Source organism: Spea bombifrons, chromosome 6 (assembly GCF_027358695.1).
Source record: "Spea bombifrons isolate aSpeBom1 chromosome 6, aSpeBom1.2.pri, whole genome shotgun sequence".
Lineage (NCBI taxonomy): Eukaryota > Metazoa > Chordata > Amphibia > Anura > Pelobatidae > Spea > Spea bombifrons.
In genome coordinates this window covers 9,800,310-9,920,055 of record NC_071092.1, presented here as the reverse complement: position 1 = coordinate 9,920,055, position 119,746 = coordinate 9,800,310, and the positions used below count along the sequence as shown (strand labels likewise).

The 119,746-nt window shown below is 39.1% G+C and overlaps 8 protein-coding genes across 8 annotated transcripts; 6 read left to right on the top strand and 2 right to left on the bottom strand.

Moving 5' to 3' along the window:
- Nucleotides 1-13,377: 13,377 nt before the first annotated feature.
- On the top strand, nt 13,378-28,383 carry POC1A (POC1 centriolar protein A). Its single transcript, XM_053468761.1, has 11 exons — nt 13,378-13,600; nt 15,412-15,496; nt 15,610-15,781; nt 16,650-16,829; nt 18,887-18,994; nt 19,248-19,363; nt 21,241-21,374; nt 24,136-24,204; nt 26,557-26,709; nt 26,866-27,042; nt 28,197-28,383. The coding sequence occupies exons 1-11, from the start codon at nt 13,586-13,588 to the stop codon at nt 28,308-28,310; spliced, it is 1,323 nt and encodes a 440-aa protein (XP_053324736.1). The 5' UTR covers nt 13,378-13,585; the 3' UTR covers nt 28,311-28,383.
- An 11,786-nt stretch (nt 28,384-40,169) lies between these two features.
- On the top strand, nt 40,170-50,382 carry DUSP7 (dual specificity phosphatase 7). Its single transcript, XM_053469944.1, has 3 exons — nt 40,170-40,907; nt 45,370-45,798; nt 49,730-50,382. The coding sequence occupies exons 1-3, from the start codon at nt 40,529-40,531 to the stop codon at nt 50,065-50,067; spliced, it is 1,146 nt and encodes a 381-aa protein (XP_053325919.1). The 5' UTR covers nt 40,170-40,528; the 3' UTR covers nt 50,068-50,382.
- An 8,258-nt stretch (nt 50,383-58,640) lies between these two features.
- On the top strand, nt 58,641-61,048 carry RPL29 (ribosomal protein L29). The gene is made up of 4 exons (XM_053468727.1): nt 58,641-58,754; nt 59,581-59,625; nt 59,913-59,977; nt 60,859-61,048. The coding sequence occupies exons 1-4, from the start codon at nt 58,667-58,669 to the stop codon at nt 60,946-60,948; spliced, it is 288 nt and encodes a 95-aa protein (XP_053324702.1). The 5' UTR covers nt 58,641-58,666; the 3' UTR covers nt 60,949-61,048.
- A 4,559-nt stretch (nt 61,049-65,607) lies between these two features.
- Nucleotides 65,608-75,489, top strand: TNNC1 (troponin C1, slow skeletal and cardiac type). Its single transcript, XM_053469034.1, has 6 exons — nt 65,608-65,735; nt 71,787-71,817; nt 72,962-73,108; nt 73,453-73,567; nt 74,073-74,209; nt 75,024-75,489. Exons 1-6 carry the CDS (start codon nt 65,712-65,714, stop codon nt 75,053-75,055), a joined length of 486 nt encoding a protein of 161 aa, XP_053325009.1. The 5' UTR covers nt 65,608-65,711; the 3' UTR covers nt 75,056-75,489.
- Nucleotides 75,490-80,876: 5,387 nt separating this feature from the next.
- LOC128500497 (olfactory receptor 1G1-like) lies at nt 80,877-81,803 on the bottom strand. The gene has a single exon (XM_053469660.1). The coding sequence runs from the start codon at nt 81,801-81,803 to the stop codon at nt 80,877-80,879; it is 927 nt and encodes a 308-aa protein (XP_053325635.1).
- Nucleotides 81,804-85,431: 3,628 nt separating this feature from the next.
- Nucleotides 85,432-86,358, bottom strand: LOC128500495 (olfactory receptor 1G1-like). The gene has a single exon (XM_053469659.1). The coding sequence runs from the start codon at nt 86,356-86,358 to the stop codon at nt 85,432-85,434; it is 927 nt and encodes a 308-aa protein (XP_053325634.1).
- Nucleotides 86,359-91,681: 5,323 nt separating this feature from the next.
- Nucleotides 91,682-92,584, top strand: LOC128500494 (olfactory receptor 5V1-like). The gene has a single exon (XM_053469658.1). The coding sequence runs from the start codon at nt 91,682-91,684 to the stop codon at nt 92,582-92,584; it is 903 nt and encodes a 300-aa protein (XP_053325633.1).
- Nucleotides 92,585-96,594: 4,010 nt separating this feature from the next.
- Nucleotides 96,595-97,509, top strand: LOC128500493 (olfactory receptor 1019-like). The gene has a single exon (XM_053469657.1). It carries the CDS (start codon nt 96,595-96,597, stop codon nt 97,507-97,509), a length of 915 nt encoding a protein of 304 aa, XP_053325632.1.
- The last annotated feature ends 22,237 nt before the right edge of the window (nt 97,510-119,746 follow it).

Sequence of the window (119,746 nt, the reverse complement as noted above, 5' to 3'; positions counted from 1 at the left end):
GTAACACAACCCCGCGGTAATGGAGACACTTGCGTAATGATGGCCCACGCGGGTCCCCAAAACTAACTCCACCAAACAACCAGGCATACGTGCAGGCTGACAAACACGCTGAGTGTGGGCACTGGGATATGACATCATATGACAGATATTTCCTGGCACGCAGACGTAGCATGTGAGGAATTTGAGGGAGCAGAAGTGTTGGCATGGGCCTACCCCTCCAGAGCCAACAAGGTAAGCTGTGTGTGTGTGTGTGTGTGTATAAGTCTAAATAAGTTTGTTATTGCATGTTAGTAAATGTGTGTAATTATGTTACTGTGGCTGTAGGTTTATTACGGTATATGTGTATGTCAGTGTATGTAAGTATGTTAGTCTGTGTATGTATGTTAGTGTGTGTACAGCTGTGTGAAAAAGAAAGTACACCTTCATGGAATTATATGGTTTTACATATGAGGACCTAATAACATCCAATAATCATCTTCCTTAGCTGGTCTAAAAGTTAGGTAAATACAACCTCAGATCAACAACAACACATAACACATTACACTGTATCATACAGTATGTTAGTGTGTGTGTGTTTTACTGTATTTGTAAGTATCTTAGTGTGTGCATTTTACTGTGTGTGTGAGTATGTTAGTGTGTGTAGGAGGCGCTTGGGGTTCCCAACTGTACATCTCTCAGGGAGGACATGGCATTTTTGGTTCTGTAAGGTGTGCTAATTGGAAGAGTGGAGTGAAAGTTGGAGCAATAGACTGGACAATGGGATGGACATAGGGTGGACTGGTGGGAGGGGGATTGGGCCTAGGCATTAATCCTGTACTGGGTCCTAAGATTTCTGATAGTGGCCCTGAATGTTTCACAGGCACCACTGCTTTCCGTAACCCTTGAAATGTACACCAATGTCCTTGCAAGGAGACTTTGTCTTTCTCTGCAGAGAAGTTACAAGGGCTCATGAGGCAGGGGCCCCACCTCAAGTTGTTGTCACATTGACTTCTGGAAGCTGAAGGGGGCACAAGGGCATTACTGTTAGGTAGCTCAACAGTGGGGCAGCTGAAGTTATGTTCCTGCTGAAGTACCCAGCTGAAGACACACAGCACAGTATACTGAATGTTAGTTGTCTCAAAGCCTGGTTGTTATGAAAATGTTATTTGATTAAGATGAGGTAACTTAAGAAACTGGTCCAGCTTGAGACCCACAGAATAGATGGTATTCAGACTGTAAGAGCAAAGGGTGCAATTGTGACCAGATTCAGAGTCTTTAATGGGGCAAAAGTTCTGAGCCTCACAGACTGCTACTCCTTATAGTACAATGGAGAGTCCCTTAAAACCAATTGCCCATAGAAATGAACTATGTGCATTGCTGGTAACATCCCAGGACTGCTACTCCAGAGCTCCTGCTACACATGGGATGCGGGGGTGAGACCAGCACCACGGTGGCAAGGAGACTGGATAAAGTTAGTTAGTGGTCAGAGCCTAACACATCTCCCCCACTCAGGGATCAAAAACCTTAGGGTCAACCCAAAGAATTCATGGTGGAAGGAGTATACTTGATTGATTGCTGTGTGGTCTAGTTGATTGGTGTGAAGTTGAAGTAAGATATGTGCCTCCAATTATAATTCTATTTTATTTATTTAGCACCAACAGTTTGCGCAGCACTTTGTACAGTACATACATTCAAAGGGTATGACAAAGAATGCCAGACTAACACAAGCCAATACATTAAAGAGGGCCCTGTTTACATGGGGGCAAATTAAGGCACCTTGATATGACATCATATCTGGTGGCCGGGTTCAAGACAATAACATTGGCCACAGGGGAATAGAGACAGACACATATGTATATGCTTTCTCACACTAGACAACCTGGATAAAAAAGTGTTCCTTTTAGTCTAGTGTAAAGCATCTTCAATCCATATGACATTGACCACCATACTGGTGGTAACATTTTATTTCATGAAATTGGCACTTTATCGCTATTTATTTTTGTGGGTGGATTTGCAATTTGCATCATCCAAGTCTTTCTGAACACTTATTTTATTAGAAACAATACAAAATGTGATAAAGCTATCAAAAGAATATAAAAGCTGGGAGAGCAAATGCACAATAAACGTTTTTCACAGGTCAATGTGTATCATATAAAATAAAGAAAAACTGCTGGTTGTATCCCAGAAATATAACTGCTGTCCTGTCCATGCCACCTTGTTCTGCCACCGATCCACAACCACAATAACATACCCAAAGTAACACTAACTTGTACTCTTTGACCTGTACATTAGTTCCAATATGGCTAGCATGTTGTACAGATGACTGCTTATTAAAGCATTATGAGTTTCCAATGAATCTCATCAATCATAATCCAGTAACCGTAAAATAAAACTACATGCATATTGAGAATTAAACCGGAAATAGTAGGACTTGCTACAGGTAGATGTTCCAATTTGATGGTTACAACATATTCTAGATTTTTTCAGGTGGAATGTTCACAAAATAGAAGCATGATGTGCAGAAGCAGTTAATAACTTTATACAGACTCAAAGGGTCATGTGACTGTACTCCCGGAAGCCAGCAAATTAGCGTGACTAGCGCAACGATCAATAAATTACACACACTGTACAAACAGGGTATAACTAAACAGATAATAAAACAAAGTTCTAGAATAGACTATGGTGATATTGAACATGATGCCTCCAGTTCTTCTCTTTGGTAATATTTTGGCATAAGAGGCACCATGTCTTGGCTTTGGAGAATACTGAAGAACTTATTGCTGGGCTACTAACTGGGGTGCTCAAGACCCCCTGCTCCGTCTTCATGTGCAAGTTTCTGATGAAACTGTCACCAAAAGGGTTAATTCAGTTAGAGAAACCTTTGGTCCACACAGCAATGCAAAGGTGTCGCCCAGTATAATATAATATTTGTGTGCTGCCAGTATTATCCGAAAAAAATGAAACTGGCAATAATTATAATAATTATTGAATGCAGCAACCCCCTCCCAGCAGCTAACGTACCAAAAGTACTTGGATGAAGCAATATTTACTGGTGCCTTCCTGTCCAAGATTACAATATTTATCAGTTTATGTTGCGGCATTCATAAAAGAAGCAGATAATACCGACAGCTCTAAGACTTGGTGTACCACCAGGGCTGATTTTCAGCAGAGTCACAGCAGGGTGAAAAGCGTGCACCTTTTGCGGACAACCTGTCTCTAAGGACGACTTGGCAAGGGTTGTATTTGAAATACGCCAAGAGTACACAACGCTGTGTACTCTTCAGTTTGTATAATACTTCAGCAATCCTGGGTCATTAGAGAGCAACATGTGAACCACTTGTATTACTTAATCAGTACACGTGATCCGTTCACAGCGAGGTATCAACCATATGCATTAAACAGAGAGCGTCCGGGGACATTATAGGCACCCTGCTGCGGTATAATTTGGCTTAGCTCTGAGGTGGCAGAAATAGGAAGCAACAGCCCTTGCCCTTCTTTATAGAGAGCGGTTTAGCCATAGCTCAGTTGGTTGGTTGCAGAGATCAGAGGTCTCCCATATAAACAACATATTTAATTTTGATAAATGAAAAACAAAGAGATGTAAAAATCATAATGCAGAATATAGTATTGGGGCGAAGTCCTATCGGAGTAGGCAGGACGGAGTATGCACATTATGGGGCAAATTTAACCTACATGTTGGCAGGATAAGGACAGAAGTGGCCGTAACCAAATGTCACTCTAATACCTGGAGATTAAAGTCTGTAACACTTAGCCCCGGGAAAGAAGTGTTTTGCCAAAGAAGATGCACAGCGTGAGGAAGAAGTACTAGATGAGCCCCATCCACAGAGTAAATTGGGGAGGGGGACTCATAAATTGCTCCTCGGGGCTAGGGGTGCTACCTAGTCCAAAACTTCTCATAGATACGTGACAATTCCTGGTTTCTGAAAAAATGATCTACAGTATATCGGTCTATTCAATAAACCTAAAGATAAAGTCACTCTTGTTTAAATTCTGCAAAGCCATTTCTACTGAACTTTAACTGAAAACAACAGTCATTGATTGGTTAATTATGGTCTGCAGTAAAGAAGGAAAATGATTCTGTTTAAATAGCAATAGGGGGTTCAAAAAGGAGAGCCAGCAACTCCACGCTAGCACGGATCAAATGGAAATATACCCTCTGCGTACTTGACATGTTTAAAAATGAAATACTTTATTGGAAACATAGAAACTTAAAGCTCCAAAATAAATACAAAAGAAAGAAAACAAAGCCAAAATATACAAATTAAGCATAAACAAAAAATATATGAAAAACACAGAAAAATGAGGCTCACGGGATGGCAGCCTCAAGCTCCCCTGATGATTCGACAGATGCCTTGCCTTTATCAACTGTTGCCATGGAAATGAGTGAATCAATAGACCCTTTTCAGTGCCTTTCTCTGGTTGAATGGTGAGTAGCACTTAACGTTCTTTTAAAGTGACTCTCATGCTCCATGTGTATAAAGGCTGCATATTTTCTTGAAATTTAAATAAAATTAAAAAAGAGGCATGATGCAACCTTTAAAATAAATAAAATATGTTATCCTGTATCAATCAATGCCAAAATCGCATTTTAGCCACTTAAATTGTTATTCTGGTCTTATTATTACTTATTTCTGGAACCCAACACTGCCTTTTAATAAAACAGTTTCCTTTCTTCAATGGCCTTACTTAATCAACACTTACCTAACTATTTTCTTTAGAAGTCTTTATTTGTAACTATTTCTTCATTCTGTAATTCAACATAGGGCCTATGTTTGAGATTATTGTAATTATTGGGTTACAATAAACAAAAAGAGGTAATGAATTACAGGTTTTATTTCGGGCCTTTGATGTTCTTGATCAGTCTTGCATGGAACTCAAGAAAACTCATCCCATTATGAAAAGGTTTCCAGGTCTTCTAAACCCCTGCTTTTTTTTAACGCTGTAATAACCTTGCACCGCTGTTAACAGAGTGTTAATAATGTTAAACGTTTCTCGTCACATAAAACTTGGGGGAAAAGTATACAGTACTTTCCAAAATATAAGCCTAACATTTATATTATTATAAATGAATGATCAGAAAATGTTTATTATAATGTGGACTTAAAGTTGCAGTTCCGCTTTTGTAACTAAATGCTAGCTAGACACATGGACCAAAAAGAATTTGAAACTTTGAAAAAATTTTGTTTCGTTCTCACCGGTTTGTACGAAATTCAGACAGGCAGACCTACAAAGTCTAGATGTCATGCCCATCCCCAGGTCTCCACTGCTCTGGTACTGCTCACAAAAGCACTAGTGGCGGGTACAGTGTGTGGGGGGGATGTTCTCATTATTCTCACCTTGCCTTGCTGTGCTGCTGGTATTTAGCTGGTCCTTCATTCATACCTTACCCCTCTTGTACTGAGTCTCGAGTCCTGCTCCAGTATACTGACCTCGGCCTGCCTTAACGAAGACTCTGCCTTGCTCTTCTGTACGCCGTTCCTGCTGCTCCAGTGCCGTGTTTTTGTACCCATCAAGAGCAACTGCTTGTTTTGCATAGGCGAAATGCCCCAACTATGCTTAGTGTATCTTAAATGTATTACCCCTTATTGCATCATGACTTCATGAGAAGTTTTTAATGGCATATGAGCACATGGTTTTATAACTATGTTAATGTACCTCACTAGGAACACATATGACACTTTTGGCCATCTCCCCCCCCCCCACTTTTCTCAGTCACTTTAATTAACACAAATGCTGGTACAATGTAATTGAAATATCTTAATAAATAAACGATAGAATGCTTCTGCTAGACCCGATCAAGCTTTCTGTTTTTCTGGCTGGTGACATTTAAGAAAACTAATTTCCAATGACTGCAGCCAGATGTTTTTAGCTCTATGCTCTGTAAAAAGCCGGTCCCATTAAATACGGTTCATGTAGAATTTAAATAATTAGGTTATGCAGTGGGGGATGGCTTCAACTTAATTTAATCATCCAAAGGATCATTAGATCAGCTTTGTGTAGAGAATGATCTGTATATACCGAAAAACTTCAAACATGTGGATAGTGTATATAATGGGGTGATCCGATTTTATTATTATTATTATACTTTATTTAGAAAGCGCTGACAGATTCTGCAGTGCTGTACAAGATGATTTCCCCATTGTCATGGTACATTGCCACTAATCACCCTCCCCCACACACACAACCAACTGTTCCTTCAAATCTTTTTGCTTACCTTGAACTTACCTTAGACTTAAGAGGATTGGATTTCAAGAGTAATTAGCTTGGTTTGGTGTGTGTGTGTGTGTATTTCAGAAAAAAAAATGGTTACTTCTGCTTCCACTGTACATTCTGCCATGTACAGTTGTGTGAAAAATAAAGTACACCCTCCTTGAATTCTTTGGTCTTACATATCAGGACATAATACCAATCTGCTCCTTAGCAGGTGTACAAATAAGGTAAATAAAACCTCAGATGATTACACTGTTTCATTATTTATTCAACAAAAATAAAACCAAAATGTAGAAACCCTGTGTGAAAAACTAAGTATACCTTATGATTCAATAACTCGTAGGACCACTTTTAGCAGCAAATTGTTTTCTGTATGACTTTATCAGACTCTCGCATCGTTGTTGAAACATTTTGGCTCACTGTTCTTTACACCATTGCCTCAGTTCATTAACATTTCCGGACATTTGTTTATGCACAGCTCTCTTAAGGGCTCACCACAGTGTTTTTATTGGGTTGAGGTCTGTACTTTGACCAGGCTAGTGCAACACCTTGTTTTCTTTTTCAGCCATTCTATTGTAGATTTGCTCATGTGCTTGGGATCACTTTTGCAAGTTCTGCCAAGCTTTAGCTGCTGGACATCTGACTCTAGAATACTTTGCGATACAGAGGACTTCATGGTCGACTCAATGACTGCAAGGTTCCCAGGTCCTGTGGCTGCAAAACAAGCCCAAATCAGCTTGGAATCATACAAAAACAATTAAAAATGTCCTGCAAAAAGTTCTACCGTTCCAGGCATGTGTGCTTGGTGGATGCACTCAGGGTCCATCCCATTTTACCCAGGGGTGATCATATCTAAGACCCCAAACTGGTGTCTTTGCTTCTAGTATGTTTTGGTTGTCATTCCTGCTTTAATGTAGTTGACTCAGTTAAGTATATCCTTAAATAATGACAAGTCAAGGTTTCCATAAGGACCAGTGTTAACCCCTTTTTTAACCCCATTTTGTAACCCCCATTTTTTCAGGACAAGAAGGGCTTTCTTTAGATACCATTATTTTGATCAGCTCATCTAAATTACTATTTAAAAAAAAATGAAAAAACATTTTCTGACTTTTATTTAAAAAATCTTGTACTCATTTACAAAGACTAATTGGAAAATAGGTGAGATTTGTACTGACATTGTACTGTAGTTATAGGGCAATAAGTACAAGCAGTTACTAATTGCTATTTCAAAACCATCTTTTTAAAATCCCCATTAAGAAAGTTCTTCATGTGCTTATCAGGCTGCGTTTCTTTACCATAATTCATAATTATGTTTGTTATTAGCAAAGGTGGGGTACTCCAATTGGCTGTGCCACCCATTAATTGCCTTTCGGGGTTTGCCAACAGCATATATAAGGGTTGCTTTTATATCAGGGCCTTTCCCTATTTAAGTGTATTAAGGTCATCTACCTGGTGACTGGTATCAGGGATTTATTTAACATGGCACCATCTACAAAAGGATGAAAGAGCCATGTATGGGTTCACGACAATTATGTGTATGACATAAAGTCCGGAAGATTTCACATTCAAATGAATGATGTGCCCATAAGTGTAGGAAGCATTTAGAATTATCCATGTCTGGTGGATCCAGAAGTAAAGGACGGGCTTTGGTAAATGACTACATATTTGTAAGGCACACCCAACATTTGACCTCTCTTCTTGCATAATGCAGACTCATTCAGAAACACATCCCAACAATGTCCTGTAAAATGATAAAAATATATAAGCTGAAGCCAGAGATTAATGTATTCGTTAAAATATGCAAAATATCGTATTCTACTATCCAGCATGATGAACTGAATCATTTGCTTATAGCTCAAATAGTACTGATTTTCTAAAGGGAACAGGGTTGCTAGACTGACTTGTCCTTGCTGAAAGTGGGAGCTAAATAATTAATTATCTTTTCTTCTTAACTCTATATTGTTCAAATTGTTTATGAAAATGACCTGCATTCAACAAATAAAGTGAACTGATTGATACATCATAACACAAGAAACAAGGCTGCTTACAAGAAGGAAACATTTGCATCAAACTTATCAGAGAGGGGCCTCTGGCCACTAGATTTTAGCAAATGTCTTTTAAGACTGTGTATGTGGGGGTTACCTATAGATTCCATGAGAATGACACTACTTTAACTGTATACGTTCCAATGAATTAGTAGCTATGCTTTCAACCGAAAAGCTTGGCTACCACCCTTGGGTGGGTATACATGATACTTCTACCGCATTTACTAATGTAGAGATGGACCCTAGAGAGAAACAGTGGCATCGCTAGGGGGCTACTGGGGCTGAATATCAACCTCATAGCCCCGAATGGAGTCTCCACTCCCAAAGTGCACTCCACTCCTATCAAATCTGCTATGGGCTCTAGCCCCGGATCTTTTGAAGACCATGTCAAGAAATTAGGTCTATCCCCTGGTCCATACTAAAGGGCCACATCACTTCTTAGTAACAGAGCTTTTATACAGTTTACAGCCATAACACCTGTTATCTGTACAATACAGTAAAAGAAATAAAGAACATGCAAGAACAGAAAAAAAAATATTTGATACTTAGTGGCTCTTTAAAAGGATGTATCTTCAGTTTTAAAAAAAAAGCAACAAAACATTAATATGGAGAGAAAAACCATAACATCAAAACCTGCATAGGCAGCTCTCAATGGATTTGAAACTAAAGAATGCTTAGCAATGGTAATATTTAATTCTAATAAATGCAGAACCCATGTCTTCACTTGTGGTGACAGAGCGCCCTCTATCTTGTCATTTTATTGCTAACACCGAGTACCAATCAAATAGTCCAACACCTCCCCGTCTACATTTGTTACTCAGGAATGTCACCTGCTAGTGATCTTTAGGTACTATAACTGTCCATACATTAACTGGTTAAAACACATCTCCCGTTTTCAAGGATATTTGCTGGGACCTGTGTACCTGGGGTTGGTTAACCTCACCGGCCAGGTGTTCCATGACATACAGTTCTACACATGGCTGATCAGCACAGGTAACGTGCAGTGTGAGATCTATAACTGGGTAACTGGTTCTATTTCATGAGTTTATCCCGCATAATCAAGGAGCAACGGCTCAGCAATAAGTGAAACTTATGTGTGTCCAGGAAAGCACGGCCAACATGGTAAAACTAACTAGACTTTCACGATGATTCAGTATAACTCCCATCACTCTCACATACTTAATAATGCATTTTCACCAGTGGCGACTCTAGAAACAATATATAAGGGGGGCACACAAGATACCACAGTCAAACTGGGGGGGCATTAATAATTTCCACCATTAAATCATACCACTGAAAAAACACACACACACACACACATATATAGATATATATATATATATTGCCAAAAGTAATGTGCTATGGAATGATACTTTTTGGACAATACAATACTTGATCATTCAACATGGGAAGCCTGAAGCCACCATTTAGTACGACTAATCCTTGAAATCCTTTAAACAACACAATACCTTAACTTTTCCACTAAATGATTTCAGGGCCTAATATTAGTCCCTGCTGCCGATATATATATAAATATTAGACCCTGCTGCCGATAGCAGGTATAGATTAACACATTAACACACAAACCCAGCTTTGCATGTATAGATCAATTGAAATACACTTGTGATCTCAGCACTGAAGGTATATATCAAATAAACAGAATCAGACATACAAATCCTGTATTTGCAGGTATACAATAATAATATATGAAATGTAGCATTGCAGGTATAGATCAAATCAATACATGGAAACAGCATTGCAGGTATTAATCAACTGAACAAGACATACAAACCCTGTATTTGCAGGTATACATAAATAATGTATGGAAACATAGCATAGCAGATATGGATCTACAGAATAACACAGAAACCCAGCTTTGCAGGTATAGATCAATTGGAATTCACATAAAAACACGGCATTAAAGGTATATTTAAAACCCCCTAAATTACAGGGATAAATCACAGGTTGCACACCCCAACCACACTGCCCACATAGAACCCGGCCAGCACCCAGATAACACACATACGATTTGCCATCTTTGTCCCATATACACCCTGTCTGTGCCATCTTGTTCCCCAAGGCTCAAACATCCTGCTAGTGCCATCTTTGCCCTTCCACAATTATACATCTATGATACACACAATCACATTAACTCATGCTCTCCCTCATTCAGACAAATCATCCACATATTAACTCATGCTCTCCCTCATTCAGACAATTCATCCATTTTAAGAAACTACACCCCTTGGAGCTTCAAATGAGGGGCTACATGTATTTCTAGGACAAAAGTTGAGTGCACAAATAATGATGGAATATGTTGCTTTGGCTTGAAAATATGTTTTTTCTAACCATAATGACATGTTCATTTGTGTCTTGCGCACTCCAGGTTTGTACTAGAAACACATGCAGCCCCTCATTTGATGCGCCAAGGGGTGTAGTTTTTGCAAATATCTACTTTTTGTGCCATAATTTAACTTCTAACGTGAGCAGTAATGCCATGTCAAGGCTTCAACCCTAATTACTGACCATTCACACGCCTTTCATATCTCCATTCACTCACAGAAGCACACGCCATTCTTTCCATACATTTACTCACAGAAGCACACACCATTCTTTCCCCTTACAATCCCAAAGAAATGATGGTAAAGGGAGAAAAAAAAATCACTTTTACAGCAAAAATAAGTTTTGCAGTAAAAATGCAAGGCGCTCCAGGGATGATATGGTTACTCACGTACCGCACAGGCTAAATGGCTGATTTTAATAATATTTGCAGTTCATCAGGATTTCTAAAATTGCCTCCCTCTACCGTTGGCTAAATTTAACCCCATGATCAAAGGGATCATAGGATTAAAAATTAGGATCGGCCATTTTTAAAAAGGGAATGTGACTTTTTAAAGCTATATGATCGCTGTGGTAACATTGGCTATCACAGTGATCATTTAGCTAGAATACTTAAACTTTTTTTTTTTTAAAGTTAAACTACTTAATGTTAAAATAATTTATTTTGGGGGTCTCTAGGCAATTTTGATCTTTTTTTATCTGCCTTTAGAGACCCCCCAAATCATTTTTTTAAAATTTTTTTTTTTTACTTAATATTTTTTATTCTTTTTTTACAATCTATATACCGTTGGAAAGGTGAGTCGAGTACCTTTCCAACGGTATATGTTGGGGGTATGTAGCTGCTTAGATGCCTGAGATACAGGCATCTAAGCAGCATGCCCCCATACCTCTTTAACTGACAATTGTCAGTTGTTAATAAAGTTGCGCGGTGACGTTATCACGTCATTGCGCGAGACGTCACCGGGCAGATCGGGTGGCCCCGGTAATGCCCTTCAGTGTGAGGGTCAGATCGCCGGGGTAGGTGGTGATGGAGGTCCACAGACCTCCATGAAGGTAAGATAGTGCTAGTGACGGCATGGTGCCGTCGTTAGCACCTGACTGGGACTGCTAGCGACGGCACTACGCCGTCGTTAGCAGTCAAGGACTGTCCTGGGTGGTTACAAATTCGGCGGGGGGGCAACAGGGGCCCCCCTTGCCCCCCTGTAGCGACGCCACTGATTTTCACACTCTTTCTAAGTCTTCTGTCACTGTCTCTGGGTGCTTCTCACAGACTGTGGGCACGGCTTCATTGCTATGTGTCGGCATATGACATCAAATCCCAATTGCTAGCATGGATAGCAAAGGATCAGGATCAGAGGTCTGCATTAGTAGATTGTAAGCTCGCAAGAGCAGGACCCTCTTCTCCTATGTGATTTTTAATTTCTACTGACTGTAACAGCTGGTGCTATATAAATTTATGTAATGTAATGTCTGGCTCAGAATTTAGTGATGGGAGTTATGCTCTACTGTAGAGCATAACTCCCATCACTATATACTGAGTGATACATTAACAGTGGCACAGCATAACTCCTATCACTATATACTGAGTCAGACATTAACAGTTGTAAAACAAACAATAAACTCCTTTCACTTTATACTGAGCCTACCATATTAATGTCTGGCTTAATATATAGTGATGGTGGTTATGCTGCACTACCGTCAATCTTTGGCACAGTGAATAGTGATAGGAATTATGCTGTACCACCATCAATGTCTGACTCAGTATATATTGTTAGGAGTTATTCTGTACCACCATCAATGTCTGTCTTAGTATATAGTGATGTCAGTTATGCTTTATGACAGTCAACGTCTGGCTTAGTATATAGTGATAGGAGTTATGCTGTGCCATATCTGTTAAATAAATGTTATTTATTTAAACTTAATTTATTTTGAAGTTTTATTTTTCAGATTTTCCATTTTTTTCCAGTTGACATACAGTTCACAAATTTGTGCAATAAATATTCTTGTCGACAGTCATTTTTTTGTAGGTGTCTTTACATTTTAAAGTGTGGGTGGGTGCCACATACTCTAGGTATGCCCCTGAACCTAACCTGGAGAGCCAGTCTAGCTCAACTTTAGAAGGGACACTCAGCAAACTGGGCAGAGGCCTGGCTCAAACTCTGCACCGTGGGCCAGCTACTGCACCTCTACATTTTACCTCGTTCATACATGCGCATTGATTTAAAAAAATACTATGTAATGCCTTTCTAATCATGCCCCAGACCCATTCATATTGCTCAACAGTTTAAATTGCAGTTTTGTTTTAGGGCATGTGGTTAAAACCTTGGTGGTGAGAGAAGATTTTATGGAGACTTTTTGCAGTTTTGTTATGATCTATTAATAGCTATTTTCATAACAGAACAGTGTATTTTATTTACGCAAATGTATTTTATTGTTTCTCTATACATTATTGTGTCTTTTAGGGCTAAAATAAAAGAGGGACATAACCTTAGAGGGCTTCCCTATAGTGTAAATTAGGGTGGTCTAATAAAATACACTGTTTACTCATTGGGTCATGGAGGGTTAACTAAACACCCCACCCCACACTACACTACGCAGAACACTGTCCCTTTAATCGTGACGTCCCATCATGACAACCCACCTCCCTTCTTAGCGACCAGGAACACGCCCCTTCAATGCATGCCTGCTTTCCCTACATATCCCCGCCCACAGTCCAGACGCCGCCTACGGCCTTTTCTAGCAGTTACTTCGAGCGCCGAGTGAAGCGCGTTGACGTCATTAACCCCTTCCTGGACGGGGCGCAGCGTCAATCGCTTCTAGCAATGCTTTCGCCCGTACGTTGTGCCTACGAAAGTGTTAACAGACCAACGGCGGCAGATTCGGATAGGGCTGCGGACTGGTAACTAAGGTAAGTGATCAGCCAGGCTACAGAGGGGACACCGGCCAGCAGCTGATCGCACACTCACTCGCCTATTGATCTATCTTCCACCATGATGGGGCAGCCGGTAAGTCACTCATCATTTAATTCTGTATTATTATGTTTACTGTATTGTAATTATTTCATTACTTTGTAACTGTTTTTAATATTAATGTGCAGTTAACCCTGTGTTTCCTGTTTTGCTATTTCTTGCACGCCATAGGTGGAAGCCACTGTGCAGCTGTCCAGTTGTTAGCAACTATAGCTTTAGTTATGCTCAGAAAGCGGATTAAATTAAATACCGCTGCATCTGGCTACAAGTGATGGGAGTGTAGTTCGTTGGCTGCTGCTGGACTGCTTCCTGTAGCCTTTAAAGCATTTATTAGTAGGCACGCAGGTTACCCAACTGTTAGTGACCTACAACTCCCACAATTCTCAGCCAACCATTGTTATTTACTGGCTGAGGCTCTTGGGAGTTGCATTTATTAGAAATTTTCCACGCTCGCGGGCTAGTGTGTAATATAATAGGTCGCCTTTGTGTGATTCCGTTAAATAATTGGTCGCAATCTGTTCATAAAATACTCAGGGGGGGGGAGAGGTCCGGAGGAATCACAAAATAAGCGAGTGTGATTTATTTATCCGGTAAATATAAACCATGTTTGTTGGGAGACGTAAACATTTAGAGAATTGTTTACAGGCGTGTAGTATTTTGTAAACACCGTCTGATTGCAGAGATTTGGTACAGCGTCTTTATAGTGGACAGATTGGTCCAGGAGAAGTCAGTCTTTAGTGAAAGGTGAGACCTCTTATTGGGCCAACATAGAAACAGATGTGGAGTCACAAGCTTTTGGGACCCATGAAGTCTGTTCTTCAGAAGCCTTTGTAACTTTACATCTTTATTGACTCATCTAGACCGACTCAATAAACAGTGATCTGTTGCACAAAAAAAATATCACTTTACAATATGCCAAATCTGCCCATAATAATTCCAAGCTCTAGAAACAAATCTCACATCGCACCCCAGATCACTGTTTATTGAATCGACCCCAGATGTGTTGGGAAAATTCACCAACTTTATACATCGGACCACAAGCACCGGTGACCAAATTTTAGGGGTTGATGTCGTGAGATGCGTTCCTCAGTTAGTATTCCTGGTCTATATGCGGAAAAATAACTCATTACCGTAGGTTGTGCCGCCATAGAACTGATCTCCCACTACACCAAGGGGTACAATGGATTCCTTTACACCGCCATATTCTATACCAGGTCTTCTCCTACCACCACATTGACTCAATAAATGATAACTTCAACTGGGTTAATACAGTTGTATCCATTAATGATTATTTCTACACCAACTGGAACATCTACATATAGGTTCTGGAAGACCCGATTCAGACAGAAACATTTATGATATCCCCTGCACTGCATTATTTATCATCCTGAATTCACACGTGGTGGACCACATCGGAAACGTCACCCACAATGACGTTATTCAAAGTTTAAGAGCCCATATTGGAAATATACTATAGTGTCAATATTTAACTTGCAGTATCTATAGTGTCACAGGAGGGCGCCATGGAGCAGTAAGGATTTCAAACTGGCATCCATCCGAAATATCCTGTATATAGTTACGCCGGCGGATAATAAATGGTCGGCTAATCTCAGCCATCCATTGTGCGGGAGAGCTAAAGTTTTATGAAGTAATACTGTAAAAACTCACATTGTTCTTGTTCTAGAGTCACCAGAAGCGTGATTGTGTATTCTAAGCATACAAAAAGTGATATGTGCTTCAGTTTTTATTAGCACTCTAATGTACAGCTAGATAGAAAAGTTCCACATTTTGCACTATTTACTTAAAAACGTATTTTTGTTATTTAAATTTTTTCCCTTATCTTTTAGGATGATCCTTCCCTGGAAAGGCATTTTAAGGGCCACAGAGATACAGTCACCAGTGTGGATTTTAATCCAAACATGAAGCAACTTGGTAAGCTTAGAGGCTTTCACGACACAACACATGTTCTACCAGGAGGATCTGGAATTCATTAAAATGTGAGATTGTCCCGAGTTTTAGTTCTATTATTTATCCTCTTTTTATAGCAAGTGGTTCTATGGATTCCTGTTTGATGATCTGGAACATGAAACCTCAGATGCGGGCGTATCGCTTCGTTGGCCATAAAGATGCCATCCTGTCCGTGGAGTTCTCACCTTCAGGGCACCTCGTAGCCTCTGCATCCCGAGATAAAACTGTCCGTTTGTGGGTTCCTAGTGTGTAAGTATAATATGCGTTTAATTCCTCTACTTTACCAAAATGACCTATTCTTCCTTCTTCTGTTTTAAAGGACGCTAACACACTTTCCCTTCTTATTTTATCTTTAATATCAGAATAAAACAACCTTGATATTGATATTATAACAGCTCTTCTTGAAGTATTCTTTTTGTAAAGCAGGAGGTAATCATCACTACAGCTGATGCTAAACTACAACTGTCACTATCCTCAGCCAGTAATTGGTTGGGCTCATAGAGGCTGAGGATCATGGGAAAGGTAGTTGAGCAGCCTAAGTGCTACATGATTGCTAGTTTTGCTGAACTCCACTGAGTAAAATCTCCTATGAAAGGAAACCATTTAAGCAACATTTTTAACAAAGAGATAAACAGACATGGGCCGACACATGATAAGTTGGCAGCAGTATGATCACTAACCAATTGTTCCGCCCTAAAATTGAATTCACGTCTTCTTTCTGTAAGATGTGGCTCTAGGAAATATATGACTCCACCTAGAACAGAGAAATGTTTACAGATGAAAATATTTTTTTTTATCATTATCACAAAAAATGACACTTCAAGTGGAGCACCTTCCCAGTTGGGGAAGGGTTAGAGAACATCTTGAGGGCCCCAGATGCCCCAACATGTAGCCAGACAACAGACTTTAAAGAGTTTGTAGACATCCGTTACTTTCTTGCTTTGATTATTGATTAGTCACTTTGACGTGTCCTTCCTTGAAAAGTAGACTAATGGTTATCTTTCTTATGCATAAGAACCTTATCACAATTGATTGTATAAACAGGCAGAAGATAGTCGGATCATTTTCTGGTCCTGAGTTTAACAGCAGGCGTATCTTTTTTTTTTTTTATTTCTAGAAAAGGAGAATCCACGGTGTTCAAAGCCCACACAGGAACCGTCCGAAGTGTTAGTTTCTCCAGCGATGGCCAATCCTTGGTTACTGCTTCTGATGACAAAACGGTGAAAGTGTGGACTGTCCACAGACAAAAGTTTCTGTTCTCTCTGAACCAGCATATAAACTGGGTGCGCTGTGCCAAGTACGTATGAGAGGCTATAACCATATTCCATGTATCGTGACTAGACTTATCTTGAATGAAAGGGAAGCTACAGTGCCCAACACGGCCCCACAATTAAAGAATGCTAATGAAAGTACTTTCTAAGTATTTTTAAAATTAAGTCTTGTAGGGTAGGGTCCTTGTTAGCCCCTCTGGTGCAACCATCACTGGGACATGGCTAGCGGAGAGAATAGAGATGTCTTCTGCTAAATGTTTCTACTACAAGTCAAGGGGCCGAGAGCCTGGGGAAGAAGGCAAATGAACAATGAAGGATTTCGATGATCCCTCCATGCCTTTACAACAGAGCTAATTGTCTGATTTGTGCATTTTGCTAACAGAAGTGCAGTTTCTGGTTATTGGGTTTTCTTTTGAACAAATCCCACGTATTCTGAGGTCACACACGTGCACCATTCCCACATAAAATATTGAACATTGTATATCTAGAAGCACACTGTTTCTGCAAGTGAAAGTGGCTCAGGTTAATGTACAATGGCTATGGCACAGAGGTGAAGCAAGCCTTACTCCCTCACTGTAACTCTTCTCCCTAAAAGCTCATAGTTGCAATGGAGTTTGAGTTGGCTCCGCTCCAGAGAACCAATACTGATGTGACGCACCGTAACTACCTTTCTGGATTTAGCAGTGATTCTAGTTTTTCCTTGAATTTTAACCCATTATCTTGTGGAGCGTAGTGTGGGTTGTAAGTGGGGTCCTAAACTGACGTGGTCAAACAGCCCCTAGGTGTTTTTAGCTAGGATGGCTGTATGGACAACCTTTGAAGGTTTGTCTGGCCAAGGGATGTCGGTGAAGAACTGTGCCTTAGAACCAATGGCTTTCTGATTCAGTGTATTTGTCTTGACCCAGCAAACCTTGCCAAGGTCATTGAAGTGACTATGAACATCAGATTGGTGTAAGATGTGTACATCTCCCCTCTTTGATCAGCATTTGCAGCTGCCAGCGTGCCAGTCTGCCCTTCTCATAGCTGGCATTTTTTTTGTATAGTAACCAATTTCCAGGAAAACCAGATAAAGTAACTTCAGATATTTACATAAATTGTAAAAGAAAACATCTAGCTCTTGAACGTTGCAGTAAGTAGCAATTACTGAAACATTCAGTTCCACCCCTTCCCAAATAATTATAGCCAACTACTCCTGGGCTGTAATTATGTCCTACCACACATGTGGCTCGTGAGCCTACATGTTTCCACACAGCTGTTGGCGTTATGGGTAAAGATGCATGGATTCCATCAAACCCTTATAACTATAGCATAAAAAAGCTGGGTCACAATAATAATAAAAAAAATCAAACTGGTTCAATGGCGTTTAAGATTTTAAACGGGGTCCCAGGGAGCCCCCCCCAAAACAATGACTTTGTAAGTATTTTCATATGCCTTCTATTAACCTACCAAAATAAATAGAAAAATGCTTAGCTTAGGGAGAAGCTGCAGCTCCCTACCTCCTCCGTGGTTCCAGGTTTTTTGCCAGTCGGTGGCAGGAAAGTGGTCCTACTGAAATCAAGGAGATTGTTTACCAAGCATGTTCGCAGGGGTCTCGTTATAACCGACTGGCGATAAGTGCATCATGTGTAAGGAGATGTGTTCGGCCACGTACACCTCCTCCATAGGAGGATATATAAAATCTCCTCTTCATATACTTACTTACCGATTTTTATTTATTTATTTTTTATTTTATTTATTTTTTTATGTTTTTTTTTTCTATTTTATTATTTATTTATTTTTAAACTCGCTGTATTTTACCTACAACTTGGAATAGACTCCGCTCCTTTTCATGATTGGTTCATTTTTTATTTTTAATGTATTGTCATTTGTTACTGATACAGAATTTTGGGGAGAGAACAGCATTTTTGTGTGTTAGCTATATTATGTTCTATGGTAGGTATATTGTAGGTTTTACAATGGATTTAAATAAGTACTTAATTCTCTATAGCCTTTGCCACTGTACATAAAAAGGCTAAATCATATCAATCTATGTGAAATCACGCCAACGCCTATATAATTCCATGATTTTTGTTCTCCCTGTTAGGTTTTCTCCAGATGGAAGGCTCATCGTGTCCGCAAGTGATGACAAGACCATAAAACTGTGGGACAAAACCAGCAGGGAGTGCATACATTCTTTCTGCGAACATGGAGGGTACGGTATTATGTCTAATTATTTTTCATTTGCACAGGGAGCAGCCTGGGAGAAAATTGGAATCACTGCAAAAAAAATGTTTTCATTCATTATTGCTATTATGATTTTCTTATGTATTTTATAAATATGTAACCTATTTTCAAAACACTTTATTTTTTTTTGTTGTTTTAAAAAGTAAATATTGCAGCGAATAACGAACCTTATACCGGATTATAAGGCGGCCGGGCATTTCACCCTACCTTTTGAATTGCAGGTTTGTGAATTATGTTGATTTTCATCCGAGTGGTACCTGCATAGCTGCTGCGGCAACAGACAACACCGTGAAGGTGTGGGATATTCGGATGAATAAATTGATCCAGCATTACCAAGGTATGATGCGTATAAAATGAACTGCCTGACTCCACTTCTGTTTGGCCTTCATTATGTTTGTTCACAAAGGCACTAATTATTATGTTCCGTGTACATTGCTTGTTCTGAACCGCATCAATGCCTCATTCATATCCTTTATTAGAGACCTGGTAATACTATACAGAGCTTGAAGTCCATTGGATACATTGAATTTCAGCTCACCATAATGTTTGTAGGCAGATAAGAACCATTTGGCCCATCCAGTCTGCCATTTCTCCTAAAGACTCCAAAGTAGAGCCCTGCGCGGGACTGCTTTTTTAATCCCACTCCCGCTGATTTCTTTACCAATCCCGCCCGCTCCCGCAATGTGGGTGTTCCGCTCCCGCTACATTTGTGGCCAATCCCGCCGGCTCCCGCCACATTTGTGGCCAATTAAGCCTTACCTGAACTGTAGATTTCCTGTGCAGTCCCGCAAGGCTGCCCTCGAGTTGCTCCCTCACAGCATCTCTTCTCTTGCTCCGCCCAGGAACGAGGCGGAGTCACCGGAAGTGACGTCACATCACGTGACTCCGTTTTGTTCCTGGGTGGAGCAAGAGAGGAGACGCTGTAAGGGAGCAGCGAGAAGGCAGCCTTGCGGGACTGCGCGGGATTACCGGGACCCGCAGCTGCAGTGCCTGACCGCCTGCGCCCGCAACTTTCTTGGCGGGACCCGCCTCCCAATGCAGTCCTCTACTCCAAAGTCTTCGGTTCAGTTCCTTCACTATATTAGCGTCTAAGAAACACTGAAATACTGTAAATCATGCCTCTTTAATATGGGGCTGGAATTAAATCCCAAACAATTCTAAACTGAACAAAAGAAAATAAGAAAAATCCGACGCGCGTTTCGCTGGCAAGACGCCAACTTTCTCAGGGGAAGCATCTTGCTAGCGGAACGCGTCAGGTTTTTCTGCTTTGTACTTATTACAGAATAGGGCGGCTCACTCCGTTTAGGAACTGATGCCTCACTGGTGATTGCGATAACTGGTTACGCTATCCGCAATACTTCATAGCAGTGTAACCACACATATAATTATCGCTTTTTAGGCAGGACTTCAATGGGGTTGAATGCAAACCATACGGTGTCTCTATATTATGCTCATCCTACCCTATGCTTTATCCTGAGTTTATTTCTCTCTACCTTTACAGTTCCTCCAACCCTTCACTAGTGAGTGGTGCTAGTTTTAGTGCTTTTTGGGGAACTGATTAATTCTAATTGTTTAACTAAAAGTTATCCTTTAATTAATGTTCTTGTTTTCTTTTGTTTGCCTTAGAACTGTATTAACCTCTACTACTTCTGCTGGGAGATGGTTCCACTTATCTACCACCCCTCAAAACTACTTGAACCAGAATATTTTAGCCCAAATAACATATTCCTTATCTCTTAAACTACTCACCCACCAATGTCACATTGGCCAACCCAGGCAAGTTTATCCTGCTTGAATGCGTAGGTCAATCGGCAGGTCTACTACTGATTTAACTATTCATTTTACAGGGCTAACCCAGTGACGTTGCAAGAAAAGATAACTGGGGCTGGCCGTTCATGAACTACGCGCTCCCATGCCTTAGTGAATAAGCCCTATAATCCATTCCCTGAGCTAAGACTTTTGTTTAATGAATTACTGGCTAAAACATTTAACCCTTTCTCCAACTGTGTACGCTGGCTTCAAACAGCTGCCCCATCTGCTGCAAAACTGAACAGAGATGGGCCTTCTGGGCAAATGGACATCCGATGGGCCGTCACTCAATGGGCTGGTAACGCTATGGAGGTCTTTGCCCAGCGGGTCACCATGTGTAATGCGCAGACAGGGAGAGCGCTCGGTGTTGAATGTTCCATTTGACGATTGTTGTTGTATTCGCAGTGCACAGCGGAGTGGTAAACTCCTTATCCTTTCATCCATCTGGAAACTACCTCATCACCTCTTCAAATGACTCAACCCTTAAGATTCTTGATTTACTGGAGGGTCGATTACTATATACACTTCACGGCCATCAGGTGAGGGGGTGCTTTGCCTCACATTATTATATGTATACATAGTGACGATTTTTATACTGTATAACATTGCAGAAGAAAAAGTCGTAAAGAGCTGTCCTACTTTACAGATCCGCGGAGAATGTGGGCATGACTGCCCCTTTAAATGGAATTGTATTCTCACTTTAAGCCAACACATCTTTTTATAGTGTAAAGGATAGAAAGAATGGAAACCGTTGTCTACGTACTAAAGTGACCAGTTTCGGAGACCCTTAAACTGATCGGTCTGAATGATAGAGCTGGGAATGTGTGGCACAGGCCACAACAATGTCCTTCTAGATAAAACAATTTTGGGATGGCTGACAACCCCAAGGGTAAGCCATAATGGTTGCCCAAACTTACTGCATGCCTTAGTGGTGTCCAACCTGCGGCCCTCCAGCTGCTGCAGGACTACATCTCCCATAATGAGATGGCTGAGGGGTATGGGAGATGTAGTCCTGCAGCAGGTTGGATGGTCACAGGTTGGATGCCCCTGCCTTAGTAGGTCATGGAAAATTTTTCACCGGCAATAAACTATTGGGGGGTGCTTCCAATCCATTCCTCCCTTGCTGTAAGGTCCAGGATTGAGCTGTGTTTGTGTCAATGGCATGTTAGCCCCCTGCACATACTAATGTGCCATTGGTTCAGAAGGTGCGGGGCCAAGTAGATGGGGCTTCAAGGAGAAACGGATGTCTTAAAAAATAGTTGCTTTAGACCTCTAGGGTTTTTCCCTTTTCATTCCTCTTCCTTTTACGAGGCTCTAATTCTTGATTTGCTTTACTTCTCAGCGAAGTTCCTCCATTTATAAAGTCAGTTTGAACGATAATACTCCTAAAATGCATAATATCTTTTATTAGCTCGTTTGTACTCCGGTAATAATAGTTTTCCCATAACTTTGCAAATAGTTCTGTATAGCTGTGGTCACAGTCACGTTACACGCGTGTCAATCTGTAGACACGACTTTGGGATCATTTCATGAAAATACAGACAAAACAAATTAGGAAGCTTTTCTTGTTACTGTATATGTACATACGGTATATATTTTCACACAACTAAATAGGAATGAGGTATAAATAATATATGTAATATATATATATATATGTATGTATGTATATGTGTGTGTATTAGTGCATACATTACCATTGTGTAAAGCTAACGGGTTGAATTAACCAATATTTGACACCCGCCAGTTTGTTTTTGTTCTCCTTTCTTAATGTTTTTCTCACGCCAGTGTGTCCTTATAAGTCCAGATTTCAATATTTGTACATCCACAGATATTTTTAACCACTATACAGAGCTGCCTGCGTGTATAGTTTCCATACATAGCGTCAGTATGCAGGGCTGCTCGTACGTGCCTATTCACATGTAGTAAGGACACCGCAAGTCATTAACCCCTTTGCTACATACTGTAAAAGTCATAGAAGAATTTGTAAAAAGGCTTGTTTATTTTTTATCTTTAACTTTCCTTTGTGCGCCTTCGTTTTGTATCATTGTCTCGTTTTAACCCTACATGTTTCTGCCGCTGTGGATTTCTGGCTTCAGATAACATGAATTTAATTTTTGTTTTCGTGTATTTTTCTCCTTTTACCTACATTCTGTAAACCTCACATACTCTGCCGTACACATATACAATAAGATGATTTACAGATTCACCTTTACACACGCGTACATACACACACATACTTTCACTCGTCTACCCTAATTCTTATTCACGTCTTAAAACACAAAATTACTTCTTACACTGTTGCGCTGACTGTAAGGCATAGTCACCCTAACCATGCAGCATTATTCAAGGGGAACTGTCAACGTCACTGCTTTTACCATAACTAAATCATTCATTAAACCAGCCTATGGCTCAAATGTTGTGTTTTTCAGTGATCGTTTTTCCTTTTTTTTTTTTTTTTTTTTTTTTTATACTTCATATAAAAGTTCACATCATTGAAGCTGAGATCTGTGGCCCCACATGGCATTATCTAATCTGTCCTGAAGTTTTGTCCCCTTTCCTCGCCCCCAAAAATTAATAAATAAAAGAACACGCTTACCTGGGTCTTACGAGTCTTGCCACTGATTTGTTGCTTGAAGTAGACACTCGGTGGGGAGAGAATGTTCCCGTGTGGTAAAGCGGTCTATTCACTAAAGAGAGTTATAAAGACGGTGAAGAAGTTGTTTCAGCGCCTTGACTTCACTATCCATTATGAAGCTCCAACCCCTGTGAGCTTGGCTGGCCCTGTGTAATATATAAAGCTATATCAACGAGAGTTCTTCAAAGACACCTCACTCATTGAATTGTGCGTTATACAGGACCAGCTCAGAAAAGACATTTCAGATGTTCAAACCATAACTCTTTTGCCAACTCTCCCTTTTGTTCATAATATGCACTTTTTTGCTGCTCCCGTTTTTTTTTTGCCAGTAACAGGCCGTATTAACAGTTTTTTTCTTGAAAGTTAAAATATATATATATATATATATATATATATATATATATATATATATATATATATATATATATATATATATATATATATATATATATATATAAGCACTAAATACTTTAATATGTTCTTCATTCTTCACTAATGAGGTAGTTTGGGCAGTAGGTTTAATTTGCGTAAAATATTCCATTGATTACTAGTAGCTCTGCCCGTGCTGCTGCTGTTCTATTTAAAAAATAATTTTTGTTGTGTAATATGTTAATCTTTTGTTTTTGCGTGTGAAAATAAATAAATATTTTTTTCGTTGCTTACAGGGTGCAGTTAGTTGTGTCAAGTTTTCAAGAGAAGGAGACTTTTTTGCCTCTGGCGGGTCGGACGAACAAGTAAGTTGTGTGTTCATAACTGCTTTGCTGGTAACTTGTGTTTAAAGACACACAATGGTTACTCTCAGCAAAAAAACTAATTTAATATAAATATATATATATGCGTGTGTGTGTGTGTTTCTTTCTAGGTATGTAATGAGTTATTTTCCATGATGTGGCATTGTCTCAAACGTAATAGCAGCTCTCGGTTGTTCACGATGTTAAGTAACCGCATGATACGCTCCCACACCCTGTCTAGTATCTTCTTATCTCCTGATGGTCACTGCGGTGGGGGAAAGTGTATGGTTCTCCAGGGCTTCTCACTAATATCATCTGAAATCTCTAGTGAACCTCAAGTGCTGCGGTGCAGCGGCACATTTACCTTATAGGCTGCCCTAGGCCTATGTGCATACCCAGGAACTCTGGTTCCGGCTACCCAGGCCAGGAATGATCTATAGAGGCTGTCAACCATAGTGTGGACTGTTGAAAAGTGACAGAGGCCTAGTCGGCCTAGGCCAAAATATGCCACTTTTGTGGTTTAATGTTGAGGGGCAGTTAATGCTTAAAATATTTTAGTAAATAGATGGAATACATAAACATTACACTTTATAAAGCCAAATTAACCCCTTATGGGCGTACCCTTGCTAAGAAGTCCCATTAGGATGTACTGATTTTGTTGCAGGGACATCTCCCTGCCAATGCACAGCAGATCAGGAGATCAGACTCCCCCTGTCAGCAGAGCAGGCCGGCCAATTGTGTTTAACGGCGCTCGGCACAAGCAAGAGTTCGCTGTCACAAATAGAATGCCTGACACCCGCCGAAAGGTCACTGAAGGACAGTCGAGACCCAGCAGGGTCTGTCAATGCCCTGCTGGGATCACCGATTGCGCCCCCTGCTGGCTGATCGCACACCTTGCAATGCAAGTCTGTGGAGCCCTGCTTGCTGATCACAGTGTGATCAATACAGGGAAGATAGATGGAACAGAGAGAGAAATGTTTCTCTTCCCACAAGGGAAAAAGTAAAAAAAATAAATAATTAATATATATATATATTAAACAAAAAAAATAAACGGTGGCATTGTAGTCCCTATGCATATTGCACTGGTAACTTTACAGAAAAAAGCACTACTTCTACCCTAGCACTACATTTAAAATGTATAATCTCCCCCCATTTAATACCCCCAAATCCCTAAAGCCAAAAGTATTAAAAATAGTACCCTAGAGGGTACAATGTAAGAGATGTATGTGGCCATATAGAACATAAAAATATGTATGTGGGGTATGTAATTAGAATTGGTAGCTTTAGATGGTTTTAATATAATATCCCTTACTCTTTTGGGGTAAATGGGTTAATAGAAGGAATAATGTTGTTTTCCATTAACATACATGTCGGAAATACTGGACTGGTTTGCTAATTTTCAAGTTGGTTCGTGGTTCTTCACCACAGAAACTGGCGGTTTAACCCACTATGTGCCACATCCTGAAGTGTACTGTATTTATGTGTGATTTATGGGTCGTTAACAATATTTTTTTATATTTAAACCTTTTAAATTATCTTCTGGCTTTTTTATTTTTAAAAACGGGCCTCGGTGATTCCCAGAAATAAATTAGCTGGAATCTATTAGCCGTTTTATCAGTGTTTTGTCTCGTTTTCTGCAAATAAGATAATCATGGGACGTTTTGTGTGTTCGGGTAACCTGATGCAGTCTGTTCATGAACCTGACAAACGGTGTCCTTGTAGTTAATTGCTCTTAACGTCTCAAATTGCTTTTCTCCGAATCCGCCGTGCAATATGTAATATATTTCGGAACACGCTCTTTAGCCAGCGCAGATTATATATAATAGACCGTTTCCATACGAGTGCCGTGCATTGTAAAAGCTATATGTTGCCTCGGGCGTGAGATACAACGGAGATTATTAAAGTTTCATTCTAACCTAGTGATTGAGGGCTGCACGGTCTTTTGTCGCAATCTAATTTTAAATAATTGAATCGCACGTTTATAATTAATTAAGGACGGCCAACATTCCTGGCTGTCGTCACAATCTGGGCCTCAGAGATTCTGTGTCAACATGGAACACCCAGTTTACTTTGTGGCACATGGCTTATAAACCCTAAATAAACATGGCATTCCATAATGACATGGGGAGCTTAAAGGGACATTACATACATTAAATTTCAATTTTTTTCTGCATTTCTTCTCTCTCCCCTCTTATATTTTATATTAAAAAAAATCACAAGAGAAAAAATATTATTATATTTTTTATAGCTAAGGTCTCTATTTTATCTAATTACCCATTTTGTTTATTAATAAATAAAACTCTTATTTTTCGGTTGCCCTTCTCCATCTTAACAAATGTTCGTTTTTATTTACAGGTAATGGTTTGGAAAACCAATTTTGATTCAACCAGCTATACAGACCTTCTCAGCCACAAGCAACACAATATATTTGTCAGCGGATCAGATAGCAAACCAGTGGGTCAGCTGAAAGAAGCTCGTCAATCGATCACAAATGAACACATATGTGAGGTCAGGTGGTTTTCCCTTATTTTATTGGACAGATTTGACTTTGCTTTTAATAAAACCACATAAAAATATTTATGTAGTCGAATAAGGAAGTTAGTTTTAGGTCTAACTTTTGGCTCATTTTGAACTGCTTTAATAATGACCATGTTTTCCCAACAGTCTGCTGACCTAAGGTCTCTAGACACTCATTCCATCGTTGAAGAAAGAGGTCCATTACAAGGTGCTACTACGTCCTATGCCCCCGAGTACCAGAAAAACTCAGGAGATGCGGGTAATCTCCACAACATTACAAACACCCTGGAACATATTGTTGGACAACTAGATATCCTAACCCAGGTAAAGTTAAACAAATTATGGGGAATGATCTAAAACTATAATACAAGGACCCTCTCACAAGTGAAACCTGCATAAAAGGTAATATGCAACAGGGTTTTTTCCTTTTTTTGTGTGGACATTGGGAAGTCTTTATAAACAATAATTGTGTTTTAAGTTCCACAATGGAAAGATTTAGAATGTTCCTGTTGACGTCACACGTTTAGGTTGTATACCAGCATAAAGTCCTAAAGACAGAATCGAAAACATTTGTCTGGTAGACTTCATTTGTTTTTAGTTGCCCGGGCACGTGGGATTTGCCCAGTGTAATTCACAAGTACTGTGAAACTAGGTGCCCAAAGAAAATATTTGCTCCTATAACAAACTTGAGTAAAAGTGTCAATTGCATCAATACAGGGACTTATTGCTTGGAACAGAGTGTAGCTGGGTGTCTGCCGGGAACCAATGGGCCCATATAATGATATAATAATTTAAATTACAAATGGGACAGATTGCTTAAAGTATATTTAAAAAAAAAAAAAAAAAAAAAACTCAAAAGAAATAGCCTATTGTCCTATAAAAAGTTCCATTCTCCAGGACCCAGATGCTGAGAAAATGTCCAAACTTTGAAAAATATAAATAAAGCTGCTTCTCTACACCAACAAGGTGTATCCTTTTGCCATCTTTTGTTGGTTATAAATGTTTTTCTGATTAATGAGATATTTCCGAGTTGTCTACTATTATCTCGCAATTTTATAATGTCCAAACATCCGCGATATGGAGCGGACAAGTGTAGAGATTCCTGTTAGTGTGGAAAAGCAGCTTTAATTACATTTTTAGGATTTTTATAAGTTTCTCAGCATCTGGCACCTTAAGTACGGAACTTTTTATGGGACAAACGGCTGCTCTGCTATGGTGGCAGTTTTCTTGTATACTGGGCTCTGTATATGCTATCAGTTTAATAAATATTACTCGTATTGCTGTAAAAATTGGTTGTAGTCTATAAAACGTGGATATTACAGTCTTGGTTTCTGCCTGTCTGGAATATTCTGGTGGCCTTTCCAAGTAACCATTTGTTAAAGCGTACCTTATGTACAAATAATAGAGGATAATTCATGGTGTTGCGTTTGAGAAGTACTCATTTGAGGTTTTTTTTTTTTCTTCTTCCTTCCCCGCAGACTGTAGCCGTTTTGGAACAGCGACTTTCCCTAACAGAAGACAAAGTAAAGGAATGCATTGAGAAGCAGCAGGTTGCTTTTTCCCAGAGCCACAGGGATTCAAAGAAGCTGTAGTTGAATTGTGGAAAAGTTACTGTATATTTATAAATTTTGTATTTTAATAAAATTTTAATGTTTTGTCTAAAAATGTGTAATTTTTTTTTAATTTACGATATAATTTCATCTTGAAATGGCTTCACTAGGGACAGGGTTTAGGCAGGGCACATAGGGGTAGGCTAGTGCCACACTGGCTTGCGTTGGAGATAAATTAGGTGACTAAACAACAGTGCCCCTGCCTGGAGAGGAAAGTAGCCTGGAGACCCAGGAAAGCAATGCTTCACAAGGAGACTCCAGGTCCCAGATATTTCCCCAGCATGAGATACATGAGTAAAATCATGCGAGTACAGAACACAATGATATGCCATCTTGCAAAATACATCAAGATTTAGGGGTCTTTTGTCTTGTTTATCAGTTCTACTTTTGTTATACCCTTTAAATGTATGTATTGTAAGAAGCACTGTGTAAATTGTTTGCCGTATATGGAGAAAAGTTAATATTATGATTATTACATTTTTTATATATCTACACAGCCATTCAAAACTTTTGGGTGACTTGTTTTCATGCAAAACAAGGGCATTTCTAGCTGTCACAAAATCACAAAGGAGCGATGGGAGTGATAAAAGTCCCGTGTACGCCCGTAAAGATATTCCATAGCTGTAGCCGTTTCCAGCTACAATAGTCATTTACAACATTAACACTGTATTTCTGACCCATTTAATATTATTTTAATAGATATAAATTGCGTTCCTTTCAAAAACAAGGATATTTCTAAGTGGCCCCAAACTTGTGAACGGTAGTGTATATAATGGGTTTCTAATATGTGTATTGCTTATTTTATATCTGTAAACGCCATTTAAATTATCGTTAAACTTTTGTTAAATCGTTTGAGATTTAAAATCTAGCGATTTGTTTTTTTGTATACTAATGTGAGATAAGGATCTTGTAAATATAACTAAGAAAGAAAACTACGAATCAATAAAAGAAAGCTAAATATTTTGGAAGTAGATGGAAATCGAATGAAAATCTTTTATAATGCTTTATTATTTAACTAGGGGACCTTTTATATTTTATTTCTTTAAATGCGTGATCACTTTCTCTTTAATAGTTATTTTTTATGCCATTCTTCACAAAAATGCAGAGAAACCACAAAGATCTACTACTTCTGGGACTATACAGTTCCTGTGCCTCTCTATGGTCTTTGTGTGTCCGTAATTGGGGCAGACAAGACCTACAGTTGCCGGTTATACAGAAAATGGAAGCACATAAAATGTTTTACCTGCTGAAGTATAGTATCAAGAGTTGCATACATATGAAACATTTCAAGAATGATATTCCTTTTGATAACGATCAGTTTCTATGCAGCAATACCTTACGTCTGATATTTTTTAATTCACAAAAGTATTCTTGCTAAATCATTATCACTGTCTTGGTAAATCGTGTGTGAGTTATTGAGACATCAGTTTATTCTTTGCATCTATGTCAAGTATGAGCCACACGTTTGTATTTGGTAATAGCCATGTGACACAGGAATCCAAAATATGTGTAAGTGTGCCGTCTGAAGAATTGGAGTACACATTAATTAAAACCAATCAGACAGGGACCAGACTTTGTATAGATGGAAAATCCCACATGTATAGATTAAAGCCAACATTTGGCACGTGTTTCTCCTGGACAAACTTATGACCTTTCTCAAGAGCTCCATATGTGTATCCTTGAGGAACTTGGGATGTTTTATGGCTGCGTTTCCTACTACCGAAAGATCCCACACCCTTTGGTATTCTAATAAAGAATTGCCACAGGACCTAAGCGCGCTTCTCATGCAGATGGAACGTCTAATTTATGACATGAACAACTCATCTTAGCCATTCCTCCTTCCACTTCTTCTGGTCCCCATTATCCTTCCGCCATTTGGCTCCAAAACCATAAAGGTTATGTATGCTTCTGTTTGTTCCTTTTTTCTCATTTGTACAGTTTGTGAGCTTGTAGAAGCGCAGAACATTTCAATTCATGTGAAGTGACAGCTGCGCTGAGATCCTTCTTCTGGATTGACTGATTTGGCCCTTGATAAAGGTGCTGTTCTACTTAGACAAAATACCAGGTGTAGTCTCTAGTGTTCTGAGCAAATAGACCCTGCCAGAAATGCAAAATGTTCACTTCTCTTGTTATATGGGCAGTATACTGTCCCTACCAGGCCCGGACTGGCCATTTGGCAGACAGAGCAAAAGCCTTGTGGGCCCCTCGCCAACAGAGCCATATGGCCAGCAGCTAGATATGCCCAGCTGCACGCTACATGAGCAAATCAACCGGCCGCTGGACTTAAAAGGTCCGGGCCGCCTCATGATCAACAGTCCGGCCCAAGTCCCTACAAAACCCACTGAGGAATAATGCATATTAAAGTACTTGGAAAATAGTTGGGGGCAGGGGAAGGGTCAGAAGCATATGAGAAGAATCCCCCTCTGAATTTGCAAAAGGGAAACCACAAAAACTAAAAGGGACCACCCAACTATCATATTTATTAAAGTGCATATAATGTCTGGAGTGTCCCTTTAACTCCTGGTTAAGAGACTACCGCTCTCTGACTTGCTAAACATTATGAAACCTTGTAACAACATATAAAAAATACATTCCAATTCCAAGCAACAATTGGCTATTCATAACCATTTAAATTGGAGAAGGGTGGATAATACTGCATATGTCCAGCGCCAACAAGATGTTAAAAATATATTCTAAGATATTAGAAAACAATAGAACTGTAGTTTTTTGCAGTGTAACTAGTAATCCAGCCTTTTACTCTGTAGCAGATAAATGATTCTGTTAGACCGGTTCTGGGAGATCAGTTCTAGCCATGCTTAGAGTGAGATAGCAAATATATTTTCTTAAGTAATGTCTTTATTAGAACTTGAACATTTTGGGTCTCAGTAGAGTTGTTTTAAAACCAACATTAGTATATAAAAATCAGTATTGTGAAGTACAAGGAAAATACCCCATAGATTATTACTTTTGCAGATACAATCAATCAAACGTATGAGTTCCCCCAAGGCAGTACATATAGCTTAAGGACAACATGGTGGAAGTAACCAATTGCTTTTAAAGCAGCTTTTAATGAACACACTAAACATTAATGAAGGCTACCAAAAGTCAAGCAAATTACCACCTTGTGTAAGCAAAAATAAACATGACCACTGACCTACCTTTAGTTCTGTATTAATTTAGGATCTGCTTCACCGTGAAGGCACCTTCTTCAAACTCAGGACTCCTGAGGTCCTCTTCGCTCTGCTGTAGATCCTGGCCAAGATCTCAGAAACCTTAAGTGCACTCAATCACCTTCAGCTCTTCTGCATTCTGTATGGATTATTAAACGGTCTCTAGAGATTTGTCTGCACACTACAGATTAATAGGATTTGAGAACCATAGTCCGCTATAGTGGACAACCTAAAGTAAAACAGTGCTGGTCTATGCACGCTCATGAAACGGTTTTGTGAACATGATCTCTGTAGGTTTAATCTACCGCTGTTTTTCTTAATAACATTCATTGGATTTATCTAGTGTCTATTTAAGTTTTTTCTAGATAACATTCAACATATAAGCATTGGTGGAAGTGCAATTTTCAGAGGAGAAGAGAACTAGATCACAATAATATATACCGGTAGTTTCAGTGGAATAACCTTACCATCTTCTCAGTAGAGAAGCCATCTAGACAGGCCAGTCTGTTGAATTGACTCCTTTGCCATGATGACTACATTCCATTGACCTCAGTGGGGTAATATGATTTGTAAAACAATCAGACTAAGTTATTTTAGGAATCCAGCTGCTAGTAAGCTGTGCAAGAAGCTAGCAAGAATAGCCTCCTTGGAGAAATGACATATGCAAGTCAGTAGCCAATATTTTTGGCCTAAATAAATATCCCACTGAGCCTGTCTTAACACATACGTTGCTTTACTACATCTGCCAAATATCTTTTCTGTTCTGCATCTGGCTTATGTTATTATACATATCAAACTTGTTAATTCCAGAACATAAATGATTTACATGCCGTGTCTGTTCTACATGCTTTCATCCTCAACTAAGTATGAACAAAACCACAAGAACCTTTATTACCTTCAACAATTACCGTATATATATATATATATATATATATATATATATATATATATATATATATATATATATATATATATAGTATATATACGATATATATTCAGCTATTTTTGGGATATCAGATATTTGGGATATTTGAAGAATCCCTGGACGACATTACTATTACTACTTTGGGTTCATGGAAAATATCTTAAAAGACACTAAAGATGACCCCAGTGAACTGATATGTTCTCTATATTGGCTGCTAGCTGCTTTTTATTTAGTATGTCACTCTCTGATGATAGTGGAAAATCATATTGTACATTATTTTTTTTTAAATTTAGTTTGTGTTCTTCTGTTACATTGCTTTTAAAGTTATGCCCCTGTATGATGTAATCAGTAAATCATTTACAGGGCTGGACTGGCCTACCGGGAAACCAGAAAACTGCCCGGTGGGCTGTCCGTCCAGGGGCTGGTGAAACAGCACTGACTTAACAACCACGGTCACTGGGGTCACCACCACTTACCGCTGTGGTGGTTGCATGCTGTGTGAGCAACCTTTCCCCACCCAGGGAAAGCCGTGACCCGACTGCATTCGAGCTTCCCTTGAGTGGTAAGAAGAGAGGTTGCTTGCACACTGTGTAGTCGCCACAGAGGAAGCTGCAGGTGAGGTAAAAGGGTACAAGAAGGTGATATAGTGAGTGAGTGAATAAGTAAATGAATGAGTGAATTAGTGGGTGAATGAATGCAGAGATCAGGCTGTTTGGGATAACAATGGGACAGGCAGGCAGTTTGAGGCAAAGACTGCACAAACACGCTGCTTGGGGCAAAGCTGGCACTATAGGACATGTTGCTTGTGAAGTCGGGGGGCGGGGGATACTTATTTGGTCCTTTTAACACTTTTGGTTCCTCTGTGTTCAAAGAAGCATATATTCACACATTCCTGTTGCATTCAGTATTGAACACAATGGAATTCTGTCCATTCCTTTATCATGCTAACCTGGGCAGGCTACCTACAAAGCATTGTAACAGATTCACTAGATGTTGCCACAGCATATGCTATGGATTCTCTTATATTATCATTGAAGAAAAAGAATGCTAAACAATTGAGCATGTCTGTTCATTTAAACCTACTGGACACGCTTGGGTCAGATGTTGCCATCAAAGTTTATCAGAAAGTCCTCACACTATCTGCAATATCCAAACACTTTATTGTGTTGGCCCTACAACCACACCAAACCCATAGTTCTGAATAGTATCTTACCCTACATATTCTACATTTGGACTAAAGTGAAGGGAAGGCTCTAGTATTACATCTTGATGACCTAAAAATAATTTCATATTTTTGGAATCTTTTGCATTGCTCTTCGAACCCCTGTCTATTTGCATTCACAAAGCACATATGTTATTATTTTAATCTACAATATATATGTTTGAATAATCTTTTTCTGCAGCTGCCTATTAAAACCATAATTAGATTAACTATTTTTTTTCCCCATATGCACCCAGTAGCAGATACACCGATCAGCCATAACAGTATGAGAACTGACAGGTGAAGTGAATAACACGGATAATCTTTTTATCATGGCCCCTGTCAGTGGGTGGCATGTATTAGGCAGCTGGTGAACATTTCGTCCTCAAGGTTGATGTGTTAGAGGCAGGAAAAATGGGCAAGCTTAAGGATCTTTGTGACTTTGACTAGGGCCAAATTGTGATGGCCAGACGACTGGGTCAGAGCATCTCCAAACCTGCACCTTTTGTGGGTTGTTCCCGGTCTGCAGTGGTCAGTACCTATCAAGAAGTGGTCCAAGGAAGTAAAAGCACGTGGAGGGCGAAGGCTGGCCCATGCGATCAAATCCAACAGACGAGCTACTGGAGCTCAAATTGCTGAAAAAGTTAATGCTGGTTCTGATAGAAACAAGTCAGAACACACAGTGCATCACAGTTTGTTGAGTATGGGTCTGCGTAGCCTCAGACCAGTCAGGGTGCCCATGCTGACCCCTGTCCACTGCCAACAAATGCCTACAATGGGCACAGGAGGATAAGAACTCGACCACGGAGCAATGGAAGAAGGTGACCTGGTCTGATGAATCACATTTTCTTTTACATCACGTGGATGGCCAGGTGTGCGTCACTTACCTGTAGAACACATGTCACCAGGATGCACCCTGGGAAAAAGGCAAGCTGGCGGAGGTAGTGTGATACTTTGGGCAATGTTCTTTGGTTAACATGAGGGCAGTTTAAATAATCTAACCTGCCCGAACTCCATTAAGAAGGCAAGCAGGCACCTCCTTAACTTTTCTGTAATATTAACCTCCGCCAACTTGGTTTTAACCCATTAATTCCTAAACAACTGCGAAACGTGATGGCAGCTTATAAATAATAAACATTCGTTTACCCAACCCCGATAGAGATGGTGACTATGAGCACACGTGGAAGTCTCTAGTTTTTGTTCTCTACTACCTGCAATGACTCACAGAAAGTCTCTCACCCTCCCTTGTACGCTGCTAACACCCATCATGCCCCAATGACCCAGATGAACGAGGCACAGCCAGCAGTCTCACATGTTCAGGCTTGAGCATTCGTTGTTCTTGTTTCAAATGCTTCATTGACGATTATATACCATGAAAATCTAGAAACTTTATGTGTTCTGTCTCGTTGGAGGCTAAAAAAGTTTAAAGGGAAGCCAAACTTTTCTAATTTGGTTTGTTATGTTTCCCATGGCAGATGTGAAAAGTAAAGGAAGGGAAACTTTTTAGAAGGCAAAGCTAGAATAAAATAATCAGGGTGTCCAATGGCCTACATTTTTGTATGGTATTACATGTATTTTAGTAATTTTACAGTCACAAACAGCCAGTTTCAAATTCAATAAAGATTTTACTCTAAATGTGAATTTCCACACTGATCACAAATAATACATTTGTTTAACAGCAAGAATCTTTTTAGTCCTCTGCTTCCATAACCCCTCAGCCCCGGAGTGCCCCTCAGCCCACCTCATTACCCTGGTGGCACAGGAGAAGGTGTGTTATCCAATAGCTGATCGCCTAATAAATATGGCCATCCTTACTGGTTCTCTTTAATGTTTATGTGTCAAAGGGACTTCTATAAATATAGTACAAAAAGTGATTTTAACTTTTTGATGGAACCCCCATACCTGGTGCTGATAGCAGAACGATGTCCCAAGTTCGTGTAACATTACTTGTAAACGTAACCTAACTAACCTGTCCACTGTTGGCCAAGAGTGATATACGTGTACCTTGGACAAAATTGATGTGGTATTGGTAACCATGGGGTACTTACCCTTCACCTCCCTCAATAAATAGTCCTAGAGGCAAGTGTCTAAGAAATTGAGATCTGAATGTTGTATGGGTATGGGAATGGGGAGGTATGAAACAATGGGGCATCCAAAACAAAAAAGGTCCTCTATCGTTTGGTTCATCAAAGTTATATGTTGTTTTTTTCATTGATATGTTGTCTGCTAGTAGAGTAGACAAAAGGCCAGACTGAGGATTTCTAGGCCGCCCTGTCGCTTTAAGGCCAACGGACGCCAAATGATGTAAGTGTGGCCACAGGCGTTACACACTTGGCCGCACATTATGTTTTTAGGCTCAAACCTCTCAGAATAACATAATTCCAAAACACTTTGTACTAAGCATTTTCCTGTGTATGAAAACCTCACACTTACGCCGAAAACCTTATTTTCATGTTTCGCAACATTAATAGAGAAGTTACTCTGCAAGCAGAAGCATTTCCGTTACGGCTACTTCCGAACGAAATCAGCAAGTTTTATGTTCAATGAGATCAAGAAGAATGAAAGACAGATATTTCTCATATTGAGAGCTGGGTGTATTTAACCATAAAACCAAAAGTAAACCAAAATGTTAACGCCAGGGCAATTGTTGGACCTGTTGACTCACCTCTGCATGTTTCTATATCTGTCCTAGGGGTGGTGAAGTAATAACTTTTTGGCATGATGCCATGACAGTCCTTCAGGACAGAATGTGATTGAAAAGACTCATTTTGCCTATCCTGAGCATGTACAATGTTGAGTGTACCATGGATCAGGAATTTGTTGGAATGGGTGGCCACTGGGGCCATACCAACCACACCATCACTATTGGCAAGTACAATGGACCATTAGAAACTTGGGATCCAAACTCTAGAAATCCACTTTAGTTACCCCACTTGCCATTTCAATCGCCTTTTCTTGAGCTGTCCCCTCTTGTTTTTCTCATGACCCCTTTCATTTTAGAATGATCTCTCTGCTTTGTTCCATTGACAGATTTGCTTCCCATGTTAATTTCTTCTCCTTCATATGCATTTCCTTTCCCTGTGCCATATTCCTATTTTTCCCTCCATCTGTGGTTCAGACCCATTTCTCTCAAAGTTACATACTAACTGAGGATGAATAAAGACCTAAAGTTCACCGACTTCATTACACATCCCTGTTTCATGCTTTTGATCCAAAATGTCCAAGTCCTTCTTGATTCCAGATTTCTTAATAGGTCCAAAACTTACCTGCATTTATATTCACGTTATATGTATATTCATGTTTGCTAAAAGAGCACCCAGCCCTTATCAATTAAGCAAGCAACTTCATAGTACCATGTCTGTAGAAAACTGTTCTATTGTCTCTGTAAAGCACCCTTTGTCCTGCTGTGTTCTTTCCCAAAGTCTCAAGGCATGGCATGACCCTGGTTCCCCAGATTTGCCCAATGCTCCGTTCTCAAGTATCTCAACGAAGTAGGCCAGATGGTGAGTAGAGCATCAGTATGGCAAAATAATAAGTATTCTAACTTGGTCGTAACCCATGATAGTAGCCCTTAGGAAACGGTGAAACATATAACCCAATAGCGACTTTTTGAACCATAAATGGTGTTCTTTGGTCACTAATCTGCATTAGGATTTGTCAAGCCCATTAGGAGAATGCAGAAAGATTGTCTATGAATTCTCTGGAGTTTGTTGACTGTGACGTGACTAGATTGTGTAAGTTCTGGTTAAGAAAGAAACCAGCGTCACAAACAGACAAGATGTTGCATAAATCCAACACACGAGATGAAGAAAACAGAGGAAGCCGTTCCCAAGCAATTGTAGTATAGTGTTGGTAGTGTAGTGTTGGTCATATATACTTTGAAGCAGAGTATTCACAAAAACCCGCCAAGCCAGGAGGTCAGGGTTCATGGTGTAAAATCTGCAGTCCTAAAAAAGTCATAGCTCTATTATTTTTGATTTATAGTTTAAGCACCTGCATAATTCCTGTGTTGGATGTGCAATGAATGGATCGACCTCTAAAAATAGCTAGAACAAGATTACCCAAACGCTAAACAGTAACTCTGTAACTAATAGTCAGTACACCTTGACTTGTTATAGGATAAAATGATCTTTTTCTCGTTGACATAAATGGAATTATAAATTGGGGACAGACAGCGGAGATGAATCATGCCCTTAATATTTACTAAAACACTTGAAGAGCCTAGTATGGATGTTTGAGATGGACACAGCCTCACATTCCAACCTAATAGGGATTATATTGCGCCACCACCTGCAGGAGTTCCACGCGAGCAAATTATTGTAAGGTCTCGTGGAGGAAGTCCCATAGGGAGTAATTAATACCAACATCTCACCACACCCTGTGATCTGATCCAGTCTGACATTAAAGCCACTTACAAAAATAATATAAAACTGGGCAACCAATGGAATTTCATGCTCCAGCATATGGGATTTCTAAAAAGAAATGTAGAAGGCTAACAATCAATGCTAATGCCGCTTCTTCCTGTATCAATCCCAAATAATTGGGATAAAGGGTCGACCTCTAGCTGCATCGTAGACCAGAAGTAGCTGACGTTCTACGTTATGGCAGTTCCTGTTCTAGATTATGATTCTGAGCTGTTTTCAGCTAGAACCCACGGAATGAGATAACATTTGGGTTTAGGAATCATCCTTCAGGTATTCATTAAAATGTGTCTGGGACCAAAGCTGAGCTCCATAATACTGCGCTGTACCTAGGATAATAGCCTAACCATGACTAGAACATTGGCCCAGACAGTCCCACCATTCAGTCAAGTCAAGTGTGACTTAATGCGCTGCCCCAACAGAACAAAGGGCATTGGCTCAGTTACAATTGTTTTGTGGCTTGGCAAAATGTGGGAGAACCCACAACCTCACCATGTTGATATCCCCTGAAAACAGTCACTAACAAAATAACACATTTTGTAGAAAAAAACTATTGCTGTGGTTAGGGCATATGGTCGGATGTGGTTTCACTTGGAAAATACTTGATTAATTGCACTTAAAGTATTCAATTAAAATCAGCAGATCCATCATATTTCCTCTTAAAAATACCAAAATGTTTAAGACTCTTAAATAGTTTCTATGGCAACAACACATGAATGCATCTTGTGTCACAAGACAACTAATTGTTCTTGCCCCCCCCTAAAAAAAAAATATATGAATAAAGAATTATTTCTATGAAGAGTTTGGGGATTTTCTATTACTATTAGATGTTTCTCATGCTGTATTAACCATTAAAGGGACACACAAGTGTGCCATGAATCCCTTTTAATAAAGAATATATTTGAAAGTATTTTGTAAGTACTGCAAACGGAATTGTTTTAAGCCTAAAAATAAATGTCTTATACCATGTCTCTGCAGACCAAATGTTTGTGCTACTGATTGGCTACTTGAAGCAGCCAATCAGTGGCAAGAAAGAGCTCCCTTTTAAGTCAGTGGGAGCGCTTGCTGTTCAAATGCACAGCATGTCTAGTTAGACCCTATTCTCTGTGTGTTTATATGTTACTGCGTGTGGAAGTACACACGTGTATGAGTTATTGTGTGTGCACGTGTAGAAGGAGCTTGGAGGCCCTTACTGTGAGTCTCGCAGAGGGGCCCCGGCATTTTTTTGTATATGGTCCATTTTAATGTTGTTAAATTTCTCTCTCCCCTATTGAAACAACCCTATGAAATCTGTTGGGTTCTATGAATAAATCTAATGCCAAGTAATAATGATTGACCAGTTGACATTTGCAGACCACATAAATGGTTTATTTTAGGACATATTTGGGTTGGGAAACCATTTTGAGAATAAAACATATCGTATTATCAGTTGTTTATTTGTATATTAGTAGCACACATATGATTAAACACATGGAGACAGAACCGGTTAACTCTTGGAGATGCCCGAGATAAGTGAACTTGCTAGCTGAAGTCTGATGCCCCCCAACACCGATACTATAGCAGAATGAATATCAGATCATTTAGCTGGGATGTAGTCATTCATATTTTTCCTGGGAATGCCTAACTGTCATGTGACACAAAATCTGGCACTAATAGGTTGTTTTAGCAGAAACAGAAAAAAAGCTTCTTACAAGTTGAGTGCTTTAATTCGATTCAATGTAACGAATAAATTGACAGATGTGTAAAGATTTAGCATATTAGAGAATGCAATGGAAGCTTTAGCTGGTGTATATTAGTTAAATACTTAAAAAATTACTTTTTTTGGCCAAAATGACACGGTTACGGTTCTCAAGTAGACTTCTCAGCCTGTGTGTGATAGGCTCACCTGACAGGTTGGGTTACCTTTTGTTTCACCCCCCAAAAATATACAATTAGTTGGTTTTGGAACTAAAAAGAAAGTTTTCAGAAGTTTAGGTTCAAATGTGCTCAAGATCAGAGAGGAGGATGCAATGGAAAGCATGAATCATAAAGAACTGCATAATGTACGGGGCAGATCAGGAAGTCCAAGTGTGTTTATTAAACTAAAAGCCCTGCATGTGATCCTCTCCCCGGCAGCTCTGGGATGCCTGCCATGCGCGCTCCCGACCCCAGTGTGACACTGTGCTGTGGCTGCCCTTGCGCGTTCGCGAATGGGATGTGGTAACTTCCACTAGTTGCCTGCGCCGCCTCCAGGGGGAGAGGGAGTGAGGAAAGAAATAAAAAAGACACGAAGTGACTGATAGAGTCCAGAAGGAACTCAGGATCCCAGGATGTCCGGGGGCCAGTCAGCGACTTGGCTCTAATAAACCTGCAGCCACACACTCTCCGTTGGTCCGGTGGGAGGCAAGGCTGTACTTCGGACTCCGAAGCGTGGCTGAAGGTGGCCCCAACAAGTGACAGCCGCAGGGTTCCGCGTTCTCGCTCGGTGCGACGACCGTCACCCCATGCCTGCAGGGAGCATGGCGGGGCCGTGGAAGAGCGCGGAGTGGCTGCAGGAGGAGCTGCTCGCCGGGGGGAGCTCCTTGCTGCTGCTGGACTGTCGCCCCCAAGAGCGGTACCAGTCCTCGCACATCGAGGCGGCCATTAGCGTCACTATCCCCAGCCTGATGCTGCGGAGGCTGAAGAAGGGCAACCTGTCCATCCGCTCCGTCATCCCCAACGATCGGGACAAGGATCGCTTCGCCAGGCGATGTAAGGCGGATACCGTGCTGCTGTACGACGAGTCCACCCAGGACTGGCAGGAGAATAACTCGGCCAGCTCCGTACTGGCGCTCCTACTCCACAAACTGCGGGAGGACGGCTGCAAAGCCTACTATCTCAAAGGTAAACGATCGTTTAACGCAGCCGCAAAAAAGGGGGGCGCAAGGTTAGCGCCAGTCTGTGATGTACAATAGACCGCCACACGCGGGGGGTTTAAACTGCTGCCCTCTACAGATGCCAACCCCTATTAAGCAGTGCCAGCCCACCTGTCCTTATCGAGATCGGTATTATAGCCGTTAAGGCAGTCGATAAAAAAGCCATAGGCTACTATGTTGCCAAACTTAATAACATGTAGCCGTATAGGGAAGGAGCTGTACTTACAGGACCGCAGTCAACATTTCCGGATCAATAATACCCTATTATTAACTTTTAATACCCTTATTGTCCTGTTAACCCTATAAGTGTCACGTGGACTGCTGTGAAGACAGAGGAGGTGATCATTTTTGAACTTCCTGCTTATTGGAATTTAACCTTTTGTTTAATAAACCCCCCCAATATCATTTGGCAATGACTGGTAGTTAACCCTTTCATTAAAAGAAGGTTGGGGGAGTATACATTTACCTGTAATAAATAAGTTTTGGGGGCGTTATGTTAAAGAGAAGAAGCAGATGACCCTGTAGGCTTTTTAACTAATTGCCAAGCCAATTCACTTAATGGTCACCTTTGCCCTTCCTAGTGATCTTACATACCTTCTTACTCGGTCTCCTGTTAATTTGGGAGTGTTCTGGCTTTTGAATATGTAAGAATATGATTAACTGTTGTAAACGTCATCGATATATTGACTTTTCTTCATTAAAGCCTTATGTGGAAATGGCTGAAAGCACATCGACATCCAGTGAGGTTATAATATTATAAGATGTGTTCTTTTCTTCCTGTGACTGGATGTTAAGGATCGTTGATATAATGATATAGAGTGCGGATCGAATGCGTTATTACAGGCGCGGTTTAATGTCCCAGGCAACTATTAAGACTGCATATTAAAGTTCTTTTTCTAAGTACCTTAATATGCATTATTTAAATAAGTACCCTGGGTAGAAGCTGCAGCTCCCTAGATGTAGCTCCATGCCTCCTTTGTGGTCTGAAGCACTCATCACTGATTCGCTGCTTGAGGCAGCCAATCAGTGCCAGGAAAGCACTCCCTTTGAAATAGTTCTTTACACTAGACTTGTACAAACAGACCCAAAATGATTCAGACTAATTTTTTGTTTCGTTTTTGGTCCATTCGATTTCAGTTTCCTGCCAATCTGAGGCTTTTTATATACGGAAACAAAATTTGTTGTTATTCAGTCATTTACTCTCTCATGTTCCTTTACTCTCTCGCACACCGTAATTCACGCTCTCTCAGAATGGGTCCCCACTTTCCCTGCTTCCGTTTCCCTGTCTCTGTGCCCAGTTTTTTTTGTCTTATCCGCTTCTTCCTAGACAACGGGACATGGACATCATCTCCAGTTAACTTCAGCAAAATGGCGGGGCTTCCGGGCACATCCTATCCCCCGATTGGAGGATCGCAGGAGAGGGTCTGACAGGAGGCTCTGTCCTTTTGCCCAAAGTAAATTCCCGTGGACTTCGGCAAAATGGCAGAGCTTCCGGGCACATCCTCATCTCCTGCCTGGAAACTAACTGGCTGGAGGGCAGAGGGACACCATGTCAATTTAAAGGGGCCTCTCAATGATCATGTGTATTTGACCCCTTTAATGCGTGTGTCCTGTACGCAAACACACAAAAACGACATCAATACAAAAAGTTGTGGCACATGGATACACATGGTTTATTTCACTATCAGAGGAAAAAAGGTGTGTTTTGGCACTTTAAGGATTAGTCAGCATGTGTACACACCTTGTGTGGGAGGCATGCTTCTTTTTTCCAGTATAGGCCATATAGAATAAAGGTGGAGTTAGTGGTTTCCTTTCTTAAACTTGCCAAATCATGTCGTACTTGAGTCAGGATCTCTAACTTTTTGTATCAAATGCCTTTTTCATTTTAATCCACCATTCTCTAGTGTCTTTGCCCTCATGTCAGCGTTCATCCTATTCCGTTTAAACCTACAGAAAATAACACGCGCTTTAAGATAATGGATTTGATATGAAGCGGCAGGATGAGAGTTCAAGGTGGCTCTGGGGTGTATAAAAAGTTATGAGACTATTTATTACATCTGTGAGATATGGGGGTAATACGTGTGGCATAGCGACCTAGAAGAAAAAAAAAATCTCACTTCTGATTGGCTTCCTGTTACTTTCAGCCAATCAGAAGGCAGCAGCTAGTCCTTGACCAGAAAACGTACACATGAGAAAACAATGGCGGCCCCGTCAGCAATAAAATAAAGCAATAAAACTACCCAAGCTTGATAATATTTACCTACAGGTTTAAACTTTATATGAGGTGCATATTATTATCTCGTATTTATTTAGAGCCAACCCTTTACAGTACAAAACTAGAACCAGAGTAAATACAAAGTATATTTTTTACATAATCAAAAATATAAATTCTACTTTAACATAAACTGTTCTTGTATAACAGGGAAGATCTGTAAATACATGTTCATAATTTAACCCCTCCTCTAGAAATTCCGTGTTCTGTTCTCCAGAGGGAACGCTGTTCTGGATTAAGAACAACCGATTTGGATGCTGTCCAAGAAAATATATTTTTATCTTTCTTCCCCCTTTGTACCTTTTAACCCTGTCTGGCGGCCACATTTTTGCACCCATACACCCCCCCCGGCACCTAAAGAGTTAAGCCAGGCATTTACACGAAATGTTTTAGGATGTGTATGGTTTGAAACAAGATGGGTGAACTGTTATATTGTATTAGGACAACAGTATGTGCAAACAGGAAAGCGAATGGATATAAATATTTACTAAATAGTGGAACATGCCATGCACGGTAACCATTCATGCTGATACACGCCTGTATGGCTCTAGTCTTTCACCTTTGGGAGTCTTCTGTGAATAGGTTGTCTGCCCCTCCCCGCTATTACCTCCGGCATTGAGCAATGATCGCTGAACCAGAGCTTGAGCTCAGATCGGTTAAAGGGACAGTAACACTACAAAAAGGGAAGCATTAGTACTTGTGCTTTTGACTCACAAAACTAAGCGATATATAGATCACAACTTTGGTAAATGGAAATAGTCACAAATTTGTCTGGATCCCTTTTCATAGATCATAAGTGAGCAGTAGTTTGCAATAATGAGTTTTTTTAAGGACGATTATAATATATTGCGTAACAGTGTGTGGGTTTCATAGCTGCAGCTTAGTAAAGGGGCCAAAGATCCTAAAATCTATGTATTGATTTGATCGAGGGGTCTTTATTACGCCTGAAAATACGTGCATTCTGTATCTGTTTTGCCACAATTTGTATACATTTTTGTTCTATTGAGTTACATAGTTACATAGATAGGCTGAAAAAAGACATGCGTCCATCAAGTTCAGCCTTTCCCACATCGGTTTATTTCTTGCTGTTGATCCAAAATAAGGCAAAAAAAACATTTGTGGTTCTTTCCAATTTTGCACAAACTAGGGGAAAAAAACCCTTCTTGGCCCCAGAATGGCCGTCAGATCTCTCCTTGGATCAAGAAGCTGTTTCCCCAAGTTATGTTGCTCCAGCACTGTAGTTGCTACTAAGAGTCATAGAAAGCAATATTTTGGGTTTAGAGGATAGGTACCGCCAAAGGAAAAACAGGACTTGAGCGATAGATTAGACATAAGTGGTAACACATTCCAGGAGGGGGTGAAGGCATGTGTCTGCTACAATATTTAAAAGTGAAGGTCTTATCTGAGAAAAGCTGCTTATAGATCAGTGACCGATTGTCAGCTTCTCTTAAATGTTAAAACACACCCTACAATCGTTACCTGTAGGCAAGGGCTTGATTTACGGAAACTGTCAGCTTTGCATACCTGGTTTCCATGTTAACAAAAAAAACCCAAAAACCTACATGTTGCCGGCTGATCTGCTGATAAATCATCTTACCAGTATGCAGAAAAAGATGATCCCTGCTTACATGCAAGCATCAGACGTCATGTTGTGACATGCTACCCTTACATCTGTCAAAGCCTCCATTCCTCATCTATAAATACATTTAAAAAGCACATATATATATATATATATATATATATATATATATATATATATATATATATTGTGTACCCTCTGCATGCATGTACAGCTACATATCTTGGATATATTTGCAAAGTGGGCAGTATGAATTGCTTAACTTGGCCTGAAAATATAAATTTCACTGGGTAGGCTTTTTATAATGTGGTCACCTACATATACCTATTGCCAAACCAGAAATATTGCCCATGATTCCCAGATGAAAAAACTTTTCCTGAACCCTGGCACTCAGTGGGTTAATTCTTGCACTGAATTTGCTTCATTTAATATAGTTTCCAATTATAGTTTTGTTGCACAGTTACAAATTACACAATTTAACAGAACAGTATATTGCTCATCATTTTTTTTCAGTATTTTGGATTTTCCTTTCTCCTTATGTTCTTCTTTACCATTTTATTTTCTTCTCCTTCTCTTTAGGTGGATACAATACGTTTCAGTTGGAATATCCGGAGCTTTGTGAGCCAGGCCTTGATAATTCTTGCCCCGGTGAACCTTTACCAAGCCATGTACTTGGATTAGGAAGTCTCAGGATAACTTCAGAATGTTCTGATGGTGAATCGGACCGCGAGACAAGCAGTGCCACCGACCCCGAAGAAAGTCCGATTCTCACAAACCACTCAACCTTCCCAGTGCAGATATTACCCTATTTGTACCTTGGCTGTGCAAAAGATTCTGCCAACTTAGATATACTGGGGAAATATAATATCAAATACATCCTCAATGTGACTCCTAACTTACCCAACATGTTTGAACACAACGGAGAATTCAAATACAAACAAATTCCCATCTCTGATCATTGGAGTCAAAATCTCTCACAGTTTTTTCCCGAGGCCATATCATTTATCGGTAGGTATTATGATCTAAATAATTTACAATAAATGTTTATATGGTATGTTTCCTGTGATAAGGAACGAAATTCTGGAGACCTCATCTCCAGAAAGATAATTGACATTCTGGAGAGAGCTCAGCGATGGGCGACTAAAATGGTGAAACATTGGATAAACATTTTCAGGAAAGACTAAGGGGTGTCAATATGTAATGCTTGAAGGACAGAAGAGAGAAGATATAATATAAGTGTTTAAATAGTAAAAGATACTTAACAAAGTACAGGAGAGAAGTTTATTCCAAAAGAGGAGAAAAGTTGGATGTTAGAATGTTACGATGTAATGTAAGGAAGTTTTACTTTACTGAGAGGGTGGTAGGTAAGTGGAACAGCCTCTCATCAGAATGGGTAGAGGTCAATACAGTGAGGGAAGTAAATGTTCATATGATAGGCGTATGGCTATCATGAATCTGAGAAGATAAGGCCAAGAACTGATAAAGGTTTGAGTCATTACAGCAGGAAGAAATAAACAGGAAGACTGGATGGGCTGAATGGCTCTTATCTGTTGTCCAATTCGATGTTTATTTGTATACTGTCCATAAATCTTTGTGACCTACCAGGCAGGGATGGGAGTAAGTGCAGAAACTGACTAATTCTGGCTTTTAAAGAGTGACTTTTTGGTATTCATTTCTTCCTCTTGTTAAGTTGACATGTTATATTTGCATACCTAGCTTTTTTTGGGCAGTTCTAACCTGGTTGGTGCTTCTGCGGCCTTTATCATGTATAAGTCTCGGTCCTAGTTGGTAGAGATGGTTTCTGGCCAAAAACACCATAGAGATAAACTGCCAATCCCAGTGAGGCTTAATTTACTCTATGGTTTTTATGTCAAAGGACTAACGACGTCCGCCCACACCATGAAGATCTTTATGACACAGGAAGTAGAGGCTTATAAAAAGTTATCTTCTCATATATCTCACTTGGAAATGTTAGGAAAGGACAAAGTACAGCATTGTCATTTTTGAGGAAGTGACACAAAATGAGTATACGCCGGAGCTGGATTTAAGGTGACTACGCACTGGAAAAACGGCCTGTCTTGTGGGCTAAGGTTGTGCAAGGAAACCGTGTTTCTAGATTTCGGTTCGTTGCTCAATCTCCTGGCGCAGAAGAGGTTAAGCTTTCTGGATCTGTCACATGGAACAATTCCAACAGGGTGTGCTGTTACTGAGCGGCTGCTGCCCTTTTTTTTTTCTTTCTCTAAAGTGGGGAAGTGTCAATAGACATAGTGAGATACGCGAAGCATTTCAATGCACAAGCCCTAAGGGATCTTTTGCAACCGACATGAATCATCTGATTGTGAAAGAAACACCAAATGCGAGTCTTCTATGTTTTTTAACCCCTTGAGTGCCTTGTGTATTGACCAAGTATATCCACTGCACACGTAAAGGAGATGGTCATATATTATATAAATATGCTTTATATGAATTAGCGTCCGTTGAGTTCCATCTTCTGTTTGCGATCTACGTCCCCATTGAACCCAAAGAAATATAACTGGTTGACTGGTTCAGGTTCCTGAGCTTCTCAACAAATGATATTTCTGCTGAATCCTGTATGACATTTAAATACTAGCCTAACGCCTTTATTACACTTTCACATATTTCATGATATGGCTTAGAATTTTATTAAACAGTACTTCTCAGAATTCGTATGCTGATAACAAAGCCTCCCACTCAAGGATAATCCCATCAGTTCCGCCATCACCCATGACTTACCCTCAAGTCCTTATAAATGTTGCCAAAGATTGTCTGCTGTGTTTCCTACACACTATCAAAAGCCAAAGTGTGATGTCCTTGACTTAAATGGCTTCTGGCAGATCACCAGGTTTTGGTTTTAACTCTTTGCACACCTTACACTGACCAGTACATTGCAAACAATGCATTGGCTGACTTCATAACACCCGTTAGATCAATTTATTTTTGACTTAAAGAGAGGATTCTTCTAACTGATATAATGTTCTTGTTGTCCGGTGTAAAATACCCATATGGATCATCTCTTTTCTTTGTTAAAGACCTGTAGGGTACAGTATAATGTTTTCTAGACCTCACACAATCACATAGACCAGGGGTGTCCAACCTGCGGCCCTCCAGCTGCTGCAGGGCTACATCTTCCATACTCCTCAGCCAGCCCATTAGCTGAAAGAGCATTATGGGAGATGTAGTCCTGCAGCAGCTGGAGGGCCGCAGCTGACATAGACTATCTGCACTGTGACAACATAGAAATTAAAGCGAGAGGGGGAGAGGATAGGGAAAGGAAGAGAGAAGGAGAGAGACAGAGAATCCGCAAGACATGACGAGGAGTGAAATTATTCCAAATTATCAATGAACTTTCGGACTTACAAGTTTATTTGATCTCTGTTCATAAAGTTACGGAACGCTGGCTTGGCAACTTTTTGAATAAACTGTCAGATATCTTTTATAAGTTTTACTATTCAGGAGAGAGGAAACAGACTTGTCACGTGATTATCTTGCGATTAACACAAAGAGTTGATTTTTATAATCACAGACCAATAAACTTAAACTATTTATTCTGGTATAGTTTGAAGTAAACATTTAGGCTAAATTAGATATTGGTACATAACGAAATTATTTTTAGAGTTTACTACCTCTTAAAAAATAGATATATATTTATATCCAAAATATTAGTGAATTTAGAGGTTTTACGTCCATAGAATGCCAGTTTCCAGAGTTTACTACCTTAAAAAATAAATAAATAAATAAATAAATATAAATATATTTCCAGAATATTACTGAATTTTAAGGTTTTACGTCCGTATAATGCCAGCTGCTGGCTAGTTGGATCATACAGTGATTGATTTGTGTAGCTAAATGGGGATAAGCCATTTTTATCAGGGGTCAAGGCAGAGGAACCAGCCTACCAAGTGGTGGCCCATCATCCATATTAAAGGTGTACTATAGACTGACCTCATTTTAAAGCCAAGACTTATGGGAAATGCCTGAAACAGGGTTGTGTTCCTTTAAAAATACATTTTGCAAGGGCGCAATCATATTAAATCAACACTGCAATGCGCATTGCTCGTTAAGGTTAAATTAACCATCTGGCCGACTCATTCATAATTTCTAAGCATTCAAAGGTTGCGTAATATTACACTTGCTGTATGTAATTATATTGCTTCATTTACCTGACCAGGTAAATACGCAGTTAGCATAACTCACGACTAATGTTGAAAGTATCTGCTCTAATTTATTAATGAAAACACAAACGCTTGTTAAGATGCACGTGGATTATAAATTCAGTTCAACTTCTGTACTGTGTATTTTGATGATAACCATCTTGTTCAGCGGACTTTGGCATTGGACTTCAGTAACTCAGTGTGTCAAAGTTAAAATGTTTCCATGTCGGTATGCAAACAGAAAAAAAAAATACAATTACTGAAAAAACTGGAAAAGTGAGAGTGTCATTCACAAATGAGTTAAATAATATTCTTAATAGATTGTAAGCTTTCAAGATCAGGGCCCTCTGCTACTTCTGTACCAGTATGTCTCAACAAGTTGCTGTCTGTTTTGTATATTGTCAATGTTAACGTTATTGTTCATTTCCACTCTCCCTTATAGTAATAGCGCTACAGAATTTGTTGGGCACTACCCCTTAAGGACAATGGGCGGTCCCTAAACCCATTGAAAACAATGCATTTTGAGCCCGTACATGTACGGGCTTTGTCATTAAGGGGTTAATAAAATGAAATGTAATTATATTCTTCTCAAAAAGGGGCACTCATACTCATGATACCCTTTCTGGAGACTCACAATCCATTGTAAGAACATGGTCGATAATAGCCTTGGCATAATGTGTGGCATAGTGGGCACTAGTAGTCTAAATTTTTATATTGATGGTTGCATTGGGCTCACGCATATTGACTCCTTTTTTTTTTCTTTGCAGATGAGGCTCGCTCAAATAAATGTGGGATTTTGGTTCACTGTCTAGCGGGCATCAGCAGGTCAGTGACGGTCACAGTCGCCTACCTTATGCAGAAGCTCAACCTGTCCCTGAACGATGCCTACGACTTTGTGAAAAGGAAAAAGTCAAATATTTCTCCAAACTTTAACTTCATGGGACAGTTGCTCGATTTCGAGAGGGCGCTGGGACTAAAAAGTCCTTGCGACATCCGCTCACCAACCAACCAACTGTTCTTCACTACACCGACTAATCACAACCTTTTCCATGCTGGACCGCTGGGAAACAACAGGATCGGCGCTGGCGGATTGAAATTTTTTTGAGCGTTTGGGAGAAGAATGGTACATTGCAACATTGAATGACATCGCCAAATGAGAGATGTATTGTCTGCCACTATGATAATGCTTACTGTGTTATATATTAGAGAACTAATAAGTGCCAACCTAGTTTAAGCCAGAATTGCTCATGTAACAATCATAATAATATTTTCACAGCTTTACTCTTGTTTTAATGTGGCATATTTACTAAGGGTCAAACGGTAGACCGTAGCTGATCTATAGGGCCAAGCATAACATTCACCATCGATCTACTTTTTCTGTTTAGGGCCAATGGCAGAAATTCTACTTTTTTTTCATCTTTTTTTAGCAGGGCTAAATGTATCCCTAAGTTATTTTATTGCGTAGCTTTAGCAAACAAAGACTTCTTTTATTTGCTGGCTAAACTTTCATAATTCCAATCTATCATTGCACAACAGAATGAAATTATATATTTGTAATTCAGAAATGTTATCCTTGCATGTGGTATTTTATCCTTGCATGAAGGGGTCACCAACAGTGCTTTTAATAGGGATGCAGGTCCACCTTCATATTGTAAACACAGTTTAGGTAATAAAGCACTGAAACTTATATCCCAAAGCCTTAATAAATATGCCAACATCATTGTGAATGAGAAGGGCTGCTTCAACCTCCAAAGCTTCGAGCAAGTAGTAGCTGCCCACCCACAGAGCACTTAAAGGGTTAAAGTACAAAATGTAAAGTGAGTTTTTATATATATATATATATATTTTTCTAAAAACAGCATTCTAAAAAAAAAAAAGACACCGTATTACCTGCTATTCAGGTGACAGAAAACAAATAGTCAGATGATGCCTTTTCCATGTGAGGTGATGGGAATGAACGGTTTATTATGTACTAATTATTGAAATTGTATATTTTGTCAAATTTATATTTTCTCCCTGTGTTGAAAAAATCCACTGTATATTTTTCTGTTTTTAAGAGCCGTTTGTTTATATTGACCAAATATGTTTTGCACAAATTTTCTTTGTAAAAAAAAAAAAAAAATCAAAATGCATATTTTTGCCAATTGTATATTTTAAGATTAGGCTTTTTAAAAATCACTTTTATGGTTTATGAACATGTTTGCTAAGGGCAATTGTATATAAAAACAGAAAGAAAAAAAAAACTTGTACTGTCTGTATTTCATTTTTTGGGGTTTTTTTGTGTATCCACCACTCTACTCTAAAAACCCTTAACAGAAAAAAGTAAAACACAGATTTTTCTGTTGGTACCAAAGTTGTGTTTGAGAACTTAGAAAATGCTTTACAAGAGCTGAGTTCTGGACCTAGTAAAAATCACGCACATGGGCAGCCATCTCCATAGACTCCAAGAGCTCAGGGACTTTAAACATGGCGCTGTCATAGGATGCCACCTTGGCCACAAGTCCGTTTGTTAAATTTCTGCTCTGCAAGCTCTGCCCCAGTCCATTGTAAGTGATACTCTATATGGACAAAAGTATTGGGACACACCTCTTAATTGTTGAATTCTGGTGTTTCAATTAGACCCATTGCCATTGATCTGCAATCTGCAATTACAAACATTGGTGAAAACTGTGATAGGATGCCACCTTTGCAATAAGTTAGTTTGTAATATTTCATCCCTGCTAGATATTCTACAGTCCACTGTAAGTAGTAATTTTGGAAAGTGGAACTTTTAGAAACAGCAGTGACAAAGCGAAAGACCACGTAAAGTCACAAAGCGCGGTCACCGAGTGCTGAGGAGCGTGGTACGTAAAAGTCGCTGATTCCATAGCTGAAGAGTCCCAAACTTTCTCTGGCATTTATATCAACACAAAACCTGCGGCGGGAGCTTCATGGAATGGGCTTCTATGGCAGAGGAGCTGTATGCAAGTCTCACATCACCAAGTACAATGAAGTGTAGTTTACATCATACAAAGACATTTTAGACAATGCTATGCTTACAGCTTTGTGGGAACAGTTTGGGGAAGACCCTTTCCTGTTCCAGCATGACTGTGCCCCAACGCACAAAACAAGGCCCATAAAGACATGGTTGGATGAGTGGTGTGCGGGAACTTGAGTAGCCGCACAAAGCCCTGACCCCAACCCCACTGAACACCTTTGGGATGAATTGGACCACCGATTGTAAGCCAGGCCTTCTATTCCAACATCAGTACCTGACCTCACAAATACTCTTTTGGCTGAATGAACACAAATACTCGTACTAACATTTTGATGTCTTATCCCGCTGGTCCTCTAGTTACTGCCACCGACGTGTAGAGGAACTTTCACCGTTGGGACAGCCGAAAGGAAGCACAGGCACATTAAATACTTTCAAGTGAAACTCTTTGCCTTTTATTTATTTTAAGATTGCCATGCCAACAAAACAACAGTTTAACAATGCAGACACCCATGTGCTGATAGCAACAAAGCATGGACTTTGTACACGGATTATATATTAATGCAAGAAAATGGAAGCAATCACAAGCTGAGTGGTTTTGTTGTAAAGGTTCAGTAAAGTATGTCTGATTCCTAGATATATTTCAGTGGTAATATCCATTGGTTGATTTCTGTTTCGGTTCATATTGTTAACTTTTTGTTGACTATTATGATCTCGAAAAATGCTCCTAGTCTTTAGAAATCAACTAGTTTGGCCCTTCTGAAAAAAAATCGGAGTATTTTGGCTGTACCACAGATTAGATGTACGGTAGTTTAGAAAATGTAGGTTAGAATAAATAAATGTGCAAGCAGTGCATTTAGTATTATGTGTTTTTATCCCTTTACTGTTTCTTGAGCCTGTTACTACTAAGCAATAACATTTGTCACATATTTATAAATCATTAATAGCGAAACTAACAGTTGAAAATAGGAAGGAAAGATTATGTAACAACATGCATACAGAGGTTTTGCACTTTGACATCAGAGGTTACCAACATGCATGGATTCACTGAAAGGAAACTGTAGAGGTTGGATGAGTGGTGTGCTGGGGGTCTTAGTTCTAAGGTATCAGCTACATTATATCCAGTCTGCTGGGAGGGGAGGCTGCCTGCTCTGCGGAGACTTCTACATTGTGTCCGACAGTAAAGAGACAGCTATCCGGCTTCTACTTTAAGAAGGGACACTAGGCTATTAGAAGCAGCCTTCTCGCTCTATAGAGCTGGTCAGAGTATTCAACTGGCAACCAGTGTGACCATTTACGAAATTGGTGACGCTGGTCATATACCGGCCACTTGGCAACCCTGCCCATGGTTTATTTCATAGTAATGTTTCCTGCTTCCCAGGGTCGTTCCACCAAAGTCATGAGACCCAGTGGTATAGTCTAAACCAGGCCAACTAGGTCTAAGGCAGCAGTCCCTCTGCCACGTAACCGGGGACAGATTGCCCTATTGGATGATCAGGCTCCCTGACATGCCAATTTTCCTAGGGCTAGTTGTGCACACCGCACTTGCTGGTTATATCCCGTCACTCAGCATAGCAGACGGTGGCTGGTGGATGGCTGGGTCAGGCCTAGTGCAGCATCCAGCCAAGGCATTGATATAAACTCCGGTGGAAATTTGGAACTCTTCAGCTATGGAATCAGCAGAGCGTTGGCAAGTTTTACGCACAATGCACCTCAGCTTAGAACATTTCCTGGCCATCTTCACCTGCTGATGGTGACCAATGGCGGTCAGTAAGAGGGGGGAGTAAGGCACAAATACCTGCTAGCTACTACTCAGCAAGTATAAGTTTATAACACAGTATTTGTATGGTTGATTGTTGATTATTGTTTTATAAGTTCTAGTGGTTAACATACATAATGTTGCATTACATCACCCCACTGCCCTACAGCCTCCAAGAGTGGGCTGGTCCAAGTTGGACCAGGCCTTTTCAAGACTGGGGTTCCTTTATTATCATTTATAGATAGTAACATAGTAACATAGTTCATAAGGTTGAAAAATGACCAAAGTCCATCAAGTCCATCACGTTCAACCTATATATAATTAAATTTATGTATTTTTCAGTTCCTGCCTTTGTGTCACATGACAATTTGGGCATTCCCATCAAAATTTCTGAATGAGACAAAGTTTTTCACGATTAAATAATTATTTCTGGTGTTTGGACCTTCAACAATACTAGAAATTGTTTCTAATGCTACATTTATTTATAAAAGTGCCAGAGTCAGTGAAACAACGCCCTTAACAACCCTTAAATTCTGAGCTCTTTGGAAAGTAGGACACCAGGGTATAAAGGAGGGATTTCGATCTAAGAATCACTCCAGAGAGGGACATTAGGCAGGCATGTTAAACTATGTTTATAATTAGTGCCCAAGAGTCCACCCATACCTGCGCTTAGGCAACAGGAAGCAACCTGTTTCTGTATGAAATTCCACCGTACATGAGAAGAAGTACATCCTCCCATATAAACAGAGTCATTATTTACTTAATGGCCCACATCCAGCCACCACCTCCTTTTGGCTTGTTCTTCTGTCCCATATTAAAAGATCCCTTGCCCAATCTACTTTCCGGATCTGTTCCTTTCCTCTAGACTAGAAGTATATTTTTAATCATGTAGTTCTGATAATCAAGAAGGCTAAATAGTTACCCTCATAATAATTGAGCACTGTGCATGTTGAGGGGATAGGTAGTGGTATGTTTCAAAATGTACTACCCCTTAAGTTAATGCAATACCCCCCCATAAGGTAAACATCCCTTTGGCTAATAAAATCAACAGTCTACTCTGTGAGGACTGGTATACTGCTTGATACTCAGGAAACATAAGGCACATCATCTAAAGACATGGTCCTCTTGATCAATGTAGTCAGGTCACATACAATATGCTAATTGCCCTAGTATAGAGACAATAGGCATTTATTGACAACCAATGGAATGGTCCACTCTAGCAGATAAATCTTTGCATAAATACTATATACCGTACATATGCATTTTATTATATTTTACTTGGGAGTGATGGGCTTCAACTTTGAATCTGACTTTGTGTGGTGCTTGATTAAAAGCCAAACCCACCTTCATAATCTATATTTGCAGACTATATATGTGATCTGTGGATCCAGCCATCTGGTAAGGTGAGCTGTTTAATCTTTTATGAGCATTCACTCAATTTTCCACTTTCATAATCTTTTGGATCCAATACTTTTCATTCTACATTAATATTGCTGTTGCTAAATTTACGATATTGTCTTTAGTTGAAGTTGATACGTTTTATAGGGCCAACATAGAAATAGATCTAGAGTCACATATCAAGCATTTTCCATGCATCTGAAGAAAATTCCTCTCAGGTCCCACTTACCTGATGATCCTGCTCCATGATGCCAGATCATATGGGCCATGAATCCAAAGCTTTGGTCAAGAAGTCACCTGACACACTCAAATAACTGGACCATGAGGTGCCTAACCCCTTATAGGTACTATGTGTCTATTCCAGACATGCATGCCTACCTACTCTATTTTTACCTGTAGTGAGATTAACTCCCTTACCTGAAGACAGACCGGGAATTATATTGACCTGGGTATTTCCACTATTGTCCCAACCACACAAGGAAATTCTCATGTCCCATAAATGAACATATAAATGTGGCATCAAGCACCAGTCATAAGGTACTTGCCTTGTGTGTACTGGGCAAAGGTGGACCTTGAACACATGGATAAGGCATGGGTTTCTAACTCTCCTCAGAGTGGGTAAGTGGTTCCATTGCCCAACTTCAGTGTCAGCCACTCATTTTGTTTTTACGAGAGCCATGCAACCAACTCCACTATGACAATGTTTATGTCCTTCTCTACGTAGATGATGATAAGTAGGCTTTATTCAACTATATTCTTCATTTCTTGTCATCTCTTGAAGAACACTTATTTTATGCACTCCCTGGATTTAACACATCCCAATGTTATTCCAAAGAATTGTTATTGTTCTTGTGGAAATCAGTTTATTGGGTCAGACGGGCTATAGTAACATAACATTTTAATTCATTTCATGTGTCACTGTATTGTTGCAATTACTGTAAAAGGAAGTTATGTAACAGAGGAAGTTAAAAATGTTTCTAAAGATGTTTTATTTAGACAAGAGCTGATGAAACCTTCCACAAGCTGATTTTCAGTTTAAAAATGGATCAGCTTGTCGCGTGTTCAGTTAAGCTGAGAGAAAAAATATTTACAATCAAAAAACCTACAGAGCCTACAGATTCTGACTGAAATGTGTTTAGTGGCAGTTTCATATGAAATGCCACCTTATTGAATGTTTTTAGATAATTTTAAGGTTTAGAATCTTAAAGGCCTTGTGTTGTGTGCTCTATACACTCCCTTTCCATGCTATGAATGGAAAAAACAGTTTACAAACTGTTGATGTCCACCACTGGCTCATGTCGGTCTAAGAAGGTGCACTTTTAAACCACTAAAAGATACACTGGAACATGCCATTCTCCTACAAACACTACCAGCAATATGTTTCCAATGCTTTTGGCATTTATCTACTAAAGATCTGGCATTATTCTCTATCACTTCTACTTGAACTTGGCCTGGCTCTTGGATTTCTTCTATTTCTCTTGACCTCTTCCAAAGACCTCCCATCCTTGATCCTTTGCTACTGGCCTGTTTGGAACTTACTTCAGGTATCTCCAATATATCTCTGTTCCTGTTTATCATAACTCAATGTTTTATTTTACATTAGGCTTCTTAAAATCTGAATACCAACTATCCTTATTCGGTTGAGGCAGTCATGACAACTGAGCTCATATACCTCTGACTAGCTGTCCAAAGCCCCCACAGACTGGCACTCCATGTCATTATCTGTATCATGGTGAAACTGGCTATTCACATGCCCTGGGTGAGTAATGTGGGCAGGGTATGATGTAAAGAACACAACTTCTACTTACTTCTAATGACTTCAGTGTAAAATTATTGCCGACGGTGTGAGACAGAATGTTAGCAAGTGTGTCAAGGTCTTGGTAAAAGTAATAAGTGAGACATAAGCTGTATTTAAAAAAAATTACAGGTATTTGCTCCATCTGTTTATATTTGTAGATTAAAATTTTAACCATGTGTCACAGACACCTGATTTCCAAATAAGATCATTTCCACATTTTAGAAATAACAGATTGGATTAATGAAAACAACATTCCATTGTGAAATCAGTTTAATACTAGAGGTGATGATTCGGTAGGTTACTTTAGTACTTAATGAGGCTTCCACATTTCTAAACTTACCCAACTCGTGAGTTTAATGTTTCACTGAATACCTTTTGTGGTTAGAACTATTTCCAATTTACAGTCAACATAAAAATGTTCTTTATATGTCACAATTACTACTCACCAAAATGACATATAGCTTTATTAAAGGAATTCATAGCTTTTCCCAAATATTTATCATTTTATTTTCAATAAATGAAAAAGTATGTATTTTGGGACACATAAATTGGTTGGCAGGGATAGAGACTACCTCACGGATCTTGGGTCAAAGTGTTGGGAGGTATCCACATGGGAGATGCTGCAACAGCATTGACCGCAAACGCTTTTATAGCTTGAAGGCTAGTCAGGGGGGACGAGAGGATCTCTCCAATGAGTCTGCTACCCCCAATGACGGAAAAAGTGGGCTGGAGGACCTGCCTGGAAGGACAGTGCCCTAAAAAAAACAATGAGTTGGTTGTGAGGTCAAAGCTGTGTGGTTTATGTAATTGAGTACTGCATTTAAAATAATAATAATAATAATACAGTAATAAATAATGCACCCAATATGGAGAGACATGTAAAAGAGGGTCTGGCCCTTTGAGGAAACACCACGGAAGGCACACGATCCCAAGAAGCAAGCGGCACTCAAAATCCATGGACTAAAAATCCAGTTGACAACAGTGATAAAAATATATATCTCTGTCATATATCGGTTGACCATACAAAAGGACACCGAGCTGTACACGCTTAACGAGTTAGCATATGAGTGCTTAATCATGAGCACTCATGCGGAGTAAAGCCTGTCCCTTAGATACAAAGTGTGACAACGGGAACAGGGAGGCATGTCCAGGTATTAGAACCAGATATTATGTGAACACCATACCTGGGAACGCGGCCAGGTCTGCACACTGATGTCAGCGGGCGGTCCCGTGATGTGGGTGGGAGGTCCCGCTGACATCGGTTGGCGGTCCCGCGGATTTAAAGGAAAAATGGGTGGGGTGCAGGGCGTGTCAAGACCCCGCGACCCAGAGGATTCAGGTCTTGACACGGAGAGTTCCCAGGTATGGTGAACACCATGGGAGCAGACAACTTAACTTCCTTTTCTCAGGATTTGCATAATTATCCATCTCCATTAATTATATCTCCCAACTTGTTAAGTTACTGTTGTTCATATGGAATATAAAATTAACTAATGCACTAATGTTACAGATTTCCACCTCCATGAAGCAAATGAATCCCTTTCTTTCATTCCAAATATCTTCAACACAGTTAAACGGATGCATTAGACAATACATAATATATTTATGATATAAGCTGTCACTGCAGCAGTACCACTTGAAATATAAATACGGTAATAATAATCGTGATACAAGTGGTCGGGGTGATGGATCATTTGTCAAAATCATTTTGTTTTATACTAAAATTCAGAACCCGGAACCTTTATTCGCAGCAGTCAGTTCTAGGTGGGAAGTGTATGCGGCGCACTAAAGCGAGTAACATCCCGGCGTGCTTTGGGAGGCTTCTTTCTCTTCCGGTTTGTGAATCTCGCTGTAGGAGAAGCGGTGAGTGGAGGCTGTAATGGATGTTTTCTTTAATCCGATTCAATCCTTATTTTCTGACAAGTTTAACAATACACATTACCCGTCGTTACAGTGCCAGCTCACCGGGGGTCTATAAACCGGGTTTGTTTGCAGGTTTATCGGGGCAGATACGGTTGAAATTAGAGTTTAGATACTAGCTCCCAAGTTTACGTAGCGGCCTTAACAGGACTTTGGAGTTAAATAACATTGTTAATGCAACGTCAAGCCTATTGCCTTTAAAATAGGGGATTCTGAATTTTAGCTTTGACTTTATATTAAAATGATTTAATCAGGATATATAACACGTATTCAGAGCTGCTGCCATCACAGCTATCCCCCCTTTCCTTTGCCCCTTGGGTTTATATCTCTGTGATATTTGTTTGCAGTGGAAGTTGAGGAATTGGTAAGCAATGGCAATTAATTTATGAATAAATTGGACAAAATGAATATCCACTAAATTTAATATTGTGGTTCAGTCTGGCTCTGGTTGCGCATACATGGTGATGTATACCGGTTTTATGCCAGTACCATAGTATTTAATGTCATATATCACATCATGTTGCTGGAGTACCATTTAGTGATGCGTTTCTTTATACCTCATTACTGTGGTTGCTGGGATCTTCTGTCAACTTTGTTGAATGTGTGAATTAACCAAGACATTTCAAGCATTGCTAGTGTTGCTGTCCCTCTGTTAAGGCTGTACTGATGGCCCCTGCTTAATACATGCAACTATCTGGCCTTGTATACAAATGCATAGATTTATTTCCATGTTTCAGTTATTAAATGCTATTTATTTTTTGTTAAACAGGATTGATCATGGCAAAGTCCAAGAATCACACCACTCACAACCAATGTAAGTCAAATATTTTGTCTGTTTACTCCCTTGTTGAGTATATACCGGCCACTGAGCCGGCATCGCCATGCGTCCTAGCATTTTATGCTTACCCTGTTGTACAGTGTTGCGCAATCTAAAAATGTTAATATGTGCACTGTAGCAATAAACATTCCAGACTATATGATAATATACGCTTGAAGAAAGATAATTCTAATTGTTGCTCATTAGTGCCATGCTACCTCCTTGTTTACTGTAACAGGTATGTCTAAATATTCATTAAGTAACTTTTTTTTTTTTCTCCATAGCTCGTAAATGGCACAGAAATGGCATCAAGAAGCCCAGATCCCAGAGATATGAATCTCTTAAGGGGGTAAGTGTTCAATGTGCACTCTAACATCAGCTTATGGCCACGCTACCTGAAGGAACTTGTGCCAAAATAGTTATTTTTATAATAGTATTAGCAGTGCGCAGCACTTGCTGGTGGTAGAACTTCATGTGTAGTTGTATCTTGCTTGTTGATATCCCGTGGCTGATCAGTTGTTTGACAGAATGGAGAAAAAACATTCCTTAAATCTTCTACTTTGTATAAAAGTTCTACTGCTGTTTTAAAATTGACTTATAAGATGGGCCATAAAATATGCCTTCACACACTGACAAATTAACTGTGATCAAGTACACAACTGTGTTTTGGGCTGTATATGTATATAAAATAGAAGATAACAGGCCTAAAACTTTGTAACAGCTGTGTGTGTAATTTGAATGAGCGGTTGCTCAGAATGCATATAACTACTTGGGATTTTTTGTTGATGAATGGTGCTGTATGTAAAAGGAAACAGTATTTAGGGGCAGGGTTTGTTGTTGCCCCTAGTCTTACTGTGTTATGTGGCACTCTGCTAGTTTGACAGTATAAAAGTTTAATATGATACAGCAATACATCTTTGTTTACGTAAACCATTTTGCTATTTGCTGTGAACAACATTGAAACGGCATCTTAATTGGGGGTATTGGTCCTTGTGCACATTGGAGAACACTTTAGATATAGTAGAACATTTTAGCTGCTAATTACTTGTGACCTAGGGATATTTACATAATAACCTACTCGATGCTGTTCTAGAAATGAGTGTCTTTGTAGGGGATAACTCGTCCTGTTATTGTGACAAAAGCCCTATGTCCCTTCTAGACTTCAATTATTTTGCTAACATTGCTAGTTATGTAATTGTAATTTTTTTTTCTTTTGTTTTACCACTTTAGGTTGACCCTAAGTTTCTGAGGAACATGCGCTTTGCCAAGAAACACAACAAGAGAGGACTGAAAAAGATCCAAGCAAACAACTCCAAATGATCATCTTTTGTATATATTTGTTGGGACTCTAACATCACAATTTTTACTGTTCTGTGCCCATAAGTGTCACTTAAGTGAAATAAAACAGTTGAAAAGCGAATATGGTTTCTTTTTATTGGGTCCAGGTTGTCCAGTGATTCTTGTCATCCTTGTATAGGTTATTGCCCCTCTTCACTATGTAGCAAAACTTGGTTTAAACTACAATGTAACAAAAATGCCACGTCCTTATGGACTTCCAGAAGCCCATCATCTTCCAGTAGAGGCATCTGCAACGATGTTGAGGTGCTTTCCACTGCTATGTAAATACTTGTTACCATTTAATCACCTCTGCATTGGCTTATTTTTGTATACTGAACTGCATAATGTAGGATTTGGGAAAATTACATCTATTAAGCAACATAGGGCAGAAATCAACTTATAGCAGCGAGAGTTCCCTCAATATATGATGGCATTTTTGCAGTCAGCATAAATTTAAAATATGAAACGTCTTACAGCATTTTTGAATACTTAGCTGCTGTAACTCAAGAACCCGAAAGCAATTTCAGTGCAGCGAGAGGTGGAACTGGCGCAAAGAGAGACAAAACATTTACTCCACCCTCCGTTATGACATCCTTGGGTACTATGAGCATTTGGATCAGTCCAGGGCTGGTCACCTCTTGCATCTTAAAGTGCTTAATCGCAAATTACAAAATCAATGTACCAGTTTGCGGTACTGAAAGGTTATGTGGTGTAAAATAAGAGTTAATGTGCCAATGTAATGCTTTTCTGGGTATTAAATTCAGGTGTGTACCTTATGGAATACATTGTGATATGATTTTGTACACAGTGGATCCAAAATACCCATGGCTATTGGTTAAAAAGAGGAGGTTATTGTGTACCAAGCTAAAATTGGGGAAATATCAGCTACATTCCATTGGTTATCATGGGATGAACAGTTGCCCCTTTGTGGTCTAACACCTCCATCTAAAGTAAAGGTTTTGATTTTCTGCAACCAGTATTTGTCAATGTGTATTAAAGGTAATTAAAAAACAGAAAAGAGGCACCGAGTGACATCTTGTGGTAGCCAACAGAATTAGTTTCATACAAAGCCTTTTTCCCATGGTCCTTCTGCGATGATTGGTGAGCCTTGTATTTCTAAAAGAAATGTTTGCCTAATTGTTGCGGAATGCTCTTGTCACCACATAAGTAACATCTGAGCTCAACAAAACATGTAATCGGTGCGCGTTGAGACTGCCACATATGCAAGCTGGAGACCCATACTTCATTAACATTACCCTTTAATGGAACTAATAGGACCAGCTTGAACCCTTGAAAAACAGCCCTATACCATTATCCTACCTCCACCTAACTTTGCGGCAGGCACTATGCATTTCATTAGGTAGTGCTCTCCTGGCATTCACCAAACTCACATTCGTCCATCAGACTTCTAGATGGTGAAGCTTGATTGATGATTCCAGAGACCACATTTCCACTGCTCCAAAGTCCGGTGGCGGTGTGCTTTTCACCACTCCAGGTGAAGACTGGCATTGCATATAGTGATCTTCGGCTTGTGTGAAGCTGCTCAGCCATGGAAACAGATTTCATGAAGCTCCTGACACACAGCGATTGTCCTGATGCTGCTTCCAGAGGCTGTTTGAGTCCCTCTAGTGAGAGATGCTACAGAGGACGGATCATTTTATGCATTTCTCTCTTTAGCACTCGGCAGCCCTGCTTTGGAAGTGTGTGTGGGCTTTGTTGTGGCTGATCTGTGGCTACTGCTAGACTTTCCCACTTCACACTAATAGCATTTACAGTGGACTGGGGCAGATCTAGCAGGGCAGAAGGTGGCATCCTATGACAGTGCCATGTTCAAAGTCACTGAGCTATTCAGATGACCATAAGCTAGATTTTATACACCTGTTAGCAATGGGTATGGCTGAAACACCTAGTGGCCGGTAGTGTACTTAAGTAACTAGAAGGCTGAAAATGAGAATGTTTTAATGAAGTCTTCTTACAGGTCTGAAAAAAAGACAAGTATTTTTGGAAGCTGACCAACAACATTATCTTCATTACTAAATTCGCTCCATTTCTTTACAGTTCTATACCTGTTTCTAACAAATATAAAACAAATGCACGCACCAACTTTACAGTCATGGGCCTGTTTAAATACCTGTTGATTACACATTTTTGCAACTTTGTGCAGTCTAAGGAAGTAGACATACTAAAGCCAAGTTAAAGAGAGTAAAGATTTAAAAAGTGTCTGTGTCTGCATGACTCCGTCTAGAATTTCTAGAATACTTTGGACATTTTAAACTTGTATGAATTAAGAGCAGGATTGTTTTTAGACATGCTCACGTTGTGTATTTTGTTTTCCTTACTAGAATATTAGAATTGATTCCATTAGTACATGTAATATACTCGGTGAACAGTAGGTGTCAGTGTAACTCGGGACTTCCTGTTGTTTCACCTGCATAGAACTGAACTCAGCTTGTCTTGTTGGCAATCTCCTTCTTTACTAATTTTATTGTCTTAATCGGGCCAAGACTGACTACCTGGCACACCGGGTGAATGCCGGCCAACAGGATCAAACACTCTGTCACTGGAGCGGGAGATCGGGTGCAGCAGAGTGCGAGCAATGGCTGGATGTGTCTGGTCGCACGCTATGTCAATGGCTGGATGTGTCTGGCCGCACGCTATGTCAATGGCTGGATGTGCCTGGTCGTGCGCTATGTGAATGCAAAAACGTTCCTGGCAAATCCAGCTGTTGCCCCCACTTACGTCATCAGACAGCTTCTGTCCTTAATGTGCCAGGACCAGCCTTGCCATTAGCCTTAGCCTAGGGATTCTATACTGCCATAGCTGCCAATACAGACCACTGCGCCAAACCATATAGTGCCCATCTTATGATCCTGGGGGTACATTGCTAGAAAACATTCTATTGTTCACACTTTCTGCTGAGAGATGAATGGGTGTTTTAGTGCTGTGCCACGTTTTTTGTTAGGGTTGCCATTAGTCACCAAGCTTGTAACTTAGTATCTAAGTGGTATTCACCCTGCCAGATTACTCTCTGCTCCATCTGACCTGCAGTTATATAACAGTTTTTTTTGTTGTTGTTATTTGTCCTAATTGACAATCTTTGACATGCATGTCTCATTCGTTAAGGCAACCTGGGTTTTCACTGTATCTCTAGCCACAGCAGATTATAACTCTTATTCTTTTACATAAAGCACACTAGGCATGTGTGTACGGGGCCCTGAGCTCTAGGGGTCCCTGGTGCTCCAGCCACATGCAGGCTGTCTGAGTTACTGAACCTGGAAGGTCGGTGCTTCTCAAGGTCACATATAATGCTATCATTATATATGGGGACTTCTCACGGTTGGCTTCCTCTCTTCTGAGGGTGTGCGTTGGAGCAGAGGGTGAGGATATGTGCACACAGAGATTGTCTTTGCCGATATTAGTCTTTAAAGCAATGGGGAGTGGGCGCGACATAGGCAGTAGTGGGAGGGCGTAAGTGGAACCTGTGCAAGGAGTGGGCATGATCACACACCACTGCCATGCCCAGTCATTGGTAGTCTGGGTAAAACGTTCCAGATCTGGTCATCACATGAGCCAGTACTATTAACACAACAACATGTTTTGGGGTTGGGGGGCAAATCCATGAGCTTGGGGGCCCTGGATGTTCTTTATCTAGGACCGAGTGTATGCACCTTTCTGAAGGAAATATGACAAATCCACTTAAATAGTACATGGCTGTCCATGTAACTTAAAGCCCATTTTGTGTTGGGTTACAATGATGTCACCTTCTGTGATTATGCTGTTCCCAAACAATGGAGGATTATTTCTGTAGCAGTAACAGGTGGCAGCAACAGAGCATGAATATGATTGATAGTCTATGCGTTGTATATTTTTTATTGGACTCCTGTGCTGGAGGCCATTACATTTATCCTTCAATGCAACTATAGGTGTTTCAGACAGAGGTCACAACACAACGGGAGTCTAGCAAATGTCACACTTACTGATTCCCACGGAAAATGTTCTTAGAAATTTGGTCTTGTGTGGGTAATGTACAAAACGTTATTCCAGTGCAAAGGTTGAAAAGTGGGCTTATCACCATAGCAACCAATAGAACTTTGTTGAAAAGCCCAGACTGGGAATGCCTGGTGGGCCGTTGGCTCTTAACGTCAATACTAGAAATGCCCAGTCGCACGCTGCGCGGGTATGAAGGCATTGCATTTGGCCTCTCATCTCTCACTGGTGGGCGCACTTACATGATTGGCAGCTGCTGGCCTTAAAGTGCCGGTGCCACCTCGTCATTCCCACCAGTCCAGCCCTGTTGGGGTTGGGGGCACGTTTCCGTAGTTCCCATGGTGATAGGACTTGCCTTAGAATCACTTTGTATATGTAGCCCCATAGCTTCTAAATATTTTCTGTTATGTTTTGCAATTCAGTAAATATTATATTAAATGAATCAAAATACAATAAAACGTATTTATAACTCAGAGAAATGAGATCTCCAAAAGGAAATCTACCGTGTAGGATCCACTGTGTATATAAATAAACACTCTTGTAAGTGGGAGGTATTAGTCTTTGTTGTTTTCACAAGGGGATGAGGATGGAAACCGTTAATAGATATCAGTAGGGTGATGTGGTCTTCAGGAGGAGTGACCAGTGAGTGACACTTTAAGAGGCTCCCTTTGTCATGTATAAAAAGCAAGAGCCTCCGCAATCCCCTCTAAGCTGCACAAGTTCACCTCTCTGGAGCTCTTACCCAAGCATCACTCACCATGGATGATATTTACAAGGCAGCGGTATGTAGCACATTATTTACACTAAATCCGATATGGCCATTTCTAGACAGTATATATATATATATATATTTTTATTATTATTATTATTTCCTTTAAGTGATTCATAGATTCCATTCTTTTTTGTTATAGATGTTTATGTTATAGGTTTCCATAAATTTCTAACAGTTTCATGTTAGAGTAGAATGATTTTATTACTATCTTTTGGTCTCAGATTGAAAAAACCCCCCCTCCCAATAATTTCATATTATAAATATAATAGTGACTTAAATCAATTCATCCATACCTTCAACTAATGCAAGTTCAATGTCCACTCCTACACCATCGTATGGTTCCTGAAGCATTAACATATTTTAGAGGCTCTTTAAATATATATTGTTTCTGAATTTTCTTTGATGTTTTTTTAAATTGCCAAACTTATTATATTTTATTCAGCCAATGACTTTATCAAAGGCTATCACACGCAATACTGTATTTGACTTTTTATGGATGTGGTATGCAGGCACAGACCGACATATACATTTGACATGTTACATACACATAACGTGTGGCCCATGCATTGTAAATCAACATCCCACAAAACCAGATATGCCTGGCACTCAGACTGGCTAATGACCTTCAAATCTCACTGACCTGCACAGCAACTGACTTGTGTGATTGTAACGAGCTGACTTGTGCGACGCAGGGGTAGGCACTGCTTTTCTTTGTGAAGGACGTTGGACTTAACGTTTCTGTTCCACCTGCTCTGCTTAATTTAACATCCTCATAAATAATCGCAGCATTGGAAACATCATTTCTAGCACTCTTTCCCCAAAACTTCCCCAGTTCTACATTTTTAACCATGTAAAATATTGCCTAAATCCTCTTTTTTCTAGGAATGCTTAATTATCATGTGACACAAAAAGAGAGCCTGATAGGTTGCTGCTATAGAAACCAAAACACATCTTAAAAGTACTTTCAGATTAAAAAAGCACAATGACCGATCTGTTAAAGCCTTTCTGCTTAACATGAGCTCCACTAATGGTCTATGTAAGTGAAACAGCATCTTAAGTCCTCTAAGCCCATTTCAGCAGTGCCCTCTTCACCTTCTGTTGTCGTAGGTCCAAATTATTATGTGATACACTCTTTGTTATATTGTGTTTATGTTTACCCAATGTACAGCGCTGTGATATATTGCTACATATAAGACCTCCATAAGCTTTTTCATAGACACTTCAGTCTAAATACAGGTACTTTGCCTACCCCCCCCCCCACATAAAAGTCAATAGCGGATGAAGATGTTTTTTCTAAAGACAAAATACACAAAAGACACATCTGAGGTCTTGAAAACCTATGCAACACTACATTTCTTCTATGAACATCCTGACCCTCTTTTCTTAGATTTAACGTAACAGCACCCATTGCTGAGGGATCCTGCCAAGTTCTGTTAGCGTTGTCCGTCTTGCTTGTCCATCATATTATATTTTGTCAATTGTATCAGAGAGGCTGTAGCAGAAGACCCTGTTCATATGGCTGATTGCATGGTGGAGCTAGAGGGTGCACTTAACCCTCCATGGAATTTTGGCATTCTAAAATTCTGTAGTTACCCGCAGCCTTCTGGTGTCCCATGTAGTATGCCTAGATCCACCTTAGATGTTTTCAGGTCAACATTAGTAACTTTTATTTAGTGCTTGTCCTCAGCTAGAACATTTTCTGTGGATGCCTTCGCTTATACACAAGTTATTTTTAGGGGTTCACATTCTGAAGGATGACATTTATTACACGACCAGCCCCACATACCATAGATTTACCATTTTACAAGGACAAGCGTGTGGTTGGTTGAGTTAATGATGGATGGACTATTAACACCTGGATTAATATGGGGCTTTAAATAGTGAAACATCTATACCTTGTTTTCAGCTTTCAGAATACACAATGAATATTTGAATGTGATTGCCACATCCTCCATGTAAAACTTTACCTCCGTAATTATTTATATATATATATATATATATATATATATATATAATCTATATATTCTAGTTATTCTCATGCTGAAGTCCACTACTGAAAGACCTGTTTATAAGGGCCAATTTGGCAACCACAGGGATACACACTTCTCTATGGCAATAACCCACTAGAACAACAATGAAATCTAAAAGCACAAATCTGAATTTTATGTTATCTGCAATTTATGGTTCACTGGTAATTCAATAATGTTAAACATTATAAAAGGTATAACATAAAAATATATTACTTCCTTCCTCCTAATTTCCATTTTATGTAAATTGTTTTGGAAATCATTCATTTTGGCTTAATTTAGGTTTAAAAGATGCCGATTAAGCACTTCATCGATTTTCCACTGTGTTATAAGTACATTTTCATCCGAGAAATAAATCCAACAAAACATGCCCTTTTAAAGCCAAGTTCTTAAAAATAACAATGCATGCCTGCAGGTTGATTGTCTATAATGCAACGATGCTATCACTTTGTCTGAGCTCCATATAACAAGAATGATTTGAAGTCGAGGAATGTGCCCCTGCTGTCTGCACCTCCATTCGAGATATAAAGTGTATGAATTCTCTTGCTATATATAGTAGCTTGGATTGGAACAATAGGCCCGAGGAACAATAGAAATGCAGACTTGGATACCCAATGGCATTATTCAGAAACAGCTGGTTCATCCATGAAATGTCACACATAGCCCTGGTTCTAAATAGAGAGCATATTTTTTGAATGATTGATATATGGGGCATTTCCAGAGATGAATGACCATGATGGACCATGATGGAGTGCTGGGTAGTGAGATTTGCCCTCTCATGCAATTAAAATATTGTCTAGCAGCCTGCAGATCGATCCAATGCGAGATATTTACCTTGCAGGATGACCGCACAATGCGTTGGGGCAGGATGAAGAATTTCATCTATCCTGTTAAATTCAGTTGTTACTTTGTCAAATCCTATATTTGTACACCAAATAACAGTGTTTCCAAATTAAAATATTTCCAGTTTATGCGTATGCCACGGGAGCAGCCATTTTAGCTTTCCATTCTTTATAAAGTTACCGCTACTCTTTTGAGGAAGCTGAAATAACTACTTTTAAACTAAATAATATATCGAAATGATTACACCGATAAAACCAAAGCACGTGGGCTATAAGTAACTGAAATCTTCTGAGGCAGACCTTTCGTAATGTAGTGTCAGTCCTAGCGTTCCAATTAATATTTCACAATCATAATCGGTGAGACTTTGCCATAGGATACAGCGTGTGAAACATTGGAGGATAAGTCATTGCCTGCCTTGTAGGTTAATGCAGTATTTGTTATGTAGCTTGCAGAATAATGAAGCTATTAGAATCAATTTTAGAACAAGTTGAAGGCCTCCATAGAATGTCTCGCTCACATTTATGGCTCTTTTAGTGTTAAAAGCCACTGCATAGGGTACCACAGCACCTGTCACACGTGGTTGTCTACCAGTGAACCTAAAGGGCTTTCAAGACCAGAATGCTATATATCGACAGATACATCCTGCTAATAAGACCAACTGTGATTGGTCCCCAGTCCGACAAATATCATTATTGACATGATGGACAATTGGTGATCTGTGTATTTAACATATATAGTAGCAAGCTATTAAAACAAAAGACGGAAGATACTCGGTATTTCACAGAGATGACAAGAGATGTCACCCACCCCTAGAGATGTCACCCACCCCTTTTGTTACCCAAAGGTGGCAACTCCAAGCCATGCCTACAAAAGGCAATGAGCAGACACAGCTAAATTTAGATTGAATTTCATGATTCAATCACAATGCTAATACCAGTGCCAAACATAAGTGTTTGGAGCAGATAAAAGGCCTAAGGTTTAAATGCCAGCGCTGTGGAGATACAGGGAACAATCAAATACTTTATCTTTCTCTCTCCTACTCCTGTATCTAGCGGCTAATTATAGACTACATGCAACTGAGATCAGGTTACTTCAAACCTACAAAAGTGGCAACAGGCATACGCTTCTAAACTTACCCAGAGCCCCATGAATCTCGGTGTGAAGGCCAAGACAATAAAATACTACAGCTGTTTTTTTTTTCTTTTTAAATCCGAATACTCATGACAGTCAGAATTCACATTGCTCTCTAAAATGCAAAGACTCGTCATGTATCATTCCTTTGTCCATGATTGGATTTAGCTCTTTAAATATCCTTATGCAGGAATAGGAAAACCACAAACAATGTTTTTTTTCTATCAAAGAAGGACTTTCCATCTATCATAGAAGAAGGGTCTGTTTTTAAGACAATTAGGTATAATATAAAATGAGAAAAAATATTTACATAGATTTATATGAAATGATTTTAATTTTGTGAGTAGGTCTCCACCCTGAACCTTAAAAATAGAATTTTCAAAGAATGACCATTGTATAGATAACAATGAAAGAAAGAAAAGCACAATTAGAAAAATAAATGTAAAATTTAAAGAAAAAAAATTATATTAAAAAAATTAGGTAAAATATACTATAAAATATAATAAAAAAGTAACATAGTCTTTTTTTTAGGCAACACATTTTTGGGGCAAAATCCTTATACAATGCAATTCTACAAATAACGAATGTATTTCATGTAGTTGAATGTACAGTTTATATCTCATTACACTCTTAAAATATAGGTACTTCTGTTATCATACATTCTAAAAATGACTCCAATGATCTGTTATCTCTGAATGTCGAAGTGGTATCTTTACATTGACACAGGTACAGCTGCTGTATCAGTTAAAGGCTTTATATGGAGATTTTTAGGGCCATCATTTGTACTTTACAATATATTTAAGGGTTAGGGATGACTTTTTTTTAAAAAAAAACAGCACCAAAAACAGCAATTTTACTTTCTATAGAAATAAAATATTTTGCTGTAGACTTTTGTCTTTACCAAGAAAATAACAATGGACCCACATGAAACGGAACGTTCAAAGGAGTTTTCTAAAAGGATAGGAATTAGTACACCTTTCCAAAATGTATAATAACTTTGATTTTATGCAATGCTGGGCTAAAGTATACTGCCATACAACACCAGAATTGGGTGTGGGACAGCGTCCCAAAGCTAAGCCCATTACAGTTGGCTTCTCCTGTACGGTGTTTGGGTCTTTGCACACATCCAGAAGGACCTGCGCTACTGGAGTAGGGGTTTGTCAGAGCTCAACAATAACTCTAATCCACTCCATCTGTGGCGTAGAAACTTGTAGAAGATTAGTAAAATAAAATGTGAATGTTTTGTATGTATAATGTTTGGTAGACTATTATTATTATTATTATTATTAGACTAGTCATTTTTCTCTGCTCACGTTTGTTGAAGTGTTTCTAATTCCTTCATCTATCTAACATCAGTACTTGGTATGTGTTTGTGGGAAAGCATGGTGAATGGCAGTGTTTGACGGACTTTTAGAATGTAAGCGGGCACTTCACAAAATCAGGCATATACTCCAACACTCGTATAAGAGTGCAAGTATTCCAAGGACTTTGCTTCGTCCCGATATATAATATACCCATCAGGAAAAGGACATCGCACACCTCCTCAATAAAAATGGCAGTTTATTCCTGCATAAAGCAGGAGACATTTCGGTCTGGAATAAAGGAGCATTTTCATTGATGAGTTATGCTATGTCCTTTCTCTTCATTTACTCCGGTTTAATGATCAATCATCTCTAAATGTTTTAATATTCAACATTACCTGGGATACGAGCTGATCAATACAAATTTATCAGGGGAATTGTGTTTGATTTGACTACTCTTATCATGTTCCCATGCGAAACAGTTTTGGTTTTTTTTATAATAGGTTTGTCTAAGTGTATACAAGTTGAATAGTATTTTGTTTTCTATATTATAACACCGCCTAGCTACTGTAGTCTATATTTCAGATAGAGTCTGTATTTCAGTTTTGTAAATTAGCCTATTTAAACTTTTTATCTGGAAATTATCCGTCTAAGATGAATGTATTCTGTCTTAAAATATTAATAGGTGTGGAAATAATTCTTTTAACTGTGATGAGTCAAGAACCCATTTCATTCATAGATTTCTTGTCTTCCTTCCAGGTGGAACAACTTACAGAGGAGCAGAAAAATGGTAAAAATCCCTCTAAAATATGAAGTGTATATTTTTTTATGTATTACACTTCTCTTTGGGTCTACTCATTAAAATGGCAATTGCTCCAGTCTTCCTTGGGTAATTGCTCCCCCCTAATGTCTGCTAACTGGCCTAGTGTGGCCATCATAAGTACGTTTTCCACCTCTGTGAAAGATCTGGAAGAGACTCTAAACAGACCACAAACTGCTTGAAATAAACGATGTTAATAGGATAGGCAGTGAACTTTCAGGATTTGTGGCACATAACACAAATAACCGACAAATATCCAAACCAATTAACCTTCCATTATGTCCCTGTATTAAATTATTACAAATGTCTGGCAGAGGTTAAATATAAAGGGACGTAACAGCTTGATGAAGGACAGTCCGTCTTTGAGACTTAAGTCCCTCTGTCCATATTTCTTGCTCGGATGTCTCTCTAGAATTTTTTACACAGTATGAGCATATTCCAGTGTTCTAAAGCCATAAAAGTCACAATTATGTGCACATAATACACATTTTTAATCTATTCTTATTCAACTATACATATATTTTGTACTCCCCAATAATTGTCTCTTTATGGCCACTCGCGTTGTTAGGCAGTATGGACCACTATGTAGTAACAGCCAATGCCTTTTTAAAATCCTACCATATGGAAACGTCTAATTTTAGTTTTGCCTAACCTTGAAACTAACCTCAGTGAAGTAAAAGGCATACAAAGTATCTCCTATTGCAAGCATCTTGAGAAGTACTTACATTACATACGTTCACCATATCAGCAGCTGTATATATTAGAGAAGTTCTTTAAACCTGTTTGCTTCTGACATTTTTCATAGCATTGCACGAAATGCATCATAACATGGTCCTTATACACTTGATTTATATGCAGACACGGAACTAATCATACTACACATTTATCAGATCTGCACAAATCTAGTCCTCGAAGGCCGTATCTCTGCCTAAAAACAAGTGTTTCATAGATACTTAATGGAGATGCTCAAGTTGGAATATTAAACTATTGGGGCCTGTTGGAGGCCCTCAAGGACTGGAGTTGTGCAGCCCTGTTTTGAAGTAAATCCAATGCAAAATAAAGCCTTCATCTTTGTTCTTAGGTGATTGTACATTCATTTTTTCTTTTGTGACAGAATTCAGGGCAGCTTTTGATATTTTCGTACAAGATGCAGAAGATGGTTGCATCAGTACAAAGGAATTGGGAAAGGTGATGAGAATGCTTGGTCAGAACCCCACCCCAGAGGAGCTGCAGGAGATGATAGATGAGGTGGATGAAGACGGTTAGTATTTGCAACAGTTTTAGCACTTTCAATGTTCAATAATCATAGTTCTATGGTTTATAATATTATGTATATATATATATATAAATAAAGGGGCTATTTCACTGGTCTTAAACTGGTGTCATTACCATGGCAACTACTGGCATATTCCTATTCATTGGACCATACCATTGATTGCTATAGTGATAGAACTACTTGTTAACCTAGTAAAAAAAAAAAGTACATGGCTTTTAATTAAAAAAATTATCTGCGTTACACCATTTGTAGTTGGAATTTCCTCTACAATAAAGTATATCTAAGCTACTGCGATTGGAATGGTTCTAATTAAAACATTTTAACCTCAGGGAGCGGCACGGTAGACTTTGATGAGTTCTTGGTCATGATGGTCCGGTGTATGAAAGATGACAGCAAAGGAAAATCAGAAGAAGAGTTATCAGACCTGTTCCGGATGTTTGACAAGTAATAATATTGTATCCAATATAAAAAGGAAATGTTAACTGAATTATTTATACTCTTGGTTACAAACTTATGAACAGTTTAGCTATGCTCAGTTATTGCTTACACTAGACGTCTACAAAAACATTCATTTTCAGTACAGCAGAACAGTATTTCTATTTTTAACCCATTCACATCGTTTGGCTATTCCACGCCATCATAAAGTGTTCTTTAAAGTCTTTCATGATGGTATAGAACATTATCCATGTGCGCCACTACTTGATGCTTCTGATTGCAGCGGACTGTCTCACAAGTGATGACAGCCAGCCAGACTAATATGATAACCAAGCGCATCAATCACGTGTATTCATATAACAGATTGGCTTGCGTTATCAGAGTATATTACATTTTGGACTTACAGAAACAAAAGGTCAGGAGGGCCCTGCTTAAAAAGAATTTGTTATATGCAGGTGTTTATTTTCTCAGGTAATATGAAGACCCTTTAACAAAATTTTATCTAACTTTGCAGAAATGCTGATGGATATATTGACCTTGATGAGTTAAAGATCATGCTGGAAGCTACTGGGGAAACGATCACTGAAGATGACATCGAGGAACTGATGAGAGATGGGGACAAAAATAACGATGGCAGAATTGATTATGACGGTAAGTAGGAACTCATCCACAACTTGGTCAATCTAAGGCCAGCTGGAAGAATTCACTTTAGTTGGCATTGGCTTATGGAGATAACCCTTTCAGTATGTATTATCATTACAGTGTAGATTCCATGACCACTAACTTGTTTTCAGACATGTAGCTGAATCGCCATCTTGCATTTTCAACCCCTTGTTAACACCAATTATGATGTAGGCAGCTCATTAAATGAAGCTCAAGCGTGCCACAGACCAGAGCTGTTATTTAGGAGGCCAAGAGGACAAAGTATGAGGAAAATCCACAGGCCAAGGGTCTCAGTACAGGCAATATATGAGGTAGTCAGTGTGTCTTTTTTGTGGTTGTGTATGAGTTTGTACCGGGCTTGAGACACAACCTATCATTGTTCCTGAAGGAAAGAGTCTGGATTAGACTACTTTTGTTTAAGCAAAGAAGAGACTGGATTGGGCTCGACTAATCAGCTTTGGCCAGCAGCTGCCAAATGATGTACATGCGGCCGCCGGCTGGATATGCAAGGCTGCACATTTCCATAACATGAGGCCACACGTATCCCGCGAGCGGCCCCCACACTGGAGCAGTAGTACCGGTGAATATTGGACCCTACCGGCTACTGGCCCACAAGCCTGTTTAGGTGTTTTATACACCATTTAGTCACAGTATAAAATATGTTCGGATATCAAACGCTAAAGGCTAGTAGCATTGTCTCAAATTCCATCTTCTACACATACATCTTTGAATTAAATGAGTGTAAGTTGCAGAATCAGTCACTTTTAAAACTAACACATTGTTTATTTCTGTTTCTTTGTAGAATTCCTGGAATTCATGAAGGGAGTTGAATAAATGCGAGATTACCGCAACAAATATAAGCACCCTCTTGTTTCAAGATTTCTGGACTAAATCCCAAACTGCATCCAAATAAAAAAGTGAAAAGCGAGCAAAGAAAAATAAAAGCATTTTCAGATTTACTACTAATTTCATTACTTTCATCCCGTTTTTAGCTCTCCTCTTTTTGCAATATTGTCTTGGGTGACGCATCTCTGTCCCTACTTCATATGTAGGAATTTATTTAAATTTTATATTGTATTATAATTACCATGTCGGTCTGCAAATATGTACAAAGATGTTTACTTCTTAACCCTTCGACAGCAAGAGGGTTGAACACTATGTTACACCAACAAAATATGGCGTGGGTTTAATCATTGGCAACAAACGATAATCAGCATATTACGTGGTATTAAAATATTCTGAACAGCTAATAAACCAATTTGCAAATATCCACTTTGACGTTGTCTGTTATAATTTACGTGGGGAAAATATTTCTGTACCGTACATGAGTGGAAATGGCATTTCAGTACGAGGTGGACTTTAAAACTAGAAATAAGGTCCCTGGTAACTCAACCTGATAAAGTACCAAGATATGGACACTAGCTTAAATTGTGGGAAACTTGAATTCAACACCTTACTTAACATAAAACTTTCCACTTACTTGGTATTATTATTATTATTATTATTATTATTATTGTTATTAAGGTTTTAGATAAAACTGGGAAGATAGAAGTCCTGACCAAACTCAATTAACCAAGACATCATAATAACTTTATCTGCTAAGTATTCTTTACTGATGACCCAACCATACTCAACAATTACACACTATTGACTGAACTCGGGTTTTAGTGACAAGATCCCAAAACGAACCCCTTACGAAAAAAATACTGCAGTTTTTCTGAAGTAATACTGCAGTTTTTTGGACATGAAAAAACTGCAATACTGCACTTTTACTGCACATTTACTGCAGTTTTACTGAATTTGTACTTCACTGTACTGCAGTTATTTTTGTACGGAAGTACAAATGCAATAAAGCTGCAGTACATTGAAGTACAACTGTAGGTTTGCAGTATAAAAAAAAAGTGCGGTAAATATGCAGTAAAACTGCAGTACAGTGAAGTACAAATGCAGTAAAACTGCAGTAAATGTGCAGTAATACTGCAGTAAAAGTGCAGTTTTGCAGTTTTTTCATGTCCAAAAAACTGCAGTATTTTTTTGTAAGGGACCTGAAGAACATTTTTTAAAGTGCCTACATTAGGCAAAACTTTAACTATTAGTGTACTGTAATGTGTGTATTTTTTTGAGTATTGCTGGATAGTTACTAAAGAATCCTCGGCAGATAAAGTCAGCAAGATGTCTTAGTTAAATGAGTTGGGCTGGAACAGGCAAGGCTCATCTATCTGGTGACCAATGTATAACACACACATATATGTCTATAGAAATAAACACATGAGACTTTCAGTCGGGTTACAAACAGATGAATAAAAAAATAATACACTTTATGAATGGGTTGATTCCTAGAGATATCATTCATAAACCTGTATTCTGTCATCTGTCGATGTGGAACGCTCCCAATGCATTTTCTCCAAGCAGGTTGATGTTATAGCAAATGAAAAGAAGGCAGTAATAACCATCTCTTTAGAGTAAACATTCTGCAAAGCTTGGAGACTTCAGTATGTAATATAAGAGATTAGCCAGGTCACCATGACCCTACGCCAGAATGATGGTGATGATGACTTTAGTATAATTGTGGAACCCTGCTATAGGTTGCGTGGTGTTACCTACATGGGCTTCATCTACAATCTATATTGGATGGGCCAAAAGGTTCTTATCTGCCGTCACTTTCTATATCATGTACAACACAAATACATGTTTTGGATACAAAGGGACAGGGGCGGGAGTTGTTATTTAGTTTTTGTAACTCTTTTAATGTTTTTTATTATATAGGGGAAATAAGTTTTCCTAGGTGTGTAAACTAGTCAAAGGGTCGTCGACTAAATCAAACTACAGCAAATATAACTATGGTTTCCCGTTGCGCTGTGAGTAACTTACCTGCCATGGACCTCGCTCTGGTCCCCCATAAAAACTATATTACGGGGCTGCGTATATAAACTAGGGCAGTTGCTCAGAAATAAATCAGCATTCTAAACCAATATTTATTACATTTTTCTCTCCTAATGTAAATATTCATATAAGGGATTTATAATTTCTGTAGAAAAGTATTTTTTGTATTAAAATAGTCCTTAATTCATAATACAAAAAGTTTGCAGACTTCTCCCTAGAAGGCTTTTGTATCTTTGAGTACAATTTCAGGCTTTACATTTGCATAAGAAACATATGTGCCCTAATAATGACTATTAATATAAGATTATTTCTAATTTTGAAGCTTTTTATCCATTTAAACAATTCCTTAAAAAATTCCTTCTTACGTGTTAATACACATTGCGAGTTTCGTAAAGCGTTTTTTTATGACAATACCGTCCAGTTTTTTTTTTAGGACTATAGAGGTCTCATCCTCCAGCTAGTTTTGACATTTAACACTTCTGTGAAAGGCAAATAGCCACACGTGCCTTCTAGGCTATTGCTGGGATTGGCGTGCTAAAAGAAGCATGTCTGGAATGGTTTGTGGCATGACTGTGTTTAATTACCGCAGTCTGAGATTCGTTTTGCTAATGAACACCACATGGAAAAAAAACTAAAATTGACTTGAAATCTAAACATAAATGTCCTCACAAAGTCATAAGGCATAAGGACAAAGGATGTATTAGGTAAAGACAAGAAGGTTGTCAGGTTTGGTTTGCTTATTTTTCATTAATAATTATATTATTATTGGTATTCATATTTATTCTTGGTTTAAATAGGGGAAATAAAGGGGATCTGTCTACTGAAAACCATCTACCCCCTGTGCCATTCTTACTTTGTGTTCAGTTTATATTTTATTATATAACCCTCATAACATAAGTTTACATAGGTTTTCACATGTGCATATCAATAGAACTACATGGAATAACCTATAAAAGGTTAAATCTGGTAATGTCTCTAGGTTTTAGAAACATTGATTTTCTTTAATCTCAGTCCCCATTGAAGGTAGCCACAATCCATTTGTGGCTTCTTAGGTATCTGGATCAAGAAGCTGCAGAATGACTATATGAATGGTTTGATTTTATAATTCCTGTTTTGATGGGGAATTAAAAGGTTTTGTTGTTAAGAATTTAAAGTCTACCTTAGAGCACCCTCAGGTTGTGACTGTTAAACTAAAAAAAAAAGAGTTGGAATTGGGTTGGCTAGCTGGTCCCTCTAGTGAATTACCAAATTTAGATTTAATAGTATCTCCTTTGGGTCTTGTGCCTACAAAAGGACAATGGAAAACCACCTAATATATCATTTATATTTTCCAAAACGTAATTCCGTTAATGATTGGTCATCATTGGAAAAGGTGATTAATTTGGTACAAGAGCCAGAAACAGAGACCATGATGGCAAAGGTGGACACAGAGGCAGCCTTTTGTTTACTTGTTCCGCATGTTAATGTTTAAAGTATTGTTTCATAAATAAATGCTGCGGAAAATTCCATTTTGGTGTCCTGAGTTTTTATTTATATTGGTGGGCAATATAAGGGTCATGTTTTGCCCTCCCTTGTTTTATTCAGATTTGTCTCTAAAATGAGCATTTACATGGGTTAGAAAAGTATTTTTACGGATATATATTTATCTTAAAATGAAAAAAAATATATTTTGATTGTGGGGGGCTTTAAAAGACTATAGGCATGGAATGCATTGTAGACGCAGGTCAGTGGTCTCAGCTACCAATATGTGGAAGCAGCGCCCTCTAGTGGTTCAAAGTGGAAAATACTTTAGTTGGCTTTTGGAATGTCATAGTGTATTAATTCTGCGTATATTCACAACCTTGAATAGAGCACACGTGAAATATGTTAGGGGTGTGGCATTTGTTATTTTATATAACAAAGAAATATATATATTTCAGCTAAAAACACCCTCTTGCTGTCCAGGGGTTAATAGGGAGGAGGTTTAATTGCACCTCCCCCAACACATTAATAAGGTTTTGGTAGCAGTATAAACTGATTTGTGTGCCCACTATGTAGGAGGTGAGAGTAGGTTCTCACCCTATTGAGAGTGTGCCTTGACGTGGCGGGTGAGCTTAATTATGCTTTGGCCAGTTCATATAACCAAAACCTCTCATTTATATTATGTTTATATATTTGTTGCCAACTTTATTAGGGTAAGAAGCGCAGACAGTTTTTTTTTTTTTTTTAAAAAACACCCTCTGTCCATTTAGTAGCATACAATAGCTTAGAATAAGTTGCCCAGGTAACAAACCCTCTTAAATCTAAATTTAATTTCTAAAGGTACCTGGTTCTTTTTCTTTAAATGCAGTTAAATGCTATTAAAGTTACTTTAATTAACCAATGACATTACATTATAATATTTTAATATTACACTTATAATTGATAACACCATTGATATTGAATGTCACAAAATTATTTGGTTATGTTCTGTTTATAGTTCAGACAACAACTTATTTCCTGATTATCCTTCCTTTTATTATGTTTCTTTTTTATTTCACCCAATACAGTTTATACCTCATTTACCTGTAATCATATTTAAAAAGCTTTAAACCGTGTCCTTGGATTTGATTTGAAAAAACAGTAAACTTATAAATATAATTTATTAATAGTTTAATAAATAAAATGTAAAGCTAGGAAGTAAATGGGCTGCAAAAAACATTAAAAACAACCTTAAATATAAAAACAGTGATACAGTGTTCAAAATCAGATCTCAGAATAGCCCAAAAATAAACTTTACGCCCTAAAACGGAAAATTATTCAGTGTTCTGACTTATGTGAAATTTATCAAATGTATTAATTTGTTGGGATGCGGCAAAAGTAAGCGAAAAATAAAATTCTCTGTAAAAAATGCATATTTAAGGAACATCCCAGGTTGAAAAAAAAACTAACACCTTTTTCCAAAAGCAAAGTGAAATATCTTTGGTTGATATGAATATAAAGAAAATACAGTCCAGTATGCTCTCCCTGGTGAGTCGGAGCAGGTAAGAATTTTACTTAGCTTTATGAATAAATCATGATTAATGTACTGTGACCTTTTTACCAAACATTTTACATTGTTTATCTTAAAAACAGACTTGCAATAAACATTTAAATCTTAAAAAATGCATTTAAATCTCTCTGCCGTGCTTCTATTATAGAGATGATGGAGGTGGGGGTATGGAAGAAGAAGCAAGCAGAACATTCTTCTAATGTACCACAATTTTGGTCTTCACTTCAACCCCCAGGGTTCCCGACTCAATGGGCAGATTTTCCAAGTCACATAATCAGTAAATGATTTCTCTATACCCGTAACATAATGATTACCGCACATTAATGCTAGGATTTAATTATTCTCCGTTCTTTTTCCTAGGAGCTACACGACTGAGCATGCAGGCTTGAATGAGGAGAGTCTTGAGGGCGATTATGAAAAGTAAAATATTCTACAGGGTCTAAGGGTGAGCGTAAGTGATTAGGTAGCAGCACATCCGATGCAAACGCTATTGTAACAGCTGTAATATGTCTTATACTTGTACCTTACTCAGCGATACGAAGAGCGTGCACCCACATAGTTTGCCCAAGAAATAACAAACAGCGTATGGAAAAACTATGTAAGTGATTTTATTTATGGATATAAACAGATACAGTCACACCAATGCAGATTTAACAACTCTTTCCTGGAAAAATGTAGCAAAATAACCAGAAGGAACTTGACAAAGATATCTAAAGAACCAAGAGCAAAGGGAGACTTAAACCTTGGTTAATTGGTACCATTTTAGAATGATCTATAACTCAAAAACCTTCTAAGTGCTGCCTTCAGATCCTGATTCCTCACACTGTAGATCAGAGGATTTAGCAAAGGGTTAATTATAGCGTAATTTACAGACACCACTTTGTTTACAGTAAACATATCACTTGTGGAGGGGACGAAATAGATGAAGACAATGGAACCATAGAATAAAAAGACCACGGCAAGGTGAGACGTGCAGGTGGAGAAAGCCTTCCGCTTTCCATAGTTTGTCTTTATTCTGATGAGAGCGAGGAAAATACGCATATATGGAAGGAATGTTATAGAAAAGGCTAGAATGCCAAGACCTCCCCCTAGAATAAGTATAACTAGAACATTCATATAGGTGTCTGTACACGAGATCTGGAACAAATGGGGAAGGTCGCATAAAAAATTATGAATAGTGTTGTAATTGCAGAATGTCAGCCTTAGGGTACACAGTGAATGTATCAAGGAGTAAAGTAAGCTAAAAGTCCAAATTACAGATACCAGCTGAGCACAGACTTTCCAAGACATGATCTGAGTGTAGTGCAAGGGGTGACACACGGCAACATATCTGTCATAGGACATAGCTGCCAGCAGGAATAATTCACAGGTGGGCAAATAAATGAAGAAAAAAACTTGGGTCATACAAGCAGGGAAAGATATTACATTTTCGGTGGTGATGAGGTCATAGATCATCCTTGGTGCAGTGACTGATGAAAATGATATATCCAAAAATGCCAGGTTTCCAAGAAAGAAATACATTGGGGTGTGAAGCTTGGGATCCCACATGGCCAAAAAAATAATGAGGACGTTTAATATAACAGTCATTGAGTAGATGATCAGGAAAAAAGAAAATAGAGTATATAGGATCTGTGGATAGTCTGATACCCTGGTCAGGAAAAATGTTGTCACTTTAGTTAAGTTCCCCATTGTTTCATGGTAGGATTCCGTATTCTATGACTTTATACAATACAAATTTACCCTCACAAACACAGTTCGGTGATTAAGGATTTATCTGCCAACTCCTTATATAAAACAACATTTTACACAACGGACAAAATATACTGTCGGGCATAGCCTTCTGCTCCACAATTCCCAACTTAAACGTCTCATGGTATTAATTAAAACTAAGCAATTTATTATAGTTTTAAAATACCATTTATTGTCATGGAATAAAGGAATCATTGGGTAACGAAAACATATATCAAAAGTAAAACTGTTTTTTAAAACAATAACATTTTAATGGTTGTTCATTATTATTATGCCATTATCACTTTAATTTTTTATTTATATTTATTAGTTTTCTAATACAAAAAAATACACATTCACACATCTCTATAGAAGGTTCTGAACAATTAGTAAATGTAAGAAATCATTTTTATACTTTTATTTTGTTCTGCACATTTTAGGCCTGAATGCAACTTGAGTGCTAGGAACATATGGTATCAATTAAGTGACGTAGTTTAGAGGGTCTTCTGTGGAATGCCGGTGTATCATATTACTGTTCCAATAGGATTCCGTTACGTATACCCTAACCAAATGTAAAGGGGTAAAAAATTGGCATGACGACAAGGATAAGGTCTCTTTCCACGCTCTCATCTTCATCTCACCAAGATACTAAGCCTACAGTACCTTTTATCAACATTTGTTCCAGCATTGGTATTGTATGAATTGATAATTTGTCATCGAATAAACCTAATTAATAGACTTTGAAGCTGTGGTCTTGATTGCTGTTTGATCACTGGAGAAGCTTAGATATTCAAGACAAAGAATATTCTAACAGTATACATACAGAGAATCTGATTTACAACTGATAAATTTAATAAACATGATTAATGAGTTAGAGCCCATGAATCGTCTTTAACCCCTTCCGTGCTGAGACATACCTGGTACTTCCTGCAGACCGGGACGTACCAGGTACGTCATCCCCCAAAAACGCCCCCACATCGCCACAATCTTGGTGATCACGGGGGCGCTGCTGTTGCTGTCTGCCCAGGTGTCTAGGAAGACCAGCACAGCCACTCTGAGCCTGTGATCACTCCGACGGAGTGATTCTGTAGGCTGAAAACGCGATTGCAGGAAAACCAGCAATCGCGTTTTCAGCTGCCACAGGCAGCTTCAGGAAAGGGGGTTGTGTGTTGATTAACACAACACCCCCCTGCTGCCTGATCGCTCCATGAGAGCGACAGTGCAGCATTAACCCCTTCAATGCTATGATCGCGGCATTTTAGGGGTTAATTCCTGTTTTGTACGGGGCTCTGCTGCTGGTGGTCTGCCAGGCAGACCAGCAACAGCAGAAACTAGCCCCCACAAGCCCTTTGATGACTCCTGTAGGCATGGACATAATGATTACCGCCAGGCCCGGACTGGGACAAAAAATAGGCCCAGGCATTTCAGACTGAGCAGCCCATTTTTATGAAAAAACAAAAATGTACATACACATACATAATACTCGGTCATTCAACATGGGAAGCCTGAAGCCACAATTTAGTGCGACTAATCCTTGAAATAAATATTATAGAGTAAATAACACAATACCTTAACTTTTCCACTAAAGGATTTCAGGGCCTTGAATGTTTTGTTTCCTGTAGTCACTACAAATTCAGGAGGGCATTTTATTTCTGGATAAGTAAAAATGAAATAGTTCCTACTTTAAATTAAGGAAACCGATAACTAAACACACACACCAGGACAGGCTCTGCAACACCGACACCCAAACACACACCAGGACAGGCTTTGCCACACCAACACCAGACACAAACCAGGACAGTTAAGAAAGAAAAAATGGTTCAGCACTCAACTCCCAGGAAGCTGGGTGCTAGCAGGAAAAAAGGGACAGCATAAACCCTCTTGAAGTATACAAACACAGAAAAGAATCCCAGCATTCCTATCAGCTTCCAGTCCTTAGGTTACTTTATTCAGAGAATGCAAAACAAAAAAGCCACGTTTTGGCCAAACAGTGCCTTTAGAGCTTATCAAAGGCCCTGTTTTGCCGAAATGTTGCTTTTTTTGTTTTGCTTTCTCTGAATAGAGTAACGTAAGGATTGTAAGCTGATTGGAGTGCTGGGGTTCTTTTCTGTGTTCGTACACACACCAGGGCAGGCTCTGGCACACCGACACTCAAACACAAACACCCCAGGACAGGCTCTGCCACACTGACACCCGCATCCGGAGGGTTTCCACGGACGCTTTCCCTTTGGTATTGATTTATGTGATGGCCGCAGCTGGCCCTCTTGTGTATTGATGCTGCCAGCCCCCACGTGTATTTATGCACTCAAGAGAGCCCCCCATTGTGTATTTATGCCCCCAGCCAGCCCCACTTTAGTATTGATTTATGTGAAGCCCCAGCCAGCACCCGCTTGTGAATTAATGCCCCCACACCCTTGCGTATTGCCCCATCAGCCAGCCCCACATTGTGTATTTATGCCAGCCATATCAAATCAGACCTGGCACCCAGATCTGCCTAGGACCCAGATTGGAAGAATAGGACTTGCCATCTTTGCCCCCAAAACAGCCCGCCTGTGGCATCTTTGCCCCCAAAACAGCCTGCCTGTGGCATCTTTGGCACCAAAACAGCCTGCCTGTGGCATCTTTGGCCCCAAAACAGCCTGCCTGTGGCATCTTTGCCACTTTAACAGCCCGCCTGTGGCATCTTCCCCCCCCTTACACATCCATGCTATCACACACACATATTAATTCACAAATATTTATTCACTAATTCACAGATAATCATTCACTCATTCAGATATTCATTCATACATTGATACTCATCAATTCCCTTGTTCAGATACTCATTTACATATACTCATTCACAAACATTCATTCACTCACTCACTCCTTCACAGATACTCATTAATTCACTCACTCAATCTCAAATACTCCTTCATACAGCCTCCCATTACCTGAACAACTGAAGATGTAAAAGTATGTGCCGCTCGCAGACCAACCTGTTCTACTGCACAGGGGAAGCAGATGCGCAGCAGGGTCATGTAACGTACATCACGTACGTGACTCTGTTGGATTCCTGCCTCCCCGGCTTCCCCGGCTCGCGCACGAGCTCCATCAGCCCCTATGTGAATCCGGTCCGATGGCCAGTCCGGGCCTGATTACCGCATATTATTGCTAGGATTCAATTATTCTCAGTTCTTTTTCCAAGGAACTACACGACTGAGCATGCAGGCTTGAGTGAGGAGAGTCTTGAGGACGATTATGAAAAGTGAAATATTCTACAGGGTCTAAGGGTGAGCGTAAGTGATTAGGTAGCAGCACATCAGATGCAAACGCTATTGTAACAGCTGTAATATGTCTTATACTTGTACCTTACTCAGCGATACGAAGAGCGTGTACCCACATAGTTTGCCCAAGAAATAACAAACAGCGTATGGAAAAACTATGTAAGTGATTTTATTTATGGATATAAACAGATACAGTCGCACCAATGCAGATTTAACAACTCTTTCCTGGAAAAATGTAGCAAAATAACCAGAAGGAACTTTACAAAGATATCTAAAGAACCAAGAGCAAAGGGAGACTTAAACCTTGGTTAATTGGTACCTTTTTAGAATGATCTATAACTCAAAAACCTTCTAAGTGCTGCCTTCAGATCCTGATTCCTCACACTGTAGATCAGAGGATTTAGCAAAGGGTTAATTATAGCGTAATTTACAGACACCACTTTGTTTACAGTAAACATATAACTTGTGGAGGGGACGAAATAGATGAAGACAATGGAACCATAGAATAAAAAGACCACGGCAAGGTGAGACGTGCAGGTGGAGAAAGCCTTCCGCTTTCCATAGTTTGTCTTTATTCTGATGAGAGCGAGGAAAATACGCATATATGGAAGGAATGTTATAGAAAAGGCTAGAATGCCAAGACCTCCCCCTAGAATAAGTATAACTAGAACATTCATATAGGTGTCTGTACACGAGATCTGGAACAAATGGGGAAGGTCGCATAAAAAATTATGAATAGTGTTGTAATTGCAGAATGTCAGCCTTAGGGTACACAGTGAATGTATCAAGGAGTAAAGTAAGCTAAAAGTCCAAACTACAGATACCAGCTGAGCACAGACTTTCCAAGACATGATCTGAGTGTAGTGCAAGGGGTGACACACGGCAACATATCTGTCATAGGACATAGCTGCCAGCAGGAATATTTCACAGGTGGGAAAATAAATGAAGAAAAAAACTTGGGTCATACAAGCAGGGAAAGATATTACATTTCCGGTGGTGATGAGGTCATAGATCATCCTTGGTGCAGTGACTGATGAAAATGATATATCCAAAAATGCTAGGTTTCCAAGAAAGAAATACATTGGGGTGTGAAGCTTGGGATCCCACATGGCCAAAAAAATAATGAGGACGTTTAATATAACAGTCATTGAGTAGATGATCAGGAAAAAAGAAAATAGAGTATATAAGATCTGTGGATAGTCTGATACCCTGGTCAGGAAAAATGTTGTCACTTTAGTTAAGTTCCCCATTGTTTCATGGTAGGATTCCATATTCTATGACTTTTTACAATTTACCCTCACAAACACAGTTTGGTGATGAAGGATTTATCTGCAAACCCCTTATATAAAACAACATTTTACACATTTTACACAACGGACTGCTCCACAATTCCCAACTTAAACGTCTCATGGTAATAATTAAAATCAAGCAATTCATTATAGTTTCAAAATACCATTAATTGTCATGGAATAAAGGAATCATTGGGTAACCAAAATATATATCAAAAGTAAAACTGTTTTCTTTTAAACAATAACATTTTAATGTTTGTTCATTATTATTATGCCATTATCAAATTACAAATTATCAAATAACATTTATTAGTTTTCTAATCATAAAAATACACATTCATACATCTCTATAGAAGGTTCTGAAAAATTTGTATACATACAGAGAATCTGATTTACAACTGCTAAATTTAATAAACATGATTAATCGTATGAGTTAGAGCCCATGAATCGTCTTTAACAAATACTTCTCTAATTCCATTCATTCATTCACACCAGTTGTATGGAAAAAAGCTTGTTCAACAAGGAGCATTAAATGAGTTAAGGTCCATAGCAGAAAGATGTTAATTTCCCATAAGAGGATCCTTAAAGGTCGAAATAAAATATAGTAAAAATATCGGCCTGAGTAGCATGTAAGCTTGTCTGCTAAACTAGATGTTCTTCTTTTAATTTATCATTCAGAAATCTTGCTTTTCCCTGTAATTACATACCAGCACCAGGCAATACATCGAACAGTTTGGGCCGTGTAAAAAACATGTGCTAGATCTCAAATTTTCACCATAGCCTTCTTTAAAAGCAGTACTTCATTATTTTATAATTATAATTTATGATTGATGGTATCGGTGGCTATATCAAAAAGGACAAGAAAGGAAGAAATAGCATTTATATAAATAAACATTAGTTAATAAAGTAATATGTCTGTTTAGGTCAGATTTAGCCTCTGAGGTAAGAGCCAAGGAGACCAAATATAATATATATATTTATCTATATTAGAATAGACTGCATAAAAGTACTTTTCCATTTCATATTTATACGAGATTTGATTGTTTTTCGTACCAAAAAAGAATGTCTGGTTTCCACCAATACCTTGCCAAGCATACTTTCACAGCTGCCAAAATATGGATATTTAGTTATAGATCATCCTTGGTGCAGTGACTGATGAAACTGATGAAAAATGCCAGGTTTCCAAGAAAGAAATACATTGGGGTGTGAAGCTTAGGATCCCATATGGCCAAGAAAAAAGTGAGGACGTTTGATATAACAGTCATTGAACAGATAAGGGAAAAAAGAAAATAGAGTATATAGGGTCTTTGGATGGTCTGGAGAAATTATGTCACTTTCGTTAAGTTTCTCATTGTTTCATAGTAGCATTCTGTTTTCTATGACATTATAAGATGGAAATGTACCCTCACAAACACAGCTCGATGCTGTTTATCCCAATTTAAAGGATTTTGCCGACTCCTTATATAATACAGCATTTTACACAGCGGACAAAATATGCTGTGACGGGCGTAGCCTTCTGCTCCACAATTCCCAACTTAAACGTCTCATGGTATTAATTAAAACCGAGCAATTTATTATAGTTTTAAAATACCATTTATTTTTAGGATCATTGGGTAACATTCTGAAATTACATTTAAGACAAAATTATATATCAAATGTAATACTGTTTTTAAAATAATAACATGTTAATGTTTGCTCATTATTAGTATGCCATTATTTTTTAAAATTTATATTAATTATTTTTCCAATCATAAAAACAAACAGCTAAATTTTATAATACATGATTTTTCATATGAGTCAGAGCCTATAAATCATCTCTAACAAAGACTTCTGTAATTCCATTCATTCATTCATTCATTCACTCACAGCAGTTGTATGGAAAAAATGTACAACAAGGAGCATTGAAGGAGTTAAGGTCCGTAACAGAAAGATGTTAATTAAAAAGAAAGGTCATTTCCCATAAGGAGATCCATTAAGTTTGAAATAAATAAATTGACCTAGGCCTGAAACAAGAAGTATTTTTGTATCGAAGGGTACATCATAAAAAAAAGTTAAGAAAGGAAGAAATAGCTTTTGTATTATTTAAGTAAAACATTTAGTGTATAAAGTAATATGTCTGTTTAAGTCTAAATGTTGTCTCTGATATTCGAACCAAGGTGAAAATATTTTTCCATTTCACATTGAAAAGAGATTTGATTGATAACCTCTAATATCTTGCCAAACATACTATTACAGCTGACAAAATATGGATATTTAGTAAAATATGCAATTTTTTGCTCAACGGAAGATCTAAATGAAAAAGAAACATTTGTGGGCTAAGATCAATATCTTGTTCAAATAAAGATTTGAACAATTCCATTGCTTTTTGTTTTAAAGGTTGGAGATTTTCGCAGTCCTGCCAGGTAGGTAAATAGTTGCCAATGACAATGACATTTTCTACCCTTTTATACTAAATTAATGGTCTTACTACAGAATATATGTTTGGGCAATAAACACAAATCAGACTTTTATGAGAATGTGGGAATTATCACTTGTGGAAGATTTGGGGGCACAAGTGGACCTGGGTGTTTCTATTAATGGGGAATGTAAGGTTTCCATGATTACTCAGGAATGAATCCATTCATAGTCGGGCGATAATTAGGTGAATAAAAGGCAGATCACTATAGAATCCCATCTTAAAGATGAGTTTACTTGCAGCTAGTCGAGATCCGCATTATTACCAGGCATTAGGAGGCAGCCTTGGATCTTTATTGTGGATTAGTTTATTTCTAAGTTAGATCAGAACTTTTTAGGCAGAAGGCAGGTGGCCAACGTTTAGAATCTTTACAATTATCCAGAGCTAGCCAGGAATAATCCTTTGAGAAGGCAGCTTTGCAACTACTTATCTGCTTTACAACAAAATGCTACATACCGTATTGGTCCGAATATAGGCCGCATTTTTTACCCCCCACTTTAAGTCTTTAAAGTGGGGGTGCGGCCTATATTCGGGGTCTAGCGCCCGATGCCCGGGACATGCAGTCCCGGGCGCCGGGCAGGCAGCGGGGTCAGGATACAGATCCCCCGCAGCGGTGCAGGGGACCTGTATCCTACTCCCTGATACGCTCAGACAGCCTCCCCTGCAGCACTTCCCACGGTGAACGTCCGCATGATGCATTTTACATCCCCCCCCGACTTACCAGAGCAGACTCCCGGGTGTCTTGCAGGGCCGGCGGAAGACATCTACGCGTATACAACTTCCGGTGCCGGCACTTCCGCTGAGTGCTGGCACCGGGAGTTGTATACACGATGTGCATAGATGTCCCTCTCCGGCCCCGCAAGACACCCAGGAGTCTGCTCTGGTAAGTCGGGGGGGGGGGGACAGAGTGGCAGCATATCTCGGGGGGGGAGGACAGAGTGGCAGCATAGGTTGGGGGGGACAGAGTGGCAGCATATCTCGGGGGGGGGAGGGACAGAGTGGCAGCATATCTCGGGGGGGGGAGGGACAGAGTGGCAGCATATCTCGGGGGGGGAGAGGACAGAGTGGCAGCATGTTTTTTTGGTGCTTTTTTAAAGAAAAAAACTTTTTCTTTAAAAAAGCACCAAACTTTTAGGGTGCGGCCTATATACGGGGTCGGCCGTATATAGCTGCTGTCGACCGACCCATTCTACTGCAAACCATTCATTCTTATAGAATCCCTACCATAGTCCTCTTCCTGATTACACACTATCTCTTACCGTATCTTTAGTGTGGCCTTCTGTGGCTCTTTATTTCTCTCTTTTGGTTCCTCAGGGCTTAGTCTTATTCCATCGGACAACTAATCTAACCTTTTGGATACCACAACCACCTTTATGTAGACAACACGCTCATCTACCCACTCTTTTAACTCCAGATTTACCCATCACCATTCACAATCTATTTCATAACCCAAGTTCGCTACCTTCATACCTCAAATCCAGTCAAATTCATCCTTCCACACGACATACTACTAAAAAGCTGATTAATTATCTTATGTCATGCATATCCCTACTAACTGGTGTCACCACCCCAATCAATACTTAGTCGGCCAGACTGATTTTCTTATCCCATTGCTCTTTATCTCTAGCCCCACTCTGCCAGTCCCTACACTACTTCTCTATAAAATAAGTTTTTAATTAAGATACCTATGTTCTAGGCGGGATATCCAAAAATGTGGCAATCCAGCTTTATCATTTGTTCTTCCAACTTTGCCTACACCCCATGCTTAAAGTTTATGTATTGCAGTGTGTCCCGCATTGATGTCCTTAACAGCAGTGAAAGAAGTGCTGCTTCACCAAGGTGCTACTTCTCCTGCACCACCAAGACTGGATGGGACAACTATCAGAATTCACAGTTTCAGCCATGTAAAAAAAGAATGTTCCTTTAACTTTATCATTTGTCAGATTCTTTTTGTCATTCTTGATGAGCCAGAGAACACATTTTACTTTCACTCCCAGTAGTATACCTCTTCCCGTAGAGCTTTACACCTTGTTTATTCCCTTTTGTTTAGTAAAACTTCTTTAAATATGCTTCTGCTGTTCAAATTAATCCCAAAAGGCTCCATAAGAAGTATTTCAGCAGACATGCCACTGTCCATGTTTCTAACGAGTCGGAAAGAGTTCATTTCAAAGGTATGGATAAGAGATGTAAGTGTTGTGTCTATTCTGCAGACAAATATTGTTTGTTCCTATATTCAAAACTGCTCTCAAGTACCACCACTTTGCAAATTGTATGATATAAGTTTGATCAGTCAAAGTCTCAATCATTATGGTAAGTTACCCGGCTAATAAAACAGTAAATTGTGTTTGTGTGAGTTTAGATTTAAAAGACGGTACTTATCTAGATGCCCACATTAAAAACCCAAAAGGTCTTCTGCCTGCTGGTGAAGTCTTATAGAGAAAAGCTGTGCTCTGGGACTTAAATCTCATGCACTAAACAGATTTCCCTAAGTAGCGCCTAAGCTGCATGTCTTTAAAGAGCAGACTACATCTAGCATGTGATCAACATACGTTTTTATTACAACCCATAATTATTTTATAGCTTCATACTGAACAGGGGTCACGTATTTAGTAATAGTTTAAGTACAGATCATGCACATGTACTTGAGATCTATTAAAATAAATTTGACATAAACCTTTTTTTTTGTAATTTAGCCAAACTTCAATAGCACAAAAAGTCACTTGTTATGATATTGTGTTTCTAACAATGGGTTCTACTACAATAACGCACTCCAACTGATTTCATCTCCATCGGTTCCAGTTCTCTATCAGTGGCATGGGAAACCAGACAATGTTATCTGAGTTGATTCTATCCGGACTGTCTGATGTTCCAGTAATTCAGCTGCTTCTCTTTCTGTTCCTTTTCTGCATTTATTCGTTGACACTGACTGCCAACCTTTCCATCCTTCTGCTCATTTCACTTGATTCTCACCTTCACTCTCCCATGTACTTTTTTCTTGGAAACCTGGCCTGTTTAGACATTTTCTCCTCCTCCATCACTACTCCACGGATGCTTTTTGACCTCAGCACCAAGCATAGGATGATATCTGTAATAGCTTGCCGAACACAACTCTACTTCTTCATCTTTATTCTTTCCACTGAAATCCTGTTACTTGCTGTAATGTCCTATGATCGGTATATTGCAATTTGTCATCCCTTGCGTTACATGCAAATAATGCATTGGCAGTCCTGTGCTCAACTAGCAATGGGAGTGTGGGCTGCTGGCTCCATTTATTCTTTGATACACACCCTTTGTACCTTGAGGTTGGCATTTTGCCGATCAAACATAGTTAATAGTTTTTTTTGTGATCTACCCAAGTTGTTCGAGATTTCTTGCACTGACACCTTCATCAATATCTTGTCTGTATTTATCTTGGGTGCTTTTCTTGGAATAATCTCTTTAACGATTACTTTTTTCCCATACATCTATATATTGCTTACTGTGCTGAAGATTCCATCTAAAAACAAGGGACTTAAAACTTTCTCCACATGCAGCTCTCACCTAACTGTGGTTTTCATTTTTTATGGGGCCCTTTTTTTCAACTACTTTCGCCCAATCACAAGTTTTTACTATACAGCTGACAAAATAGTCTCTGTGTTTTATACCATAATCACCCCTCTGTTAAATCCAATGATTTACAGTCTCCGGAACCAAGAACTTAAAGCAGCTTTGAAGCGAATTTACAAAATTTGACATTGTGTTTTTAAAAAAACACACACACATATATATATATATATATATATATATATATATATATACATAGTTATATAATGTCTCTGTAGGATATGCTATAAAGGAAATTATTTGGTCATATACTGGAAATTTGTTTAATGTATGTTGCTGGATAATTTTATTACATGTATAAATAATATGGTTTAACAAGTTTTTGGTATTGAACTGTATTGGATTAAATACAGATATAAGAAGTTGGTTACTAGTTGATGTTTGTGCTATGGTCATTTTTTATTCTTATATTTATTTTCTTAGGGTTGTATTTCTCTTATCATTTGTTGTTATCAATTGTCAAAATTTTATTATTCTTATCGTTGTTCAATTCATGTTTTTTTTTTCCTTTTCTTTTGGAGATCTCATTTTCTTATTTTTTTTGTTTTAGCTTAAATTCTCAGTTGCTAAATTTACATTCTGCAAATGAGAGGGGCATTTATGATAGGCGCCATATTGCTATTTTAATTTTGTTACATACTATTTTGGCCAAGCTTTAGCTGTGGGAAAGATGGCCTCACATTTGACTCATTTGCCATGTTCTTTTTAGAGAGAAGAGGCTTTTTCGTGGCAACCCTTCCCAACAAACCACACTTATTCAGTCTTTTTCTAATGATACTGTCATGAACTTTAATATTTCACATTCTACCTTAGGCCCGTAGAGTCTGAGATGTAACTCTTGGGTTTTCTACTTTTGAACAATCTTTTTCACTGTAGAATGATGGACTTGTTCGAAAAAGATTGATGACGTCTTTCTTCTTTGGCATTGTGAACACGCACCTGAATGCTCCAGACCAGACTGCTAAAACTTCTGCTTTTATAGAGGTGATCACACTTGCTGATGATCAATTAATCAAGGGCATTTGATTAGCAGCACCTGTCTGCTATTTAGCATCTTAAATATGGAAGCACAAAGATAGTACTTAGTTTTTCACACATGGCTTCTCCATTTTGGCTTTATTTTTGTTGAATAAATCATGACACAATGTAATATGTCATGTGTTGTTGTTCATCTGAGGTTGTATTTACCTAATTTTTAGACCTGTTAAGGAACAGAAGATTGTTATTATGTCCTGATATGTAAAACCATAGACTTCAAAGAGAGTGCACTTTCTTTTTCACATGACTGTACATAATGCATTTTTTTTTAATATAACTTAGATTATTATTATTTTTACTATCTAAATTATTGGTTAGTGGGTAAAATTAAAATGCACGTAAGAGAATATTTTTTAATTTATTACACAAACTTTGTGTCTTCTATGTAAGCTTTTAAATTCACAGGTTTTTCCAGTGACAACATTCAACGTTATGTATGGATCAAAAAACAGTTGGGTGTAAACAGAGACAATGTAAAAAAAAAGACAATATAACCAAGATATAAAAGTATATGCATTTTATAGATTAAGTGATACCAGCTTTAAAGAACATTAACTACTTTATTGATAGGTCAGGTTTTCTAAACTAAAAATAGCAAATGTTGTTAATTATGTTCGCAATGTGTGTGTTTTATTTGATGATGAATTGAAAGTACATTATTTGTATATTAGCATAATTAAATACATGCGGACACACTTTCCATACAACCAGTTAATAATCCTGTTATAACTACAAGCAAGGTTAACTAAGAATATCTAAAAAGGCCCCCTGGACAAGAAGGAAAGGGGTAAATGACTGCTGGCCTGGGCCGGTTTAAAGGATGCCAGCAGATTGGTGCCTGCAACATTGTTTCAGGGTTTTAAGGGTTCATAAGGGGGTGCAGGTAGGGTTCTACCTTTTTCCCTGGATCCTTCCTGGACAGGTTAGACATGTATTGTATATTTTGTTGTTACTGTTTCCTTGTTTCTCTCACTATTTATAGTTACAGCAGCAGAAGAGTTCCTCGGTTGGCCAGCGTGGAAGTTCTGTAACCCAAAGAGGTACCCAAACTGGGCTTGGGGAAGCGGGTCCAGCGGGCGGCTCATGTCACCTGCTGGACTAGGACTCTAGTTGTTGATTAATGTTTGTGTTGGTTATTTATGCTGGCATGGGACAATAAAGCTGTAGCCGATGCCCTACCCACATATTGCTGTCTGTCTTTATTTATGTGGTTTGGTAGAGGTAATAGGTATAGGCTCCAGGCCTAAGCAGTCAAGGAAACAGGTCAATAATAGTAATAAGAAACATAAAGATTCTAACCAAATATATCAAAAATACAATACAGTTGCTTTCTGTTAATGTAGGTTATATATAAAAAGTGATACTGGTGCAATATTTTAAAGGTAGCCATATTACCATGGCAACCACAATATTTGTTCAATCAGCACAATTATTCCATTGGTCACTATTGCTACTACATTTTCATACTTTTTTAAAAACTGAACTTCTCCTGTTAGTCCTCTTACAAAATTAACTAGGCATTAGACATTTACCAATCCAGACAAATCTTTTGGTTCATTTTTGGCCCATTTATTCCCAGTCCATTCTTTTCGGATGAAAATCAGATGGCTTTTTAAATTTGGAAAAAAAATTCACATTCACACTGTCTCTAATGCTCTCTGAATGGCTCCCTATCTTCTCTGCCAACCGCTTTTCCCCCGTGTCTCACAGCTCTGCTTCTTCTCTAGCATTCTCTTCATCTTGTTGTTCTTCTCTTTGATGTCTTCTATCTCCGCGGACATGACCTCCTGATCAACCTCTGCAAAAATGGCTGCGCTTACGGTGGCAATCATTCCGAAAAGAGCCTACAGCACTCAAGTTCCATCATCAGTAGATCTCTAAAGCAGATGGTTTAAAAGCAAACAAAAAAGTAACTGGTATTGTGTTGCATTGGGTTTGTAAACATATAAAAGCTCGGTTACTAATTAAATGTTTCTACGCTGTTAATTTTTTATATTTACTTTTTATTTAGAGTTTTTTCTTTTATCATTTGTTCTTTTTTATTTTATTTTTATTATATTTGTTTATTTTATATTATGCATTTTTTCCTTTTCTTTTGGAGGTTTCTTTTGCTTTTTTTGCTTACTTTCTTTTTCATTTGTAGCTTAACTATACAGTCTACAAATAAGAGGGGCATTTATGATGCCATATTGTTCTTTGAATTTTCTATGTTAGATACAAGAGTCAGTTTGGTACACTATTATATTAATAAAATACTGTAATTTTTCTGATGTAAAGATAATAATGAAATAAATTAGATACATTTTGTATGATTAGTATATAACAAGTTCGAATGATTTGTCCCTAGTTTCAACATTCAGCACTAGTCAACCAAAAAATAATATGTTAATTTATCCTATCACATGTACAAAAAAAATCAACTAAAATAATCCCGAAAGTCAAGAAAATTTGAAAAAAAGGTTGTGCCATATGTGTGGCTGAATGCATTTTACTAAGAAGAATATTAGTACATTAATTTAATGATATAGTACTGTGACGCATTATAACGGCAGAACACATACTCATTTTAAGCAAATATTTTAATACATATCGTTTATTATTTTTTTTTATTGATTTCATATAATTATTGTAGTGACATAGAATAAATGGTTCTTTCCCATAAAGCTGAATCATTGATTTGTTCCTTTCCTACCCTAATTACAGTTAAGTTATTTCTGTTGCAGAAATTAGTCCCAAAAGGTTTTGGAAAGAAATATATCAATAGCCACACAGGTGTGCACTTTGTATGAATCACAGTACGAGAGATGTGTTTATGACCGAGGTATGGAACATGGTGCATATATTGCTAAGATGTTACTGTAAAGAAGATAATTGGGGTGAATACGTTGATCTATAAAATATCAGCAAGGATTAAAGGCAATGATATATTTATTATATGACTAAGGAAGCAAGGCTTGTTGAGCGGTGTTGAGGGGGACATATCCCTACGGTTTTGATCCCTAAATCGTTCTTATATACTGACAAATCCCGTGTTTCACTTTCCATCCTTTCAGGTTTTTGTGCATCTTTCGGTTTATTACTTTACATTCTTCTAATGTTACATGGAAAACCAAACCGTAGTAACAGATTTAATTCTGTCAGGACTGTCTGATCTCCCGGTCATGGAGCTGATTCTTTTTTTGCTCTTTCTTTGTGTTTACTTGATGACACTGGTCGTAAACCTTCTTATCTTTCTCCTTATTTTATTGGATTCTCACCTTCACTCCCCAATGTATTTTTTTCTTGGAAACCTAGCCGGTTTAGACATGTGTTCCTCATCTATTACTACTCCACGGATGCTTTTTGACCTTAGCACCAAAAGCAGGGTGATATCTATTCGAGCTTGTGTTACTCAAGTCTACTTCTTCATTTTTGGTGTTGCTTCAGAAATCCAATTACTTGCAATAATGTCCTACGATCGCTATGTTGCAATTTGCCATCCGCTTCATTACATGCAAATAATGCATTGGAAAACCTGTGTTCTGCTAACAGGGGCAGTTTGGGCAGCTGCTTCCATATATTCCTTGATCCACACACTTTTTACACTGAGGTTGACATTCTGTGCATCAAACACAGTCCATAGTTTCTTTTGTGAACTACCACAATTGTTCCAGATTTCTTGCACTGACACATATATCAACGTGCTGTCTGTTTTTGTATTAGGGGGTCTTCTTGGACTTTTTTCTTTAATTATGACTTTTTCCCCATACGTCTGTATATTGCTTACTGTGTTAAAGATGCCAGCCATGACAAAGAGACTTAAAGCTTTTTCCACATGCGGCTCTCACCTAACGGTAGTTTTTATTTTTTACGGTACTATTCTTTTCAACTACTTTCGGCCAACCACAAGTTATTACGCAGCTGATAAATTGGTTTCCGTGTTTTATACCATGATCAACCCTCTGCTGAATCCAATAATATACAGCCTGAGGAACCAAGAACTCAAAGCTTCTTTAAGAAGAATTGTCAAGTTATGAGATTTAAATGAATAGTTGCGTTTGTGAAGTGTAAATCAAGAAATGTTTTTGCGCGCCGAGAAAATCTGTTTAATAATTTCAATTACAGAAACTTCTCTGTTTTATTCCCATAACATAAAAATATTTAGATAAAACTAAAAGTCGCACAGGAAATAATTGCAATGCTCCTTAAACTGTACAGCTTCTTCAATGCTCAGTTCTCTGTTGCCTGCTTTTCATTATGTGCACCAACTGCCTGGCTCATATACTCAAACACTATATGCAAATACACACACTCAATGATCACTAACACATACACACACACACACTCTAACACTCAACATGGACACTCTACACATCCTAACACTGTACACTGACATCCCCACACACACATTTACTCTAACACCATACACTGACACTCAACACACTCTGACACGAAACACTGACACCCAATATACACTCACTCTAACACCATACATTAACACCCAACACAGTCTAACACTGTACACTAACACCCCCAAACACACACACAGACACTCAAAAATGGTACACTTACACGTACAGTTTAACATTGTGTACTGACACCACCACACACATTCATTCTAACACCATATATTGGCACCCTACAAAGTCTAGCATTGTACACTAACACACATACACTTATTGTAGTATGGTACACTGACATTTGTTCTAACACTCACCTCTCACACACAAACACATTGACACATACATGCAAGAGATCAGGATGTGATCTCTAGGTTTAGTGGAAAGCTTCAAGGGCTTGGCTCTTGGCGGGGCTGGTAAGAGTAAGGTGGAGGGTGGAATCACAGTTTATACGTCTAGGTTGGTTAATGTTTGTTGTTGGTGGTTTCAAACTGGTAGGTGGCTCAAGACCTGGTGTTGTACGGGGGGGCATCTCAGTATGAGTATGAGATTGGGTTGATATTTGTATGGGAAGGGGTGTCATTGTCAGTGAGTAACTTGTCTGTTTGTAATATGTTGGGATGTTGTGTGGACAATGACTCTATTGTTGTACATTATTTATTTATCTGTTTCCCCATGCATATTAAACTGTGATCAAATTTTACCTATAACCCTAGTGCTGGTGTGATTGTTTGGGTGCAGTGGTGAGCTGACTAATCCTGTATCCACAAATTGATTAAGCAACAGTCATGCTATAGTAGCTGTGTTGCCATTATACATTTTAATCTGGAGGTTGAACATGAACATCATTGGTGTATAGGAAACTGGATGTGTTTTATGCACTCCCATTATGAATAAAAAAGTAATCTTTTTTTGGGGGCGTGGCCTGGCAACGGAGCTGCATGGACGTGTGAGAGACGAGCTCCGCCAGCACACGAGCGATTTAGCGGCTACAAACACTATTCCTACCGGACAATATCCTTCTTAAGTGGCGTTTGGACTCCTGAAAGCGAAGGGGATGTCTTCAAAGCAGGTGAAAAAGACTCCGAGCAAATTACAGCACTATTTTCACAAGCGTACCAGAACAGATGGCGAAGATCAAGATGGCGACGAGTCTTCCTTCCCGCCATCACAGCCTGATCGTGCAGATGGCGATGTGGATCTCGAACCAGAAGCTCCTGTGACCCCTGGGATCTTAAGACACATGCTGGATTCTATGCAATCCTCGATGACAGATGCCATTAAAGGTATGCTTTCCGATTTAAAGCAAGACCTGGCACACTTAGGGGCACGCACTGAGCACATGGAGCATAAATTTTCTGACTTCTCATCTACTTTCAACGAATTAGTGGACAGACATAATGTACTAGAAGACAATTATGCTGCGCTGCTCACTAAACTGGCTGACATTGAAGATCGCTCTCGGCGCAATAACTTGCGAATCAGAGGCATTTCGGAAGAAGTGACGGTTGAGGCCCTACATACATACTTACGCTCCTTTTTCCTTGAAATCTTACCTGACATGCCGGAAGCAGACCTACGGCTTGATCGGGCTCATCGGGTACCGAAACCAAAATCCCTGCCATCCACTGTTCCCAGAGATGTGATTTTGCGACTCCATTACTTCTCTGCTAAGGAGGCTATTATGCAACGGGCCCGACAACATCCCTCTTTCCCTGCCCCGTATACTCACCTACATATCTTTGCGGACCTTTCCTCTGCCACACTCGCTAAACGCCGTACTTTTATTCCGATCACGCTGGCCCTGAGGAAAAACCACATTTCCTATAGATGGGGTTTCCCCACAAAGCTCCTAATCACTAAAAATGGATCTCTCCATGTGGCCTGCACACCTATGGAGGGGCTATATCTACTTCAACAGTGGCATTTGGTGCATGAAGACATCACTACGTTGGATCAACTTGACTCGGTGCCGATTCCTCGCCGTTCACCCACAGATGAAGAGATGCCGAGACCCAGTAGAAAGAGGGCGACAAAACAGCATCATTCTCGATCCCAGGCGAAGGCTGCTTCGGTGGCGTCCATTTCACCTTCCAGGCTTTCGCCTGTGTCTACATGACTCTCAGATAAGACCTATATTTTTGCTATGCTTTGATCTGTTTTGACTTTTTCTATTATTGGTGGTCGCTCCTACCTTTGCCTTATGGCATGACTGCAGTCTTTATACTTTGGGACTTTATGTTTATTGTTTACTATAGACTGTGACAGTTGGGAAGGTGCTCCATATATGCACTCACAGGGTACTTTCATACATCTTTGCCTTTTTTTTTTTTTTTTTTTTTTTTTTTTCTTTTTTTTTTCTTTTACACATTGCTAGGTTTGCCCCATGGAGGCGTTATTTGCCTGAACGCTGCTCACGCACGTGTTTTCGTTTAACAGACAGTTTGGTATATGTCCTGCTTGTTCCGGATGGGATATTGACCTGTTCTATATACCCTTGGTTTTCTACCTGTCATATATGAACTGTAATTTCTGTTTCACAGAAGGCTTATTTCTGCGATGGATATGCACTACAAACACACATGTTTTTGTTTATTGATAATTTCACATATGTTCTACTACCTTGTTATGTGCGGGACTTGCTATCTGTCACGCAAACTTATACGACGCCTCTGCAATGCACACATCTGAGTTTCTTAAGTATTATATGCTCTGAGGGGAATACTCCTCGATGGTCATGTGTGCCTTAGATTCCACTGTCTGTTTTCTCACTCTATTTTTTTTAGGATTATTATTGTGTCTTTTTTTTTTTTTTTTTTTTTTTTTTTTTTTATTATTATTATTATTATTTATACACATTGCTGGGTTTACCCTATGGGGGCATCAGATTTTAGACAGTGTTTTTCTCTCAGTGGCGGTACGCTGTTACCGCACATGTTCTCGTTTGGCGGACAGTTTGGTATATGTCCTGCTCGTTTCGGGGCGGGTGTTAAACTGTTTTATCTACACTCGGTTTTCTACCTGTCATATGAGAACTGTACTTTCTGTTTCCCAGATGGCTTATTTATGCGATTGATATGCACTACAGACACACATGTTTTTGTTTACTGATAATTTCATAAATGTTCTACTACCTGTTATGTGCGGGACTTGTTATCTGTCGCAAGACTCTATACCACACCTAAGTCCGACACACATCTAGGTTTCTTATGTATTATATGCTCTGAGACGAGAATACCCCTTGGTGGGTCTGTGTGCCTTAGATTCTGCCGTCTGTTCTCTCTCTTTATCTGATTGTACTTTCTGCCCCACAGGGGGCTTATCTCTGCAATGGATATGCACTACAGATACACATGTTTTTGTTTACCGAAACTTTCATACATATTTTACTACCTGTCATGTGGGGGTCTTATTGTCTGTCACACACACCCTTACGACGCTTATGTACTGCGCACATCTGGGTTTCTTCTATTTTATATACTCTGAGTAGAATACTCCGATGTTGTTATGAGAGCCTTAGATTCTTCTGTCTGTTTTCTTACGATGTTTATGATTATTATTGTTGGTTTTTTTTTTTTTTTTTTTTTTTTTTTTTTTTTTTAGTCCCCATTCAACACAACTACTTATTAGATTGCTGAGTGATTGTATTACCTATTTCTGTACTGTTTATATGTCGGCTCTTTTACAAGGCATTGTTGCGTACATTCTCATCTCCATATGAGGTCCATAAAAGAGTTTACTTTTATTGTACGTCTATTGTTCCTCGAGGTTCTTCCCTGATTCTGCTGTTCTAGCTTCCCTATGTCCGGGGATTTCTCAGTTACATGATTTCTGTTTCGCCTGTGTGCCAGCAAGTCCTAGCTACTGCTGGTTTCTTTGTCCCCCTATACGGTTTCATCTATTTCTTGAACACATCGTTCTGTATAACCATTAGTTGTGTGCACAGACTGGGTGTTTCTTGAAGTGCTTTTGCAACTCTCATTACCTCCCTTGTTGTCCCTCCCTTTCTGCCCCCCCTCCCTCTTCTTTTTTTTTTTTTTTTTTTTCTTCTTCTCTTCTCTCTCTGTTTTAAGTTGCTTTGGTCGGAAGGTTACTGTCCAGTTGTTACTGCTCTTTTACCAGGATGCAGATTACCTGCCTCTCTATTAACGCTCGGGGATTGAATACCCCGCACAAACGTAGAATGTTATTTCAAGAGCTTAAAACCCGTAAAGCTACTGTGGTGCTGATTCAGGAAACCCACCTGGCTAAATCTCAGGCGCGACTGTTGGCATCTAAGTACTATCCCCTGGAATACCATGCACGAGCTGCTAACAAGACTATGGGAGTGGCCATACTCATTAGTAATCAAGTTCAATTTCAACTAACGTCTCAGACCCGTGACCCGAGGGGCCGCTACCTTATTGTCCGTGGTAGCATTGACGGTACACCATATACTATTATGAATCTTTATGTTCCTAACACCGGTCAGACTGCTTTTTGTGACCATGTATTTACTAAACTTCACCGGTTGCGACAGGGTAGGGTGATTGTTGGAGGAGATTTTAACCTTGTATCTGCTCCTTCCTTGGATTCCTCTGCTAGATTGTCTTCTAAATACTTGAAAGCGTTGACAGACCAAGGGACAAAATTCCAAGATTTACTCCATCAGTACTCCCTTTTTGATACATGGCGAGTGTTGCATCCTTTGGGTAAAGACTTTTCTTTTTACTCGAATGTTCATTCCAGCTATTCTCGTATTGACATGATCCTTGTAGATGGTGAGACCCTACAATTGGTTAAGCGTGCGGAGATAGGACATATATCGTGGTCAGACCACGCTCCAGTGTGGATCTCCCTTGTCAATGGCCCCACCTCGCCACCACCAGCTAGGTGGCGTCTTAATGAAAGCCTCTTACAACAGTCAGAAGTCTGTGTGGAAATTGCTGATGCCCTCACCGATTATTTCCAAACCAATGCCACTCCGGAGATTTCACCCTCCACCCTCTGGCTTGCCCATAAGGCAGTCCTAAGGGGTCATTTTATTAAAATTGTGTCTGTCCAAAAGAAGCAGAGATTGCGCAGGGTTTCTGAGCTTTCAGACCGTCTAGTGTCCTTGGAGCTGTCTAATAAAGCTTCGTGGTCTAAAGATACGCATGACCAGATTCGAGAGATAAAAGCTGAATTACACAAACTACAGCTCCATTATACAGAACTTGCGTTGCGCCGACTCCATCTGCAGTATTATGCGAAGGGAAATCGGGCTGATTCCCTGTTAGCTCGTAAACTTCGTCTCCAGACGTCTTCTAGTACTACCCACTACTTACAGACCCCTCAAGGTGTGAAGGTGTATAATCCGAAAGAGATTGCTGATATGTTTGCGAATTATTATACCTCTTTATATAATCTCCGTTTACAGACGGATTTACCTCAACCCAATACTGCAGATATTGCTGATTTTCTTTCTTCCCTTCCCATCCCTCGGCTTCCAAGGGATCAATGGGAGGCTTTGGTGGCGCCACCATCGTCCGATGAAGTAGAGCGCACTATTGCCAGTCTCAAATCTCATAAAGCCCCAGGGCCGGATGGCTTTTCTAATCTTTACTATCAAAAATTTAAATCTATCTTAGCTCCCCGTTTAAGTGCTCTTTTTTCAGGCTTTTTGGACTCTACCCCCCTCCCTAAGGAAATGTCAGAGGCTTATGTAGTCACTGTTCCTAAACCTGGCAAATCTCCCTCTGATTTAGTAAATTATAGACCAATATCTCTGTTGAACACAGACATTAAACTTTACTCCAAATTACTTGCCAATCGTCTGAACACCATGCTTCCCGCTCTGATTAGTAATGATCAGGTGGGTTTTATCCTGGGTCGGCAACCGTCGGACAACACGAGGCGCATCATCAACATTACCCATCTTGCGAAGTCCACTAATAGGTCGTGTGTGCTGCTTTCTCTGGACGCGGAGAAAGCATTTGACCGCCTTCATTGGGGGTACTTGCTCTCTACGCTGAGGGCCTTTGGCTTACCTGACAAGTTTGTTGATGCTGTCGCGGTCCTCTATGACCAGCCACGGGCGAGAGTATGTGCCTCTGGCTTTCTTTCAGAGCCATTTACTATAAGTAACGGCACTCGACAGGGGTGCCCGCTTTCGCCGCTTTTATTTGCCCTGGCCATGGAGCCTTTGGCAATTGCCATTAGAGATCACCCTGATATCTCGGGCTTTCCTATTTGTTCAATTGAATCTAAGATCTGTCTGTACGCGGATGATGTTCTTTTGACACTTACTAACCCGGCAATCTCCCTCCCGAATTTACATGCGTTACTGACTTCTTTTGGCAATCTTTCCTATTATAAAGTTAACTGGCACAAGACTCAGGCCCTTAACCTGGGCTATGAGTCCTCGGTGATAGATGCCCTGTCGGGTAATTTTCACTATTCCTGGCGTACGGACTTTATTACGTATCTAGGAGTCCGCATCACTAAATCGGCGAGTTCCCTGTTTAAATCCAATTTCCTGCCTTTATGGCATAAAATTTGTGAGGACTTAAATAGATGGTCAAAAATGGAGATTTCTTGGCTTGGTCGTATTGCTTCTTTCAAAATGAATTCGCTCCCTAAATTGCTATACCTTTATAGGACTCTGCCCATAGTTCTGCCCTCTGGATTTTTTCGCATGATGCAATCTAGACTGTCTAAATTTTTTTGGCTCCACAAACGGCCCCGCCTTCCGTACCATGTTTTGCAACGCTCTAAGCTACTTGGTGGACTGGGTATTCCAAATCTCAAATTCTATTATCTTGCGTCTCACCTGGCCCAGACCCTTCTTCTCTTTTCAGATCCGTCTAAAGTGGCATGGGTGGATCATGAATCCTTGTTTACTGCTCCATTTACGGTACGAGATTTTTTATGGCTCCCCAAGTCTTGTAGACCTCCCATACCAGATGTTCTGCCCACGACATCACTCTCGTTGGCTTTATGGGACAAGTATAACTCTAAATTGCAGTTTCCTACCCATCTCAGTGAATACGCCCCGTTATCTTCTCTCAAACTTCTTATCCCTCACGTTCATCTAGATAATTGGATACAAAGTGGTATTGTTTCAGTTTCCCATTTACTCTCTTGTGGTCGCCTACGCTCTTTTCAGGACCTACAATGCACGTTTTCCCTGCATAGTCGGGACTTCTTTAAATATCTCCAGCTACGTCATGCCCTGTCAAGCCATCTGAGGGTCTTTCCTTCTTCCTGTCCTATTACTCCGATTGTCCGGCTTTGCCTGTCGGCTCCTTGTGTGCCGAGTGCTATTTCGGTCTGCTATGCGGCTCTGTTGGGTCATGGGTCTGATGACAAACTTCCATTTATGCTGCAATGGGAACGGGAACTTGGTAAAGAATATGACGTTCAAACTTGGTACCATGCCCTCTCCTCATTTCAAGGGGTTTCTAAAAATGCTACTCACTTCGAAACCAACCGGAAGGTCCTTTTCCGGTGGTATTATGTCCCCTCCAGACTAGCTAAAATGTTCCCATCCTCTTCCCCCCTGTGTTGGAGACAGTGTGGAGCAGTGGGTACCATGCTCCATGTCTGGTGGAGCTGCCCTAAGCTCAAAACATACTGGACGGCTGTTTTCCACCTTATAATGGAATTGCTGCATATTCCTGTAGTAGCTGAGGTGGAAATAGCCTTGTTAGATATGTTCCCTCAGTGTCTAGCTTCCCCGCTACGGAAGCTGCTAGGCCATGTTTTGATCGCTGCAAAGGTTTGCATTGCTCGTAGGTGGAAGGACCCACTCCCTCCCACGATCCAAGAAGTATTGTATGCGCTTACCACAACCCGTACTTACGAACAGATGGCGCATTCAGCCTCTAACACTCCACATATTTTCCATGATACTTGGGCTGCCTGGGACGAGTACTATACTGCTACTTTCTGTCCTATGCCCAGTGGTTTTATCCTGAAAGATTTGCGGACCGTCTGGTATCGAAAGGCGACTCTGGAAACCTGATTGACCTTTGGCTTCTTCTCTTTGTTATGCTTTCCCCTTTTTTTTTTCCTTTTCCCCTCTTCTCTCTCTCTCTCCCTTCCTTTCTTTTCCCATCCCCTCCCCCCTCCTGTTTTAAACATAAAAACTGAGATCTGTATGACATATTACGTGTCTAATTTACCAATGTGGGGATTACGGATTTTGTCTATACACATTGTACAATATGTGGGATATGTTGATTATATTGTCCAAATGTACTGTACATTTATATCATTCCTCAGTGGTGCTTGACTGATGTATATGTTTTTCTCTTATGTCGGATCTCAATAAATATTCAGTTATAAAAAAGTAATCTTTTTTTTACCAGGAAAATCAATGGAATGTTCCTGTTGAGTAGTGTATTCTTTTGATTGGTATGTTGATAAGACCACTTGTCAAACATTGTACCAATGACACTTTTAATAGATAATCTCATGTAATTGTCAGTGTTCCATGATGTTACATGACATTCTCAATCAAATTTCCCATAGAATTTATCCTCTACAAAAGAGACATAAAATACAGTGAGGGTTAATCCTTTATATTTCTGATAATCCGGTTTAACATTAATGTATTAATTCTGGTGTTTTTCTACTGAATACCAATATGCTGCAGTGTATTTTCCCAAATTTTGTGCTTAGAATTCCTTCTTAAATCCTCTGAGAAAACAAAATCGATGTTATAACGTTATAATCTCGGATCCTGTTGAATAACATTTTTAATTATTTTATTCCTGGGAACCTGTATTTCCGTACAACATTTAAAATCCCAATAAAAAGGAGCCATAGGAGGGCTGACAACATTGACTATTCTTAATATATTAGGCCACTACTTTTTCCTTTGCATTTTATTTGCTACATAAATAATAAATGCACTAAAGGTCTAATAAATAGACCTTTAGTGTGATCATCTTTGTGCCATCAAATTATGCAGTCCTGTAAAATTAGAATTTTGCCTAGAGGCACAGATTATCAGAGCTGATCCCCGTGCCTTCTGCTCTGGGCAGGGAAGAGATAAGGGAATCAGTCCAGCCACCCACAATCCTCACTCCCTTCAAGGGTCTTAGGACCTAGTCCTGCCAGTATGCGTGATCTGACCCTCCCCCTTAACTAAGACCTTATCTACATCCTGACTCCTATAAGGTGGTGGGACTGGAATCACATGAAAAAGTCACGTCATGAGCATACCTGGGAACTTCTGGGCTCCGGCTACCTGGAGCCTTCCCTTGCAAGACACGGCCAGGACTGCCCACTGACATCAGCAGGTGGTCCAGTGATGTCAGGGGCGTTCCTGCTGATGGCAGCGGGAAATACCCCCATTTAAAGGCAATATGGGCGGGGAGGGGGCGTGTCAAGACCCCGCTCCCGCGACCCGGAGCACCGGAGAAGCAGTGCTCACCCGGCAATCTCCGGGTTGAACCCGGAAAGTTCCCAGGTATGGTCATGGGTTCCAGAACACAGAGATATGATGTCATGTTCCACTGGTCGGGAAAATACTGTGATCTCCCCAGCTGGTCCATGACCTCTACCACCTGCAAGGGTGAGTCAGTGGGACCAGGCTTGAACTGGCCATCTGGCCCACTGGGCAAATGCTCAGTGGGCCACTGGCCAATGGTGACTCATAATGACCCGATCTATTGCTCTAGCGATGAGCAAGGTCCTACAGTGTGCAGCCGGCTCCTGGACATGCTTGCAGCACGTCAGCATGAAAACGTAACATGTGGCTGCACAAATGAGTAGCCTGGCCCTGAGTAGGACAGAACTTCAGTCTGAAGTTATCCCTTCTTTTTTGGGATTTTTGTGACTAGTATTCAACCAAACATTCCTGTAACTCTAGCATGTTTTGGTTTTTGAAACAAGGTATTTTTTTGCAGCGATTTCTGTTGGCAAACACAGACGATTCGTTCTGCTCATTTGTGGTTCTATTTTGACATCTTGTGGAAGTTAGAGGTATTACTTCTGAATAGAGGAGGATGGCTCAAAATTTTATTTTATTCACGTCCTTGGACAGTACAAATACAAATACCTGGAGAACCTCACAGGACTAAACTTAACGCTTGATAGGTTTCACACTTTAGGTATTTTATGGATTTGTACAAACTTATTTTAACGAAAAATTGACTGTTTCGTACATTTGTATGAAAATATGTTCAAAGTGGGTAATTGTGTTCATTCAGAGCCCAATAAATCTAAAGGTAACCTTTGCAATGCCAGATTTATTTATACTCAAAAAATCCCAACTCAGATCACTGTAAAATTACAATTTTAATAATCTCTTAAAAAATCTTAACACAAACACCAATTTATATTTAGGAGGTGCAAAGATGAGGAAAAGTAAAGATCACATGGGTTCTGTGGACCTCAAGTTACATCTACAAGCAGGCTATTCCACATATCCACCACCCTGTGGACCTCAAGGTTCTTCTGGTTCTTCAGCTAGGAGGCTGTTCCACAAATTTACCACCCATTAACAATAAATCTTCCTTACATTAAGTAAAACTTTATTACATTAAATAAAAATCTCTGGAGGAGCATAGCTAGTATGCAAATGACAATTAACCATTTCAGTGTCAGTAAGGAAAGCTGTGCATTATTTTACCTCTACAGACAAGCGAGGATTGTATTATAGTTTAGTGCGGCTTCTATTGCAGGTGCTGCACATGTGCACTACATGCCCCTGCCCTTCTCCTGAGGTTTTTTCTATGCAGCAGGACACTGTCTCACCTACAGACAGCCTCCCCCCTCCTCCCCGCTCCCTAGCAGCACGGTCTCTGGCTTGAGAAGGTAAGTCAGCGGGGGGGGGGAGCTTCGGGGTCGGGGGGTTTGCACAGACAGGATTGGGGTACAGAGAGAGAGAGAGAAAGAGATGTGTTTTTGGACCCTGAATTTCATTTCTGAATTAAAAAAGCCAAATTTTATCCAAAACAAAAAGGCAGGAAACGAAAATCATTGTCCGAAAACAAAAGGAAAAAATGTGTCTTAAATGATTTTGAACCTTGTGGACAGGTCTAGTGGAAACCTCCTCCTAATTACTGAGTTTAGGTGTTTCAGCCTTTCCCATTCAAAATCAAGCACCTAGGTATGCCATCTCCATAGAGATCCATAGAATTGATCGTACTGAAGAGCTCAGTGACTTCAAACTTGGCACTGGCCACCATTGCAACAAGTCAGTTTGTGAAAGTGTTATTACTGCGAAGTGGAAGTGTCTATGAGTAACAACAGCTCGAAGTGGTAGGCCATACTCATTCCCACAAAACATGGCCACTTGGTGCCGAAGTGCATAGAGCTTCAAAATGCCCTCAGGATTTGGCAGATGCCAGGAGAACACTATCTACTGGAATGCAGAGGGCCTACTGTAAAGTTTGCTAGAGGATAGATAACCATGGGGGGTGAAACCCCAACCCAACTTCATCCCCCTTTTTTCTCTGCATAACCATTACCACTGACAGGGGAAACAACTGGGGTACGCCTATCAGTCTGGGGTCATCTGAGGTCACCTGAGGTCTTTTAATACTACTCTTGAGCAGTGCCTGTACCGGTCTGCCATCTAGTGGAGTGTACAGTTACATTTTTATGATTTATCAATACTCTAATAGCAAATAGCATCCGTGTAAGATACAGAGTTTCTATATTTGTTATCTTGGGTATCCAATGACACAATCTCATTGTTAAAACATAGGTTGGTTTTGATTCTTAATGTAAACCTATCAGCAGCCGGCGGGGTATTTGCTGATTCTAATCAGGGTACAACGCAGGCAATTTAAAAGGGGGTTCCTGTTGCCTGTGTCCGTACAAGAATCCCATGACGACACAGTAGATAGGGCTGTGTAGTTTTTTAGATAAACTCGGCTAGACTATGGCGGTCCAGTATTCTGTTAGTAGATGAGGCACAAGGGATAAGATTTGCAGTCTTATATCCTGCCATTTACAAATTAATTTAGTTAGGGACTGCTTAGGCATTTCATATGTATATAACAATTTATTTTAGGGCATATCAATAAATGTTAATTTTTATAGCTAGGATTCCTGTTGTTCTATTTGGCATTCCAGTAGAAAAAAAAACATACAACATAAAACAAAAGTGCACAGTGCATGGATATTTGTAAAATGATGCGAAATCTCTAAAAATGAATACATAAAATAGTGAATCACAAGTGTATGAAAAAGAGATATATAGACATAAAACATAAATGACCCTCACATAGATGGTGTCTTGATTCCACCCAATTAACCATTTAAATACAATACATCTTGAAAAAGAAAAACAAACAAAACAAAAAGAAACATTAAAATAATGCAGACAATCCGGATCTCTCAAATGAAATTGAGACACATGTAAAATATTGTCACACTCACAAAATAAGCTCCTATAGCCCCAGGAGCATTGTGAAGCTGCATATGAGAAGCATGCTGGCCGACAGTTGCTGAACTTGGAACACTTCCTTCCCAGGTACCGCCCAGCACCCAAACTGGATGCATAGGACTTGCCATCTTTGTCCCCAAACAGCTTGTCTGTGCCATCTTTGTCCCCAAACAGCATGTCTGTGCCATACTTGCCCTAAGCAGTCTGCCTGTGTCACCTTTGCAAGCAAACACTTATACATCCATGCAAACACACAAACACTTACACATCCATACTATCAGACACATATATATACATACATACTCATTCACACATACTCATTCAGCCTTCTCTATGGTGCTCATAGTCCACGCAAGCAACTTCTGTTTTACTGCCCAATGGAGGCAGGAAAGCAGCATGTTACATAATGAAACCTAACGTTACACCGCTGCGTTCCTGCTCCTCTCGGGTGGGAAAGAGAGGTTGCTTGCACAGTGTGTGAGCAACACAGAGGTAAGCTGCGGGTCTGTGTAGAAGTAGCAGTTGGGTAGCAGTTGCGACCTCTGCAAAACCACAAGTGACATGCAGAAAGCTTTTTGCTAACTTGGATCCAAACCTTTTCTGCTCCGAACCATCTACTTCATCATGGAGGAATGGATAACTCATTAAACTCAACCACACTAACCTGTGGCACTCACTTTCTAGTTTGCAAAGGTTATGCTGCAAACATTCAGAATTATGGTTATCTTTAAATGTGAAAGAATCCATAAATGCTCCGAAACTTTTACTTAAACTATTTAACTGTAATTACTGTAATAGTCAACAAATATAATAAAGCTTGATCAACACGTATGCTTCAATTAAAACAGCTCAAGTTATGTTTAACATCTGCAGAATATATTACTAGAATATTGCTTTTTTGCATGTTGCCTCTGGCTTGTAACGACTACAGTATGATTTTTATTAAAAACACTTTCTTATTTCAGCATCCTTGCCGTCCTATAAAATATTTAATGGTACCTGTGATTTACATAACTGAAGCGCTGTAGACTTCAAAAATAATTGTAGGGTATGTGTTACGGAACATGGGGAAGACACAATTTCATGTGCATTTATCTAGTAGTAGCTGCCATAGGTCTGACCCAGGCCCTGACTTTTAAATATATATTTATTTAAAAACCTATACAATTTGGTTTCATCTTAATGAAAAGTACTATTAAATACCCATTTCTACAAATTAAAAAGCAAAGCTGCAATAACATAAAAAATAATGTTTCTAAGAAATTGCTGTCCCCTTTCTTTCAACATGTCTTCAACCTGAGTAGAAATACTATCTCTTGGGAGTAGTCCCTTTTAATTTAAAGGTAAGCGTCCCAAAAGTCACTATATCACAATATCTATTGTATCTATTATATCTTCACAGGAATCTATATTCTAGAATTCTATATCTTAAGCTGTACCAACATTTTAATTTGTACCTCATTGAAGAAGACCAGGAGGTTCATTTGGCGCATCTGTCCATAAAAACACGTTGGTAAAAATCCAATATTTTATTTTTTCGGTATAATCTAGTATTTTGTCCTGAATTATTGTTTAACGTGATTTACCCACCGGGGCAGACTAGCACTCATGAGGCTGCCCTGGCACTTTAAGACCAGCGGGTGATGGCTGGATATGTGTGGCTTCATGCTACATTTTAATACTCATGTAGAGTGCTGAGTATGTAGGTCAGCCACCAGTCCTTTGGGCATGTGCCCAGTGTGCCAGATGGCCAGTCCCAACCTGTTACCATCTATTATTCTAGCCAGTTTATCATTTTCAGGTTATGTTCCAGATCCCTTGTTAAATGACGTGATCTTATTTTACTAGGCTGCACCCTGTACTGAATGTTGCCATTCTTCTTTTTCAAGTTTCCCAAGACATGTATTTTGTTTCTAATCTAGAGGAAGCTGTAATTTGGCGACTGGTATTATTATTTTATAGCCACTACCCTCTGGATACTGTTGGCATACATAAAATCATTCTTAGAGCAATATAATTCCTAAGTGATCAAATAATTGCATTATACAGGACTGATTTAGGACTAATGCATATTTTAATCATGTATTCAGTACCCAAATTTATTATTTATAAATTGCTTTGTTCCCGCTACACTGAGATTCCCCTTCCACTTTCTGTAATCTGCTGCTGATCTGTTGCTAGATAATATTCTTACAATTATGGTTAAAATATGTATCGCAATGTTTAAAATGTTGCAAATTTCAAATAGAATTTATATAAGTAAATTTAATTCTATATCCCCCCCCCTGAACAAAATGTCCTTTTTTATTTTTGCCTGTCCATACTAAGTTGTCTATTGATAAAATGTTATATATAACTCTCTCTTTGTATTTTTTTTAATATCTAAAAATCCAAATAATAAAAAAAAACACTTCATCCTACACGAAATAAAATTCAGGTTGTTTTGTGCCTTAAAAAATAGGCAGAAAATGTATGCTTCTGTTTTCATTCTAAAATCATATTTTTCTTATTGAGCATAAAATACAGTGCTGTATACACTGGTTTTTCTCATTTTGTTCCAATAAACTCCCATTGCTAGTAGAGCTGGTGGCTGCCATTGCTGTCAGTCATGTGATACTTTGGGTAACTTTCCTTGCTCAAGCAACACACTGATTCTTTACGGCAATGCTAATGAAGTCCATCCCTCCATAGATGTTAATAATCAAAGTGCCCAACTTGGTGATTAATCCTGAGGCATTCTCACAAAGAAACATGGAATTTGACAGCAGAAAAAATCAATTTGGCCCAACTAATCTGCCCATTTTTTTTTTTTTGCCCATTAATCAGTCCTTGGTCTTGTCTTGGACTCACTTGGATCGCTTTATGCCCATCCTGCATGTTTAAATCCTCACCAAATTTGTGTCTACCACCTTGGATGGGAGGCTGTGCCACCTATCTTCCAAATGGAAACCAAAAAAACCAATAACCATGCAGTCAAAATAGTTTTTTTTTACATTCCTTTGACGCTGGAAAATTATATTCTGTTTTTTTTTGCAAACCAGACTTGGTAAGAAGCCTAAATTGCGTATTATAGGAGAAATGTGTGCAATGTGTTATCAGTCATATTGGTTAATACAGAGTCTTCCTGATATTACAGGTGCGGTGTGAGCAATAATCTGGGTTATCACAGGTTCTGTCTGGTATTCCAGTATAAACAGGTGCCGTACGGGAGTAGTAATTCCGGCTATAACAGGATCTGCGTGAAATTATAATATAAATAGGAGCAGTGTGAGCAGTAATGCCGGTTATTATAGGATCAGTCTGATATTCCAGTATAAACTGGCAGTTTGGGAGCAGAAATACTGAATGTGTCAGGCTTTATCTGATATTAGCCTAGAAACAGGTGCAGCGAGTTGTAATAGCTGGGAATTGTAATTTGGGTGGCTGGTAGTAATTGTTTTGGGCAGAGGATATAAAATTATGTGTACGTACATAAACGCTACATGTGCAGTTTGATATCCAATTTTATGGTCATTAGTCATGATAGCGGCTGCTGACTAAGGCTGCGGAGAAATGGAATCCCATTTGTTATTCGTATAATAAATTTAACCTCTTAGCTGCCAGGTGCTTCCCACCACACATTAACGAGAGATCCTTATAAATCATGTCCTGCATCTTCTATAGGAAACTGGATCCTGTCTCTATTTGGTAGTTTGTTACCAGAATTATTGGCTTGTTTTTTTTTTTATGCCGTTTTGTATCCCTGATTGTGTTTTTATGTTTTTTTTTCTTTTTCCTTTCTATGACATTTCTGCTCTATGAAGGTCACCTGTTTTGGTGTTTCAGAAGCTTCAGCGGAGCTGCTCTTTGAACGCAGCAATCTGAGTTTTAGCACCGCTGCCTGCTGGGCACTCACTCATCTTAAAGTCTGCCATGAATTATTCATTCTGATGCCACGCTGCTTTTCAAAGACGAAAGAATTTCTTTAGAAAAGCATTTAATTTGACATTCTTCAACAAAGCCTCAAATGTTTTGCGAAGATGACAAGATTTTTCTCATTTCCTTTTCTCTGTATTCGTTTCCTCCGCATTTATTTGCTTTATTCGTTCTGTTTACGCTATCTGCATGTAGTGCTCATCTCTTTTTCCGTCTTGTTTTTTTGAAGCAGGGAGACATGTTGCTCTGCCAATAAAGAAATCACTAAATCGTAATGAAAAGTTAGGATCCGCAAATGTTTCTGTAAGATTTGATTTTCATCTCCATTAATCCGTTTTACTCTTTCCCCTGTGCTTTCCGCACACTTTATGAGGGGTTTTGTACTTAATCATTGTTCTAATTATGAATACTAAGAAAATGATTCTTTTTTATGCATCTCAAACGCTCATATCTTGATATCATTTTGTCTTGATTCATGGATCCATTACTGTTAATCTATGGGTTTTTTGTTGCCTTGATTCGGCCACTGAAATGCCTTTCTGCCCATCTAACTATTAAATCATTTTATACATTCTTTATGGAGCACAAAGGCATAAAATACATTTTATGAAACAAAATAATAGCTGTTGGATCTGGATTATGCTTTGCTTACAATTTGACAAATGATCGACAGGGTAGTCGCTTATTTTGTGAAGTATCTGACCCTTTAGACCAAATCAAAATTGTGGAACAATACACATACCCACGCCTATGGTTCCCTTAATATAGGAAATGCCTATATCGAAAAAATAACACTCAGTGCCATAGAAAATGCATACGGCTGAGCTAATTTATTGTAGCTGCATTTTCAATCCTGATTAAGGAACAAAGAACTGTTGCGTCTTTAATTGGAACTTTTGGTACTAGTTTTCACTTTCTAATACACAACAACTTACAATTACCATTCAAACATTAGATCAATCAGATATAAAGACTTTCTGTCCTGTCACCTCCTCCTAGCATCCATACACCTACACATACTAAATACAATAGTAAATATAACATATGGCAGAGAAAAGTCTTGTCCACTCGTAAAGTCGCATCTGGATTTACCTTGTATGTTGTGTGCATGTACAGAGAGTATGAAGGGCTCCTCATGTATCAATGAACCCGAAACTAACAACATGTATATAAGAACCTGACGTTATCCATGGGTACCAGAGAGCCTCAAGTTAATTACATACTACTTATCCTAACATTATCTATGTATGATAGAGAACATGATGATGTTCTTCCTGAAAAATGGACGCCAATATTCATTAAACAAGGACACGTCTGTAAGCCTTGTTGATGACACCTCTGGTATGGACACTGTCTCTACCAATGCTTATCACTACATATCCCATAAGGGTGTAAGGCTTTTCTAAAGATAAGTCATGGACCAAGCAAGTACGTAAGGTCCTCAAACAACAATAAAATATGGAAGATTTCATATGGTACATACTGCCAATGTCTATGTCTCCAGGTTTACTGTATAGTTCAGGATGGCCCCCAACAAACGGACCTAGAATTACCCATTGCAAATTAGATTTTACCTTCTATTCTTAGAACACCACATGAAATATGCCAGAGACAATAAAGAAGACTCACTATAGTGGAGAAATAAGGACTCCCTACCTCTCTTATAGCTTTCCACAAACAGGCTCACCTATAATATCTTAATAAGCACATTAAAGCAGAGCGCACCTGCAAGGGGAACGAAAAGACATTTCTGTTATAGTGAAACATATTTGTTCACGGCAGGAAACTGGGGAAATAAAACAAAGCAGATACCTTAACTGTCATCACCCCTGCTGCTCTTTTTCAGCTTGCCAAGTAACACTAATAATTTGCTTCTGCTTTTTCCCTCAAAACAGATTCTTTTAGCATTTCAATGAATCCACCTCACCGCAGTTTGGAGCTTTATGTAAAACATGTAACAAATTGTCATTCCACGAAGGAAGGCATTTAGTTATGTCATAAGTGATATTTTGACACCGAAAGTAATAAACAGATACATATTTAAATACAACAGACAGACAATGCAACCATTTATCTTTTCCTTTTACAAGCTATAAATAAAACAGGAGACGTGGAGTATGTAGGTTCAGAATTTGCAGTTGGTGGGATTTATAGAATATGGAAATACGGGGAAGTAATAAATTGGGGATCCACATAATGAGGATTCTGTCCTTAACCTGTTTTGTAGCTACAATACTTCCCTCAAAGACATCGGCTGGATGTTTGCCTCAAATGTTCCCTCATTTCCCAGGGTCACCCCTTGAAACCTGAACTGGAATCCCATTGTCATCCCAGGCAGGAAGTTGGAACGCACTTCCTGTTCTCTACTCTTACCTTCCTGTAAAACCTTATAGTTACATTACATTTATCTATATGGCGCCAGCAGATTCCGGAGACCTTAGGATCCTCTGTAGATATATAGAGATATTTATGTATTAATAACGGTGTGAAAATAATAAAATCCTGATGCATTAGGATTGAAAGTAATCTGAAATATAACTGGAGATTCTGTAAAACCATTCCGTTCTTCTGTAAAACTATACAAAAGTTCTTCAGTTTCACTTAGGCCTATGGGGAGATCAGTCACTAGTGAAGTGGCCCAGGGGCTGTCTCACCCTTGGACCTGGTGCTATAGGCCTAGCTGGCATTAAAACAGAATACACTTAATTTTGGACCGATAGTGGAGTCTTGTTACCCCTAGAGGTACAGAAATAATATTTCTGCATAGGCAAAGGAGTGCATTGGCTCAGAAGCCAAGGTATACATACCAAAACTTGGTAGTCTACAATAGGATCAAGCCTTGATGTGACTTGTCATGTTAATTAGAATGTGACCCTGAAACAGATACCTGCTACATGTTTGCTTAAGTCTCAACATAAAGGTGATTGCCAATATGACAAAGTCTGCTGATATTTTAATATCTGCTGGTACCCGCTGTACAGGTATTGATTTTACGTAAAATAATGGGTCAAAAAAGTTAATCTTGAAATAATAATTTTTTTCATTCAGCATCAGGTGCCTGGGATCTCTATCTAAACTCTATGAGTCTCAGGACGAATGGACAAATCCTTGGTGTCTCTCCATCCTAAGCAAAATGGTCTATGGTATATCTTATTCTTTTAGATATCTTTTAGAATCCACATGCCCTTCAATAAAAAGCAAAAATAAAACAAAAAAAATTGAGATTAAAGATTGAATATAGGTGAAATATGGGAAGAAAGACTGCTGCAAACAGGAACACTTAATAATGCTTATCTTACTTCCTTTTATTGTATCCTGTTCTGATTCACAAACTTTAATCAAATATTTTATGATGCAATTATTAAAGTCGACTTCACTTACACCTATAAATAAAATGACTGAAAAATAGACGGAAATAATTGTGTGGAATGATTTCTAATGTGCATAGTTTTAAGGAAGATAATAACGGGAAAAAAAAGCTTGGACCAGTTTTTTTTTTAATGTGCTCATTTCAGATGTTGAATTTCTGTTGTTATTGGTTTTTTAACAAATTATAATTTATACCCCTCTTCAATGGCAATTTAACAATTATGACTATTAATGTTGCTACAGTCTGTGTAGTGTTTTAGCTAATGCACATCATTCGAATAAAACCTTTTTGCTGAATGTAACAAATGGGGGCCAAGTTTCTATTAGTATATTAGACAAGGTAACGTACTATATAAACAACTTGTAAGAGTTTATTCACTAATCAGTGAGTTTAGGTGAAATCAAATATATCTCACCAGTGCATATATTTATTATGAAGGGTCATGGGGAAAGATGAGAAAAGGAAAGACTATGCTTTAAAGAGTCTTGCTTTCATAAGCAATTTATGAATAGAGGGGTTCTGCAGAATCCCCCCATGTACATTTGCCCCCCCCCCCCGGAAAGCTGCTAGGCTTGCAGAGGACATGCTTGGCTGAACACTTAAGTATGATAAGTGAATGATATTCACTTATCATTTCCCGTCTTGACTACTGCAACACTGGTTGGCACTCCACTATCTCGACTCTCTCCTCTACAGTCTATCCTAAAAAAAAGGATAGACTGTAGAGTTGACCAGATGAGCAGTTAAGCCTTGTTATCAAGACTGTTATGAAGATGTGCATGTTCCATAGGCCAGACTGTCACCCAATGTCTACCAACTGTGTCCTTGGTCCCTTTTCCCATGCCATCCTGGCTCCATGTGCATGATGACATCATAACTCAGGGTCATACAAAGCACTGTGCATTAAAGTGATTGAGATACCAGTCATCAGTGACTTCAACAAAGGATTCCTCTGATGAAAAAAGATTTCTGTATCAGAAAGAAGGGCCTTGTGATGTTTCATGTGAATACTGGGCTACCACTGCAGATAATGGAACAATTTAACTTTAACATTTGTTGAGCTTGTAGTGTTTTCTCAGCAGTCTCTTATAGTTAGTAGGTCGGATTTCTTAAAAGGCTGCAGATTACCTCCTGTATTTGCCTTAATATTCAGACCAGATGGCTCCCTTAACCATGGACACATCTAAGAAAATGTTTCATGGACGGCAGAATTGTTTTTAGAGGCATCTCTCAATATACATTTTCAATAAGCATTCCTGGTTAAAAGAGCCATCTGGTCACCTTAACACAGATGGTATTATAGTGTTAGCAATATCAGCCTTGATATCAATAAATATTGGCATAATTACTCACAAAGGTTAGAAAATTAGGAACCAATGGTAAACATATATTGTATATAGTAGCAATGGATCGCGTTTTTCCTGTTTTTACATGTCTTTTACTCTTTACCTCTTTCTTGTTCAGTGTACCCACACCAATTATATATATATATTGAGAACGTTTGTATAAAATCAGGAATAAAATATGAAATATTTGCAATTTGGATAAGTATTTCCATAGGATAGATGCCTCTGAAAAAGCTATTTTTCTGTAAGATCTCACACGCATTGTTGTTTTCTATGTTTTTTAGAGCCAAGATTCCTACGTATACTCAAATTTTTTTATATAAAAGAATATATATACTGTTGACAGGGAAATATTTGTACTTGTTAGCGCTTCTCTATGTAGATCCAAGAAATCTCTTTTATAATTAGAGGATACCCCTGATGAAGTCATTATGACATCACTATAAATATTTATTTTTATTTTTTTATATTTATTTTTCTGACAGTGGCAGTTACAACACATAGAAATCATTCTTTCTGCCAGGGCCTGACTGGGGATTTGAATTGGCCCTGGTACTTTAAGGTCAGCGGACGATACAATGATGAACATGCAACAATGTGTATGTTCTTTTACTTGTTCAGTCTGTGGCCTCATGTAGCTAGCCGATGACTACACACTAAATGTCAGGAGCAGCCATGAGTGGCCATTTGCCTGGTATGGCCAATAACTAGTCCATGCCTTCCTGTGAGGTCACCGTTTACACTGCAGGAAGAAAATGCTACAGCATGACGAAGGTAAACGGCTGCTCTTGCTTCAACTAAACAATTTTTGTTTTACCTTAAAAATATTGCCTTAGTAGATTGCAAACTAATAGATAGGGTGAGGGCCAAGCTTTGCAC

Excerpts from the sequence above, each read along its gene's own strand:
- POC1A (XM_053468761.1), top strand. Across the intron at positions 26,710-26,865 it reads CAAATGAACACATATGTGAG|TCTGCTGACCTAAGGTCTCT; the intron begins GTCAGGTGGTTT and ends TTTTCCCAACAG. Across the intron at positions 27,043-28,196 it reads AACTAGATATCCTAACCCAG|ACTGTAGCCGTTTTGGAACA; the intron begins GTAAAGTTAAAC and ends CCTTCCCCGCAG.
- DUSP7 (XM_053469944.1), top strand. The coding sequence starts at position 40,529 with ATGCCTGCAGGGAGCATGGCGGGGCCGTGGAAGAGCGCGGAGTGGCTG. Across the intron at positions 40,908-45,369 it reads CAAAGCCTACTATCTCAAAG|GTGGATACAATACGTTTCAG; the intron begins GTAAACGATCGT and ends CCTTCTCTTTAG. Across the intron at positions 45,799-49,729 it reads CGAGGCCATATCATTTATCG|ATGAGGCTCGCTCAAATAAA; the intron begins GTAGGTATTATG and ends TTTTCTTTGCAG.
- RPL29 (XM_053468727.1), top strand. The coding sequence starts at position 58,667 with ATGCGGCGCACTAAAGCGAGTAACATCCCGGCGTGCTTTGGGAGGCTT. Across the intron at positions 58,755-59,580 it reads ATCTCGCTGTAGGAGAAGCG|GATTGATCATGGCAAAGTCC; the intron begins GTGAGTGGAGGC and ends TTTGTTAAACAG. Across the intron at positions 59,978-60,858 it reads GATATGAATCTCTTAAGGGG|GTTGACCCTAAGTTTCTGAG; the intron begins GTAAGTGTTCAA and ends TTACCACTTTAG.
- TNNC1 (XM_053469034.1), top strand. The coding sequence starts at position 65,712 with ATGGATGATATTTACAAGGCAGCG. Across the intron at positions 71,818-72,961 it reads TACAGAGGAGCAGAAAAATG|AATTCAGGGCAGCTTTTGAT; the intron begins GTAAAAATCCCT and ends CTTTTGTGACAG. Across the intron at positions 74,210-75,023 it reads TGGCAGAATTGATTATGACG|AATTCCTGGAATTCATGAAG; the intron begins GTAAGTAGGAAC and ends GTTTCTTTGTAG.
- LOC128500497 (XM_053469660.1), bottom strand. The coding sequence starts at position 81,803 with ATGGGGAACTTAACTAAAGTGACAACATTTTTCCTGACCAGGGTATCA.
- LOC128500495 (XM_053469659.1), bottom strand. The coding sequence starts at position 86,358 with ATGGGGAACTTAACTAAAGTGACAACATTTTTCCTGACCAGGGTATCA.
- LOC128500494 (XM_053469658.1), top strand. The coding sequence starts at position 91,682 with ATGTTATCTGAGTTGATTCTATCCGGACTGTCTGATGTTCCAGTAATT.
- LOC128500493 (XM_053469657.1), top strand. The coding sequence starts at position 96,595 with ATGGAAAACCAAACCGTAGTAACAGATTTAATTCTGTCAGGACTGTCT.